Below are 144,179 nucleotides of genomic sequence, written 5' to 3' on the forward strand. Positions count from 1 at the left end.
AGCTGAAATTGTGCCAGAACAGGCAAGAGATCTGTTGAACCTGTTGAGGTCCCCTCCAAACCCATTTCTACTGCTTTCTGGTACTTTTCAATAAGGTATAATTTAAAAAAAAAAATTTAAAATTCTTACTTTACTGACAGGTTTTTTTCCCTTCAACCATTTGAGTTTGAAGTTTGTGTGCATAAAATCCCACTTAATGACAGGATTTAAAGCAAGAATTGATTTAGATGCTTTATGGAATTGAAGTCTGTCCTCTCAGTGTCCCATTCTAGTTATTCACTCTCTCCTTGAGAAACACGAGCCCAGCATGGCAATGACTAAACTGCTGCTATTGTTGTGGTGGTGTTTTGATGCATCAGTGAGGAATATTTTTAAGAACATTTCCTATTGTTTAAACTAAGCTTCAATAAATCAAGGAACAGCAAAACTGCTGTGTGACCTTGACCAAAAATAATACACTTCAACGACCTAATAGAGAGAAAGCAGTTCCCAGACAGTTTAGAGAGTATAAATTGCTGATCCAGAATAAACACCCAGTGATGATCACATCTACAAAGAATTTCAAATTGGTTTTTATGGAAAATATACAAACAACACCCTTGCCCCAACTGTGCAACAGTAATAATTAATTTATCACTGGCATCTGGTCAATAACAAACTACCAGTCTAAGTTCTAGCTTGTAGCGATAAGAACTTTCAGTCTCCTGTGCTAGAGAAGAATAGTGGAAAGCAGATTTAGACATGCATCGTGTGCCAGCTGATCCAGGCATTTAGCTGCTTCCATACAAACAGGTAAACAAGTTGCTTGTGTTCTTTTTTTGCACAAAAAGCACAGTCATAAATGTGTACATTGCCATGAAACTGAACACAAACTGGTTGTTACCAGTTGGCAGGAGAGAAAAGTATTGGCTTAAAACGTGTTTGTTGTAGTCGCTTTGGATTCGTTTTTGCCAATAGCAGTAATGAGCAAGAACATGCTCCAGGGTGACTGCATCCCATTCATAATGGCATTGCTTTTTCCAAAACCTAATAGCAGCAGCCTTGGTGGCAATACTCGATGTCTACCTTTAATATCACCTAAAAGATGAGCTACAATGTTCTAGGAATATTACAAATACATAGTAACAGTCCCTGCTTGAGACTCTCAGACCTTTTCCATCTAATTGTGATTTGCTCATATGCCTCACTTATTACAGAAGACATTGCTTACATTTGACATCTCCATCTCTAAAGTCTTCCTTTAGATCAGAAGCATTCAGAGCTAAGGCTTTAGCTTTTGTTTTTATAGAAAAAAAATAAACGTAATCTGCTGTAGGAGCTTTTGGGCCTCCTAAGAAGCCCGAAGAGAACATGGGAGTTGTACACTATTTGTCAGATGGTTAAAAAAATAATTAAAAACCATAATACTGATTGCACACCCCCTAAAGACTCATGTCAGCAGGCAGAAAACCTGGTAGGTAAAATCTGGCTGCTTTCTGGTGCATTCTCAGTACAGAATAACAATAGCACAAGAAAATAATAGAGAATCTGCTTTCAGAATTAATAGTCATATCCACTTTAGGTATTTTTAGTGATCCTAATGGGTTCTACATCGATAGAAATGCTGGGGTTTGTCCCTTATATTATAGAGGGTGTTTCCAAAATGAAAGAAAAAATTAAATGGCATAAAAAGAAGTGAAAATGAGAAGCATTCCAGAATGCATTATTCTCTCCTAGTAGCAATTTTAACTCCTTTGGTGAAAGCCCAGCCCCAGAAACACTAAGGTTGACTTCAGTAAGCATTTCAAGCATGGCTCTTACACTGTGCTGAGCCCTCTAGGCTTAATCTGAAACAAATGGAAGTTGAGTAGTTAATGGAAATCTCTCTTTCTTGAGTGATATTTGTATCAGGTAGGATGTTTTAAATTAAGAATTTAGATACCAGTTAAAACATAAATATGCAGGGCACAAGGAGGAATGATTATTGACAAATAATGTAAATAGAGATTGATGGGATTTGAGTTAGAGGTATTGAACAAATCAAAATTATACTAAATAGAAATATAACCTCCTTTTTTTCCTAAGCAAAAACTTCTGTGGATTGCAAACAAACAGCACTAAACCTTGGGGCAGTAATTGTGGGAGAGTTGTGAAAGATGGGAACAGGAAAGTGCAGAAAATTGAGAACAGAGGGTTACAGTTTCTGTTCTTCATCAATTTATTAGTTTTCCATTCCTTTTGTCCAGGTACTAAGAGGATAAGATAATTTCTATGATTTCCATTAATTGACCAATAACCTTAAAGAGACTTGTTAATGTTAGTTTTAAGAGGAGGTTTATGGAAGAGATGTAGTTATGTGGTCACATCTGGGTGTTGGCTTGGAAACAGAACCCCTGAAAGACCTTCAATATTCCTGCCACTATCCCATACAATTCATGGGTGCAGAAATGCCAGGGATTGCAACCAAAGACAGGGAAGGAGCAGTAGGAATAGATTCACTCATAAGATTAAAAAAAAATCTGGTTTCCATAAAAAGACATTAATTTAAAGAAATGGCAGGAAAGGAAACACAGAACTCAGAGAAGCAGATTGCTTTTTATGGCTGTATTTTTAGCACTTTTCATGGGTGACAATTACGGTGGAAAAACAGCTTCTCTAGTACATTTTTTCTCAATGTTGTGTGTGTGTGAGTACAAATACACATGCAGGGCTAATAGTGAACAATTTTTAGCATGGCATCAGTCATTTAATGCATACATTAATTCCCATTTAAACTTTATTTGATCATGTCTTTTAAATCTATGTTTCTCTAGAAAGGTAATGAAAGGGTTTTTTTTCCACTAGTTACAACTATCATCTGCTAGTTTAAACCTACCTGGGGTTGGTTATCCTGTACCATAAAGGCACATAAAAGCTGATATTTTCCATTCTCCTTTTTGGTAAAGAAACAAGTGTATTTATCCTGATATGCCTGGGGATGAAATGGAGTATCAGAAGATCCCACATTCCTTTGAAGGTGCCACAACATCCTGATGTAGGTCAGGGTTTAACGACCATAGCAGGGACCTCAGTGCAAAATTTGCACTTTTCACTTCTGAAATGTTCTTCTTTACTGTTGTAGATATATTGATTAAACTGAGAATATTAAGAAAACTTGTTCCTCCTGTTTCCCAGCCCAGGAAGAAGCCACTCACATGCACACACATCAATTGTATGCAGTCCAGTTAAACCAAGTAAGTAATGAATTTGACTGAATCAAGAATAATGGAAACTGTAAGATTATGGTTTCTTGGCATCAGAGACCATGGAAGCTGAGGGAATTTTCCAGGAAAAACAGACTGGAGGTTTTGATGCAGGTTAATCTTTAGAACCACTACAGGCTGCATATGTCATAAACTAAAGCAGCATTTCATGAACAGCAATTTTAGTTTATTAGGTAGAGTAGTTTAATTCTGGCATCCTGAAATAACAGATGAGACATGTTGCTCCATTTTCATTTTTATACGTATTTATATGGCTCTGCTTTTTTTGTTTCATTTGTTTTGGAGCCTTGCAGATCTTCTTTGACAACCCATTAAAGCTGTCAGGATTTTTTTCTACATCATTGCCTTTAATTCTAGTCCTGTCTCATTTTTTCCCATCACATTTTTCCTCTCCTCTCCATCTCTCTTGCTGTTCGTCTGCTTTTTTCTTTATGGCCCTCTTGCTGCTTTGCTTTCTGATTCATTATTTGAAGTAAAACTTTCTCCATATGATGAAGAATCACAGGCATGAATAACATGATATATTCTTTCCTCAAATACAGACATTTATCCCAAATTGCAGGCAGGAGCTTCTGAGTAATGTGGTTTAAGAGTATCTGTTGAATCCCTGTAGTTTCAGCAGAACATTGATTACTTCTCTGATAATGTTGTTCAAACTCAAAAAGACTGTCAGTAACGTAGAAAAGATAAGATTAGTGGAAGACCACTCTGATGTGAGGAGAAAGCACACTGGAACAAAATAAAATCCCTTAATAACAAAGCCTTATAAAAATAAACAAGGCTAAAAGCTGGGGGTGTATTTATTACAGCATGTGTTGCAGAAGCTCCACATTTCAATATTTTTACTCATGATCTCTTGAATAACTGGGAAATACATCAAAAAATGCTGTTGATACATAATATAGACGGACAGATAAATAGATTTAAAATGTCTAGAGCCATGGGAGCTATTTGCAATCACGCCCCTGAATTTGTTGCACTTAGATGGGACAAGATTTTTAGAAGTAATGAGTAACCTTGAGTGTCCACATTCTGATGTCACATGGGGACTTGCTCTAAGCTCTTGCTGTAAATTATACTCATCTCTTTCCCTAAATGTATTCCCAGCTAGGCACCAAAAATAGAAGCCCACTGAATCAGTAAAGCCTGTTAATTTTGCTTTAAAAGGAATTCTTATAGAGAAAATTCTCAGCCTCCTCACCTGGGGCCTTCTGATGGAGAAGGGTCAGGATAACGGGTTTCATAACGAGACAATGGGACTAGTGAGAAGAATCAGCAGCACTACTAATTACTGCTCCTCCAGTGGTGTCCCTGTGCTGGCTTGGCAGAATAGAGCCAAAATGTTTCCATTTAATAATATGTTATCAGTGGATAAATGGCCTGAAGATTGTGCAGTGCAGTTTTCACAGGACTGCAGAGCACGTTGTCCGAAAACACAAGGGAGTTAATCACAGAATGACTTAAAAATGACAGAGCTGCTTTCACCAGGCTGCGTGAGGGTGAGTCCCCTGTGCTGGCTCGTGAATGATAAGCTGTTTGGAAAGTTATTAATACAGGGTTGAACACTGTCATTCCAGTCTCTGCTGGGCTGAGACAACAGACCTTGGAACTGTTCAGCCTGGAGAAGAGAAGGCTCTGGGGAGCCTTCCAGCAGCCTTCCACTGCCTAAAGCGGCTACAAGAAAGGTGGGGAGGGACTTTTTACAAGGGTTTATAGTGACAGGACATGCAGCAATGGCTTCAAACTGAAAAAGGACAGGTTTAGATTGGATATTAGGTAGAAGCTTTTTACTGTGAGGGTGGGGAGGCCCTGGCACAGCTTGCCCAGAGAAGCTGTGGCTGCCACATCCCTGGAAGTGTCCAAGGACAGGTTGGATGGGGCTTGGAGCAAGCTGGTCTGGTGGAACCATGGCAGCAAGGGGGTTGGAACTGGTTGATCTTTCAGTCCCCTTCCAGCACAAAGCATTCTATAGTTCTGTAATTCTCTAACTCTATAATGCTATAATTCTCTAACTCTATAATTCTATAGTTCTATAAATTCTATGATTCCATGATTCTAATTTAGATATTGAATGGTTAGAATTGTGAGGTGGCAGAAATTCCCTGTGGTTCACAATGGACCTTACAGAAACCTTTAAAACTTTCCTTTGCTACCATCCAGTCCTTCTACTTTTTTTCTGACATCTGTGACCGTAACGTATCCCTCCAAAAAGGACGGTTTACTCGAGTTAATAATATCCTTAAATGAGGATTTACTTTTTAATACTGAATAAAAAGAAGCACTGCAGTCTTTTGTTAATTTCCTATGTGTTCTGGTCTTTGTATTTCATGTATAAAAATGAATGAACAGGTTAAGCAACACCATGTTAAGCAACTTGTTATTATTTTATAAGCTGAAGCATATATTAAACCAGGTATTATTTTTCCTCATTGTAGTCAGTGGCAATATTCTCAGTAGTGTTATTAAGTGCAAGAACCAGCCAGAAAGCTGGTTGTGCCTGGGTTAAATGAGGGTACAATAGATTATTCTTTCAAGAATCTGGAGGCTATTTAAAACATTTGTTATGTGAGGTTTTGTTGTTTTTGGTTTTGATTTTGGTTTTAATGAGATAGCATTGTGCAGTCATTCTTTGCATGAAAAGTGCACAAAAACTTGATTAAAATATTTTAATGAGCCACTGAGGGACTGCACTAATGCCTTCCTGTATTAGATAATGTGCAAAAGGAAGGACTGTACCATGCCATCTCAGTGCTCTAAATCACAATGTAAAGCTGTAACAGGAATTGCTCACTGCAATAAGAAGCAGCGACAGTTGTCTGAAGGACAGAGACTCCAGGTTAGTCTAGACTAAAGGCCTTCTAGCAAACCTAATGGAAAGCTTCCCTCAGAGATTAGGTGGAGTCAGTAGCACTTTGTGGTTTCTCAGCAGATGGCCAGAAGGTCTCCAAAAATTAAATCTGAAAGAAGGGCTCTGATTCTGCCATTTCAAAGTCGTGACAAGGTTACAGCACTGCCTGAGAGCACCACAGAATCTGCCACGTGAGCTCCATACCCACCAGACAGCCAAAACTGCAGAAACTTATAAATGTACAAACTGAAAAGGCAAAGTTTATTAGAAGTCACAAATTCAAAAATCATAGATCATGTGAAGGCTTCATGAAAATCTCTTGAAGTCTAAACATAACTAATATGAATAAGCTAATTTAGTCTCTCATTCTGAACACTCAGATTTTTCCAGATACTTTCTCAGAAACTAATTGAAAGGTGAGATGCTCACCCAGTGTCTTGGTTCTACCTTGGTTTTAAGGAAAAATTCTGAACATGCAACTCTGATGAAAAAATGTGGTATTTTGTGTCACTAATAACCAGGAGGCATTTAAAGGCATAACAAAGGCGTTTGGATGGAATTTAGGTGCCCAAATCCAAAGCTGCAGTTTTGAATCTTTCAGTCTTATTGATAGATTTATGTGAGAGTTGCAAAAGAATTAGATCTGTGAGATGACAAGGATTTAAGTAACTTACCAGAACTAAATGTGGAGAAACAGTGTCTGAAGAAGACCTGGATATTCAGTTACATTTTATATGAAAAAGATAATGAACAAACTGCAGAAAAAGCCTTGGACTTCAGCTGACCAGATGTCTGCTGGAAATACAAGAGAGAGGATACAGTCCTGGAGGTTCCTGACTGTACACTGGCAGATCTTGCTCAAATCACAACAGCTAATGCAGGAAATATTATAAATGACACAAATTCTCTAATAAAATGTATTTAGTTTTAGAAGTTTGCAAGTATTTTTAGGATTTCTTTTATTACTGTTCTTTAACATTGTCAGCAATTTAGATAATCACACTTGTACAAAATGTTGAAGATTATAACTTCTTAAATGATGCTTATTATGTTATGCAAATGTTCCCTTTTGAAATTTTTTTTGAAATTTTATAGTGGGTTATTTCCAATTAGGAAAACATAATGATGGGTTATTAAGAAAATATCTCCATTTTCTCTGAATTTGTTTCAGGAGTAATTTAGATTAATAAGGCAAAACCAACATTTTAAAAATTAATTATAAAATAAACTCTCACCCACTTACTCTAGACTTTCTTTGCCATTACTGGCACCCTGTCCACTTCATCATCTGGACAGAAACAAAACCATCTGATGGGATTCCAGCTGAAGTTGTGGACATCAGCTTATAACTGTGAGGCAGCACAAGGTCTGACCTCAGTATAAATACTGAGGAACTTTCATGGATAGGCTTAGTCCTGGAACTAAACTTCATCTTGAATTGCATCTGAAGTCCAGTTTCAGGGATAGGAAGCACTAGAAACAGGCTCACAGCTGTGCCACTTGGAAATGATCTCTCTTTGATCTTCATTTTCCTGGTTATGTTTAGGGTTTAGAGCTTCAAACCCAGTGATATGAATTTGTATGAATATTCACATTTGCATGTATGAGCCATTCAAAATTCATCCTATAAAGGTGCCATTCTGGGGGACCTTTTGTGATGCATGAACAAAGGCAATAATACTTCTTGCTGAGAAGATGAAATAAATGGTTGATCCTTTGAAATACATTTTGCTAGAGAAGATATGATTAGTGGGACACATTTTGAATAAATTCTGTGTGTCTGTAGGAGAAATATACTTCTAATGAAAAATATAAATACCTAGGGAAAACCTTCTATGTACGTGCAGCCAAAGGAGTTACAGGAAGGCAGAGGAAGGAGGAAATTACTTGTAAAAGGATGTATGAAATAAGATTATTTTGGAGATGAGAAATAGATCTACACTGTACTTTTCTTAGCACTTCCCAGGATATGTCCTGTATTTTTCATTTTATTTGCTTCAAGGAAATGCTTTTATTTCCAGAACACAAACCAAAGCACAGAAGAGGAATGCCCAGAGTAGGCACTGCAGAAGGAAGTGTCATGGACTGAAGGCAAAACACTCGTATCAGATTGCATTCTTTTGTCTAAAGTGATGCTGGAATTCATTCATCCAGCTCAGTAAAACCCAAACTTTGATCTTTCTGAGATGTAGTTCAGGGCTTTTTCCGGAGTCACAGTGAGTGACATGAGGGTTCACGATGGAAGAAGGTCATCTTCCTTCACTGGTTTGTCCTCTACATAATCAGGAGTGATGTCCACCAGGATGGTGGAAAATGTGTTTATGACTGATGTAATTAAAAAATATAACATTAAGGAGAATTTTTTAATAGGATTACCCAGGAAATTAAACGTTGTGATTTAAAATTAAAGATAGATAAAAGGAAATACTGCAAAGCCCTGAGCCCTGCTGGTATTTATTGGAATTGGGGCATTCCTTTGTAGCCATGCCTAACATGGTGGGCCTCTCAGAATTCCTGTAACATAAGCACAGCCATCAGCAAAGGGATGAAGAAATTTTTACACTGGAGAAAAAGAAGTCTTTGAGAGATGATCTGTATTTAAGACAGATAAGGAAAATGTTACCAGCAGAATAGGGGAAAATACTGGAAACTCAAGGCCTCACACAGCTTGCCCATCAGCTTCAAGGCACTGACAATGTCAGGAAGGCTCTAAAGGCCCATCAGGGAAGAATGAGTGCCTCCTGCACTCACTCTGGTGGTTCTTTCCACAAGTTCCCCAAAAGGGAACACTGAGTTCTTCACTGACTCCCTGCAGAGCATCCCTGGCAAAAAGCAGTTTCAGAGCTGTCACACTTGGCACAGGAATTGTGTCAGTAGGTGGAAGGAGATCAAGAGGATACTAAGCACTTTTTTTAAGCTCTTGAAATACACACCAGTCCTTTGATTTTGCCTGACACACAGCCCTGGGCAGAACAAAGATGTGTGTTTCTGCTCCCCCTCTACTGTCCTGTTCCTTTGGTAAGCAGATCAGAATGAAGAAAGCTCAGAAGTTTTAGGAGTGTCTGATGCGTGTCTGGTTGCAGGAAAGAAAAAAAAGAATTATGTTAGTGAAGGTCAAAATTGGGAAGTCTGGGCAAAATTCTGGAGCAAAAAGGCTGTGCTGCCAGACTGAAGTTGTGATGGCAGATGCAGATTGGTACCCACAAAACAGCTGTGGGATCAATTAGCTTTTACCCCCTGTACCTGCAGTGGATAAACCAGACTTGATTTTACCCCTCAATGAACAACTTGGTGATTGTATAGCCCTCCATGAAGAAAAGAGGTAAAAGGCTCTGCTCACAGCTTTGATCTCCATAGAAGAATTATGCTTTTCTTTAGTTATTCAATAAACGTGGCAATTTTTCACTTGGAAACAAATTTTTGTAGGTTCAGGAATTTGGGAATCTGTGCAATTCTATTTATGAGCAGGATTAGACGGTAATGATTTAATTGATGGTTGAGCATGCAGACAAACCACGCATAAAAGATCTTTCCAATAATTATATCTTTTCATGGAGCAACAGGTTTTTTGTAATTTAGGTTCCAGACAGTAATTACAAACCAGATGCTATTTTAGGCACAGTCTGCAGCACACCCTTGCTACTTACCAGGAAATTCAAAACAAACACGAAACCACTGCTGGAACACTTAAGGCAGAAAGGTGAATTAAATTGAGGTAATGTGGTATCACACGTGAATTGCTATGAGTATTGTAGATATTATTATTATTACAACCTCTATCTGGGTTCACTGTCATGGAGCACGGGTCGTTTGGGTGGAATTATTTTTTTAATGTTTTGTGTTGAACCTTCTGTGTCAAGAAGTTCGGGTTTTATTTGCAGACCTAAAATCCACTGTGTGCCAGTATTGGGTGCTTGGAAAAGAAGGGATAAATTGTTTCCTGATTTGGAGGTCTGACCCTGGTGGGAGCTCAGGCACCCACCGAAGCTGCTCCCTGCAGCCCCCCATGTACCAGCACCTTGCCATGCAAACATAATACACTGATAAAAACTGAGGCTCGTTAGCACACTGTGAAAGCCATTCCTGTAACAGGATGTTAGGAGAGTCTGGATAAAAGAAATAATGCAGTTTTAGAACAAGGTAATGTCAAACTCTGAGAAACATGAGATGTTTTACTTGTGTGAGGAGCTAGGAATCATTAGTACTAAATATAGGATGTTTTGCATTCCCTGCACATTGAAGTGCTGCTGACTTGTCTTATACCCTGAAATGTGGGGTTTACTCAGGCAACCAAAACAAATAATGATTTACAGCTTGCTTTTTTTTTTTTGCTTTGTCACAAGTAATTAATTGCCCTTCTTGAAACAGTTCACAGCAGGTGCCAAAGGAGATAGGAAATTTATACAGAGCTGTAAATGCAAATCTCCTTTTAGAGATCCTTTCTCTTAAGGACAGCAACATTAGAGTTCGCTGTGCCTTTGGTTTAAATAAAACTTCCAGAAGATATTTCTCAAATAATTGCTGTTATTTGGGCAGTTGGATAGTTGTGTCTGTTCCCCTGAATCTCCTGGTACTCCTTTTATAAACACAGCTCTCTCACTTGTCTATTTGCTCTCTGTGTGGCTGAACATTACATTAGACAAGTGTCAGAACGTTCTGACATCTCAGGCTGTGTTATGGCCTCAAACATTTTATTAAGGTACTTATCCAAACACCTGAAGACATCAAAGGTTTGATGTCTTTAGGAACAGACATGAGTAGCTATTGATTTTGTGATTTGCTGTCACCTTGGATTTTGCAGCATTCATCAAAAGGGTTTCAGGCCTGGCCATTACTATTAACTCATTAAATTGAAAACTGGCAACTAATTCTATCATGTCCTCACATTCTGCAGCAGCCCTTATCTCCCTGCAATTTTGGTCAGTTACCTGAAGACAAAATACACACCTTTGTGATGGAAATGTTATTGCTGTGAGGTGAGTGGCAGATGAAATGTGAGTAAAGGTTGAAACAGCTCATTACAGCCTTGTCTGTTGGACATGGGCTCTCTGGGAGAACTTACATGTGAAGAATGAGAACAATTGAGCCTATCTGTCCAGTAAAAATCACTGAGGGAAAGAGGATGAGGGAAAGGTTTTGAGGAAAGGAGGAGGCAAAAAGGCAAATACCAGAAGTAAAAGAAAAAAAGTAATACCAGTCGACAAGTAAAATGAAAATCTATCAGGCGTATATCTAGATGCAACTTGGAAGTTATTTCTACCTGCAGTGGAATTTATCAGGCAAAGAATCTCAGATCTTGTCTGAAAAGCTGCAGAACTTTGGAGGTTTAGCTGAAATGTGCTGTTCTGCCTTGGCAGGGTGAGGGCAGAAAAGGGAATGGGACAGAATGGCACTCCAGTTCTCAGGCAGATTGGAAGAAATGAAAATGCAATTTAGCAGAGCCCCACATCCAGTCATAAAGATGCTCCAATAAAAGGAATTTTTTTTTTTTTGGCCCATCCCAACTTATTATTTGGAACAATGAATTCTAATTTAAAGTGGATGTGTAGTAAGAGTAGGAGGAAACAGCTTCCTGTCCTTCCTCACCAAGAGATGATGCAACTCCAATGTCATAATGGGAATTGCTCCTTCTGTTTCAATCCACTTTAACTTCTCAAATAGTCTAAGTAGTGTAGAAAGGAAAGAAGTCTTGGGACATTTAAAAACAATTGGGTAAAGATGCAAGAAATGAATTCATTTGGGGAAATCTGACAGAAACCTTAGCTACCCATAGGAAAACTTATTTTACTTTCTGGCCAAAATTGTACCCATATTTCTAATTAGTTCAGGCATAAGACTTACAGATGACGGCAGTTCCTGTAGCTCTGAAGTTCCTTTGAAATGAAATTTAAAACAAGTTTTATGTCTCTGTAAGATTTTAGTAATGGAATTCAAAATGAAGCAGAATATCTTTAAAAAGGTTATTTGAACTTCACAATTACTGTATGTTGTTGCATGGCCTGACTAAGCTGGAAGCTGGTGAGACTCCTTAAGGGTACCCGAAGAGAGGGGACCAGGGCCAGACTTAGCAAAGATGTTCTGAGGACTTACTGTTCTTTTCCTGAAATGTGGTCTACATGAAGCCCCTTTGAACTGCAAGTACAATGCCAACGTGTTTGGAGAGCTGAGGTTTTGGAGTGAGGAAATACCAGTATCAAAGGTTGTTTCCTGGCAGATGGAAGAGGTATTTCTATGGGAACAGTAAATATTTGGACTTGAGTTTCACTAAAATACAAAAACTGACTGATGAGTTTGGAATTTTTTCTAAGCTATGTCATTATTCTTCAAATGTTATCCAGGTCTTTTTTAATATTATTTTATGTTGGGAACTATATATATATATATATATAATTTTTTTTTTTTTTAGGAAGGCAAAAGTTATTGAAAAGGGCCCACACTGTTGCATTGTGAAAAGATGGTTCTTAAAATTTTACTTCATTTTTGGGAGCCCTAATGTAGCTGAACTCTATCAATCTATTGTTTTAGAACTGGTTTTGTGTCAATTAGCAGGGTATAAATGATAGGATTACAGTAACATTCTCGAAACAGAATTCTGGCTGCTAAACTGAGTATTACAGAACTTTATAAAGCTTCAATATAGAATTTTGTTGTTATTATTAAGAATGGTTTCTCCAACAAAAATATTTTTATTGACAGTTTTATCTTTGGGTCTAACACTAGTTGGCTTATTGACATTTCTGACATATCTAAATGATTCTTTAATATCAAACAGCTTTAGTCAAGCTCTTTGAACCAGTCTGTTCAGGCACTTCTGATGCCTTGGAACATTTACAGATTTTCCTGCATGTGCTGGTATTGGAACATGAATTCACTGAATGTTTTTTGACAAGTTATTAAGTGGTTTAAGGCCACGACCTTTTGGATGGTGTGGTGGGCCTGAGTGAAGTGTGTGGTCAATTATATGGGAATGATAAATGCATAAGTGCACCCAGAGAACCTTGTGACTCTAAACGGCAATATTAGAATACCAATCAGGGAGATGAAAACATGTGTTGCTTACATTAGAAACCTCTGTTAGGGCCCACTGTGACAAATTTCAGTGACAATATGGTAGGAGGTGAATGCAATCAGTTCTCAGAATAAGACATTTTGTGATTTCCTTCCCTGGAAAGGTTACTTTTGGAGTCACCAAGTTTGTGACAGGATCCTGTGTTTGGAAGCAGAGTTGCAGCCCTGTTCCGTGCCTCTGCTCCTTTCTGAGGTACTGATTTCTCTGTAACACCACGTGTCCTCAGCTCTCCAGGGACATCTCTACACTCCCACTCCTATCACTTCAGGCACTTCTTAGGCTTTGCTGTGTCCTCACCAGCCACTCCCCCTGCGGGAAGTCGCAGGCATCAGCCAGGAAAGCTCCTTACACAAGGTACCTCTCTTAATTTTCATCTCACTGCTGATTAGCTGTGCAGGATTACAAGGCTTCTCAGGTTTCAGGCTATGTGGGATGCCTTGCTGTTGATCAGGCTTTTCCAGAGAGGATTCTCAAACTTTGGCTTCTCACTTGGAGTCATTAACAGGCTACTGCAGTCACTGTCCCTTTTTTTCAAGTCTGTAAAGACTTAAAGGATGATTCTGCTGGAAAAGTGTCTCGAAAGGAGAGATGTGTGGGCCTGTTTTGACAGAGGAAGAGGCTTTTGCTTGCTTATTAACAAAGAAATAGAGACATGCAAACCAGTATTTTTGAAAGACACTAAAAGCAATTTTGAAGTTCATACATCTCCTCTGCTGGGGTGTATTTTATGGTGGCTTATGGGACAGAAAGGGATAATGAGCACTACATTCACTGCCAGGGACAAAATGCCTATAGATGTGTCCTTTGTTAATCTTCCATCTCCCCTGACCCCAGCTCACCTCCAGCAAAACAGTAATCTACCCAGGGCCTGGACGTGTTCCCATTATTAAGGATAGTATCAACTTCAAAACTACAGGCTTGTTAGGCCTGTTCTCATTTCTTTTCCATGTGTCCGCAATATCAAACAGTCCCAAGAAGAGACCGAAATGAATTTCTTAGTTGCATGAAATATTGTTTTGTGCCTTATGTTACATGTCAGAAGCCCTTTATTAATGCGGTGTGAGCAAGGAGGCCAGATCTTCCAAATGAGGAGAGACTGAGCTTATCCCTAAAGACACAGAGAGGCTCTTACTTCATTAGAAGTCATGCACATGCAGGACTCTTGCTGATGGATATGTCAGTTCAGCTAGTGTGAAAAAAAAGACAAGAGAAAAGGACAAGAGAAAAGGACAAGAGAAAAGGAGGAGAGAGTTGCCTTTTTGGGTGCAGTTTGTGTGGTCATACCAGATATATCTGTGCTCTTCTCCATTTGTTTCCGGGCTCTGCCAGGGGACCTCTGGGAATTTCCTGGAGCTACACGTCAGGCGTTGACAGGAAGACTGCTAATTTTGCCAACATGACATGCTAAATACTAATTTTGTTAATTTAACACAATGCCACTTGATAGAAGCACTTCTGTTGCTTCTTGATTTTCTTCTTAATATTAAACATAGATGAGATTCACCACTGATATGTCAAATAATCTTTCTGTCATAATGACTGTGGACATGGGATGAAACACGAGGAGGTTTCAGTATCCAAACTCCCAAATGATGTGTGAGTGCTGTAAAGTTAAAAGCTTTGTCTCTCTGGTCTCATTTATTTTATCAAAACACATTATCTGTGGAGAAAAACTGAGCAAAAACGTTTTTGAACTGTTTGCTAGCTTTCTGAATAATGAACTGAACTTTAATATTTATTAAATACAAAATAGTAATAAATTACAATTGCACAATTTCTTACAGAGTTTTTATTAAGATCAAAACTTATTTGTTCAGACTAGATTTATATAAATAAATCACAGTACATTTTTACTTGTGTTTAGAAGATTGTAATACATATTACAAAATTAAGAATTTTTTTGTCCCTCAAACCATCACTGCGAAAGGAATCATGCATTATTACTGAACGAACAAAATGCCCACCTAATTGAGAGAGCCTCGATACAGGTATGGCTCTACTCTCCAAAATTAGACATGAAACATAGAGATACCAGGACTATTTATTGAACAAGAAATAATAAAGTATAGTACAATGTTCATGTGTTATCAAAACCAAAAGTACAGCAAAACAACACACCTCTCTTCACGCACCTTTGCGATGGGGATTAAAGATGGCAGCTGGCCAGCATGCAACTGAGTAAAACACCTCAGTTTTACGTCTACGTTTGAGCAAAAGAAGGAGGAACTAAAGAGCCCAGACAAAACAAACGACAAATGAGGAGCCCAGATGTCTACAAGTCCTCCCATCACCTTCCCCTCTGTGCCACGTGCGCTGCCTTCGCTCAGCAGCTGACGCCTTTCCTGGGCAGTGCCACCGCCGTGCCCTTTGTGGGCCTCCAAGGAGATGGATGTGCTCCCAGAGAACCGCAGGGCCCTGGAGAACTTCCAGCTGTGGCTCCTTGCCCAACCCACTGTGTCAGGAATGAAGTGTAAACACGGCTCTGGGAACTGCTCAGCCTTGGATGCTGTGGTGCCACCGGAATACAACTGGCACCTGGCACAGCTTGGCTCACGTGCTGCAAGGCCGTCACTTCAGCACGGAGTTCTGGTGTCACTAACTGCACCAAGATTCAGTGTGATGCTGTCACCAAGTCTGTCCTGCTGCTGGTTTCACAGCACAGGGGGCTTCTATTAAATTCTACAGTATTGTGGATTATTTTCTCCGCATCCTTTTTTTTCTACTCGATAACAAAGGCATTGTTTTCTCTCTTGATACTGAGATGCAATCATTTGGCAATGCACTGTTCTAAACAGAAAAAAAGCATTTAATCGATGACAATTCAGATGGAGTCACCTGATCCACTTTTTTCGCTTCCTTCTGTTCAAACAAAATGCATTAACAGCAAAGTCATTTCAGATGGATTTCTAGCTGGGTCAAACAGATTTTTCAACTGAATTTCCTGGTGCCTGTTTATTGTTTTTCACTTTTAAACTGAAAGGGTTTTCAGCTATTTTTTATTTCAGCTGCAGACATGTCCCCTCAGTACTCGAATGTTGCTCGGTGACAAGCACGTAAATCAATATATCTCTTGTGTCTCTGACTTTGGGTGCTCAGGTTAACATAGCTACATATCATGTTTGGTGTTTAAAACACATGAATGAAACCAAACCAAACTAAACCAAAGAATAAAAACAACCCAAAAGCCCCCACAACCACCATCCCCTCAAGCCAAGGGTGGACTGAAATAAACTCTTCTTTTTCACCCTTTTGCTCTGCCCTTTGCTGTTGTTTCATTTTGTATTGATCCAGGAGTTCCCCCATCAGTGGTTAAATTGGACCTCTATGTAACAAGAGTCTCACATGTACTGCTTTTGTGGTTTATGGATCTGCTGGCATGGAAAACTGAGCCATGCAATGGCTGGTAAAAACAGTTTTAACACTGGGTCTTTTATGCTACATATTGGTTTTCTGTTCTGTTCTGTTCTGGTAGTCCCCGCTTCCCCAGATTGAGACGAATGTTTGTTTATCCACTGCCAGGGCTATTTACAGGGAAAAGCAAAACAAAAGTAAACAGCAATGCTTTTAATGTCTTGTGATTTCAGTGGAAGCAGATAAAGAAATACTTGAGCACTCAGCTGCAGAGGAGTCATCCTGTGAATGTTTTGTCATGGGAATATCAGGCCACTGTCCATGGTACTCAGCCTCATGTCAGTAGCTTGGAAGGCTTTCCCATTGCCACTCACTGCTTTTTCACAGAACAACATCTGACATGGTGGCTTGTTACAGAAAACTAAAAGTAATAATTCAGTAGCACATTGTTAAAGAGCAAAATGGGATTAAAATCTTGCTGAGATGCATTTCTAAGGGATTTTCTCTTCTATCTTAGAGTTACAATACTTACCATACAGCATAATTATGCATTCACAGCAAATAAGAAAACAAATGGGGGTTTCAGCTTTGGAATCGTTCTTGTGAATCTACTGCTAATTTACCTCTGAGAATCATAGTTCAGAAAAGAAAGATTGAGCAGTATTGGGACCATAGCTTTCCCTGTGTTTCCAGTTGAGTTTGTAGCAGAATTATCTATCCTCTGCTCCTTCCAGCAGGCTGCTGTATTATTGTAATACAGTCCAAAGACAGCAGCAGTCTACTGGCCAATCAGAACCAGAACATGAAAATATTTCAGGTGTAGGGAATATCATCGGTTAAGTGGAGTATAAAGGTGAAGAGTGAAGTATCCAAATACAGAAAATATCTATCTTTCCATAGATGCACTACTATGATAAGGCAGGTATTTGTACAAAGCACATAGTAATGCCACAGCCTGAGTAACAGTTTGCAAGTCATGAGCAAAAAATTAGGAGAATTCAATAAATTTAGGGGTTTTTCCTCATCTCTAAGCCTTTGAAGTCTTCTGGATTCCACTTTAAATGCTCCCTGTCACAGAGATTTCTTTCCCTGTTTTAGTAGAACTCTGCTCAAAATAATTCTTTTGATGCCAGACCCTTGAGCATTAAATAAACTGAGTATGGTAATAAAATAGAAAAAGAAAACTGCAACCCACTGGCAATTATAATGATAACACTTTTTAGCTGATGTCCCTTTGAGCTGCCGGGGACAAATCCTAGAAAGGCTTCTGCACTTTTCCATGGACATCAATCGAGCCTGCTTTGTGGGTGTTTTCCCCTGCCCAGGAGTTTCTGCTGCTCATGGTGCAGTGGGAAGCGTGCCTGCTCTGCATTCCAGGCAGGAATGATATGGAGTGATTTGTCCAGGAAATCAGAGAACTCCACTCCAAAGGAAGAGCTCTTCCTTCTTTGGTCATGCCCATCTCCCCTTGGTGACTCCTGGGAGATGAGCCTGGGTAAAGAGCACAGGATCCTGCCCGAGGTGAGGCTCATGCATGAACAGATATGCACATTGTCATGTATCACTGGCCTCCTGACAGAAGGCTTCAGCTGAAGGTGCAGTGAAACAGTTTTGCCATGGCAACATTATTTTCATTCTTTTGGAAATGCCCAGTGGTTACCCTCCTGAAATTGTGCTTGGGCAGGTTTGGGAGTGCTGTTTAGTTTGCCAGGTATGCCCTTGCCTGTGGCAGCTGTATTCTCCACAGCATGCCAAGAGATTTTTGAAAACCACTGTGCTTACAGGAATTCTGATTTATAGCTGCAGCACACATTTACAACAGATCCAAGATCTCCTGCAAGTTCCAAGCTATTCTTTACCCACAAGTAATTCTGATTTTGTGGAAGATCCTCATTGATAGGTTATAAAACTAATTTTTCAGGTTTGAGGCCAAAATTTTAGATATTTCTTCAATCTGTGCATGCATATTTGTGTCAGCAAAGTTGCAGATCCAAACTGCTTGGTGAATGTTTGGCACATACAAGACGTGAAGCAATGTGCGTGCACACAGACTTATCTGAACACTATTTAAAGACCAGGGCTCCCTCTCTGTAAGTGCATAGCAGACGACTGTACTGTATTAAACACCCATACTTTGCATTTGCATCTTTTAAACAAAAATTCCCATGTAAAAACGTGAGTCAAGTTCTCTGTAGAAAACACTGGAGGACGAGAGAACTCCATGCGTGGCTAAATAAGTGGCATAAAGTTTATCCCAGGGTCTCCTGCTTTGGGACACAGATTTCATTACGTGACAGAATCCAGTGCTTTGATTCATTTTCTTTTAATGGTCAGAATTTGTCAGAATTTACAATATACCATCATGTAAAACAGCCCTGCTAATTCTACCACAAATAATAACGGAAGTCTTCACAGGCACTATATATTTGGAACAGCATTTTCAAATGACATGGGGTGTGAGTGTTTGTTTGTATGATTCAGCACTGCTGCCCAGGACATGCTTCCAACAGTTTGCAGTGCCATGGACACAACTCAGAAATGTTGACTGGAAAATCATCTACAAAGGTTGAGGACTAACAACCTCCATGTTATACAGATGGTTATCTCCTTTCTCAAAGAACATGCTGTCATTACAAATACCATATGCATCTTGTTCTCACCCAGCAAAACTTTTTTACAGTTTTTCAGATTTGAAGGAACCATATTAATTTGTTTTCATGTCAGGTGAAAGGAGGCACCAGCTGAGACTGAGGACGCAACTTGTCATCAAAAAATAAATATCTGATGGCAATCATTCTTGAAAAAACAATACTTAGAAAGCTAACCATTCACAATACTGCACCTTTTTGGCAAATACAAGGACAATATTTGTTGCTGCTTCCCATATTTGTTGGTTTACATTGCTATCATTTTGCTTGTAAAACCTGGGTTACTCTACTGAACAGAAATGATGAGTTGAATTTGGGTAATGCTTACGACCATACAAATAATCTATCAGTAGCAGTAGTGTCAGCTGGAGAATTAATGCTACAAGTGGATAACATCACGCTATTTGAAACCAATAGCTCTTCACACAGTAGAAGACTGAGGGTCCTATTCAGCAAATATTCAGGGTCCTATGGCTGTGGCCACAGAGGTTCCAGAAGCTCTCGCTGAGTCTAATCCTGATTCAGGAACCAAAATGATATGCTGTGTATATATTTCTCTGCACAGCCTGGATGCGCTGGACACCCTCCCCCACTTGATTCCTGGGAAGGAAAAAAATACGTCTCTGTTTAGCTTTCAGTGACATGAAAAGCAATCCACAGTAATGAAATCTAAAGAAGTTAGCCAGGCATGTATGAAAAGAACAGGATGCCTGTGAAAAGGGAAGAGCTGTCAAAACCTAATTGTGGGCTCTGGCTGCAATGAAATTTATCAAAGAGGGAAGACAGGTTGGATATAAGGATGTAGACAATTTCTGCTAAGAAACACTTGTATTCTGGCCAATAGTAACCCTTACACTACACCTCGTGTGCTGTGTCAAACATTCCTATCAACACTTGGCTACAGCTGAAAGCTCCCAAATGCCCAGCGTGGCACTTCAGCCAGTATCTGCCCTGTCACTGGGGGCACAAACACCCGGGCAGAGCTGCCCCACTGTGTCCCATCCTCTCCCACAGGCAGCTGCATGCTGGCAGCACCCGTGCTGTGAGAAGGCATCGAGCCTTCCTGCTGCCACACAGCCTGTGGCCACTCCCTGCTCAAACTGTGCTGCTGTGGTGCCCAGGCACCAGGAAATGCAACTCCCTATGGACACAGGACAAGACTGTGGGATTCTTCCCAGCTTGTAGCATCTTCATAATGCCTGACAATCATTTCTGGAACTGCCTGTGGCCAGTGCTCACAACCAAATAGGGAAATCTTTGGTGGCACTGTGGTAACACAGCTGCACGCTGGTGCAGAAAGTAACTCAGAGGGGCTGTGAGCTGCCTGGCTCCAAGTATCAGTGCTGACAGCATTATTCTTGGCTTCATATGGGTACTCTGCTCTTTCGTCTCTTTAAACATTGGGGATAACTCCGGGGCTGTTCATAAACAAGATACTTCGACTGGGAGTACTGCCTGACTTAGCCAGTGAAAGCAACAATAGGAGTAAGTCATGGTAACTTCAGGAAGCAATTTACTTCGATCTTTGATGAATTTCTGTGTCTCATGAATCAGGATTAGTGTTCCCTGTGTTGGGGAGAGGATTAGACAGAGGGATTAAAAGGACATCTTTACCCCACTGGACTCTGTGGAATAGCCCCTGAGGATATGGCTAAGAAAGAGTTCAACAGGAATGCCAAATTTCTGCTGAATAGGTTAAAAGGGTGAGGAAGCCTCTTCGGCAGCCATCCAAGCGCAGAAGACCTGCATAACATTCCTGCTGAATAGGGCCCTAAAGACAAAAAACAAAACAAAACAAAACAAAAAAAACCATAGGAACCTTGAAAAGCTTTTCTGACTGTGTCGCTTCTTATCAGCGCCTCAGATCTCCAGAGACACTTAAACATATTTTTTCACTGCAGTTAGGCATCCTTTGGGATGTGCTAGTGCCATGGATGATACATTGTTACAAGAAAAGAAGTCAAATTAGGTTGTTGTATATAAAAAAGAATAGATCTTGATTGTTCTGTAAACAAGGTCCATTTCTTTATATCCATTATCAGCGAAAGATATTACCCAAGATCTTGTTTAAAAAACAAAACCAAACCCTTAACTGAGTGTATAATGCTTGGTGTTTTCCTGTATATATATATATTATAGACATCAATTACCTTCTGTCTCCCTAAAATTGAAAGGAGCAGACTTAACTTGCATGTTACGTCTGAATTTTAACATCAGCATTTCCAAGCCCTTTTCTAGGATTTACTTCATGCACGTGGATCTTGGGTTTGCTCATAAAATTTTATCCACCTTCTAATGCCGTGTAGGAGAATATTCACAATTATTGCAAGGGGGAAGCAGGAAATCAAAGCCTTACCTCCACAAGAGGATGCCAGTGAGCGATGGGTTTCCGAGGGTACGAGAGCATTTCGTTCCAGTGGTCGCGCCCTAGACTCTCTGCATCGTTGCCCACTTGACAAACTCCAATGACCTCATTGTGACCTACACTGTGAAAATGGCCCATAATATTTTTTTCTTAAAACTTTACCTTCAGAACCACACCATTTACATATTTTATCAGAAACATTAATCCTGGAATTTTAGGATTAATTCTTGCCTGAAGAATGTAGTGCGTTAGGAAATACGTAGGTTTGCTCTTTCTGTTTCCCACTGATTAGAGTAATTTAATATTTCCCCCCTTACAGCACACAAAAGGTTCTTTGCCTGTGTTCTGTAATTAGCTGCAAAGGCAAACAAGCTCTAAGACACAACTTTACAAATGGAGCATGTGTGTAAAGGCTTAAATGCACAAACAGAACAATGCATGGCCTCTCTGATTAAATGCCTGGCTACTTCAGTTCTGCTAAACACATACATAGCTTACTTCTGTCAGTTATGGATGCAAATCTGTATTTTAAAATTTAGTAAGGAAATTCTGCCAGACAAAACAAAAACAACTGGAGTCTTCTACCAAGCCCAACATGACATTAATTCCCCACTTATTGGGAAAAAACAATAATTTTCTTTTGGGATGCAAATCTAGTGTGCAAGCTTTTATCAGCCAGTATTTGACAGCTACAGGCATCTCACCGGTCATAATCCATAACAGCTATCGACAAGTTAATTTGGTCAATGTTTTCTGGAGGGATGTCAAAGACTATGGCTTCATTGTAAACGGGATTCAGGGTGTTCCTCTTGGTGGAAGTTTTCCTTTTCTTTAGCCGCCTTCCTTCACACATTAAAGAAACCTTCACGTAGGGATCTGTGTGGATCATAAGAACAACGTTGCTTTTCTTCTGATGCTTTTAGGCAAACGCAAATGGAAAGTGAAGGGAGCAGACTTGTGTGCCCATATGTGCTTGTGGAATTAATCTCTTGGACCTGACTGGAATCTGAGCTTCTGTTACCATGGAAGGCATGAGAGGCAGTGGAGCTTTGAAAGCTTTACCTGGCTGCTTACAATGAACAATTTAGGTTCAAGAAGCTCCTTGTTGTGTACCAACTTCTCAAAGGGTATTAAAATATCCACTGAAGCGTGTTATACATGACTATTTTATACAACAGCCTATTTATAGCAGCCTAATTACTTGTTAGATTTGTAGAACAGACAGAAGATGACAATGTTTTTCACAACGGGATTTACTGATATATGGTTAAACACAATTCAAAGTATAACAATTAGTGGCTTATATTTCTCAAGAGAATTGTAATTATTTTTAAACTCCTGAATGTAGCAATGTTTCTTTGTAGCTCCTTTCTGAGAGCTCTACAACTCCCTGCTAGTATTTAGAAGTCAACTATGAAATCTTATTTAAGTTAGTTTGCAATTTTTATTGTCGAATTTTGAAAGGGTTGCTGAGAGGATTCTGGGATGATCACTGCTTTGTCCATATGCCAGCAACAGCAGAATTGGCTCAGTGGCTCTTGGGGACTGTCAGAGAGGGTCAGTCTGCCTCTGTGTCATAGCTGTAACTAACAGACTGTGCACAAACAAATTCCCAGTGTTGGGAATGCATTTTGGCCACCTTGTTCTACTCTGAGTCACAGTGGCATTGGAAATAATAATATTGCAGTCTTTTTGAAAGAGCAACTTATTTTAAACCGAGCAAACTAAAATATATTATTTAGTTCTCATAAACTCCTGTACTCGAGTAACTCAAGAGCTCAAAGTATAACCCTCCTCTCGAAAATCATTCTGGGATTTGACAGTGTTGAATTCTGTATCTTGGGAGGGAAATGGGACAGAAATCCACACTGAGCTTTAAATTCATTCATACCTGATGCTCCTGTGATATCCATTGCCTTTAAATTTCTTGCCTTTATTATTGTAATAGTTAGTCTACCAGCTGTTGGAAGGTAGCAGAGCGAAAACATAAGGTCACCAAGATCCACGTTATCCTGTTCCAAGGAAAGAGAGATAATGTGAAGCAATAATTACAAATTTTCTACTCATAGCAGGACTTAAAGATAAAAATATACCTTTGGGGATCTACAGTTATGCAGTAAAAGCTGAATTCTCATTCTGAAACGTATCTGAAAAAAACAGCCATCCATGCGCATACAAAATTCGAGTCACTATGTTGCTAGACCAGCAAAGCTCTCCAGGGTAAATGAGGTTATAGTTTCTAGCTATAGTTCAGAAACTATAGTTTCTGAGTCCTTGGAGATGACACACATTTAAATGATGAGGTACCCTGTGAGGGACTGGAAAACCTTCTTTCTATTTTATGTTTTTCAGTGATTTGCCTGTATCACTGACAAGCAGCCACAAATGTCTGCACCTTTCCTTCTGGTCTGCAGGAGGAAACCCCCAGAGACGTTCACAGAAAAAAAACATGGTTTGGGCAGGGCAAAGCTCTGTGCAACTCTCAAAGTGTGCATGAAGTCAGGCATGATAGGTGTGAAGTGTCTGTGGCAATGGGACAGCCTCCACCAGAAGCAGAGGAAGGGTTATTACTAATTGTTGATCATAATAATAATAGCAACCATAAGTTCCTGTGCCTCACACAGACAAGTTCCCTCAAGTAAGCTTATCCACCTGTTTCATTGATAGAATAATTTGTAACCCTCTCCTGTGTTAATGGCATCAAGGTTTCAGAAAGGTAGTAGAAAACGTGCAAACCTTGTTTGCAGTTACAAAGCATCACTGTATTTTTTTTTTTTTTGTAAAGAGGGAAATCCAGCTCTTTAATCAAAGAACTAGCGAAGAAAAGATTGTATTAAATGATTTCTGTGATGTGATTTGCATTTTTTTGACGGAGCAGTGAGTTCACACTTTCATAGAACTGCTTCCTGCAACTTAATATTTCATTCTTGACTGAAAAAAAATTTACCTGATGTTGGGGAAGATGAAACAGGAAAGCCTTATAAATATTGATTGCCTGACAAAAGATTTTGGGAATATGAAAACTATAAGCGACATCGAAATGAAAGCCACCTTTGAGATACCAAGTCTTAGTTACTGAACAACTGGAAAACAATGGTATGGCCGACTGAAGGTAATCCCCTCTTGATGGAACAATACCCTCTGCTTGCAAACAGGTCCAAGGGTCAGAGCAGACCCTACTAGCTCAGCAGAAGGGGTCCAAAGAGTAGTTTTTAGGAGTTAAGATGTAACACTTTATGGTAATATAACAATTCTTACAGGCTGTATATAAATGCTATAGGATTTGTATCTTGTATTAGATTGGTTAGTGACAATTAGAATATTCAGTACAGAAGATGATTTATTGTATTGTAACCAGGACTTCACACACTCTTATTACTCTCTCACTCTTACTCCACTCTTCTCCACTCTTACTTACCTCCTCTTCGTTTACCTACTTGCTCTTACTTTTACACTCTTGCTCTCCTGGGCCTGCTCCGAGCTGCGGCTGGCAGCTCTAAGCAGTGCCCCTGTACCCACGCCCTTTGCAATAAACCGCATGTTCCAAGATCCGACTTCAGAGATCTCTTGTCTCCGTCCGTCCCAACCGTCTGACCCACCCCAAGCTCCTACAACCTGATCCAGCAATTTCAAAGCTACATTCCAGGTTCTATAGGGAACGGAAATAACAGCTCTTGTGAAGTATGTGTATGTTGCTTACTTACTTACTTACTTACTTTGTGCGATAGCTTCTCGTCTTTCCCAAGCTGGATCCTTCTCTGTCAGTCACCAAAAGATGAAGTGTGGTGGATGACATAGAAGGAGAGGGAAAAGAGCCCCTAGCACAGGTTTGTCTCTGAGGCAGCTGCTGCACAGAGCGATGCCCAGAGCCTGTGCAGTTCCTTTGTGTCACTTCATGAGTTAGCAGGGGACATAAGCAGGACAGGAAGCGTTGCTGGCACAGAGTTGTAGAAAAGTGTTGTGTCAGAAGGGAATTCTAGAGGTCACTTGATCCAACCCCTTGCTCAAGAGAGGCATCTTTGCTTCAGCTCACAGCTCATTCAAGGAAAAAACCAAACATGTTCATTCATTCAAAAGTAGGTCCTTTCCTCATGCTGCTATTTAAGAGAGATGCTGTCAAAGAAGGAAAAGGCTGATATTATGGGCCATTTGTCAGGAATAACCAGCTTTTAACCCTACCATCTTTTCCATTCTAAAGATCAGTGTTTCACGGTAGGTGAAAAGCAAATAAAGGCTGGGACAATATCGAGGTGGCTGCTATGACTCAGCCTGTTTAGTGCCTCTTGATAGCTTCCACTTGGAAGCAAACCTGCTGCAACAAACTGTGTCACTGACTCACTTGGTGGGAGGATCAAAGTGCTGCTTGAGATGCTGTGAGAAGTCCTACAGGTTAAAGAGATGTCAGCACATCCAGGAGAAATTTCTCTTGGCTAACACCTGCCCTTAACATTACAGGAAAATAACTGATCTCTGTCATTTTTCCAGTGATCAGCTGGAGCTTGATACCTATAACCAGGAAAACAGGAAGCAAAATTTTCACTTATCCTTCCCATTGTGAGAGCAACTTCCAACATTTAAGTGTACTTGCCCAGCTCTGAGGTGCTGAGATTCATAGCTGTGAAATTCCCTCTTGTGCTGCAACTCTGAGGGGAGCAGAATTTCATAAGCCATTTAAAGAAATTATTGACTGAAGCCATCTTTTGGGAATTTGTCACCCTGGCAAATTTTGATAGGTTGTTTTTCCTGAATTGGTCACTACCCTTTAGAAGGAGACAGCATTGTTGAATTACTCAGGTTTTCCCTGAACACAAAAATGCCCATCAGGCATCTGTTGTTTTAACCGTGTATTTTGGCATCCTTCAATATTGTCAGCTGTGGCAAAGTCACCCTGTGTTCAACTCCAGTGCTCCACACAGTGACATTCATTCTGTGAGTACTGTAAATACTTTATTGTCACTACCAAACACAAAAGTTTCCATTCCAGACTTGATCATCCTGAATGAACATTTTAAAAACTTATTGTGAGTTTTTATCAAGAAGTTTATAGGTACATGAATTACTACACAATTGTTTTAGGTACAGATGCCAGGAAAAATCAGAGAATCATAGAATATCCTGAGTTGGAAGGGACCCACAAGGATCATAGAGTCCAACTCCTGGCCCTGCACAGGACAGCCCCAAGAGTCACACCACATGCCTGAGAACATTGTCACAACACTTCTGGGACTCTGTCAGGCTGGTGCTGTGACCATTTCTCTGGGGAGCCTGTTTCAGCCCAACCATATGTTGGTGAAGAATCTTTCCTCATGTCTAACCCAAACCTCTCCTGATACAGCTTCCTGCCATTCCCTCATGTCCTATCACTGGTCACCACAAAGGAGAGTAAAAATATAACTGCATAAATGAACTGCATAAGTAAACTGCTTGGGAAAAGAATGGATCACATGTGCTGAATGCAGTATTAGGAATTATGCCATAATGTACTTACCCACAAGCTTTGATTGAACAATTTGACAATCAAAAAGTAATTGTCTCCTGCACTGTGATATTTTAGCAAATGCTGCAATGACAATACTTTGTTTATACTTTTTGAAAAATTGCACTGGGCATTATATGGGAAAAAATCAGTTATTCTGGAAACAGAGCCTGTGATTTCTTTAGTCTCTTCCAGTTCTAGAAGTTGTAGGTGTTGTAGCAATAGGTCACAGATGATTGTGAGATTGTCTGTCAGTAAGCCAATGCCTGAGAGTGTGACTGAAGGGAAGATTGCAGGCAGCAGCAGGGTAGAGACACCTTTTGCCATGCAAATCCTTCTCTCAGTCTGAAAAAGAAGCCCTGTCTTCCCAAACTTTCATTTTAAATTGTAGGGAATTAATGACTACTCCATCATACCGGCTACTTGTAAATGTTTTCTAAAGTTTGGAAAGAAATTTTGTAACAGAGAGAGCCTTTCCCCATGACCTGGCTATTCCTCCCTGTCTTACCCCCATTTCCTGTAATTAAAGGGCAACATTGAAAACTGTTCCAAACAATGGGTCCTCGAGGTTCAGTTAGGAAGGTTTAATGAGGGACTGATCTTCAGAGTCCCACAAACTGTGACTGCTCCCCAGAATTTGCACGTGTGTGTTCATCTCTCTGATGATGGGCAGCTGCAGGAGAACAGGCACCATGCTCTGACTGGAGATCAGCGTTGTCACAGGCATGACCCTCACGTCCAGCAAACACACAGGTCTTTTCTACAGATTCAGCTTTTTAACAGAACCAAAGCCAATGTATCAGAGTGCAGAGAGGATTAGTGTACATCTTCACAAGTTTAAAATCACTGAGCTACACGGCTTAAGCCACGGATTGCCACTAAAGGTGTGCTGTATTAGCAAGCAATTAACAGAATTAACAAGCACAGAGGGTAGGATCTTCTGCAAGGATTAGTTCCTGTTTGAATGGAGTGCTTATGCACTACTGTGTACGCTCCACAAAATGGGACACTACAGGCACTACACTGCCTGAGACAGTTTGAAATTCCTGCCTAGGAAAAGATTTCACAATAGTGTAGGTTATCAAGTCATGCATGTTTTCCTTTCCAAATTTGTGTCTAAGCTCATTCATGTGTGGTTGTAATACCATACTGGGCATGTTACAGTGCAACGATGACAGCCCTAATATAATCAGACCAAAAGGCTGGTCAATTTTATTAATAATCAAAAGAAAATAATCAGAAGGTAATTAAACTGCAATTATAATTTACTTATACGTATATGCCCTATATTATTTTTCTTTTGGTCCCATTCAGCAGGAAGCATAAAAGAACTGAATAAATGTAACAAACATATCCCTCTCTCTTTTTCCTCAAAAACTGCTCAGGTTCAGGGGAAGAAAACACAGCCTTTATTTTTAATCTGTAACCTGCCTGTTCCCGTATGCTAAAAAAGGTAAAACAAGATGGGGATTGGCTTTGCTTTTCCAATGCTCCAAGGCTTCAGCTCCAGGCTCGGGGTGAGGGCTGAGTGCCTTGATGTTGTGAGCTGTGCTTTACAGGGAGCCTCTGATAATCCCACCTAGATTTGTGTCTGAGCCCTTGCTGTGTTCATGCAGTTCTTTATTCAATGGAGCAAGAGCACGAAGCTTCTTCCTTGAAAATGTCTCAGTGTTACCTGGGAGAGTTAAATGTATTCAGTCCAGGTGGGGAGTTCAAACCAGAGGCGTAAATCACAAGGTTTGCCTGAAAACTGCAAATGGGATGAATCCCGTAATCCATGAAACCTCACAGGAAATCAGATTGTTGTTAGGAGCACGGAGCCAGTCACCCCTCTCATATTATGCTTCCTTCTTCCTCCGTTTCTGGTGGAAATTCTTGATACGTTATAAAAATCTTATTTTTTGAATAATTTTCAGTGGCTTCTATTGAAAGGGTTAGTGTTCCTGCTTTTCCCAGAAAATGTTTCGGGTTTTCCCCCCTGTAAAACTAACCCAAAATAAATGTATCTTTGAAAACGCTGAATTCTAACAGTAACATTAGTAGGTTTTTAGTCTATAATCACACAGTATTTATAGATTTTAAACTTATTCCATTTTGTTGGAGATTAGCCTGCAGGATAAATCCCTCCCAAGTACTGTGTCAGCAGCTCTGTGCTGTTGCTTAGTGAGTATAACTCAGCATATTAAACAGGGAGATGTGTAACCTTAAAGAGGATGGTGACTAAGGGCCCCTGAATGGCCTCACCTTTGATGCCTTTGAGGCTGCACTAAGCAGCTCAGGTGGGATCAAACCTTCTCAGTGTAAGTCACCTGGTTGTTAGGGATATTCTGACAAATGGGGATGACATTTGGGATCAGAGTTCTCCTCTCCCTTCTCATAAATACCTTTGAGTGCAGAGAATGGGTATGAAAACTCACGGAAAACAGGCAGAAGGGATGGAAGAAAACAAGACCATTTATAGGTTCTATCTTCTGCTTCTGCCTCTGGTCTGGGAAAAGATATGCTGTGCTCAAGTTAGGCATTCACAAGGTTTGTGCCCATTTCTTTGGAAAACTGAGTTTTGTATTTCTGGAACAGAGGAGCTGTGATGGGCCTGCACCACGCAGTGCCTGTGCCACTCTAATTAAAGCATATGTCTCAATTATACCAGCTTCCTCAGCTCCCCAGCTATAAAAAGACAGACACTACTTTTTCACTTTCTGCTATGTTGCAAAACTAATTATGGGTTGTGAGGTGCCCACATGTACTTTTATGCATCTCACCAACCTAACATTAACTGGAGCACTTAGCAGGCACTGGTGCCCTTGCTTATTTCCCATTAAGTTAGTAACTCTTGAGAGAGGTTTCCACGGCAGAAGTGGTTTTAGAGATTTGCTAAATTCCTGCTGCTGTGTCAGAGCTGTACAGCTCAGGCAACGCTAGCTTTGCATGCTGCCTCCTTTAGGAGTTGGACATGTCCCTGCAAAGGACACTGGAAAACAGAAACAGAGCAGAGGTGTCATGGAATGAGATGGGATCATTTGAGCTTCTGTAGGGCAGAAAGGACAGACTGCCACTATTTAATTAAAGTCTCTCTCTCTTCTCCCCTCCAGGCTGAGGAGCATTAGTTGCATTTTAAACAACAAAAAATTCTTCCTGGTTACTTCCAAATCTTTCCTGGAATTAAGGGAATTATACTGCTATAGTGCAAGATAAGTTTCACTGCACATCATTCTAATATTTGCTAATGTGGGGGATTTGAATTTTGCAAGGATTTATTTCAGACGAGGTTCACTCAGCTAAGACAAGGATGAGTTAAGTACACTAGGTATATGTGTTAAGCCTAAATGATTTAAAGATGCCTTAAGAAGTGCTATCTGCTTTTTGGGACATACATTTATTAAATTGCTCATCTGTGTTGAGAAGTCTGGAGTAAGATTTGAGTGATAAGATGTTAATTCTGCTGAGGAACATGTCCAGGACACAGTATTATGCAAATCCCATAGACTCTAATCTGTTTGGGAATGATAGTAAATCTAGAGTATCTAACATGAAGAATTTGTGAAGTTAGCTCTACATTTTTTATTATTTCATCATAAGAGTTATTTTGAGCTATATCTATGAGAAATATATACTGATAAAAACTATTTTGAAATGTTGGATTTTAATTGAATTTACATGTGGCTATAAGAGTGCCAGTTGCTTCTCATTACATATTTTCAGATGAATAGAAAAGATATGACTGGAAAATTCTATTTTCATGACATCTTAAATCAAAGAAATGAACTCTAGTAAAGCAGATATTTATTAATGCCTGAATCAATCTGTATCTACAGAAATGTGATTAAGTAAAGTAAGTGGAAAATGGGAATAGCCTATCTTTTATAATTATTCTTTCAATACATCAATGTCAGACTACATTTAATGCTTTAAGTTAATTTTCAAATTAACCATTTTCTCACTGTGATTTCCTTTTTTTTTGGTTTTTTTTTTTGTATTTCATTGTCTCTATTTCTTTTCTTTATGCTTTCCTTAAAAATGAGAGCAAGTAAGTAATGAAGTCTTTGGTATGTCTGATTTCACTTACTGGGAAAGAATATTGACAAGCAATTCTGAAGCATGGTTTCAGTGCAGTGAAGAAATACGAAAAAGCTGAAATGCTGCTATGTAATTCACTCTGGATTGTGCACTCACTGTGTGCTGAGCATGCTGGCAACTTCTCTATAAAGATTGCATCAGAAGTAAAACCAACAGCACATCCTCTGTCTTCAGAGAGTGAAGAACTTTTGACATGGATTTTTAGCGTTTGTAGGTTTTTTTCCTCCCCTGATTCCATTATCCTTGTATCATGACTACTTTTCTTTAATCCAGGCCACGTAAGTAGGATCCTCCAGACACAACTTTGTGTTGTGCCAGTCATTCAAGATACCTCTGAAATGAGGGTAGTTGGAGCCAAAGTAGAAGCTTTCACTTCATGAATGCTTCAGAACAAATCCAGTCAGTGTCCTTGAGAGGAACATACTCCTAACTTTCCCTTGCCACAATGTCCTCAGTAGCATCAAGGACAGAGGCCTTTTCCTGCAGGCAGTCAATGTACTTATCTCTCTAAAGAACCAACATCTCCACTGTCATCATTTATATCCTATAAATAGGGTGGCAGTGATTAATTGAAACTTTCCAATCAGTGAGCTGCACACGATCCTCAGTTATTGGGACGTGTTTACAGGATACATTTGTTCTTAGAGTAATTTAAGGCTTTATTGATAAATTATTCTGTATTAAGATCCTTTAACAACAGCCTCCATTCAGTACAGATAAACTTTATCCCGTACTTGTTCTTAAACACGCTTAAATCCTATAGATTTTACTGGCTTTGAATCCTTTATGCAGATTTTCAATTCACAACAACTACAGTGGTTTGCTGAATCTGGGCCTAACAGTGAATCTAATGAATTATCCTGTAGCTATTGAGATAGAAATAATGTCTTAATTTGTTCCAAACTAAATTGATGAACTGGGGAGATAGTCTGAATTGAGCTAATGAAAATCAGTAGAGACATGACTGGAAAAGCTGCAGTACTTGCCCTGTTTATGTGTGTGTGCCTGTGTCAGAAATTGATTTCATGGGAAAAACAGAAATGAGGCCTTCTGAAAGTGAAACTTCAGTAGAAAGTTAATAGAAGTAATTTTTAACTTCCTCATCAGTTATTAAGAAAAGAGTGAGTACAGAGTTGGCTCTGAAGGCTTGCTACATGGCATTGTTGCCCAGAGACAAAAGTTAACTGAAGTTTAAGTTTCTCCTTGCAAATTAAACTATTCCTCTGAAAAATATTTTAGTTTCTTGAATTGTTACTGCTTTTTCTTTTTTAAATCATTCTATGACTTGTGACTTTCTAGAAAATGAAAGGTCAGTATAGATTTAATAACAGAAAAAGTCTGCCCTGGCCCTTGTTTTCTAGGCATTACAGGCTACCTTGGATAATTCTGGTTGGTGCTGGGAGGCAGGGGGTGCATGTGTGTGTGTGTGTGGCTGTAGGACAGGGAAGGCTTGTAAAGTAGAAAAAACAACTGCATCTTCATGATGTATAAAAATGTCACAACCTGCAAGACGTGAGTTTACAAGCAAGGTGCTGTGGAAAAATTTGCTTGTCCTGTTCTCCCACCTCAATGTATCCCACCTTGTCAGTGTTCACAAGATGCCACCTTTGGAATGGCACTTCCAGAGTCTGCTGAAAGGGAAGCCTCCTGAAGGTGGGTTTGATTTCCCACTGCTAAAGCTTTAAGGAGGAGCACTCTGGCACAGAGCTGACTCAGACCTTTCCCTCTGCAGGGAAGGCAGCAGTGCTTCAGAAATCTTGACAAGCTTGGGAATAGCAATGAAATGCAAATTGCCCTAGATAGGAATATGTGTTTGGAGGGCAAGTGCTTTCTTGAAAGGAAATGAGGAGGGAGCTTCCACTGGGAAAAATAAGAGTTTTGATGTCAGGTGAAGGTGGTAGAAATGGAAGAACAGGTAGGTCAGGCAGACAAGGGACTGTCTCACAGAGGGAAGTGTCACAAACCAACTGAATGGTGCAATCCAGAAAACTGGGCAGTGGTTGCCTAAAGTGAGGAACAAAGTTGTTAATGAATGTCTGTCCGGATCTGTCATTTCAAGCCAAATAATTTTTCCACAGGCTTTTATTGGTTTGGATTAGACTTCCATTTTTTGTGAAATACTGAGGCTGAAAAAACCAAAGTGAAACAGAGGTTAATGGCATTGTAGTATGCAGTACCTTACCATGCAATTTAACCTGGGTGGGCCAACCTTGCAGACTTGACAGAAAACTTTTGGTGAACATCACAGAGGTGGAAAGAGATTAGAAAATAAACCCCCATGGTTTCAAGGCTAAAGGCTGGCTTGTTGTATGAAGTGGAGGTTAAATTATATGTTAAGTGTTCACTATCTCTAGGCAAACATGAGCTTCAAGAAAATGAAGCAGCAAATCCATTATAATGCATAAAATTATTTCTACCACAAATTATTTGCCAGTTACCTCTTGCTTCCATTCTGACATAAGTTGAAAGATATGTTCAATTATCTCCATATACCACTAACAATGAAAATTTCAAATACAGCCAAGAAAAATTGCAGGGGAGGAAGCTGGCTTTAAAAGGAAGTTAACTAATCAAAATATTTTAATCCAAAACGTCTTGCCTGTTAATTTTATTCCCCTAGTGTGTTAAAATGAAAATGTCAATTTAAACTAGATCTGTATGCAAATGAATGGATTGGCCTTTCACTCTACCTTGATTTATGATGGCTGCACGTGAACTTACAGCTCCACTAAAACATCAAAAGATCCTCCATCTTCTAACCCCGCTCCATTATCTGTCTGTGTACAGGGACTGAAAGCAGTCTGTCAGAGCCCTGAGGGCACCAAGAGCCCTTCATGGCCCTGCCTGCCTGCCAGGGCTCCTGCCCACCTGCCCCTGGCCCAGCTTCCCACTCCCTAGGGAGCTGGCAGATGCCAGGGGCTGCCCCCCAGGTCCCACCTGCCCAGGTCCCTGGCTGGGGTGGTAGGATGTGACCTGGCTGGCCAAGTCCTGGCCAGCAGCTCCAGGATTCCCCACTGCTCCTGACATCCCAGCCCACAGGAAGCAGCCAGCCCTGGTGTCCTGACCTAGTCTTAATTAAGGATAAAGTCTTGCACAGTGGCACAGTGGCCATTCTGTACAAAAAGAAGCTAATCAGACTGGCTTGAAATTATATCAGAGGTTTTTGGGCCCTACTAAAAGTTCCTCACCTTCCCTTGGCACTGAATGTCACTCTCAGTGCAGGCATTTTGTGTTGTGCAAAGCAGCTGTCTGTTCTATCGTGTATTCTGAGCACATCACTCTGAGAAGGAGACAAACTACATACCTGGGTAGTGCTGAAAAAAGATGGAGAAAGTGATAGTAACAGGACAAAAAAATGTTCTTTTCAGTCTGCAGAAGCATCTATAATGTATTGTGGATGTATTCATTACACTCACATTCGGTGCTCTGTACTGACTTTGCTACTCAGGCTTAGCACAGGCCGTTCACAAAATGGGTAATAAGGAAAGGCCATTTTCACAAATCTGAAACCACTGCTAATATAAGTTTGCTCTACAATTTCGAAGAAATTGATGCAAAAAAGAGAGCAGTCCAAATAATATCATGCTTGAAAAATAGAAAGTAATGTCAAACTCTATGCTGCAGTAGCTATCTTGCTTGCTATTCTAGAAATTTTCTGAGATATGTTTAATTTTTTTATTTAATCACATGTCTCTTGATAGATTTTGCCATCTCTTGTGGAATTCCAGTCCAGGTGTGATTTCAGTGGGGAAGCTATGGTGGCCAGTGTAAAGAATGCACAAGCCAGAGAAGCACATGTGCCTTGGTCCCTGGAAACAGGCAGCAAAGCAGCACTTTGCCCCTAGACTCTGACCCCTTGGATATAATGTGCTCCTTTCACAGACCACTAAAATAAATGTTAACAAACACTGCAGTGCCATTAATCCAAACTCTGTCTGATCATTTAAAAATTCTACTGATTGGAACAGGCTATCCAGGGAAGTGGTGGAGTCACCCAGCCCTGGAAGGACTTAGAAGACATGTAGATATGGCACTTAGGGTTTAGTGGTGGCCTTGGCAGTGCTGGGTTAATGGTTGGACTACGTGATCTGAAGGGTCTTTTCCAACCTAAACAATTCTGTGATTCTGTGATACCAGGATATCAAATCCACGTTCAATGAAATCCCTGGTGTGCCTTTTCTCTCTCTCTCTCTGATCCTTTTTGGCTTCTCATCCCACTGTAAAGTAATACAAGAATTATTACCTAAGTTGGACTTTTCAAAAGCAGTATTTTCTGTGAGCAGCTCCTTTTAAGTTCGGTGTCAATTTAGCAGGTGGGGAAAGAAGCATGGGCTTATGAATCTATTTCTCCTACTTATTTTCCTATGAGTGACAAAGTGATTTTCTTCATTGCTATTGAAAGTTACTTTTTTCTTTTCAATAGGTACTTTTCTTAGGTATCCTTGTGATTCTAAAGCCAATGATCAAGTGTCTTTCTGCTGAAATTTCTCCATGTCTTTTGTTTCTCTGGAGACAATTCTGTCACGTCGTGTCATGCACGCCCTCAGGTCAGGCAACAGTGAGAACACTTCATGTGTTTGCTGCCAAAAAGCAGCTTCATTTCTAGAGCTCCCTGATGCTGAAATCCTGTTACCTTTGACTTGGTTGCCAGTAAGTGGTGCCACTAATACAAAAAGTTGGCTTTTTCTGATCTGTCACCTGTGTAACAGTAACCTATATAACAGTAATACCTGGATAACACTAACAGTGCCAGACTCCACTGCACCATCTACAGAAAGTTTCCTCCACCAGAGAAATGGTGAAAAGGGATCATTATGGCTGAAAACCATGTCTGAGAGCATTCCATGTCACCTTCCATTGGAACAAATGCATAACTAAACTTCACAATGTGCATTTTACCAGCAACACTCCTCTATAAAACTGCTCACTTTTAACAATAGAGAAAATGATTTCCATGGAAGTTTCATTAACTTCTTTATATGGGTAATATAGAAAATATCTGCAAATTTCAAAGTGAAGCAGCCAAGGTAAAGAGACTGCTTCACTGCTGGCACTGTTCTGTTAATGGATGGGGTGCAAAGGAGTGCAGCTGTACTGCTTCGAGTGTCCTTGCACAGCCATTCCATTTTAATTGCAAGTTAAATGGAAGAACAGAATCATGAACTTTAATCCTACAAAACACAGTTACTAAACAAGTCAATATGGATGAAGCCCCTACATCTTCAATACTGAAAAATTATGTTATAACTTCGAATCTCTCTGATTTCCAAGTACAAAAGGAATTAAAGCAGTAGAGGGAGGAAGAATGAGGATGACAATAAAGTTAATGCTAACTAGACAGCATCATTCCAGAAGTGTGGACAAGAGGACAGTTTTCAACCTTTGGTTCTCAAACCATGCTAAAAAGGAAATGGCACATTCGAATTAGGAGACATGTTGGGGTTTTGGTGATGGTTTTTTTGGGGTGTGTGGGGCAAACATGGGAGATGAGGCTCCTCTGCTTCCTCCTGGAGGTGCTACCGATGATTTCATAACAGACTGTAAAATTTGCTGACTGCATGACATGCTGAGATGCTGTTGCTATCTAACCCTGTCAGGGTAAACCTCCCTGCCTCACCTCCCAAATCAATGCCATGGAATCTCTGGTGATCCACTTCTCTCAGGCAATACCAGGAACATTTCACTGTTTCTTGGTATCTTCACTGCTGGTGCTGCCCAGAAGTTCATGCAAATCCAGTTACTTGCTTTTCTTCAGAGACAGCTCTGGACTACTGTCATTAGGACACCTGAGCTATGTGGATCTGGTCATGGAGAATATATGCTGTTGCTGTGTATCATCCACCTACCGTACAAATAAATAGAATATTTTAATCTTGGAGCTGCTAGGCAGTTTACCAACCCAGCACTACGTCTACTTAGCAGTACACAGAAAAAAAAAAAAAGCTTTAAAGCTAAACAAAAGACTGAGGAAGCTGAAGGAAGGCAAAGAGAGAAGACAGGAATCCATTTTAGAAAATGCAGACTCTGAAATCAAGTGTATCATCCATCCAGGTGTCTACAGCATGAGCAGGGGAAGATGTGATTGTGCAGAGTGTGGTAACAGTTCTTTTTCTGTAACACTTGTTCTCTGTCAGATGTGTTTGTGCCTCCCTATTCTATTTAGACGTGCATTGGAGGCAATTTTAGGGCCACTTCAGTGAGCATGTTTCTTCTCTTAAAGAATGCACAGAGGGTAGTGTAAGATGTGAGATAAAGAGAGCACTAAATATAGAAGTGCTTTAGTGCTTTAATTCCATAAAAATGAGTCAACAGAACTCCCTCCTCTTCAGAGACTTTTCTTCTAACTTGTTTTACCTTACACGTGGTACATGTGAAACACACCTAGAGAGGAAAATTGTTTCCTGCAGCTTGTTCTTCTGTTCTTCCTCATGGAATCATGAGCTGAGTGTGGTGAGCTGCCCAGACTTAGACTTGGTTATGTCTAAATTGAGAATAAAAAGTATTATTCAGTATATACTCACCTACGGATAGGAAAAAAAGTAGCACTTTTAGGCAGCCTGTGACTTAAGAATCTCACGGTCACTTAGATGCCTTCACAATTTAGATGCCTTCTCATTCTAGATGCCATTTAGCTGAATTAGTTTGATTAGTTTTGTAATTTAAATAATTTGATGGTTTTTAGATGAATCAAGAGTTGTGAACTGGCTTGTCCTAAGTGGTGAGTACACTTTAGAACTCTGTTAATTTGATTTTGGGTACTTGATCTGATACCTTAAAAGGGCCCAACTTCAGTTTTTTTGAAGTATGATTTTGAAAGAATTTAGTGTAGTTATCTCTGACCATCCTGACTTAAAACTGTCAGACAAGGATGGGTGTGCTGATTTAGCACAGGAAGGTTTCCTAAAATAAGTGACTTTTGAGAAGAACATGATGATGGGGATGAAGACAGTGAGTGTCTACTGACAGAGATAGGCTTGTTTTTAAAAATATCTGTATTGGAATGAAAAAAGTATTACTGTTACGGATAGGATAAGAAGGTTTTTATATATTCTTTTATGATGAAAGCTTGGTGTCAAATGAAGTGTTTTTTATGGCTTTCCCAAGAATGCTGGTGCTCTGTACATTAAGTAAAGGGAAGGATTTGGAAAAGAGTTGGAAAATGAGAAAGGATGCTGGGGTACCAAAAGGAATGGGTATGGGGCGCTCACTGAAGAAACCTTGAGGGAAAATAATCTGTTTTCATTCCCTTAGGATGGCTGCAGCCAGTCAGAAACTGAAGATGCAGATGTAGAACTCAGGTAATGTCTGAGGGAGAGATCTCTATCTGCTTTCTCCAAAACAAAATTTGATAGCTTGCTCATATTTTAATCACGAAATTTGGGGGAGGAGTACCTTCAAATCTTTGTTGAGTAGGTCATTGTCAGGTATTTCTTTTGCAGAGAGGAATAAAGGATGGTAATTTGCTTGTTCTTCTGTTCTAGTGCATTTTCTGACGTACGTCTCAGGTTACCTGTTTACATTATTTCATTTGGCTTTTTGTAGTGTTTACAAGATACTATTTCCAAACTATAGCAAGAGGATATGCATGAAATCTGAGCTTCAGTGGGAAATCTTTCTCTGACTTCACAGTAGAGTCAGGATCTAATCCTGAGCACTACTCATTTCTACCTGCATAAAATGTTGTGGTCCCAATAGAGTGAATTTTATTGTTAAATTAGCATTTACTGTAAGATTCTGTGCCTGGTGTGCAGATATTGAAAGGTTTACATTATTTTAAAGTGATTCCTTTCTTCCTGATGATCATAAATAACTCTCTAGGGTGCTTGAAACCAAAGTCTGCTAGTTTTTTTCTATCATTTTCGTAACACTTTTGTTTCACTTTACTGCACACATATTTATTTTATTGTTGGGGTTGTTCAGAAGAGTTATCATAATGCAGATCAGATGGTTGATTAAATCACAGCTGGCTTTTAAAAATACTTATAAAACCGCAGCATGTTTTTAAAGAGAAAACACATATAGAGTTCAATGAATTTTGAAAACAGATGTACAAAATACAGTATGGAGAATTGTTCTTTTGTTCTTTGGAGTTAACCTTCAAAGTGTTTCTCCTATTCACTGCTCCTTCCAGAATAATTTTACTGCAGGAAACAGAAGAGATGTTAGGCAGGAGGGGCAATGACTTCAGTCACACGTTCTGAGAATGTCAGTAATTGGTTGCCTGGCAAGCAAGGTTATGTTTCCTGATGTTGTGATAAACTGCTGTTTTTTAGATGCCAGATTTGCCCCAAATATCTGAGTGGGGAATTTTATCCCAATAGTTCATATAATCGACTGTGAAAACCTCCAGCTGTCTGTTGTTTTCTGCTTCCCTGCCCATCACAAGCAAGATCCCATCACTAGTCAGGAATCTTCTTCCAGATGGTGTACGTAGCTTTAATTTGAAGTTTGCCTGATGGAGTAGCGAATGATTAAGCACTCACCAAGGTAAGAGGTAGCTTGTGAGTCCTGTTCTCTTGAGTAAATAGAGCAAGGTGTTTAATCAAGCAGTGAAGGGCCAGGAGAATGTAGCTACACAAATCTCAAATGTCATGATAGCACAGACATTGCTAATGCGTTCTCGTCATCCGAGCATGTCACTTCACCAGAGTACATGGTGCGAAATGCTCACTCTACATCTCTGTTAGGGAGCCATGGGAAGGCTCAGACACTGCAAAAGCCTCTCTGCCTCATTTACCCCTGTAAATACTTCCAGTAACTTCAGCAGGACTAGCTACAGGAGTTGTAACATCCCTGTTTTTAGAACTGGAGTGTGCACTGAGTGTGCACAGCCTTTCAGTGTTTCTGACAACAAGTGCAGAATTCGGAGATTTCTGTGTCTGTCATTTAATCTTCCCCAGTCAAACACAAAGTGATGTTGCTGTGGCCTGTTGGAATTTTTTCAGGAAACACTGTACTTTATATGTTGTTCCTGATACACATGTATTCAGAATACTTACAGAAATGAGCATACATGATGGGAAATGAAATACAACAGTGAGTTAAAATGAAGTTCTCTGCTGCAAAGACGTCATAAACTTGGGGCTGATAAATCTTGTTGAAAAAGCTTTCAGTCAGGTCCTCAGTTTTGCCATTGTTTCTTTAGTTCTGCTCTCAGAGAAACAGCTCACTTAGCATGAAAGAGTGATGCCTTTCTGCCCCTCTTCCCCTGGATGGTCTGGCTGCCTATTTTTCACAAAGTGAAAGAATGGAGGAGCAGAGCTATGGATCTTTCTGCAATGACACGAGCAAGGTTCACTACAGAGCCTCAGCAGCGGCCCTCGTGCTCGGGGGGGCTGTGACTGAACACAGAAAAGCTGTCACATACCTCAACCTCCAAGACCACCCAGGGACAAACAGGGCCTCCACAATATCTGGAATTATACTTCACAGCATGACAGAATATTCTGAGTTGGAAGGAACCCACAAGGATCATCCAGCCCAACTCTTACGTGAATAGCCCTTATAGGGACAGAACCCACAACCTTGGCACTATCAGCACCATGCTCGAACCAACCGAGCTAATCTTGCAATAAATCTTAGAAAAAATGGTTTGTGTGTCCTTTGAAGTTTCCACTGTCATTTTATGTCAGTTCGAAGTTTCCTGCACGAGAAGAAAATCTAGAAAAGCTACAGATACAAATACAGATATGTACTGTGGGAAAAATACGTCCTTCTCCACAAGTCAGCTCCCAGTTCAGCTGCAGCTTCTAATGCTTTCCCCCCACAAAGGCAGTGGGGAGGTCTGAAGACAGCCCTTGTGTGATTATTTAGCAAATGGTATAGCCTTAATTTTGGCAAGCTCTATAACTTAGCCTGTAAGCACAAACCCCATGCCTCCTAGCACCAGTTACAATCCAGCATTTCTTCCCTTCTGTCCAGATGATATCTTGTCCTCTATTACAGATCCTGGACTCCTGAAGGGTTAAAGTGTGAGACAGGTGACATCCTCTAACAAGACTCTGAAGGGGGCCAGACAAATCTTTTGCTGAGAAAAGAGCCTGTGTGTGGTGGCACTTTCTTTCCTACCTGTTTACCTGGGTCCCAGGTGTACCAGGGAAGATGAATTCAGGACTGTACCCCAGCACATCCACATTTTAGCTTGTGTTAGGATGCCAGCCTGTCAGATAATGGTGTGCTGGAGGTGCTTCCCGAACAGCTCTGCTATCCCCTGCCCCAATAACCAGGATATCCTGCTGCGAGTTCGGGGCACAGTTACAGTGAATCCCTAAGGAAATTGTAATAAAAAAGTCCACTTACTGTTAAATAAAAGGCCCTGGGAAAAGAACATGAGAACTGGGTAAACAGACTGCACAGAGAGGGAAAATGTAGAACTCTGAAATACCCTGTTTGGTGGAGAAAGATGCCTGATGGCTGTGATATCTAGTGGGGATTAAAGGCTAAAAATGGCTTGAGGCTTTTCACATAAGCACAGTATGTTCAGCAGGAAGAATACTTTCAAGTTTGGCTCCAAATATTTAAACTTAATTTAAAGAGTAGGATTTTGCAGAAATTTTGATAAATCCATAAGCTATTGAAATGCTTTCTGTGACCTCTGCTAGAAAAAAAAAAGACAGAGTAAGCATTCCCAAAACTGTTCAATAATTAAATGCGTGTTTGAAGCCATTTTTTTTTCCCCTGCCTGGCTAAATACATGTTTAAATTGAAAGTTATATAACCCTGTAGAAAAAAGGCTATGGCACAGTCTAATCCTGAATTATGTGCAGAATGGTTACAACCAAGATCCCTTTAATACAGCTATTTTAGTCTTAGCGCTGTGCGAATGCTCTTTGCTCGTCTTCAAGAATTGCTGCCTAGGAATTGTAAAATACTGGAGCCAGATTTCTTTTTGTATTGGCAGCTCCTACTGACAATTTTGGACGGTGTAATTGAAGGACAGGCTTGGCTGACCGGGATCACATTTTGACTTTGGTTTATATGCAGTCAGTGTCACTGTGAACTTTTTCTCTCCCAGAACCTTGTTTGAGAGAGATTTCTGGGAAAAAAAGGATTGGCAGAGGAGGGTGAGAAGAAAGGAGAAGGGGGACGTGTGGAACAGGGACACTTACAGACACTTCCACTAACCAGGAGGCAGGAATTTAGGGTTGTGTCTAACCTTTTTCAGCATGCAGCTAATGTGTGGAGGAAAATGTTCTTCACACACTACTGCTGTTCTGGGGCTGTTGTACCAGGGAAACATGGAGGATACAGTGACCATGGAGAACTCAAGATGCAGCACTGATGGGCAGGGAAAGTATCAGTTTAGAAAGCAGGATTCTAATTTGCTAAGGAATTTTCTGTTATTTCCATATTGAAGCAGAATATCCATCATTTGACTTGAAACAATTTGCTTTCAAAATATTTTAAAATAGAGTCATAGAAATGCAGTCCAAATGAGAAATCAAAGTATCTTATTTTGAAATTTCGGTTTTCTCAAAATGCTAACTTTGAAATATCTTCTATTAAATTTTTTAACTGGAATGATGCCATTTCTACTACATAGGTTTCATTTTTATTCTTTTGTCTGCTTTAGTTTCTTTTGTTTTCTTGGTTGGTTGTATGTATAGGGTTTTTTTTGTAGAGAAATATCCATAGTGAAAAAGCTCCCTCAGAAATTCTGATGGCCATGCTCCCGGGCTCTGTAAACTTCACATGGTGCACACACACACACACACAGACACAACTCTCTGCATTATTATTTCCTTAAACTGCTCCCAAACCCCCAGTAAATGGTAGCTGAAGCCTCAGTGATATTACAAGATCCATCCTGTTTCTGGCTGTGCCTGTGGAATTACAAGGCTGTTGGGTAATCCCTTGCATGGAATAGTCATTGTTCCTTTTACAGCCAAGCATGCAGTGCTTGGACCACGGCCTTGGGACCCACAGAGCTGCATCTCAAACCACTGCTCTCCAAGGCATTTGACTTTTTTTTTTTTACTTCTGACCCTTCCCAAGTTTTGTTGTTTATTATTCTCACCATTATCCAGTTCTCAAGCAGAACTAGGCATATGCTGCTTTTAGTTTTCTGAAAACTTGTTAATATTTTATCTCTACCCTGTGTCATTGTACATAATCGTGTCTGTCCTTTGTTTAGCCATGCTGAGTGCTGACCTCGTATCATTTAAATGTATGGCATGCCTGACAAATCTTCCCCTACAAAGTAATTATTACAATCATTACATTAAGAAAGAAAAAAACCCCGGAAGACAAAAGGAAAAGCCCAGTGTTGAAAATTAATGCATTTAAATAGGTGGTTAAAAAGATGTTTAAAAAGAAAAACACAGCAGCTGCTCTCCACTGTAGACTGAGTACTGTACCTGTTGTGCTGATGCTGAAGCCTAATTAATTTCTGTTTCATCCTTACTGTGGTGACCCTTAGGAATCTGAAGGATTAAAGATCTATGACTTTCCAGAATCTTTTGGCTATGAAATGATTCATTACACATGCACTTTCATTTTTTTCTGTGCAGTTGATTAAGAATAGACAGAAAAAAATCATGCAACAAAGGGTGACCTTGTGACTCAGGAGAAGATGAATATCCACTGATCTGCCTCTCAAAGGCAATTTTGCTTTCTGGTTTTGGGTTTTTTTTGAGTACTTCTGGGTTTGATTGTGATTTTTTTTTTTTTTTTTTTTTTTTTAAACAAATTCATTAAACGAGGTGAATCTTATCCCTTGTGTTTACTGCCTTAAAATAGCCATGAAATAGTTACTTTTGCTCGTAAGCTTTTGCCATGTTTTAAAACAGGCAAGACTCCTGGGTTTGCAAATCTGTCTCTTGTAAAGAGACTTGCATTTGCAAATCCATTAAATAGGTCCATCTCCACATCCATAACTGGTTGCTTCCCTGGTGCCAAAGCCTACTTGCTTTAAAGAAGGAGAACACCAGGTCAATACAGGATAGGTTTTCTGTATTAAAAAACAAAACAAAACAACTTTTGTTTCCCTTTTACTGACACAAAAGAAGTAGATATGGCACTCAACATTGATGCCTTGGATTTGAATTTGTACACAGAGCCAGAGACTTGGTTTGTTTCTGTTCCTCCTCAAACTGTCAACTCAAAAATTTTGTTAACCATTGTAAATATCTTAAAGGCTTTTCTGAGCTCTTGCTCAATGCCATCACTTCTCTAAACCCTGCAAGTTGCCAGAACAGGGATTTCAGAAATACTAGCTAAAATATCTTGACAAGCTAAACAGTTTTTAGAACTGGAGTAGGTGGACTTAGCTGACTTCCTGCCAGCTCCAGAGTCTGCACACTGTCGAAGGAGATAAGCAGAGCAAACGGAGCGGATTAAGGCTGCTGCCAGGAATCTGCAGATCCTGGACCTGCTCTCACTTGGGCCATCAGTAGTGCCATGTCTCGAGGAAGTTACATCCTTGTTGTCCAAGCCTGTTGTGCTGTAGGTGAGCTACGGGCAGTATTGACCTATTTCTTTCAAAGAAGGATGTTTATTTTCCTCGACTTTTGAGGGCTTAAGCCCTAAGCCTTATGACCTGCACCTCTTTATGCACATTTGGCAGACACTGAACTGCTCACAGCTCTTAGCAGGAACGGACCTGAGCAATGCAACCTTTGAGGAAGTTTTTTTCAGTTGGGTCAGATTTCAGTATTTTATACTTTTATTATGCTTTCCATGAACAACTGACTGAAAAATTTAGCCTCTTTTCGTCTTTCTTCCACACATACTGTGGTTGGCATTAACATCTCTGAAACAGGGAACTTGAAACTTCCTTCTGGTGATGTTATGATTCCAGTTGCATCTCAGTTATACAACATAAATGCCTAAAAATACAAATTCTCAAATCTTTCTTGCTCAGGCAAACTCAAGAACAACAGCAGTGAACAATTAGCATTTTTAGAACAAAGAATTTCAAATACTTATAACCACCCCACTTTTTAACTCTCACTTTGTCAAAACACTAACATGCATATGAACATGCATCTTAAATAATTTTTTTTTTCAATATGCTTTTATTTTCTGGATCTGTGCAAAAGGAATTCAGCATTATCTGTTGCATTTTTGACCCAGACCCTAACAGAGCTTGAAGAGTCTTACAAACAGAAGAAATCAATTTCTTGGCTTTGAAATTTCTGGCATATGCTGGCTCTTTCTGGATGTCAAAGAGAACAACTTGATATACAGCTCATGTCTCTTTATAGCTTTGAACTATCCATAACTCTCTTTTGGGTTTTAGTAAACACATTCCTTAAAGTCTGTGCCATGTTACTTCTCAAATTCTATGTACATTCTATGTGTATTACCCAGGGTCTTATTTCTGTACTCTCTTCTCTCTCAGATTCAGAAATATTTCCCTTCTATATTTCCAACCCCATTTTGTACCCTGATATATTGGTTGTTTTGAGATGAGAGAAAGGTGCCAATGGAGTGCTAGGAATAGGATTTTTTTTTAAGTGTATGTCTGAGCTCAAACATTCAGAAAAAAGAGCAGTTTTTGTTGTTCCATGCCTAGATATTAAATGTAACTATATCTGACAACTGAAAAAAAGAGCATCAGTGGCAGAAACTATATATACTGTAAGACCAAAGCCACAAACTGCCTTCTAAATGCCTTTCTTACTACAATTACCCACCTCCTCTAAGTTGAGGTCACTTCTTAAATACTTGTCCTCTCTGGAAAGTTTACCTGGTTATCAAGTGGCAGTGGCTGAGCACTTTGAGAATCCAAAGAGCCAGGAGGTACCAGAGCTGGATTTCCAGCTGGCAGAAATTCTCTCTGTACCCTGCATCAGCCCAGTGATGTTTAACAAGCAATTCTTGACAACGGATTTTTCTGTCTAGGGGCACAGCAAGTTATACAAGGGGATACTTGGCACCTTCTGAAAGAGAAGGTTTTCCTTTCTCTGAAATGCACCATCTGACACCTTCCTGTTTCATATCTGACACCTTCTTCTTTCATGGTTTTTCATTTTATCTTGTGACAAAGCCATGTGTCTTTGCTTGATCACATTTGAGTTTGAAGATGGCAACCAAGGAAATATCAACCACTTTTTTTTCCTCTTCAAACATGCCATCAGTCTGTGAACAAATACAACCAAAAACTCCCACCCCAAACCCTGATTATGTTTTAGATGCTATTAAACAAAACATGCCAACAAGAGAAACACAGGCTAAAAATAAAAAGCATCTTTTTTTTCTTGATAAGCCAGAAACCAGTGTAATCTGACTAGTACATACATATAAAAAAAAGCTTATCTAGTTCATTTCATGCTCATGCTAAAGTTGATCTACTTAATTATCTCTACCATTATACAGCCCACTGCTGTCTTTTTTCTGCTTGGAAAAAATGTCAGTTACAGGAGGGAGATGTTATGCTCAGAGGACCTGGGATTAGAAGAAGAGTCATTTTGATACTGGAGATTCATGTTTGGCACCAGACTGCTTTTAAGCATGTAAAAAATTTTTATGCTGATATGCGTCTGTGTTAAGAAATAATTTCAAACTCTGGGATGGTAAAAGATGTCATAGTCCAAAGAATAAAAACTGCTGGTTTAGGATAAAAAAATCTTCCAGTGTTATTAGAAAACAGAAGAAAGCACATGACATAATAGGTCAGTTTAATGGCATTGTTTGCAGTAAAGCTGACATTTCAGGCATAATCTGCAGTGCTCACTTAAGTAGGACATTTTGCTGGGCAGAGAAGGATTTGATACATTCTTTTATATTGCTGTGTCAAATTGGATTAGAACATAATAAAATGAAGAATGTAAAATAAAGGCCTTTGGGCTCACTGGTTAGGCAGTGTAATAAGATGCACAAGGAATTAAAATGAATTGCACTCTTCAGAAGTATGGCAAACTTGTCATGTGTAGTTTGTGTGGAGCTTCCCTTTTTCTCATTCAATTCCAAGGTTTATCCTTCCTGTGTGCACTTTTTGTTGACCTACATAAAATGAATTCCCTTCAGTAACTTTGCCCAGCATTTTTCTGTTCTCTAATTATTATTTGAAACAAGACAACGGTCAAAGATAAATTATTGAAAACCTATTGCAGCCGATACAGTTTTGGTTTCCAATCATAAACTGCCCAATGGGGCTCAACACTTTGCCAAAAATTATTTCTGAGTTTCACTAATGCTGCCTGCTGGGCACAGGAGTATTCACTGCAGCAGTGTCAGTGGGTTGCCCTGGTTCAGGATCCAGCTTCTGCTGTCAGACTGAGAGATATCTCAGCTACACAGACAAGAAAATGGGCAGAAACTTTGTTTCTTAAATGATGCATGGAGTACTTCTCAGAACCTCATGGAATGAATTCTAACCTTTGAAATTTTGGAAATGTTAATGGGTAAGCTGAGTACTCCACGCTTCCATTTACCTGATACTCTTATCTCAGAACTCACATTACCCAAAATTGGATGTGTCTCCTATGTACCATGAGTCACTTGCTTTGAAAAGACCTCTGTTAGCTGGAAAGCCATTGACAAGTCTAGATGGCAGGTCGTGTGTTCTGTTTGGATAAACAGGGTTACACTTCACAGGAGAACTGGTATCAGGAGGAATTAATAAATGACTCATGTTTCAGTCCTGAATTTAATTTCAGATATTACAGAAAATCTGAATACAAATGATATGCTGCATCACTTTTGAAATTTGGAAGAAGTGGTTCGAAAGAAAATACCAGAGCCAATCTTCTGCCTAAGTTAAAGCAGGAAAAAAGGACTCGTTCCTACCAAAGTAGCCCCAGTGTGCATGCACATTCCACTTTCAGTTGACTGTAAAAAATGAAGCTGATCTTGGGACACTTAATGCTGTATGAAGGCAGCCTTTCACTTGGAATGACTGTCAGCTGCTCTGTCACAGCCTGACTTCTCCCTTGCAGCTGAAAAGCAGTAACTTCTTCTACAAAAGCTAGGTTTATCCTCCCCGACACCAAGTGTCCGTGCCCTGCCTGTACCCTGAGTGAGGAACTGCTTGTGCTGCTGCTGCACTTCCATCCTTGTGTGGAACAGGATTGTGCAGAGAATTCACCTTAAAACCAGGAAAATACAAATTTTCATAAAGAATTTTCAAAGAAACAAAAAAAGGATTTAATCAGTTTGGTCTGTAATATGGACATGCTACCAGACCACAGAGGTGTGAGGGTCAAGTTATTTGTCTCAACATCCTTTACTTTTCATTGGCTTCTTATTCTCAGTTTCAGTGCTTTCCTGAACTGAGGTCTAACAAACTTACCCTTTGATCTTACTGCTAATGATGCCTGGTTTATTTGACTCTAAAATGTGCACTCCACCAGAGTATGGTTTGACATTAGCAAATGAAATATTTACTGACACTTGGCACTGGTGCCTTCACCTCTGTGGATTTCTGTAATGTATCATTCTCACTGAAGGTCTGTCCTCCAGAGGATGCTTGGGATTCATCTCTAATGGCATTACAAGAAGGTTGGCTCCTGCTCTGAGTAGAAAGCTCCTTCTTTTGTGGAAGTAATTTCCATGATTTTATACCTAATCACTGTTTGGACTCCTGCACAGAATTTGATAACAGAGACTTTGGGATAACAGAAATACACTTTTAAAAATACATTCCCTGTTTCCCCAGGAACAGAGTGATGCCAAACAAAGAGTTAAACCAATTCAGTGTTTCACTGCTTTCATGGAACAGCATTGTCTGAACTCTGTTTGGCTGGATTATAGCTGTGGGGTTTTCTGACTTTATGAGAACAGTCTTTTGAAGAACTGAAGATCACTACATAAGAAATGTTGAATCTGCAGTTCTGGCTGATTAGTGTGCTGTAAGTTACATAAAAAATCATGCAAAACAGGAAGACAGGCAAAATAAGAAAAGTAGTATTTCCTTAAGTAAATTTCAGATTAAGTAAGATTAAAACATTCTCCAGCATTTCTACCCTATCAGCAGGGCAATGACTAAACCCATTGTCTCCTACATAAAACTTTCTTTAATATATCCAAAGAACAAGAAATGAGAACTGAAAATGTACTGTCAATTTCCCTGGATTAAGGTCAAAGCTTGAGAAAGAGAGAGAATAGAGTACTTTCCTTCACAAATTCAACAGACAATTTCAGTTATAATCAGATTAGGGAAATGAAGTCAGAACAAATAAAATTCAAGAAGAAAAATTATAATACTTACATTGGTGACATATTCAATATCCTTCCAAATATTACATTCCCTGGGAAAATCTGCCAAATCTAAAAAATTATCCACTACCACTTGGCCAATCAAGTCGTGCCTGGAGAATCTGTCAAAGTCATACACAGAGAAATGGAGTTTCCTTGTGTTGAGATCATTGTATGGGACAGTAAATAAAAAAACTTCATCAAATACTGGATTTAGGGTCTTTCTGTGCACTTTAGTCTGGTGTTTTGTTTTCCTGTCGGGAAGCAGATAGATCTTCACGTACGGATCTGAAGTTCCAGAGAAGTCCTTTGCTGGCAGGTTGATGGCCTTGTGAATCTTCACTATCAGCTGCTCTAAATCACAGTCATACTTGAGGATAAAGTTGAGTTTTCCACAGGCCTTGCTGTTACTCCTCCGGCCATCGTCAGTGTCCAGTGACCTCTGCTTGTACAGCTCTGGCTTAATGCGGCCAATGCCCGTCAGCTGCTCCTGCTTCTGGACCTGCTGGATGTTGAAGTCAGGGTTGGACAGGTTGAGCTGTCTCTGGATTGAATTGTGCCTTAAAGTGAGAAGGAAAGAGTTGAAACAGGCTGTGCTGAGGGGGGATAAGGATCTGTGCATGCACACTAAAGATCCTGTTCGCATCTGACATTATTTCTGCAACGTACAATGGGGTCAGATTTTTAACAAAGGGATGAATGCAACAGTTGGGAGAGCTGACCTTCTGCATCACACTGCTAATGCCACATCATTTTCTGTTCCCGTGTCTCAAGCTGGTCTGAAATGGTTTGCTGACCACCCCAACAATTGTTTTCCTTTTTTCTCTCATAACTGATGAAATAAACTCGGCGGCACTTTGGCTGAAAAGCTCCTTTACTTTCATTAGTTGAGGATAAGAAGTTGCTTTTAGCTTTGGTCCAGTGAAATTTATTAATTCACACTTACTGTGACTGAAATTTCTCCTTTTTAGGTGGTAACAAAAAATCAAATTTTCAATCCCTTTTCAGGTAGCGGGATGTGAAAGTGAAAGTTGGATTAGGTAAAATCCTAATCTTCTATGAGTTCTATTTTACTGTCCTATTCATATGCAGCTATCACTCAGAGTACTGGAGTACCAGGAGCTTAGGTTGAACACAGAAAGAGCACGTGGAAAATGCCACCACAGGATTAATCCAAAGCTATTTATACTGAATCTAATCAGCAATAGTTCCTCTGCTATAATTGTTCATTCATTCCCTGTAAATATCTGTTTACCCATGCTTAAAGCAGGAACAGCCTCTTCTTATGTGCTATCCCAATTTTTTTTTTCTCTTGTTGCATAATAAATACATAATCTTATGGCTGTACACTAGTCATTTCCACGATAAAATATTGTCATGTCACCAAAAAAAAAAAAAAAAAATTCAACCCTTAAGCTCCTTGTGGCAGTGAGAGGTGCAGAATATCCTGTGGAGGAATAAAAAGAAGAGGCTAGCAAACAGCCACTGCACTAGTGCTGTACCTTCTCCAGCTGAAATGCATCTGCTTTGACTCAGATATTTACTGGCTCTTCACATGCTGATCCTTATTCTTGCTGTATGAAACATAATCCTTCTATCACCTGCCCCTGCACACACTCTCGCCCTCACCCTTTCCTCTTCCCTCATGTACCGGTTCTCCAGTTCCCCTGGAGACTTCACTGACTCTTGTTCAGTCACTTTCCCCCCACAGTCAAGACTGTGGCTAAAATCTACAATTTTTAATCCTATTTCTAACTCTTGCAAGTGTTTCATTAGCTTGCCCTACTTTTCTTCTTTGGTTGTTTTAAAAATCTTTGAGGAGATATTACCGAGTGTTCTGCACCAGTGCTAAGTGCAAATGAATATACTTTACAAGCTAAATCTAGGCTGTTCTGGTGCTTTTAAGGGACACAGGACTCTATGTTATTCTGCTTCTGAGGGAAGAGCACCAAAGAGACAGTAGTTGAGAGAAGAGTGGAATAGGATTGTGATCCTGTCCCTTCAACCTACGAGGTTTGTGCATCTCAATGAGTAAATTTGTGTCTTTTTTTTCTTTTTTTTAAAGGAACATGGCAAGAAAATGATACATTTTTTTTAGATCAGCGCGCTGTATAATCAAGCTGCACTTCTTGGACTGTGCTTGCATTCATTAATAACAGAGAGAAACTGGAGCTACTGACCGGGCAGACGAGGTCGGCTCAGTGATCTGCCGCTGCATTCGCACATTGGGCACGCAGTTCTCCTTTGCTCCTGCCTGGGTGTCTAATGGAAGATCAGGGGAGGTGTGGCTGATCTTCATGGAGGAGGCCTCGGGATAGGCGGCAGGCTGGCCCAGGTAATCCTCACTGTAGTCACGGTCATGGGGCTCCGTGTCCGTGTAGTGCAGCGGCTCCTGCTTGCTGTCCTTGTTCCCGAAGGGCAAACCCCGCTCCCGCCAGGGGATCCAGCACAGCTTCCAGGACACGAACAGGGACACGCCAAACAGAGCAAGACCACAGGCCGTGACAACTAAGGAGAGCAAGCTTATTGAGATATCTGCAAACGAGAGAAACACATCCATGTCACCCTCTGTGCTCCTCGAGTGCTGCATCTCCAGGGCATCAATATGGGAGGCAAACACCTCTGGATTGCAGAGCCACAAAAATCACATTCTAGTCCCTGCAACCATCATCAAATATAAACTTATTAAAAGTTCTAACTTTTTTTTCCCCCAGGGACAAAAAATTGTTTGGAATATATAGCATAAGGCTACCTCAATAGAACTTAGCTTAGGAATTCAGTATAAGACTTGAACCTAGCTTATAATTTCCCTCCAAAAGCTGGGTGGGATGAAAGGTCATCCTAAATATAAAAAGGGCTGCTCACTTGCTCACTCAACTTCCTACTGATGAAAGAGCTGTGCCTGCAGTACATTTTTTTTTAAATTTCATTTAGTGCAGTTTCCTCCACCTGCTTTACCAGTTCTTACTAGTTTCTCTTCCAGAGCCTGTATTAGACTTAAACACCATGAAAATATGCACACAAGCACATCCATGACACAAATTTTTTTCACTGATGTATCTTGGTTTATTATTTTAATTCAATTCCATCTAATTTTAGACTCACTCCTATCTTTGCAAATTATTTTTGACTATCAATGCATGGCTTGCTCTTTGTAATTTAATTAGGATACCAGTATCTCTTCAAAACTGAGATTCTTCTGGGTTTTTTTAACTCCAAAGGCTTTTTCTTTTCTGTTTCCAAATTTCTGGTATAAAAAGGAATGTGGAGATGAGTTTTTTGTTGTTTCTCCCCACATTTCCAGCATTATCCTACTCCATCAACACAAATAAGCTACAACTGGGAGTGGATTTTGCTCTGTTTTGCTTTAAGTTGCACGTTGGGAAAATGACTCAGTAGAACAGCTGTTTTTGTGGTTACAGTGTTTTTGAAATGAATCTCTCTGTGGATTACACAATACATCGTGCCTTAAACACAATTAGTGAGAATTCCATTTTACTGCCTTAAATTATAAACACAAGCTGATCAAAGCAATTTTTCACACTGTGTGTAGATTCAGAGTGTCAGGCTGCATCTCTCTAAGCAAACAGCCAGGCTGAATTTTCAAAGGATGGCAGGAGGCTGAAATGTACTGCTTCTACTAAGACAATTATTTAAGAATGACAATTCAAATGAAACAGCCCCAGTCCATTTGAAAATAAAAAAACCGTTTTTTTTAAAAAGTGGAGAAGTCAATACCTTCTGCCCCTGCTGTGTCTCATTCTCACCAGCCAGACAGATTAGATTTCCACAGTGGGGGGAGTGACACTGCAATCCATTTCACACAGGGGCTGTCCAGTTTATTTTGCATGCTGAAAACCAATTTCAAACAATTTTAGCCAGCACGGCCCTTTCTGTCCTTCTCCAAGTCGTATGAAGACAAAGCTCATTAACAGTGGGGACAGCACAGCAGCTGCTTGGAATTACAGCAAAGAGTTTCAGAGCTGAAATTAATTAAAGAAATTCCTCCCATGCATAAAAGGGAATCTGGGAGAAAGTAGAATGGTAGTTCTTGATAATTTTTGAATATTTATTGGTAAACAAATCTGGCAGTGGAGGCAGAGCACAACCTCTCCTTGATTAAAAAGCTGAGGATCAAGGATGCAATATTGAAAGAACACCTTCAGAATAAAGCAATTTGTCCTGGCTTCCCTGGAGAAGAAGCAAGAAATACTTCAGAGGTCTGCAAAAAGGCCATTTTTTAAAAAGAACTGATTAAAGTAAATGATCCAGCATTAAAAGAAATAAGAAATTTGGAATTGTCAGAACCAGCCAGCAGGTTACAAGGTGAAAACAGAAGACTGCCCAATGCTAAGGGTGTGTGAATAAGAAGGTGAGAAACAATTGGAAAAGCAGACCAGCAGTCCCCTACCCTACCCTACCCTGAAGATGACTTTAGCAGAGGAAGTTTTCTAGAGAACAGACACCATGAGAAAAAAACCGAGGGCAATATGAACTGGTTTTCATTTGGAGAGTTTGGGGGGCTTTAATAACACACCTCTGAATTTGATAATATAACAGCATTATCTCACAGCTTGCTTCCAGAGAAGCTGGGTACTAAACAGTGCAGGTCACAGCATGAGAGGGGATTGTTTATCCACCATCTTGGTCTTACTTCTTCCTTGTGTCAGGAAGAAGTTTTTATATGGCAGTTTTGTTTCTGTGGGGGGAAAAGGGACCATCACGTATCTGTCTTACTTCTGTGCAAGACAGCAGGACTAAAGGGTAGTGCTCTAAGCTGTTCCCTTTCATCAGACAGTAATTTTCACATCCTGCATGCCTGGCTGGCAATTTTCAACAGTGCAGATCCATTGTGAATAGCTGAGGTGAGCAGTCCCACGTGAAGAGATTTTGGGCTGCATCCTGGAGCTGCTTTTCCATTAGCCACTTGTACTGTTACATACTGTATTTTCTGTATAATTTTTACTCCATCTTTCCAGATGTCTCAGTTTTTCTAAGCCTGTTTATCTGTATTCTCCTGTGGTAGCAGTACTCATCTGATGCCAGTGATTTCCTCTGCTTTGTAATGAGAGCAGGGTAAGTCTACTTTTTTGTCCTCACAGAAATGAGATCCGCAGCACAGAAATGCGTTCCTCAGAAATCCAGCTGCTTCTAAATTCCCTCTGTGAATGCCATGATGCCAGCCAAGCGTCTTGAGGGGGTGATATGAATCCAAGTCAAAATGTCTTAATTCCACCTTTGTCATCATGGCTGCACTAAGAGCTGAGCTCCCAAATTCCAGCGTGTCAGAATACTTGGACAGTATTACAGCATATTGATGCTGGACAATGTGTTCCACACTAGCAAAGGAGGCCTTTTGACAGACAGAAAACAAGAGGACAGACCTTCAGGGCGGCCCCAGCTTAAATATTCTTGAGACTTGGTAGCTTCCTCTAATTCTTTGTCTGTTGAGACCGTGACTTCATTGTTAGAGGACTCAGGGGGCACTGCCCTTATTTCCACGCAGTTCCAACAACCAAGAACTCAGCTATCGTTTCCAGAAAGGACACAGGCTCTCTGAGTATCTTGCTCAAGGCATTGTCTTACAGATATTCTGATGTCACGATCAATTTTTGACCAGGTTTCCATGTTTCAGTCCCTGGTACTCTACTGACTTCCACCTTAGTTATCTACTGTGCTTATCAGCATAATTTTTTCTGGGGTTTTATGTGGTAGCAATCACAAGGTTAAAAACGATGTGGAAGTAGCAAGTGAAATAGAATTTTCTACCTATGGATCACACCATCAGTTGTTACCAAAGACTGGAGAGATTAACGTGGCCTTTCAGTCTGTGACAGATTTTATTACAATCAGTGACATAAAAAGCCCCTCAGTTCTTTTATCAAAAAGACTCAGTTTGGTCATTGCTGAATGATGAATCTTTTAAAATTTTTTTACTTACAATTTAAAGTAGATCTGTTACACAGAAAAGAAAAATCCCACTTTTTATGTCAAGAGATTGTATGACAGGAATATAAATTACCTTGTCTTCAGATTCTCCTCTTAAACAGAATCACAGAGCCCTTGGGGAAGGGACCCTCCAGATCATTTAATTCAACACTCTGCCCAAGCAAGGTCACCTCACCTGGGATGCCCACAATGTGCCCAGATGAAATTTCTCCAAAGATGGTGACCTCCCCAGCCTCAGCGGGCAACCTATTCCAATGTTTGAGCACCACCAAGTAGGCTAGTAGCATAATCTGACTTTGGCAGGGAAAAAATACTAAGTGGGTAACATTTTTTTAGACCACAATAACCAAAATTTCAGTAACGCTGTAAGATGTAACTGCACTTTGTAGGCTAGCTAGTAAAGAAGGAAACAAAATTATGCTTCTCTTTGTATTCCAAAGGTTTTCAGTATAGATCCACTGAACATAAACTTTTATATTGACTTTGAATGAAATCATAGATTGTTCTAAAATAATTTGAATAACGTTGAATTTTTACATATATGTTGCATGATTGTTGTTCAGTATGGGAGGCTGTAAGACCAAAGATAAACGTATAATGATTCCATCCAAATTCTGACAGTACCACATTGCAGGCCTGTGACTTGTTTTTTCTGGAACAAATGGTTGTGCCTTACCCTCTAAATCTCTGATGTTGAAAAACCTCACCAAAAAAAGAGACAAGCAAAATACAGAAATAATAGTGGTGGCTTTGTCTGTTCATATGTGAAACAAGGATTGAAGTATTTTTTCTTCCTTCTTGTGTTTATCAAGTTAACATTTGGATTGCTAAGTTTTATACAGAATAAAATACCTAAATTAGCCAACAATGGGTAAGGTCAATAGCTAACAGAGATCAATTTATGTGTCTAGACATGCAATTGGAGTTATGGAGTCAAAAAGCATGAATTATACTATTTGGATTCATCTGACTCCAAAGGATTCCAGTAAGAGCCACCATACGAAAAAAAATCTATACTGATTTACTCTCCTGTTTTTATTAAAATGACTATTCAGATATTCAAGCATTATTGTAATGTACAGTTGGTCTGTTGGGTGAAGTTTGGCTAGCAAGTAGTGAAACAAACCCTAGCCATTAAAAATCTTCCAATACAGATATTTTTAGTCCAACAGAAGCAGTCATCCCCTATTTATACCCAACAAATTTCAAAAGGCATTCAAATAAAATAATAATTTTTTTTCTGAATAATCCTATTTCTAGATTTTAGGATATATTGGGACAGATCAGTCAACCTCTGTGAATATGATTCTGTCTAAATTCAGTGGAAATTTCAAGCTGTCATTTCCTGAGGGGGGGGGAAATTCCTCCTCTTATTACTTTTTTGTTGTTTAGGGGGAGATTTTAAGGAATGTGAAGTGTTTACAAGTCCACTTTCTTGCAAAACAATGAAGACATCAGTGCCTATTGCTTAAATCCTAGCTGTGCTTTTGACAATCTAAATTGTCTTTCTTTTGTGCAAATACATCCAGGTGAGCTATCGTTCAGCTCAGTAATGGTATTGTAGGAACAACTGGATTTTTTTCAAACTTAGAAGTCTAACACCCTAACTTTTTCAGTGGAGAAGTGTTCTAGGATCAAGTATCTGAAGCAGTTCTAGCCTGATTGCACTGTAGTTTCCTCTGTGCTTCACAAGTTTTCCTTAATTAACATAACTGGCACTTGTTCAGGATGGAAGGTGTCCCTTTGCAAAGACTCCTGGGGTAGAGGAATAATTCTCAGTTAATGTATTCTTCTCTGAAATGCTGTTAATTATTCTTAATACTGTGTTTAGAAACTTCCAGTGCAATTCTTTAAAGGAAGGCAGCTGAAAACCAAGGGAATGAATCTCAGATTATATTAATTTTATAACACATACATGCCCTGACTCTTCTCTGTCTGACCCTGAATTTGTGAGTGTGGACCAACAAAACATGCCTAAATGAGATCACTGTCAGGGCTTCACAGGGTAGTAACATTCTCCATGCTCAGAAAATGTATTTGTAGCTGGGTCTCACAGGTATTTGAGGCTGTTATTAGCTTTTAGTGATTTTTTTTATTCCCTGGCTGTGTGTTCTACATCTTCTAGGTAGGCTTTAGGGTATGTAAAGCTCTTGTGTTGGTTAAGACACTGTTCTAATCCTCTGAGTGGCCTGCATGTCTTTTTATTCCTGAATAGTGTTACAAATTCCAGTTTATCCATGTATGCCTTCTCTTCATCTGCTTTGCTTCGGTTACAAATTTGTTTTTTCCAGGTATTTCTTAATATTAACTAAGTCTCATAAATTAACCAGATCAATGAAATGTAACCTAGGACTTCACCAAGGTACTTGTCAATTACTTTAAATCTACATAAATTCCACAGCACAATTTCAATATGAAATCAGGATTACTAAATGGCCATACAAAATATTCACAACAAAAAGTGCAAAAGCAGTAAGAGATTCGTTTATGCAGAATATTTTTCTAGCAGTAATCGCTGTGATACAATTCAAAACTGACATAAGATTGACACAATAGTTTATTGATAAAATCACAATACTAAAGCTTGAAGCAAAAAAAGAAAACCCAACAAAACTTAAAGCAAATTGTTCATGGACATTAAATAATACAAAAAAAGTACTCAAAACATAGTAAATGACCCCTCTTTTTGTTTTGTAAAAAGAAAGTTTTGCTTATTAAGAAGAAAAATTATGTAAACAGAATGTCTTGTTTGTAATTCATACTTAGATAGCTGATTAATTAAAATAAAAACTGTATGTGAACTTGATCTAAGAAGAATTTATTACTGGTTGCACACCGGACCTCTAATATACTTAGTCTGCATTAAAGTGAATTTCTTTGACAACTTAGCTGACACATAATATTCTGCTACAGTTTGGAAGTGACAAAAAAAGCCTTTACTAATCAGACAGCTGGCTGGATGAGCAGTGATTTTTAAAGACAGAGTTGAGAGGAGTCATATGTTCAAGGGCTTGCATTTTTCCTTGACATCCTGCAGTAGTATCTACTGACAAAGAATGATGCTGTTGCTCTCGTGGAAACTAAAGCTTCTGCTTCACAAGTGACATGGACACAAAGTGCAGTAGAGAAAAGAATTTTTCATGTCTGCATATACTCGACTGTAGTAAGATTCACCCAGGTTCCCATGCCTCATTCTTGGTTCTTTTTGGTTATTACCACATTCTCTTGCAATACTCACCTCATAGAACTGATAAAATGTGCAAAATTACTGGATACTTTTGGTTTTCTAATACCAAGTGTAAAATACTATAAACTGGGGGGAAAAAATCCCATAAATAATAATATAACAGAAGAGAGGACAGCAGTTCTAAAGATACCATGCCAGACTTTCAAGTACTCTGTGTATCGAGATGGGCTTTAATGGCTCTATTTTATCCTGTTCGGAAGAATCACTGAGAGTGATACATTTGCAGGACAGGAAAAGTAGCTGGAGCAAAGTAACATGAAATCTTCTAAAAGCCATTTGGCATTTGAGGCATGCTTGTGTCTCATTAGCTAAAAGGGAAAGCTGGTGATAAGACGAGTGGGAAAGAAATTTTGGGGCTAGACACTGATACTGCAAATTCCAATGACCATCAGGCCTGTGAGCAGTGAGCACTTGTGTTTTGTAGGAGTAAAGTTCCTGTGAGTGCAGCCAAAGCCACAATGCCTATTTCCACCCACCCACTTTTTCTCCTTCTTATCTGGATGTGTTAAATCCTAGAACCAGATTATCTATTCTGAGAAAACAATTAATAGGATACACTTAGACTTTTCTTTTTCTTGCGGGATTCTTCACAAAGTGAACGGAGTTGTTAATTAATGTTTTGCAAGTGTTTATCCTGGCTTTTTTTATGGTATGCAAAATAGAAGTTCATGCAGTAATTGAAGGATTTAACTTCTCATCTAGTAATGGAAAATGACTATAGTCACTTTTGGCAAATACTGTGTGTGTTCCCTCATTAGCAGAATGAAAGGTTTTAATAGCAAAATGAATGATGGAGAATGAATAAAGAATAACCTAGGAGAAATTTTCTAGTAGAAATTTTTTTGGACAAATTGTGTGTGTTAAAAATTACAAAACCGTCCAGATTTGTGAATATTTTAATGACTAAGCCATCAGAGCACACATTAATCTTGAATATTATGACCCTATGAATAATAATGAAGAGAAATTGCCATTTATTTCTGCAGTATATAGCCAGCAGCAGGAAGTCCCCAGGTTATGGAAGAGCAAACAGCTTATTTGAACCACACCAATAAGCTCTAAGCTCCATTATAGTCCTTGAAAGCCCAGTAAGTTGCAATAATAGTAAAGTGTTTTAGAGTACTAAAGGAAATGACAGAGCAGCATTTCATTTCCCATCTGTATAAAACTGTACAGTAATATTGTACCAAAGTGCTAAAACAACAGTTAGAGAGATCATAAAATCATAGTAAGGTTTGGGTTGGGAGGGACCTTAAAGATCATCCAGTTCCAACTCCTCTGTCACAGGCAGAGACACCTTCCACTAGCCCAGGTTGCTCAGAGCCCCATCCAACCTGGCCTTGGACACTTCCAGGGATCCAGGGACAGCCACAGCTTCTCTGGGAAACCTGTGCCAGTGCCTCACAACCCTCACAGTAAGGAATTTCTTCCCAATATCCCATCTAAACATACTCGGTGAGAAGCCATTCTTCCATGTCCTGTCACTCCAGGCTGTGCAAATGGTCCCTCTCTCTTGTAAGCTCCTTTAGGTACTGGAAGGCCGCAATTAGGTCACTTTCTCTTCTCCAGGCTGAACAACCCCAATTCTCTCAGCCTTTCCTCATAGGTGAGATTCTCCATCTCTCTGATGATCTTGGTGGCCTGATCTGGACTGGCTCCAACAGCTCCATGTCCTTCCAGTGCTGGGGACCCCTGAGCTGGATCCAGCACTGCAGGTGGGGTCTCACCTGGTTATGTTAATAACCACAGTAATCTGGTTATGTTAATAACCATCAGTGATATAACTTGTTATGCTAATAAAAAATAAAGAAGTAGCAATACTGCTTTCTTTTAATTTTGGTCTCCTTCAGGGCATAATCTTTTCAGGGGTAAAACAACAACAAAAAAGTAATTTACCCAAATCTCTCACTGATTGACTTTCTTTTGGTGGCAAAATGTGTGAAATGAAATTACTGCAAAGGACTATAGGAGATGTGGACAGAGCACTAAAGAGTATGAAGGGCTGTTTGAGCTTTAGCGAAATTTAGGTTTCACATTAATACCTAAAGACTAAATATATACACACAAATCTATAATGTGATGAACAGGATTAAAAGATACTTTCACAGAGATAGCCAAATTAATAGGAGTTGTGTTGCTCACATAGTTCTAGTCAGAATCTGTAATTTTCTTTCAAACTTCCAATCTTTTTCCTACTGGCAGCATTGAATTTCACATACCAGTGGTCTCTCCTTCTCTAGAATATTATTTAGCCTAGTGGAAACTCTTAGCCTTTTTGATTTTGAATAACCTAACAAAAAAAATCTATTTTTGAACCTTTCTTAATTTGTTGTGGTATTTCTGTTCTTGTTTTTTTGGTTTTTTTAAATAAATCTGTAAGAAATAAGAAGACAGTGTTACTTTTCTGGACAATTTACATTGAATAGAAGTGCAAGCTTCTCTTTAAAGTCAGATTGCTTGGAATGGAAACGAGGTCAATTATTTCATTAGCTTCCTTTTCAGAATCAACTACTCTAAGCCTTCATTATGGGAGTTTGGCACATCACAGTGGTTCAATATTTACAATACTTGCTTTACATTTAAGGAAGAGCCAAAACTCATTTTCTTTCTCTATACTGGCAGATCATAAAAAGGTTGTCGCAAGTGTTGAAACCTCACAAGGGACTTCAAGAAAGTTGCCTGCATAGACTAATAGGGATAAAGAGGAAATTTATTGCTAATTACTGTCACAAATCACTAACATCTTAAGCTGATTAAATAGCCTGATTTTTCTTTTAGGAAGGAGTTGTTGGCACACAGGGAAATAAAGACAGCCTTGAAAGCATTTATCTTTCTTGGATGAGGAGCCAGATGCACTGCAACGTCACACTGACTTCTTTTAAAAAGTATTTCAGCCATGGCAAATGTATTCTGTGTCTGCTGTTCTTTGTGAACTTAGGGTTCCCACTTTTAAAAGGAAGCTTTTTGGGCTCATCCATATGTATTAGGGTGTGATGGAAGCCTTGCTGACAGGGATATTTACTACTAGGAAAGATAATGAATTAATAATTTACAATCAAATCATGTCTACTATGAATTCACTGTTAGAAAAAAAAAAAAGGAATATATTTCTTTTCCATTCATACTCCATTACTAGAGAGAAAAAGAAATAGCTGAAGACTTCCACAGACTTATGAGTGGGTAATTCTGGAAATCATAAAATCATAGAATCATTTGGCTTGGAAAAGATCTTTAAGATCAAGTCCAAATGTCTTGTCTGTCGACAACACTGTCTAAGAGAAAACTGTAGAACAGATATGAAAACAGAGAAAGTCAAGAGAAATCTAAAGTGAAACATCTTAGGAATGTAGCAGCTAAAGAACAGAACTGAGAAACAGATTTGATAAAATTATCATTCAGACTGCTCTTCTGCTTTCTCATTCCTAGACACGGATTATTTTAAAGCTGAGATGCTCTTGGAAGCCTTCCTAATCTTGGCAAATCTGAATACAGAAAAGAACTCCAACTTGCTTATTTTTGCAAAGCATATACTAAAGAATGTATGCTTTGAGTAAGATTTGAATATATCTGGATTTCTGTTTTCTTGGGTTTAATTGTACAGCCATGCAAGACATTTTATTAAAAGAAATCTGTAGAAAGAACAAGTAGCAACAACTCTTATGAACTGAACAATTTCTTATGAACTGAATAATTTCATATTGTACTTAGTTGTGAATGTAAAATTGAAACTGGAAAGCTTGAGGGGTTTTTCTTCTTGTATTTCGCACTCCACAGTGGGCAGGAGGCATAAAATGTGCACCTTTCTCAGGGAACAGCAAACTGGAGGTACTGTGCTGTACTGTAGTTCACTGAGGGATGAATTCAGGGCTTTACTCCCTACAGCTGCTGATTTATGCACGCTGATTGAGCTATAACAGATTAAAAAGAGGAAAAAATCAAGATGATAATAAATCTGAGCCTGGCACTTCAGCATCAGTGAAGCAATTGTGGGATTGCTGCTCTCCAACATAAATGTCAAAGTTCATGGATGAGATGCAAAACTGCTGTCAGTGATTCAGGAAGATTAATGTATTAATATACCCTTAAATTCCCTGAGTCAAATCGAGCACCTATACCTGGAGAAACGTGGCCCTGACACACAGCCAAAGGGGCACACTCAACAAATCACTTACTGTGAAAAGGTCAGGAGTTGCTGAGAACCTGCTGGATTCATAAGGAAAACAAATCTTTAAAAGGACACAGGTGGGGGACAAGGGACAAAGATGAAACTTGATATAACACTATGGGCTGTCAACTTCCACATTTGCCAATCCCTCTTGTACCTTCCTGTCAACAACACCCATAGCTTTGTACCCACAGAATAATGAAATAGAAATGCCACAGAACAGTATTGATAATGAGTTCATTAAGTCTAGAAATTCTGGCAACCATCAAGATTAAGGTATTTCAGCTTTTATGAAAAACAGCCTATTTTTGCCCTTCCACCTCTATATAAAACCAGTCATCTTCCAACAAATGCAGTCCTGCAGAATGGCCTGCTGCCTCAAGTTAATTTATTTTTCATTCATCTTGACATAAAGGTCAAGATAGTAATGCTTCAGCATTTCAGGGTTTCAAGGCCGATAGTAACTCCACCAAACACATTAGCCTTGCATCTGCCTGGAGGTTTCAAAAGCTGCAAGGGGCCTCGCGGTGGATTTTCCACCTAAGAAAAGCAGGAGGTGTTTTTATTTTAGATATTTAAAACCACAGTGAGCCACAACTCAAGAAACTTGTGAACACCAGAGACTAAGGCCAGAGAAAGGATCAGAAGCTCTTATGCTCATACAGAAAGTCATTTATACAATGGCTGCATTTGAACCCTGTTTACAAGTATCAACCACTTTGAAGAAGTTAGTTACTTTGATGCATCTAAAAATGCCCAGCAATTAAAATATTAACAGTAATAACTTAAAACCATCCTGAAGATTTTAATTTATTTCCCTCAATGACAATGAACAGGCACACTTCATACACTCCATCTTTCCAACACTGCAGATGGATCCACACCAATTTGCACTGGTTTGTGTGTTCAGAGGTCTCTCCTTTGCTTTCTGTTCTTCTCCCTCACTCCATCCCTCCCCTCTGATATACACGCTCACACATGACCATCCCAAGTCTAAGATACATCAGCATGGGTGGAAAGATAAGATTTTGAAGTATGTATTAAATACATGTATATTGACCACTGACATAAGCTTAATAAATGATGTTGCCTGTAGGGCTACTGTCCATCAACTTACAATATGCCTCTCAACCTCTTGGATTATGACATGAAGGTCCATTAAAAATATTTTTTCTCCAGTGCTTTCAAATATCATATGAATAGGAAAAGATATGAAAATCAAGATTTTTAATTGGAAAGATGTAACTTATAACGTTTTAAAGAGCAATTTGCAAGCTATTTTTCTTCAGTCTTTATTTAAGTTTAGTGACCTCTGCTACACATCTGAGACATAAGTGACAGCCTTCTGTCCTTATTTAAATAATCAATGAATCTTCCATTGTTTATAGGGTGAGTAGTTTTTTCTTTTTAAAATCAAGATTTACTCATGAAAGCTGCAAAAAAGCATTAAAATTTGTCTGGACATACACAGTTTAAACCACTGTGAGTAAATCTGGATCTGAAGAATGTTAATGGAATGTAAACAGTGCAGAAATGTGTTCAGAAACCCTAGTAGATATTTGAAGAATTGTTTGTTTTTCTATTCACAATACCAAGTAGACTGTAGGACAAAGCTGTTAAATTATCTCAGTGGTTAAACTGTTTCTCACTAAGTAGCTTTTCCCTTTATAAATGTCAGAGTTACTTACATGCGTTTTTAGAAACAGGAGCAGAAACCAAGATACAGCACAGTTCTCAAGGTGAGACTTGGTAAAACAGTTTGGAAAGTTAAAAATGGAGCCTGGATGTTCTCACTTCTCATTGTGAGTCTAGCAACTTTCCAGTTTCTTCTAGAGAAGCACGATGCAACTAAATAGAAGGGATGCAGGGAGTTTGACAACCATTGCTTAGCACACAAGCAAGATTTTGACCACTAGACAGATGGGATGGCTTGTTCAAATAGCCCAGTTATAAATGAGTTAATTAAATAACTGAGTCCTGAGAAAGCTGCCATCTCTCCAAATGCACCTGCTTTCTGGGAGGCGGCAGGCACACGGCCAGCACGTGAAGGGCTGACAGGATGAACAGATTTTGCAGAAGAAAAGTGATACAGGGAGCTGAAAAGCCACATCACCAACCCTGCAGCATAAAAAACTCGTGCTGAGCATCAGTTCGTAGGTTGTAAAACAGAAGAAATTCTTTTTTTCCAGAGTAGATTCCAGGAAGACTGAAATACCATGAATCACAGAATGGTTTGGGTTGGAAGGGACCTGAAAAATCACCTACTTCCAAACCAACTGCCAAGGGCAGGGACACTTTCCAACAGACCAGGTTGCTCAGAGCTCCATCCAACCTGGCCTGGAACACTTCCAGGGATGAGTCACCCACAACTTTTCTGGGCCTCATCACCCTCACAGCAAAGAAATTTTTCCTAATATCTAATCTACACATACTCTCTTTCAGTTTGAAGCCATTTCCCCTTGTCACTATATACCCTTGTAAAAAGTCTGTCACCCTCTTTCTTGTGGGCTTCCTTCAGGTGCTGGAAGACCACAGTTAGATCACTTTCTCTTTTCTGGGCTGAACAAACCCAATTTTCTCAGCTTTTCCTTGTAGGAGAAATGCTCTATCTCTCTAACCATCTTGCTGGCCTTTCTCTGGTTAATGTCCCTCCTGTGCAACTACAAAGTTCCAAAGCAATTATAATCAACATCTGTAATAAAAAATTGTAAGTAGAGGTTTTGGTAAGTGTAGCAATTCTGGAAGATCTAAGCAGAAAATCCGAGGAATGGTATTTATGTACAATCTTAAATGGTTCCTACAGTAAAGATTTGTAGTTGTCTTCCATGCCCCAAGTGATGCATCCCGTCTTCTTTTGGAATATTTAATTGTAATGGTACATGCAATTGCTATCAAAGTTAATAGCCTCTTTCAAGTTGGAATTCTGTAGGTTTCAATCTTGCTGTGCTTTCTTCTAAAGCAAACTCTGCAGCATTTCTTTCATAATCTTTTATTATCAAAAGACCATTTTACATATTACATAAGAACCTTAATCTGATTATTAGCTGAATGGAGAATCGCAAAATAATTAACTGGATTAAAAGTAAGATCTAAACTAGTTTGAATATCCTGGAAATAAGTCCATGGTATTTAAGCTTGTTTTTTCATTTGCAAAAGTTTAAAAAACCAAAAAAATTTCCTCTTTTCATCCAGCATTCTGGTAGAAGATATTTTTAATGTTTTAGACATATAATTATTGCCACTATTTGTCATGTCCAGACTCTTGGAGATATTTTGTGCTTGCAGCAAGTAGAAACTACACTCTCTACCAGAAAATGTATTCTACTGGATTTGCATTTTCTTTAATTAAGTTAATTTAGCCCGATTGGTATCTTATCTCCTGGAATTATTTTCTCCAGAAAAAATGAGAACAGCTAGTTTCTTAACATGAGGAACTAAAGAGCATCCTCTGCTTTAGCAAGGACAGCAAGGAAATCTATGATTAGGTCTTCCTTGAACAATCCACTATGACATGAAAAGAGCAGGTGCTCTCTGGCTGAACTTGAGAACCAGACCTGTCCTCCAACATCCAACCTGGATGACAGCAGGAGACAATGCAGCTCTTCATTCCTGGGAAGGAAAATTTTGCATATTCCTGTTGTTGATCTGTGAGAAGGGCTTCACCTTTTTTTTGCTGTCCTAGACTATTTCTTGGCAAAGCTCTTTGTTTTATTGAGGTTTCTAGACAGTCCATGCTAATTCTGGAGCTTTGGCTGTTTAAATAGAAAACATTGCCAGGATAAACTGGCAGAAGAATTCATGTGAGCCATTCAGTGCTGCTTCCACCTTGTGACCTAGAGGATGTGGAGCAAATACATTCCTTTAAAGAATTCCTTTCCAGTTCTACATGCAGAAGGAATTGCTCTGTCTTACAGACAGCACAAGAACTTGTTAACTTCGGTCCTTAACCACACTGGTGTGCAGCAAATCCAGCTCCTCTCTCTGTGCCACACAAGTTGGTAACAGAGATCGACTTGTCATGCCTTTACACACAAGTTACAGTCCTTGAAGTGAGGGAGATTTCAAGTACAGGAGGGCCGTGAGTTTGGAACGTGAATGATGTTAAAGTCTCTGTATTTTTCTACTCTGAAGAAAAGTCCCTCACCACAAAGGTCCCCTTATTTTGAGTTGTGTTTTTGTAAGCAATTAAGTCCCCATTTCTGAGAACCAAACAGCAAACCAGTAATGTGCTGTGTGCTTTAGAATAAATACAGCATAGGAAATACAGTTAATTGCATATGAGATTCTCAGTGAGACCCGGGATGAAACAAAGGTGACAAGCAATTTACCAGACTGCACTTTCAGTGCCAAAATCAATTACAACATTCCAAATCCTGTAAACATTAATAGTAAACTATGTGTCAACATGCATCTTCAAGTGGTGTCCAGCATGTAGTGTCTGGTGGCTTTTAGCTATAGGGAAGACGCAGTTAACAACTCCTTTAAAAGACAGTCTACAGTGCATATTTACAGAGGGAGAACAAAATATCTGCATGTACATACATTGCTGCTGCTGCGGCTGCTGCCAGCAGCTCCAGCATGTTTAGGCCAGCCTCTGGATGTCATTGATAGCGTAAATACAGAGTAATAATTAATTACTAGGCAATGCTAACCAAAGCAGAATGAGGCTGAGTATGAGGCTGAATTCATAGCACTGAGCTTATTATTCAATTTGGCTCACTATTAGATGATAGTACCAGGGGATTACAAATCCCTCTGGGGGTTATTCTGCAGCGAAATACCACCAGTTGCACAGTATCCTACTTCTTCTAAAACAGAATTTCAAATGTGCTATGTTCACTCAAGCAATAAACAAGAAAGAGAAGATAAACAACCTTTCCAGAGAGAAAAATTATAATCATGGTGTAGGGCACAGTTTTTTCAAGACGGGTTCAATTATAATCAGTGATAACACTTTTCACATGATGCTCGCACCAGGCTCTCCAGGTGGATGCACACAAACAAACGGGATGTAGAGAAGAGACCATCAGCCTTGGAACCTTCTTCTTGCAGACTCATGGCTCATCTTCCTTGGGCCTATTCCAAGGGGAGAACCACTGCCCTCCTTACCTCCCTCCCAGAATTACAAGGAGCGTAAAGGAAATGTTGGTGTCAGGCCCTTGTTCCTAGAAACCAGAGCACCACTGCTGCGGGATACTTAAGAAAACAGCATGGGAACACTGAGCTTTCATGTCTTCTCTCCTTGCCCAAGACCTGCTCAGCTGGATTGCTCTCAGATCTGGGGAATTCCTTGGCTTTGAAGAACTTAAAATATTCTGCTACTTCTAAGGGAAAAACAAACACAATGGGTGGTAAATTTATAGCCACAGTTTTTTCATCTTCTGGTCTCTAGAAATAGTAATGGGGGTTCCTCACTTCTCCAGAGACAGCTACATCCCACTCTTCTTGCTAACTGGAATGCACTGATGGGATTTGCTAATTTTTCAGCCACTTCAGTGGAATGATTTTACAATAATTTTTTGAGAACTTGATACTTTTTTCTTTGTCATCCAACACAGGTAGATAAGGACCCACCAATATCTACTTCTTATCCTGGCTCCACATGGTCCCTCAATATAAATAAAGAAAATTAGGCTGAAAGAATAAAATAAAATTACTCGCCTGATAGCTTGATTATATTAGGAAAAAATATACCTAAAACTGAATTACGTGAACATTACTTTAAATCTTTTCTTTAGAGTCAGGTGTTTGTATACATCCTTTTCTCAGGAAGTCCCTGTGATCCTATGTCCTTAAAACAATTCCCACTACTGGGTTGACTCAGACGATTGTAGGAAAAAAGGAATAATACTTTGAACGACTAAAATGTAAATGTTAAGAAAACAGAAGACATTTGTAAGCATGAGATTACATTCGTTAAGAAAAAAACTGAAGAAAAGAAAAAAGAGGGGAAAAAGGACCAAGCACTTCCAAAAATTGCATGTTCCAAACTTCCAGAACTGAGAAAGCTGTGCTGTTAGTAGGTTGTTGAGTAGAGTTACCCACTGTTAATTTCTCTAGACAACTTTCATGTAAGGGGTGGGTGATTAATTCTGTAAGTTTCCTAAACATGACTACAACATACATCGAGGTATACTGAAATGAATAAACAAATATATATCCTTAAGAGCAAATAAACTGAGTCAGTTAAAATATACTGTTTAATCTCAGTTGTGAGGGGGAGGGGGACACAAACCAGAAATGGGGCACATTAAAAACATGTCCCTCTCCAAGAAATATACGTTTTATTCTGCATTTCTGCTACAATAATGTGAACAGGATTACCATGACCATATTCCTTTCAGTTTCAGCTGTAAATGGTGTCACACCAAGAAGTGCATTTGCAATCCAAGCCAGGCCATGAAAGCAAACACTCAAAACTCTTATGCTGAAAATGGGGCAGTAAATGGCAAAATGCTGGGATATGCAAAAGATTACCTAAAGTTACCCTGTTGGAGCTGTTGCTGTGTCAGATATAGGCTGGAGTGTGTGGCATGATTTGAGTCTGAGAATGCAAATCCAAGCTTGCAAAAAGGTATCATGAATAAATTCCATAACTAAACATATGAGGCCCAGCACAGAAATAGAAGTTTTGAAATCCTCCTTATGCTTTTATTTAGTCCCATTTGAATGTGTATTCCACAAAATCACTGCCTCTCAATTATGGCTTCCTTGCTGATAACAAAGGCACATTTCTATTTGCTAACCTACACAGGAGGAAAATGTATTCTGTTTATTATTTATAAGAGTAAAGTGCTGAGAGGCCCCAATAGAGCCAAAGCCCAGGCTCTTGTTTTGTGTTTGCTATGAAAATAGAGAGAGCCATATCTGGCAGGCTACTTTCCACCTAAATCCTTGGGCCCACTGTTTTCTCTTGGCTGGTTTTTAGGCAGTTTTCTGCTCAATGCTTTACCGACATCACACTTGAGACATGCCCTGCTTTCTCTGCTGATTACAGACATGGCATTAGATGGAATTTTTACTGCATATCAGTACTGAAAAAGCAGCTGAAAGGGCGGGGAAAAACAGCACTGACAGATTTCTACAAGATCATATCTCAAGTGCCTGGCAAAATTAAAAAAACAGCCTTAGTTTTCACAGTCCCCAAGTAGTAATCTATTCCAGCCAACTAAACCATGACTCCTGCCTCTAAACAATATCCCTGAGTCAAACACATATGTATTAACATATTGTTGAGTAATATCTGATTAGGAGGATTTACAGGCAGGCATCTCCTGTGCTGTTTTGTTGTCCATAGACCTTCTCAGGCGGGGTGAAGTCCTTCCATTACCTTGAACCAAGTGTGTCAGCATCGTTCCTTCCATTCAATTGCTGAGTCAGGAAATGCTCTGTCAAAGCTTGCTTTTTCCCCTTATTTTTTTCCCACGGCTAACAGGTAAAAGAATAAGCAACATTTGGGTTTTTAAAAACAACAGTATTAATATTTACCTCAGGATGACCTAGGGATTCAGGATCTATTTGCGGTCATTTACTGGGAACAGTACTTCTTGAAACGCTGTAAAAGGGGTGCTTCCCTGTTCATCAAGGCTGGTTATGCAACACTTCTGTATCTAACATTTTTTCTATTCCTGTCCTAATAAAACTATTTTTATTTATTAGCAACAGTTCCAAATTTAACAAACCCAGCACGTGCTATACTATGCACAATGAATCCAAGATCTTACGTGAATACTCACTTTGAGGTAATGCTTCTTCTAACATCAATGATTCTATGATTGCAATTATTAGTTGCCAACCATGTTTCAAACTGCTGGGACTGCCACAAAAAAGAAGGAATTGCTCGTTTTTTACAGCTTGGGAAGTTTTATACTGCTGGAGTCCAAGGACTTGTATATTTCCCAGATGCAGCTGGCTGTTCTTGTTGTCACGCATTCCACTACACTCCTTTACTGATGGCTTTATCACATCCAGTTTGCTCCCATTTCTTTCAGATAGCATTTTAAGGCACTAATTTTTCAGCTTTCTGATCTGCTTTGCTTGGTGAGAAAATAAAAAGAGATTTTAACCGGCCTTGATACAGCAGTGAAGACTTGAGAAAGGAAAAGAGCAGAGGATGGAGGGACTGCACAGCTTACTTGTCCCTCCATCTCCTGTACAGATATGTCATAGCAGATACTGTCAACAGGGTTGCGGAGAAGAGCAGACAATGGAGAAAGAAAAGAGAAGACAGCTGTTAAATTTACCCTTGGCAAAAACATCTCACAAAGTCAGCAAGACCATTCTGAGAGGAAATCCAGTGTGGGAGAAAATTAGGGATGCTGCTCAAGAGAGCAGGACCTGGTGAAGTAAAAGGCAGTTACTGATTTGGGGTTTTGAATTCCCTAATTCCCCTCCTCCCTGGCTCTCATGATTTTGAATGAAACATTAATACTGCTTCAGATGCTTCTTCCCTCCAAGGCCAATCAGCTGCTCGGCAGGGCGTGAAGCGGTTGTTCATTTGAACAGCTAACGAGGGAGTGGAAGGATAGAGCTAATTCTAAGCCTTTTCCAGCACTGCTGAAGCTCACATTTGCCTTGACACACAGGGAATGACCTGAAGAGCCTCTCTCCACTTTGGAAGAAGAGGAGTGGTGCTGTGTTAACTCTGCGTAAACAAGCCCGACTTGTCAGAAGGGATAATTTTTCACAGTACGGCCGTAAACATCCAGTTTTAAGACTCGAGTAGACACCTCGTCCTGCTTAGTGCCATGGCAACAACTACCACTGGAAATCTTCCTCATAGAGAGGGGTACAGAAAAGAGGGAGGTAAAACTGCCAAACGACCGAAATGTCAAATCCCAAGCCTTCCATTTTAACAAAATTACTGTTCCTTCTCTCAGTGCACAGAGCCTTTAGGATAAGAAGTGAATCCTGAGACTGAATTCTGGATGTTCCTCAAGGTGAAAAACTGCTTCCCCCTAATCTGGCAAGGAAAGTAAAGTTGAAGTGGTTGAAGATGCTGCTGGTTTTGTTGCTATTAAGGTCTGTTCTGGTTTCCAGCTCCCAAGAAAAAGAGAAAAGAAGGAAGAAAAATACATCAAAGGAAGAAAGAGCAGTTTTTGTTCACAGTGCTGGGTCTGACTTGTAACACTACAGAAGGACTGATAGAGTAATCACTATCAAATCACTCTGGCAAACCTATACCTGTGCACTGCTATTTTAGGAACCGCTTTTAGCTATTTTATCATCACTGGCTCCTAGCAGCAGCAGGAAAGAAATCATCTTGACTAGTCAATTCTCTCTTTATAACACAATGACAACAGAACAAGAGACAGGTACAGAACGAATAAGGTAGGCAGGAACAAGACATTAACCTGAGCATGAGAGTAGATATAAAAATGTTACACCTTCTACAGCTAAGAGAAGCTGGCAGGAACAGTGATGCTGCTGCACAGGGAAGAGTCAAGGTGACAGGTTTTCCTTATTAAGGGAAGCCACAATGGCCAAGCTTCCTCTTTCCTGAATAGCCACAGCCCGACTGTCAGCATCAAATCATGAATTCTCAGGCTGGCTTAGAAATCTACTGAACCCACAAACAACCCCCCAGTCAACAAACAAACCATTAACAGGACCCCAAGACAGACAAAGAATATGGACAGATCTGCTTTATCTTCTTTTTTTCTACAGCAAACTCCACAAAGAAGCTCAAAAGGCTTCCAAAATCAGGACAAAAAAAGGGCAAGTTTTAGTGTAACATAAAATGGAAACAGAAATTCTTAGAACAGAGATATAATACAGTATATCTATCCACAGCCTTCCCTGTCCACTATGTCCCCACAGGCAGGTCCTCAAAACCCCAGGCTTCACCTCTGCTAACTCCAATTTCCAAGGGACATCAAGTCTGCTTGGTGCTCTTTGGCCCTTAGGAATATGGGTGATATCTCTCTCTTCAGAGGCTTGGCTGCCTGTTCTGCTCCTCATGTCCATCTCCTGAGCAGAACAATTGCAGGCACCATGCTTGTGTCTGCTGCACCTTGAGGTTTCACCCCTCTTTATTTGTGAAACACCTATGAACTTAGAATAAACAAAACAAATGGACAAAACCAGGTCAGCCCCTCACCTTCTGTTTACCTGCTAAGCCTAATTTCTCATCTCCACTTTTTTCAACTCATTAGTCCTCTTTAGTATTTGTCAACTTAAAATGAAAACAGAAAGGAAGAAAAGTTTACATTAGATTTGTGTTACCATGGATGCCTTAGTGGCATCTGGAGAAATAAGAACCTTTCTTGATAGCATGATCTATTGCAGGAGAGAGCACAATCACAGAAGTAAACAAAATTTGAGCAACTGGTTTAGATTTGTGTCTTGTATTACCCCAAGTAAATTGGTATAGCTTAAAAAACCAGAATTGTACGGATAAAAGAATTTTCTCTTCAGAGCTTCACGTATTTTTGAAGCAATACCAGAACTGTTTTCTCTTGTATTTAGTTGCTAATGGACCTAAAATCTCTTTATAGCAGGTAAGAACTGCCACAATGCCACTACTACACACTTCCTACATCAGCCTTACTACAGGGAATAGGACAGCACTCAGCAAGAACAACTCAATACCTGCTGCATTTCCCTGCAGCCAGGCTCAGGAAACACTCTCTTCCTTTATGCTGTGGAGAGAGGACTTAGCATAATGAGTACTTGAGATCAGCCTGTTTAGGGTTGGCTTCCCAAAAAGAGCTAGAATAACTAGGCATTAATCTTATCCATTCCACCTCTCTAGGGGAAAAAAATAATCTCCTCTTTCAAATGGGTAAAACATCTGCTACAAATGGAAACAGAAGATCATAAGACTGTTGGTCTCATTGATCATTTTCTAATTAGCATTGTACATTCCTTTCTATAACAGTAGGATAATTTGTACAGAGTTGCAAGTTGTAATTATTTATAAAATTGGATAGATGTGAGAAACAGCTTTGGAACGTCTTAATATGTATTGGTGAAACCATGAACTCCATAGCCATGAACCTCTTGCAAACAACAAAAGAAGCAGAAAACTTTAGAAGGAAACTCTGAAGGAATTTTATATGGCTGCAGACAGATGCCCAGTGAGACAACAAGGGTCTAAGATGGGTCAAACCTTATGTACTGATTGATTACACAGCTACTGAAACTCTTACTGCACTCTGAAATCACACCAAATGTGACAAGAAAAACTATATTGTTGAAGTCAGAGAACTAAAACACAGACGAATTAAAGAGATTAGAAATGGGGCAGTAAATAAAATGAGATGCTGCTTGAAAAATGGAGTGGGAACACCCAGATGGGCAAACAACTGAAACATTGGTATATGCACATATAATTTAGGAAAGGGATGGAGAAACCAGGCCCAAAGTAACCTGAGTGGGAATGATAAAGACTGGCTTACCAGAAGAAATTTTCAAAGACAAATATTTAGTGTTTTGTATACACACAGGAGCGGTCCATCACAGGGGGAAAGAAAGTATTTAGGGAGTTTCACAGACTGTAAGGTAGAATTAGGATATTCTAAACAAACTCCCTGATGGAAATGTAACAAACTGAAGAAATGTATTTCCAAGAGAAGTCAGCAAGGCTTTCTTTTTGTGTGCATGTGAAACTCAACAGGAAAAAAAGGAAAGTGAGAAAGTATCCTGGCAGGAATTATCCTACTTCAAATCCTCATTCCTCTTATTTGAAAGTTTTAACTCCAACATCATTAGTGCCTGACTTTTTTTTCTTACTATGGTGGATTTACAGCAAGAATCTGAAAACTTTTTCTGACAGGTTATAGACTCTTCCAACATTTATCTTTGGTAGACACACATCAGCTGTAAATTGGTTTAAAACATACACACACATGCCAGTTTCGACTGAATCTACTGTATTTCTGAATTCCAGCTAACCTTGGGAGGTACACAGGATCAAATCCTGCAGTGCACACGTCTGCCAAAGGAAGCCAAACTGATCTAACTTGGCTAATGAATGCCTAAATCCAAAAAAAGAGGCAGCTGAACGTCTTGAGCAGCTTAAACCACACAATACCCAGTGTGACTACAACAGCAATTGTAACGAATGTGCAAGCCACCACCTGTTATACACAACACTTTCTTTCTGCACTCTCCAAATAAATGGATCAAGCACTTTCTACTTAACAGTACAATAAGCGTGCAAAAAGGATTGATCCTGCAAAATGATGAAATTTAGGAACTGCAGTTGCAACTGACAGCATTCCTTCCATCTATAATTAATTATTCTAAATTCTTATCCCTTGAACTAAAATTTTGTTAGCAATATGAAAGGGACATAAAGCTTTACGTCAAAATAATCTCTCTTTATCTCTTTGGTCTAAATAAAGCCACAGAAGAGCTTAAATGAATGACAAAACATAGCAAAAGATGTACAGTGCAATGTTCTTAAGTACAGCTTTGCACTACATCAGCAATGATCACTATTTTCAGCAGGGGAAGAGCTAAACCCTAGAAATGTGGTTTTAAACAAAAATACATAAATTGCAGTTTATGCTCAGCCTCTGTGTATTACACACCGAAGTTGGCACAGAGCTGCACAGCCTCGAGACTGAGTTTAACCAGATCTGCTGTTATGACAGCAATAATTTCGGACTTACATTTCTACGTCTCTGAATTGTCAGTGTAATTAAACTCACACAAATTAGTTTGGAAAGGAATTTTCCAGAAAGCTACTGGGGAGAACATGTGGCTGATCACTTGTACTTGGGTCACTAAATGTGTGGATCACACAAATACATAACAATTCAGTATTCTACCATTATAAAATTCTAAAAACATTATTGTAACACAAACTCCTGGGTTTTTAGGAATTAATAACCCATAAATCTGTTACAGTAACACCACTGCTTAAGCAGTCAGAGCTTTGTGCGCCCAATGTAAACTGTGGCCTGCTCAAAGATTATGGGTAATTCTAAGGAAAGCATAATTTAAAAATTCTTTCCCCTCTCCCCCCCATGAGGAATGTGCAAATCCCATTGAAATAAGAGCTATGACAAATACAGTGATCAAGATATAGTGGCAAAACCAGTTTGTATGTACAAGGGCTAAATTTAGCCTACTGCTCTTCATCAGCAAAACTGGCACTTAAGATGGAAATTCAGGTGTAGGACAGACTGTATGCTATTAGGCTTCCTAATTTTCCAAGGTCATTACTTTTCAGGTTGTTTTCAGTGATAGATATTTGTGTTACTTGCAGCTGAAAATAACCCATTTTCCTTAATGTTCTCTGCACACTTGGAAAAGACTTGCATAAAGTGTGTGATGACTGTAGAGATGACCCATTTCAGATTCAGTTGGCAGGTTATTTCTAACTTGTAGTATTACTTCACAAATGGGCTTGCAATGGCTTCAGGAAATAAGTATTTAATATATATATAGTGTATAAGTAAATACATTTTTTTCTTTTAAATACAAAGGGGTATAGTTGGCATCAGTCTATCTAACACAGTGCTACACATTGTTATAGTTTCAGTGTATAAGGGCAGACTGTAAACAACAAACATTTGGTAAAATCCCCATATAAATGAGGACTAAACCCAAAATGGAAACGGGAGCCCCAGAAAGCTCCTACTTTCCGCACCTGTACTGAATCTGGATGCAGAGGCCAAGAAGGACTAGAAGGCATCTTCCTCTTGCCTTTTTCTCATAGACTGAAACCTTTCTTGTCCCCACAGCGTCCAGGAGCAGCCATGGGACAGCAGTGGAGTGAGTCTGGTCACAGGGACTACAGAAAACCTACTCATGTTTGGCTTCTCAAGTTATAGTGCTGCTACACTGCAGTTGCTTTGCACCTCTGAAAAACACAAACTGATTTCAGTAGTGCAGGGCTCTTTCATATCTGAAGAGTATTTAACACGACTGTGTTCCAGCCTGATCAAAGCTCAGTTTTATCATGAGGAAGATCTTTGTAGTCTTCCTTTTCTCTGGTTCTGAAGAGTAAATCACAACTTAAACACCTAAACATCTTTATCTTACCCATAAAAAGAACAAAAGTACATTCTAGGAAAAAGTTATATGCAGTTACAGTAAATGAAAATCTTCATTTTTATTTACATTTCTTTACCTTAATTATAGTTTCAAGCCATTATTAAGCACACAGGTAGTCTCTTTGAACATGATTTGCTCTTTTCTACAATTTGTTTCAAAGTTTAGCTATCTGTTTAAAATAGATTTCCAAGGAAAAAAAAACCCATATTGAACTCCTCCAGTATGACAGGAAAATTTCTGAGAGCCTCTTTGTTTAGAGGAAATTAAACTAGCAGAATAATTTAGAATTCAAGCAACAGGAAGTAATTGGTTTTGCCTTCTTCAAACTTGCTCCTGACTTTTCAAAAGAGAAAAAGAATACCTATTTTTAGTCTAAAACACATAATATTACCTTATTTTTTTAAATTCCTGAAGGAGCATTTTGGTTCTTGAAACCCAAAGGAACTTGGGTCTCACATGTGTTCATTAATCTGACCTCAAGAGAGGGCATATGAATCATGCTTGTCCTCTATCCTATGAAGTCTCACACTAGCAGGAGACATTGAATACCATCAGGAAAAGAAAATTAAAAATATGGAAAGCAATGGCTCACAGTGAGTACCATAAACATAAAAAACATACTGGAAGTTATTTCACCCACTTAAATGTTTTTCATGTCTTTACAACTTCCAAACGTTTTTTTATCTAGATAAATCTAGATGCACTTAGCGTCTTGATGCAAATCTTCAGCTTGATATGCTCCTGGAAGATTTGGGGGATGAGGTGGGAATAAATCAGGAAGCAATGTGAGGTACAAAAATTTTAAAATACCTTTTTAAGGAATCAAACCACCTTTTGAAGACAGGTTTTGTTTTTAAACTCAGTTCTGAATTAAAGGGAAACTTTCTGAGGTTCGACTTAACTGCAAGTATTAGCTTTCTAGGGAATGACCAGTCTATTGGAACAACACTCTCCACATAATACCTTGGCTCTCACATTCAACCCCTGGGCTGGGAGGCCACGTTTATACCTCTTTGGCTTTTTGTTTCTTTGTGCTTTTCTCTGTCGTGAAATTGAAAGTACACATCAAAATATAAAGTACTGATTCGTAAGATCCTTAAATTCCACTCAAGACTGTAACTGCAGCCTCTCATACATTTTGTCTTCAATATCCATCATATTTCCACTCCCAAATTTTTTAATTTCTTGACTATCAACTATCTTTTACCTCCATCAAGTACTAAAATCTGGCTTTCTGTCACTGTGCAATATTGATCTCGTACTTACGACCTGTAGAATACTTTATGCCTAATGGCCATCACTATGCCCACAGTATTCATGATGTATTCTGTTTTAGCATCTATTAGTCAATTTTAAACAACGTAATTAAGAATATTTTAAGACCCTGCTGGCTCATCCTCAAGATGTGCAATCCAAAGCAACAGAAAAGTTTACTTTTTATTTCTATTCATTTTTCTACTACAAAATTAAGGAAAGTACACTATGATTAATGGCCTGGACTTTTTTTATAACCTTTACCTTCATAATCAGCTTTTTGTCTTAATTCCTCTTTTAATGGTCAGTCTCTGCATTAAGATTTTCTGCTTTCATGATTTTGTTGTTGTTGTTGTTTTGGTTTTTTGGATTTTTTTTCTTTTTCCTTCAATGAATTCTTTTGCTCAAGCAACACCCATTCCTCCTCTACAATATTTGCTTTATCTGGTGTCATGGGGTGATATTCCATGATCTTGGAAGGTCCTCTGAGAGGTCTATCTGACTCTCCTTTATGAATGTATTACATACTTGATGTGTTCAGACTTTACAATTTACCCTCATAAAGCCCTTCTATGATACAGAAATATTATTGACATTTTACAATGGAACAGAAAACAAGTCAGCTTATTAAGGTATCTAAATGCTTAAGGATGCCTATTGGGATTTTCAAGGTTGCTCTGACATATAACTCTTACTGAACTAATTGAAGATTTTTCACTAAATGCCTAATTTACATTTTCAGTTTTCTGAAAAGCTTTAAAATCTGACTCACTCGTGTCACCCTTTAAATCCAGTGGACCAGCGCATTAAACCCAGATCTCATTAGCCCTTAACTCATGCTCGAAGCACGTGCAGCACTCCCCACAACAGGGGGAAACTGCATGAAAAATAAAGATGTGGTGCACACCACAAGCATCCAGTCCCTCCTGGCCTGAGTCACACAGCAAACACTCAGATGGCAGGGAGCCACAGAGCCAAGGGCATCAGATGTCAGGCAGGAGAGGAGTGGATCTCCAGGGATCTGGCTGCTCAGTGCTGGGACTGAGGGGCGCCGGGAGGCTGAGCTTGGAGCCAAACGCTGGCATCAGGCTCAGCAGCCCCTCAGCTCCCTCCCTCCCTCAGTTAGGGGCTGGTTTTTCTAACAACTCCTGATGGGGCACAGAGCCAACATCCATGAATGGCTTCAACCAAATGTGCTGCAGAATTGTCTGTATCCACCATGTCGCTGGGTTTAGGCAAGTGGCAACTTTATTTCAGAAACACTTTTAAAAGCATTGCCCCATGCACTAATTCCTGTAAAATACCTAATCATGTACCTAATAATGCACTTTTCTCCATTCTAGTGGTGTAGACATTTTTACTTTTGGGCGGCCTAAGAGCAAGTTACTCAGTTTGACTAAAGCCCATCACACCTCGGGGGGCAGGAACAAGGACAGCTTCATCTCTTGCCGGGTTCTGACAAGGAGATGCTGTCCTTCAGCACTGCTTTTCTTCACATCCCTATGTTTAGGCCACTAGTGGCTGGAAAGGGAACAGATCAGCTGTCAGGGCTTTTTAAGGCCATTTTGCCCTTTTTAAGTCAGTGAAACTCACTACATGAAGCAAGCAGGGTTTGGTCAGTGTACTTACTGCCCTTTGACTGCGAATCGTATTGCTTCATTTTGGAAGTCATGTGCCCTGCCTTCTTACAGCCCACAGCATCACAACTAAGGACCAGCTAAACAAACCACATGAACAGCCAGTTTACTAGGATAATATATATTTTAATCAAAGAAATATGAGACTAGGTAAATTAATAAATTCCTGACATTACCCCTTCACAGAAGTATTTTCCAAGTCAGGGCTTATGGGTAGCGTGTTGCCCGCTAGACCCTCTGAGACTGGCTGCAGCTGCAAAAAATAAAAATGTTCAGATTGAGGCCAATGGGAAGATGCTGCCTGCAGCATAATTGCTCACTGTTGTTGCACATTGGCTGGCGAAGGTTAGGGACTGCTGCTCTGTGTAATCGAGCAGGTTCGCAACAACACCGGAAGGCTGTTGTATAATAACAGTTCAAGCAAAACAGGTAGAAATAAACACACATTTAAATTTTTTTTTTTTTTCACCTTTAGGTAGAGGTGATAAATTTTTACTGAGCACACCATGTTTTAAAATCACTCCCAAACAGATACCAGGTACTCTTTTTGCCCGAGGCTGATGGAAAAAAAAAAGCAGGTAGCTTCTGAAAGGAATCTGAAAAGCTGTTATCCAAGTAGCGGAGGTTAAAGTCTCCATATGCATTTCAAGTAGTTTCGTATCCAAAGTGAGGACTGATTTAAACAGATGTCTTTGGAGCCATGACCTGATATACAAATATGTGATTGATCCTTTAGTAAATGAAAATTACAGAAAATCACAGGTGTCTGTCACAAAAATTACTGCTTATATGAACAAAGTAATTAAATCTGCCTATATGAACGAAACAATTAAATTTGCCTACTTTTAAAGAATCCTTATCAAACATTGCATGAATCACTCCAATTTGAATATTTTAAGTAGTGAAAAGCCAGAATGGCTGCAAACAGCTTTGCCTACAAGCGAACTGAATGACAGAAAATTCCTTATTCATTTATTGTGATAGCACATCTTTTTCCCCCATCGAGTATGTTTTTACTTAGTTTTAGCTGTTTTCTCCAGTCCTTCAGCATATCCAAGGATTTGTCAGAAGTTGCACTCTGAGTGTTACCGAATTACAGAAAAATATTTAAGAACAGAGTGTCATTAGACTGCCCTATGCTAAACGGAGTGATTTATTTCAGAGAATAATGAAGCAATGAATAGAGTCTTGTGATGACCGGCTGATCTAACAGCAAGGCTTCCCAGTACTGCAAACGTTTATCAACTTCTCTTTTAACTCTCTAAATTTCTCCTCATACTGAGCAAACTCTAACTTGATGATGTAAAAATAAATATAATAAGCTGCTACTCTAAACTGCAATTTGCCTTTCCCTTCTGTCCAGAGACATGTCCTCAATCTTTTCACGATTTTGTGCAGCTGGAGCTCAGCTTCCTTATGAGAAAGCTTCCTTAAGTTAAAGTTTTGAAGTAAGAGTGTTTTGCCATGATGCGGAAACCGTAATCCTGACATACACACAGAAAACCACCCAGTGTACACCTTGTCAGACCTACAGCCCCCCCATCTGCTACAGATATGCGAGGAATTGTCTTTGTAGCTTGTGACATACAGAACTGGGAACTGGGGAGTTGGGTTAAATCGTGTTCCAGTTAAACCGAGCTACGAGCTCCCCGCGCCTCTGCGCTTCACCCCGAGCGCTGGGAGGGCCAGGGGAGCAGCAGGGCAGCCCCGGGCCCCCGGCACTGCAGCAGAGCCGCGGCGGCGCCGGGCAGGGCGGCTCCGGCCCGCTCCGGGCTGGCAGCGGCCGCGCGAAGTTGCCCGCCCGCCCCCAGCGCCGCCGCACCCGGAGCGGGCTCGGGGAGCGCTGCGGGCTCGGGCTCCGCATCTCCCCCAGCGCCGGGCGCTAAAACCGAACCTGGCGGCACCGAGCCCGGACCGGCGTCCTCCCCCGGCCGGGCCGGGCAAGCCCCGCCAGCCCCGCGTCCCCGGAGCATCCCCCTGCCACCTCCTTCCCTCCGCGGCCGCCCGCTCCCGGGCAGCCCCCGCCGCGCCGGCAGGCCTCGCCCCGCGGCTCCCGGCCGCCCGGGGATGCTCGGAGCAGCTCGCCCTCCTCCCGCAGCCGGGGCCGGGGGGAGGCCGCCGGTGCCCGCGCCCCCGAGGGCGGCGACCGTACCTGAGTCGCTGAGGCGGGGCCGGGCTCTGTCCCGCAGGTAGTAGATGAAATCCCGGCAGTTCTCGTTTTCCACCGCCCCGACGGAGCACAGCTCGGCCAGCAGCTGCAGCGCTTTCTGGCAGATCTCGTCCTCCCTGTCGCCGGGCATCGCCCCGCAGCATCCTCGGGAGCGGAGCGGAGCCCTGCGGTCAGGCGCCGCGCCGCTGCCCGCCGCCCGCCTGCAGCCGCCGCGCCGCCGCCCGCATCCTCCTCAGCCGGCGGCGCCCGCCCCGCCGGGCCGGGCCGGGCCGCCCGCCGCTCCCCCCGGTGCCGCGGCCGGGGGCGGCCGGGGGTCCCACCAGTTGAACGCGAGGGCGGGGAGCGCCGGCGCCGCGGCCGCCCAGCCGCGCTGGCGCAGCGCTGCCGGCGAGGGAGCGGGCGGGGGCCGCCGCGCCCCTCTCCGCCCCGGGGGCAGGACTGCCCCGCGCCCCGGCCGCGTCCCGCCCGCCGCCCGCGCCCCCGAGCGCAGACGCTCGTCCGGAGCGGGCGCGGGTGGAAACTTCAGAGGCGGCGCAGGGGCTGGCGGAGGACGGTCCTGGGCGCGGGTCCTGACGGACAGCGCCCCTTCCCCCTCCTCCCCGTGGCGGGCAGGCCCGGCCCTCCGCCGCCGGCCCGTGGTCGGCTTGTCCTGTGCCCGGTGCCCTTGTGCCTCGGTGCCCGCTCCTGCTCGGAGACGATCCCGTTCTTCGGCTAATTGACCGCGAATGCCTCGCTGTCCGGAACGCGCGCTCTCGCAGGCGGGACCCGGGGAGGAGAGCGTGTTAGAGATGTACCCCGGGCGGAACGGAGATCTTCATTCAGCAGATTCATATTTTGGCCCGGGTGGTTGACGGGGTAAAAAGAGTTAAAGCACGGCTGAGAAACCTCAGGCACCCGAGACCCACCCATAGCTGGAGGGGACGGCAGGAGGTGGGGGCTGAGGAGATGTCTGCCATTAGGCATGTTTATCCTGACAAGTAGGAGATTCGTAAGGTGCTGCTTCGCTTTCTGGGTTTGTAGGCTGGGAGGCTGGTGGGTGTCATGAGGGGAAAAGCTGAGAACTGGCTGCTCCATTTAACTTCATTTTCTTTTTCTCTCTCTCCCTTTTATAATAGTTGAAGCAAATATCAAAGGCCACGATGAGCTCAGAAAGTTCAGACTGGTGTGGATGTTCAGCCTACTGTTTAAAGACTGCTGATAACGGTTCTAGAAATAGCATCATCTTCTAGTAGAAGCTTTTCTTCTTAAAGAAAAAAGTATATCATCGAAATAAGATGCATTCTGGGAAAGGAGAGGATATTAATGAGAAAAGTTGTTTACTAATATAACTTGCCTCCTAGTGCTTTGGCAACATTGCTTATGTCTGAAAGGTGTTCCCCCCTTTACCCTCCCTTTTCAATAGAAAAATAATATCTGTAAAACATGATTGTATAAGCCAGGCATAATTCCACCAGTGGTCAGGTGACTCACTCATGCTGCCTTGTTGTTGTTAAGAATTAGTAATAGATAGCAAAATAGTATGTAGCTGTTACAGTTGTTAGCATTGTGATCATATTTTTGAGGGACAGAGATTTTGATGACATCGGTATATGTTTTCACATCTAATCACGTGAAATTCTCTACTAGTCTCAATAAATGCCACACAAATATTCATCTTGGCACTGGAAAAACCAGTGTGATTTGTTTGTTTCGCCAAGCATGCAGGGAGAAAGACAATTCTTAAGAGGTACTGTCAGTCAGAGCGCTTTCTCTGAAATGAAGGATCAGGCTTCAGCAGTCCTGCCGCTTTACCTGCTGCAGTGAAGAAGGGGCAAATTTTATAGAACTTGGTAGAACTACAGATACCAGAATGTCTTTTAGGGAAAAGCAGGTTCATGAGGGCTATCAGGTTATTCATATGTATGTAAATTCTCTAGAGACAGAAACTTTCTAATCTGTAACACAAAATCAGGTTCAGGCTAATGCTAGTGATACATCAAAAGAGGAGGGAGGACAGAGGAGCTATCAAGGACTACTGACAGATACCTGTAAAGTACAGTCAAAGTCCAGTGATCATGTGTGACCAGATTTTGAATTACTGTACAGTTTGCCTTTAGTTTTTACATTATTTTATATATTATTTGGCTATATTTTGGTAGTTTGGCCCTGACCAAGATGGCTGTGCTGTTCTATAGCTTGCCCTCTGTCCAGGACAGACAAATATATCAACTGCAAAGTGATATTAATGCATTTACCAGAGTGTGTTTTTTATCCTGCGGGACCACAAGCTCATTGCTACCTTGGGATTGAAGCTTGCTGCAGAGTGATCTCTGGGCAGCCTGGTGATGAAGTGGTAGTTTCTTTATCCTTCTCCTATAACTGAAATATCTTGCTTTGTTTTTTTAAATAGCAGCAATTTGAACGTGCTGAGATGTTTCTAATACAGGTGCTTGGAGATGGAAATTTTTCAGTCTGGTGGAGGATAGACCATGAAACTATTTGGACATCACTGCTAGTAAACAAAGGCATCTATTCTCCAAAGCTCTAAGTGCACTGTGTAAGCAAATGCCGATGTCTCTGGAGATAACAGCAGTAAATGTAATGTGCTGTGTCTCAAAGCAAGTGCAACATTTCCTTCCTGAGCCTGTTTGTGAAAACCAGGTTATATCTGCCATTTTGTTATCACTGATTGCATGTTTCTCTTCTTGCAGGCACTCCTAGTTGTGTTGAGCTTACTCCTGTGTCGACTGCAGATTTTCCCAGTTGAGGGGACTATGTTATGTTTGAGATCCCTAATGAATGCTGCACTAATTAACTTTGGTCCTAGAAGGTCATTGCGTGATGCAGTGGGATGATCTTATTAACCTTATCCTGAGACTTACAGTTTGTACTGATCACAATAAGTCTGTGTTTTTTTCTGTTTAGCTCAGGCTGCCCTCGCATAATACAGTGCACTCAGAAGTTAGGAAAAAAAAATCCCCAAGCCTGCTGCACACAGAGTCGGAATAAGTTTAACTGTTTGACCTACAACAGTTCTGTCATCATCAATTGACACGTTCGTCTTTCTTTTCTTGAAATAAAGCTTTTCCCCAGTGTTCTGGCAGCAACACAAGGATTGCTGGCAATGAAGTCACCTTCAAAGCAGAGACATTCATGAAACAAATGCATTTCTGGAAGAAAGTAAGGCAGCTTGCACCAGAATTTTTATGATGGCTGTGCTGCAACCAGAGCTTATCAAGTATCTGTGTTGAGTATTTATAATTGCTTGACTTGCATTTGCCCATTTGGGCACAGCTCATCATGGGAGTACCTTTTTCTTTAACAAAAGGGAAGTAGGGAGGCCAGGGGTATTTCAGGAAATCAAGAAAACACATAGAGCAACTAAGTTACTAAAGCAACAGAACTAACAAGATTTTTTTTAGCCCAAAAAATCAAAGTGTGAGGATCTGTAATTAAAGAGTAGCACCAAAAGTCAGAGAACAAGGAGAACATTGCTGTGGTTAAAGGAGGCCATTTTGCCAAAGGCAGTCACCTGCAGTCCAGGCTGGAGAAGGGAAATGCCATTGTAGGCTCAAAGATTGATACATCTATCAAAAATTTTTTTGTTACTGGCTGTGCCAGACTTTCTGCCTCACTCTCCTTCATACATACAGTTACCCTTCTGTTCCTGATGGATATATCTTTTTCTGCTGCTGAAAAGTAGAAAATGCTTAGGTAAACATACAAGAAATGGAAATCTGAGTAACTACAGCTGAGGTTTTATTTGAGATGATGCTTTTCTGAGCAGTGTCATTCTTGAGATGAGTTAGATACTCTCCACAGATTTTAGGAATGCTTTTAAGGGGAGGGTAGTTAGAAAATAGGTATGTGGCTTTGGGCTTTCTCTCATCATTGACTTCTAGACATCATATGGAAACAGATTAGTGCTAACTAAAGGGAGGGTGGTATCATCACTTTGATGATGTTAACATGAAAAAATAGCTGTTCTTGAGTACAGGTAATAATGTGGAGTCATTTGAAGATGTTGAGATCAGAATTACGTACTTTGAGGAAAGAAGGAATAGTAGTGTAATTTCATTATGGTTTTTATAAAATCTTAGGGCTTTTTGTTTGAAATCGCATGTCATTTATTGACATCTGCTCAGATTTTAAAAACATAATGCATAAAACCAGTGTTAAATGCTAGATAGTACTGATCTTTGTCCTTTCCTCTGCAGGAGGCCTGTAAGCTGTTCCCATGTCAGAATGAGTAAAATGTCATTTTGGGGTTTTCTGAATGATGGTAGGTAGCTTTCTCACAGCAGGTCCTGAAGGAAGAGCCAAGTGTCTCTCTTGCACTGAGCAGAGGAGAAGTGTGTCAAATCTCTGAGATGCCATCAAATGTCACTAGAAGCTGTGCTGTACTAGAGGATTAGGAGTATGCATCTGACAGCGAATGTCCTGATACAACTGGGACTCAGCTGCGTTTTCCAGAGTGAGTTGAAGGGGTGTGGATAATGAATGAATTGTCTGAATGAAGGTTATGAGGAAAAACAAGGCTGCAGCTCATCAATGGGATTTTTGGTTTCTTTTTTTCTTTTTCAGTTGTTGTTTTCCCCGTGTTGCCGTTGCAGAAAACTTTACTGCCTAAGGAAAAGTTGCAGGCTCAAAGTAGGACATGCTGCCCAGAAGACTGCAAACAGCTTAACATGAATACAAGCTCTTTGATATGATGGACCACTTTCATGACCTCTTTATAGCAGATTACCGTCTTTTTCTTTATCTTTATACCATTCACATTGTTAATAGAGAGTACTCTGCGTGCTGCAGCTTGTCACATGCAATTTTAATCTATCTTGAGAAAGCTTCCTTAAAACTTGAAAAAGAGGGAGGAAAACACATCTCTTCTGATTTGCCTTCTAATTTGACAATCTCTTCCTTGACAGCTTTTGCAAACTCTACCAGGAGAAAAAAAAAAAAGAAGTGTACTGAATAATTCAGCCTTGAGAGTGAATTGAGTTTGAGAATTGTTGAATTCCCAAGTCTGTGGTTTGTGGTTTTTGTTATCGACTGCTCACATGGATTTAAAGTCCTGTCTCTGCAGTTGGTGGTTTTTGTCTCCCCTTTGGATGCTACAGTTTTGTCTGGCTTTCGACCCTTGAACACCAGCTCTCTGATCTTGCAAATAAACATACAAAAACTCTTGAAGGACCTTCCTGCTTCCAAGGTGAGCCATAGGTAGCATGCTACATCAATAAATCAGATTTTAACCCTGGACCTGAATGTTGAAAATAGTCCAGTGAAAGTTGATGGCGTCATCATGCTGAGTATGAGGCACTCTTCCTACTATTCTCCCCTCACATGCTGGAGTATCCAAATTCTTAAGGGTAATGAAAGCTTGATATCAGAACAGAACCTCCTGAAAATGGGGTGTCTTAGCTCACCCCCGATATACCCCTGAAATTTGTTATTTATATTAACATGCTAATGGGAGCCAGACAATAACACAATAGGAGCTGGTCCTGCATTTTATGCATCAGCAGCCAATAAGTAAAAAACCCCAAGTTTATATCATTTGAGTGTTTGTGAATGCATAAAAAAGAGACTCCATTTTCTGCAAAGTGGAATGATGATGTGCTACCTGTCACTGAAAGTAGCTTGCCCAGAAAAAAAATTATAATTGTAAGAGTCTAGCCAGTATTCAGGACTCGGTATAAAACCTGAAGCATGCTCATCATTTCTTAAAGCCACTGAATAAAGTAAATGTTATTACCTCTAAAGTATTTTTTCCTAGCTCAAAAAGCAGAATCATCCGAAAAAAAAAAAATCGAAAATTGTTATCATACTGTCTAGTGGAACCTTTATATAATTAACTCTTATTGACAATCTCACTGAGTGGTATAGTTCATATGAGTAAATATCTGAGCTCAGTCATAGTGTGGACTGCAGGAAAGCTCTGCTAATGTGTTTCCACTCAGCTGCTTACAGCTACGTGTTAACATTTCCTAATCAAAAGAAGGAATAAAAATGTTTGGTGGTTTCGTGATGAATTTGTGAGAGAACGCTAAGGAAGTAACTTTCAGTGAGGAGGATATGGTCCCTTATCCTTGAACTTTAAAAGATAACAGAACCTTAACCTAAAAAAGGAGAAAACCCCAAACCAAACAATAACCCAAACTAAATCCTGAATACCAAAGAAAAAAAGCTCTTTTTTGATTCATGGTAAATTAATGCTTTTTAACTTACATATATCACTAGTGTTTGTGTAGTCATGGGCTTCTTTGAAAGATAGCTAAATCTAGAAAACTTTTTAAATTAAGTGACAGATCAGATGGGATCTGCTTGCAAGTAAAATAAACCCACAAGTCTTGTGGATGGATGAAAGTTTTTATTCCTTTTAGTTCTATCTTTAGTTCTGATTAACATATAATCAAATAAGCTAGAGTCCATCCAGAAGGCAGTTTTGGTTAAAAATCAGTTAACTGCATCAAGAATATGCTTTTTGCTAGGTATTCTTGAGGTAGGAAATGCAGAAATGGTATCTGTTCCGGGCTCAAGGCAGAGCTTGGGTGTGCAATCCCTTTTCCCACAAGTAGGAATTCAAGTCAGAGTTGAAGCACATGCATGCACACTGTGGTTATAAACATATTTCTGGTTATAATTAAAGGGAACAACCCATGTCCCTAAAGATAGATGCTTCCCAGGAATCAGTGTGCATCGGGACTGCCTATGGAGTGCTCCTGGAGTGCTGGTTTGAGGATCCTGAGGTAAAATCCCTTTCTCAAATCTCTGGCTAAAGATGAAAAAGTTACCTTGAGTGTCCCCAGCTTTTTTAACAGCTGACTTGGGCACAGCCTTGTTATGGGGCAAGGGAATGGCAGGAATAACAAATCCCTCCTATCCACATGAAGGAGATGAAGGAATCCCAGTGGAACACGGTGCTTTGGCCGCACTGTAACTTGTGGTACCTCAGTGCAATGTCTGCCAGCCTCCTGCTCCTGTGCAGCCACAGGAGCCAGTGCTGGGCATAAATCTGTGCAAGACAGGGAGGATTTTATGGGATCTTGGACATCTCCCTTCCCAACAGACTAACAAACAAATTCTCTCTCCTATTGGGGGAAATACTGGGGGAATAAATGAGCTGTGCTGCTGTGTGAGATACTTTTGAGGGAGAACCAGGTAAGCTGTTTCTGTGGCAGAGGCATAATTTAAGCTTATGACTGAGGTCCCTTGTGTAAATGAGTTTTTTCAAGACTTACTGACAACACAATATAAACACTTTCATCAGAAGAATAGTGATTTTTAAAAATGCATCTCTTTGTGATGCTGAGGCAAAAGACTCTGCAGTTTCTTTATTTGTTGTAATAATTATAACCTATACTTTAGAACAGTTTTTTCTTCCACCCTGTGATCATCTCCCCAAAGGGCTGGGAGCTATTTTTCCTTCTCTGAGGATGTTCTGATGAAGCTGATGCTATGTGGTAGGTCCTGGCCACCTGCTTTACTTGGTCATGTGAATGTTTTCCTGAGTCATACTCCCAAAATACATTGTTGCCTAAATCTAGGGAAAGCTGACAATCGGTAGCAGTTGAACTTTCATATTACAGCAGAATTGATGTTAAAAATAAATTCTTGCAAATGATTACTGTCAGGAAAGCATATGAGTTTGCTAAGAAACTAGGTAAGCACCTAGTTTGCTGTGTGAGAAGGGTTTCTCTTGGCATTAATTACTCCAGGAACTAAAGTTCACACCAAAACACTGCATAGGAAATCAAGATACATGTTCCATACTTTACTGGTTAAATATTGAAGCTGTCACAGAAATGTTCCCCAGCCTGTATCAGCTGCTGTTAGCTTTCAGAGCCATGTTCATTCTTCTTTAGGTACTGAGACTTTTCAGCTCTTTTCAACACTATAATAACTCTTCAGCCAGAAGAGTTAAGGCTGCTTTAGCAAGGCAGAGGGCCCAGGCCATCTATAAGTTAAGTTGTTCTGTGAGCCAGAACCTGTGGGAAAAAATATTTTCTGTGATGAAATGACTCCTGGCCTTGCCTTTTCGAATGTGATCTAGGCAAGGTGTGTAGATACAAAAATGCTGCTAGCAAGGATTTTCTTGCTATTTTCTAAGTCCATGAGAGACTTTTCTCTCTCACAGAAGAGGTAGCAGAGTTATGTAAACAACCAAGCCACCTGCAACCTTGAAAAGTCTTGCTCATGGTATAGTAGAAAAATATTTTGACAATGGATGTTTTAGGATTTTAGCCAATCACCCCAAGGGGTGGCTGATCCTTTGTCCAATTAGACTATGAAGAAAAAAGTCTATAAAAGAGTTTGTAAAATAATTAAATCAATCAATCTTGCTGCACAATTCCTGCCTGCTGGATCTTCTCTCCTCCTCCTCCTATTGGCTGCGGGACACGGTGATATACCCTAGGGCCCAGGCCTGTGGTGATAGAGCTGCTGTTATACTGAGATCCTGCTCTTTTGGCTGCTATGGTTTTTGATTTTAACCCTCCTGGAACAGTGCCTGTCTTCGGGAGAGGATTCTAAACAGTATTCCAGGTGGCTGATAAAGCCCAGCTTTCAGTCTGGAGGAAAGCGGGGGAATGTAAAGTGTAGTGCTGGTCCCAGTATTCCTTTGGGCTGTCTGCAGTGGTACTTGGAGCGGGTTGATGCCAGCAATCTTCTTGGTCAGTAACTGAGCTAGTTTGAATCTTGCTGAGGCGTGTGCCTGACTCCATGGATTATGTGTGAAAGTCAGTGGCCTCTTTCCCCCATATTAGCAAGTGGAAGGTGAAGAATGCATTATCCACCCTGTAGCTGTGCTGGCTAGAGCAGGATTTGGAACACAAACTTCGGCTCATGGGGAAAAACAAACAGAGTGAGTTGACAATGTGAAGCTATTGCAAAAAGAGACAAACGTGATTCTGCAGTTTATGGTGAGGAATGCTGCATGAAAGACAAAGGACATAATTATCCTGATTTGGAATTGCTGACGCTTCATCTAACACAAGTTTTAGATACTGCAATTTCATATAGAGACGAGTTGAAGGGTCTCCAGAAAAAAGAAACAAAAAAGTAACCTTAGAAAACAATGATTTTTAAGCATTGCCTGTGAGAAAATGCTAAAAAAATAGGTTTCATAAGCTTTTCTAAAGAAAGAGAATGATGTTATGACTGTGGAAATATTGTTGGTTTTCTGGCCAGGTTTTCTGGCCTCTTCAAATAGAAATTGAGTATGATTACATAAAAAATGGGGCAAAATATAATCAACACAACATATAGGAAAGCAAATTTTGCTTTCTAAAAGTTTTCTATGCAGTAGAAGGTGATCCAACCAGATAAGAAAAGAATTTAAGTGAGCAATGCCTTTTTGTCTCCAATGAAAAGTGTGCAAAAGCATTTTACATTGATGTCTTGAAAGTGGTTTTGCTTAGCAAAAATTTATTTTGATTTCAAGTATTTTTCTTGAGTAAATAAGCATACCTCTGCAGTTGCTGTTGAATGTGTATTAAATTTAGAGAAAACATAAAAGGTTGTCTTAATTGTTTCAACAGCTGCCCATCTCAGGTCATTCAATATCCAGTGCAACTCCCACCAAATGCCTTGTGAAGACTGTGGTGACTTTCTCCACACTGTACAACAGCCTTTACTCCCAAAGCTGGGTAAAAGCAAAGTGATCTGTAAGGGTGCCTGTATTTGGTGGATTTCAGTACTTCACAGCAGTCAGTTCTGAGGTTTATTTGTCTGTGTGGGGTCTGGGTATTTTAGCTCAAGATGGATCTCAGCTTGTCCTCTAGATCTTAGGTTTCCGTTGCGAATTGTGGATTCACTTCAGCACTGCAGTGCTGCATAGAATCAAAGGATTAGGAGATGAAACTTTTACAGTTCTTTCTTCTGAATTACACAGTGGACTGATCACACTTTCTCTTTTTTCATTTTTACTCTAAAAATACAAAATTATAAAACCAGACAGGTATGTCTACTTCTCAGTGTATGCTTTATCAAAGTATAGATGTGAGCAAACTAAGGAATGTGTGATACGACTTTTTTATTGGTAGTTCTCCTCACTGAACTGTCAGTGGTGACTTAAATTTCTCTGTGTTACGTAACAAAGATATTATTGGTAATAACTTTGCTCTTCCTTGGCAGACATGCCAAATACCAAGGGTACAGAAATTTAATCTTGTTATTGATAGCAACTAGACAGTTTTAAGATATTCATCGAAAAGATCCTTGAACTTTTCGTTCTGTCCAACAACTTGATACTCAGAAAACAAGGAGAAATCATAATAAAATGTGATCACTGTGTTTTTTCCAAATGCTCATCTGTCTCTCACAGGAGTTTTTTAACCTTTGATCAAAGTATCTAAAACTACACAGTAAAGACCTTGGTAATTAACAGATCAAGATTTACGCTCAGTTATGTCTCACAACATAAGCCATATTTGTGTGAATGTAGAAACAGTCTCTTCTGACTTGATGTGCTACTTTTCACATTGAAGTGAACACTGATTAATAAATGTTAATTAACTCACTATAGCCTTACATAATCAGAGTATAATTTCTTAAGCTGAGAGTTTCTGACCTGAAAGTTATATTTTTAGTTTGTATCTGAATTTCAACTTTCCTTTTGTTCATTATCATGGAGCCAGAGAGGAATGAGAAATGTCTTTATGATTATTTGAATTTTGGAGGAGTTTCATGATAGCTCCTATTCTAGCATGGGGAGAAAACATGCTTTTTTCAAAGTGTTGTGCTGGTAAAAGTGGGACTGCCTTCATTTGACCAAAGACTTTGTCATCTTGGGAAGACAGCACCCTGAAGCAAGTGCCTGATACCTTCTTCTACATGAGTTTCCTCCCATTGTGATGTCCAGCTGGGAGGAAGGAACAAAGACTTCACCTTGAAATTCTTTTCTCCTTCACTCTCTCAGAAAGTTTATTTTTCTTACTAACATTCCTAAACCAAATCAACACACTGGCATTTCCTTACAGAAACCTGTTCAGTTAAAGCATTTCTGGCAATTTGTGTTGCTGTCTCTCGAAGGCTTTGGCAGAGCAAACGGTGAGTGGGACTTCTCTATTTTAGTCCCAGCATCTGGATTTGGGTTGACTAGCAAGATTCTTCTTCCTCCCTTGAGACCTAAGATGACTTCCCATTTCTTTGTATTTTTGTTGGTTTTTTTCTGTGTTGGTTGTTTTTTTTTTCTCTTGTGTAGCTCATAAAGTCTTTACTTACAGACATGAGGGGTTGGATTATCTGCTTTCCCCAGGAGTCTGAGCTCTTCATTCCTAGACTCCTTGTTGCCATTAGGTCAGCAGAGCTGGTACCAGCCTGCTTACTGTAGATTGTCTTCACCCAGTACAGCCAGCTATTTTTCCCTCAAACTGTGTGGAGAAGGAGAAATGATCCATAGCCAGGCAGAGTCTTTGTTGTTTCCCTGCTGTTCTGTTTCTGTTCATGCGCAGGCTTTTCGATTTCATGAAGCAGCTTTACATGAAAGCTGAAATGTAATTGCATCCTCCTGAGTAAAATGGACAATTTCTGTGCCAACCATGTTTTTAAAGAGTAAGATTACATCATTCACTCTGCTGCATGCTTTCTGTGAGTGAATCCCTTCGCTGATGTAAAGGTATTAAATATTCCAAGACACCAGTCAGACCAATTCTTTATAATGCCATGAGTGTGGAGAAGATCACCTTCATTATTTTTGTCAGGGGAAAAAACAAAACATGAAAGGGAGGCCTCTTTCAATGCACCTTGCTTTAGTCTAGGAAATACTAGTGAGGATTCATTTCAGCATACATCATGCTTACTGTTCCTCTCAGCTCTCCATGTTAACTTACACTATAATTTCCTTGCAGAATTTGTGGCATTCTGATATACCTTGTAGATCTAAGGCAACACAATAAATATTGTGCACTTTGCAGTTTTTGTTTCTTTGTTTTAAACTGAAGCTCTGGAGTGTGGTAACATTTGTTGCCATAGGGAAAAAAAAAATTAAAAGGGTGCAGGGTTGCAAACAAAACAGTTTCAAATATCTTTTTACACTCTACTTTTATGGTTTCTAGTACTGTTTGTATTGCTCATAATATCTTTATATGGCTGTAAGAAATGGGTGGTTTTCAGTATTTTGTCTTTCATTGATTGCATTTTGTAAGATTTCCAGAGTTCACTCATGCATTTTATGTTTGACTATGGACAGTTATAAAATAGTTTTCTTATAGTTATGTTGTGAGCCTAACAGTGACAATATATCTCCCTTTCTTGGAATAATGTCTGGACTTCTTTTCTCCCTGCCAGATGATGTCACAGACTTACCAGGAAGAATACTTGATAGCAAGATTATGCAGTGTAGTTCTTGTTCCCAAAAATGTGCTTCTCCATCTCAAATCTGCACAATACTGCCCTTAACATTGAAATTTATTCTCTCAAAGCCACCTCTGATCTCTCCCAGAGGGGTGCAAACAGCTTAATGAACAGAGGTTAGGAAAAGCAGTACTCTGGCTGTTTTGAAAAAGGTTTTATTTCCAAAAGTGGGAGAGGTTCCTAAACTCAGAACAACCTGAATTCAAGAGACTGGGCTATCTGGGGTAATAAAGTTCTACTTTGGACACAGCAAAAATAATTGGAGGTATGGTTCAATTGTAAAACTTGTAGTCTCCTTTTGGGAGCTGCTGAAGGGCTAATTCCCATTGATGTACAGTCCAGCAGATTGAGCAGATGTTCTGTGTCATGGGATGAAGGGCGTGACAAGCTGCTTCTCCTTTGGTTATTGTCATCCCTTCTCATTGCTGATTGCAGCTGCTGCAGGAGAGACCCAGTGGTGCCACATCAGTGACTTTGTGAGAGCACTGTGTGTTCATCCCAGCCACAGAACACAGCAATAACCAGACAACCCCTAAGGAAGCATTAGAGCCTATGTCTATAAGATTATGTTCTGAAAGATGCTGAGCATCAACTCTGAATAAAATCAGTAAGAACAGAGAGTGTGCAGGGCAACACAGAGAAATACAGAGGAAGCACTGTGATTATGAGAGCATTGGAACTATGAAAGAAACTGTTACAAAATTAAAAACAGTGAGATGTATTTAACTACACTACAGTAGACTGGATTATAAACCCATGTGAACACTGGTACTTAGGGTCTTGGGGGAAGAGAAGGTGGGTGGATCATCAGAAGAACTGCAAATGCCAAGAGAAAGGACTAAAACATCATCATACTGTAATGTCTTCGTGTGGCGTCAGATTAAAAAATGAAACTTTAGAATGAGATTGTCATCTCTGTATGTGGAAATCTAATGGGTTCTGACAGCCTTCTTTTTAAGGAAATTCTGTAACTCCTATTTTTTCCCCACTAATAATCATAGAAATATTTCTGTCTGAAATGTAAGGTGCTGCAAATGCCATGATTTTTGCTTTCTCATTACGAATCAGAAAAATGTTGCATTTTTCAGAGAACAGCTGGCTATTACAGTATGTTTCCTTACTGTTAACCTTACTAAATCACCTTACTAGTGAGTCACTAACCCAATCACTAACCTAATTTTAGCCAAACTGAAGCTAACTTACTCTTCAGTCTCTAGCTGAACAAAAGCATTCATCAATCATCTTCATGAGTTCACAGAACCCTAAGATTGCAGGCAACTCTCATGTATTGTATAACCATCTGCAGGTCGTAATGCCAGACATCCTTTAACAGTGTCCTCTGCCTAAAAGGAAAATAGTTCAAAGCTCTTGTGGGAGAGAATGGAAGGGTTTTTCCTTCCAAGGCAAGAAGATCCTTTTTTTCTTCTTAGTCCAAGCTGGTAACTACTTCAACCTCACAAGGCCTGCCTTTCAAGAGATGCTTACAAATTCCAGAGAGGTACTACTTGAAATCTGAAGCCAGTGTTTTTTTACTATGTGCACTACTTATGATGTGCTAAGACCTCTGTTAGCTGGTAAAAAAAGAGCACTTTACTGGACACTGATGATGATGGTTACTTGCTCTTTCAGGAAGCACTGATTTTGTGTGATATTTGTGTGGAGCATTATTTGAGTCTAAAGTTTAGTCTTCTATGGCAGATGTTTCTGTCAGGCCTTTAGACCTGTCCCATTGTACTTGATTTTTGGGAAGGCAGAGCTTATGCTGTTGGACAAATGCTAACTGAATTAGCTGTGCTCAGCACTCGAGGAGCAATAGCAGCCTTCTGGGGGCTCTTATTTCTAAATCCAGCCTTTTTGCTACCATAAACTGGTATCTGTCTTAAAAAGTGATAGATTAATTCCCTCTCCTCCCTCCGGTCTTCATTTTTTCCATGTGAGGTTTTAAATAATCACCATCAATTTCAGCTTTCTAGCTCTGCATGCCTAACTTTAAACCAGCCTAACCTCTCCTGGATTATTGCCAGAGGCTCTGTACCTGCTATAGCCGGAGTAGTAAGTCCTCTGTGGTTTCATCCATGTGTCTTAATTTCCCATCTTTACAATCCATGGCTAGTTTCACCTCTAGAGTTTCTCTTTCCCAGACCAGCCACAGCCTAAGCTGTACTCACGAGTCTCATACCAGCTTTAGAAGGAGTGACGTTAACCTTTCTTCCTGTTACTTCAAGCTCTTATTTTAGCTGTGTGAGCATGTCAAGGTCTATCACTCAGCTGCATATGCTCTCCTTTCCCAAGCTCTATCCTTAACCTAAATTCCATCTTTCAGCCTTGCAGTGGGACTTGCTGTACCCTCCTGCCAGTGGCAGCATGTTTACACCTCTGTCCGCAGTCCCCAGGCCACCTGGAATGCTCTCAGCCTGCAGCACTCACCTCACTCCTGCCTCTCCCCTCTCCTGAAAGCTGCATCCAAGTGTAGTTGTAGGGCTGGTGAGTACTTGCCTGAACTGGAGTGACAGCTCATTTAGCCCTGCTTCCACCAAGTCTCATTTCGGGAGCATCTGCCAAACTGAAAGCAGGGCTGAATCTTGAAGGGCTCGTAGGGATGAAGTGAGTGCTACAGACAGGACAGGGAGTCACAGTCCATTCTGCAGGATTTGGGAGAGGCTCAAATGGGTGCTGGATATTTTAAGAACTACAGGGCTAAAATGGGGCAGGCACAAGTTATATTTCTGGTATAGTTTCTATCTCACTTATATTTTTTTATCATCTTTTTAGCTGTGGTCTTTCTTGTCTTTTATGATTTAATGCTCATGTCAGCTTCATGAGTTCTTCCTTGAGCCATCCCTGGCTACAGTCTCAGCCATGACCATTGGGCTGTTATTTGTCTTCCCATGCTAGAAATTTTTTAAGATCTAGTCCTGAAGATTTTTTTCCCCTCATCACTTAATATATCCCTGGCCATGTGACTTGCACTTCCCATTTAAATTATAAATCATTGACTCATGCTCACACCATAAATGTATCAGATGGAAGAAAGATGTATCTCTTACCCAGGTTTGAACTGGAATTTGAATTACATTTTTGAATACTTACATCCTCTGTAAGACGTCCAGCTGGAGCAATGAGTCCAGAATAAACATGCTCTGATTTCCCGTATAAAGAGAGCTTTTTTCTCATTTATCACTGCTAGAATCAAGCATCATTTAGGGCATTAACCCCTGCTTTCCTGATCTCTGTTCACAGTCTGAACTCTATTCCAAGTAATGAACCTAGCCAAGTGATACCAACCTGATTCTCTAGGTAGTCAGTCAAATAATTTTTGTCCAAAATAGAGGTCTAATCCAATAACAATTCTAGGTTTACAGGCCTTCCTATGGTGATCCTTAGTACTATTTAGTCCACCTGTGTTGGGGGCTCCTCCCCTGCCGTGTAGCCCTGGGAGAGGGGCCCTGAGGGCACAGACACGGGGCTTCCCTGCCCCTGCTCAGCCTCGTTCCCATTGGTTGGTTTGTGTTCCCTGCGCGGGCAGAAGGACCCTTGGTCCCGTGACTGGAACAGTTCCTGGGCAGAGCCCCGGCCATGCGGCTGGAGAAATAAACATCTCTCTGAAACAGCTATCAAGAATCTGTCTGTCCATATATATTTCCTTTCCACGGGACTCCTGGTTTGATATATGCGTGTTGCAGTATCCCCACTGCAACAAATGGTGGAGATTTGTGAGCAGAACGATCCCCGATCCCTAAGCGACTGATTTGTGTGAGTAAACCCTGGAAACTTTGGATTCCTCTTCTTGGTTTTGCTTTGCTATTCCATATCTAAACTATGGAGGAACCGTGGGAAGACTCTTGGCTCTCAGAGCCGCATATGGACATTTATCTTAAACTTAAAATGATTCTTGAACAACGATTTGTAAATTTTAGCTTGATTCAAGCTCAAAAAGAACTGAAACACTTCCTGGCATGGTTGTTTAAGAACTTTTTCTATGTTTCTTGGGATTTAATTCTTACCAAGGGCTTTTGGAAAACCGTTTGGACACAGTTAATACTGGAGTCAAAATATATGCCGATGGAAGAATATTTTCGTGAATATTATTTAGTTACCGAGAGTGTTGAGCAATGTCAGCTGTGTCCTGGCGAAGGGAAGCGTGGCGCAGGGACCGTGCGGCCCAGGCCACGTGCACCGAGTGCTCTGCGAGCAGCAGCGAGGCAGTTCCCGCGCGCGGGCGGAGCCACGCGAGCCGCAGTGTCGGTGGCGGAGTGAGGCGCGGCGGGAGCAGCGGGACCCGGCGGTGCCCGCCCGGTCCTGCACAGCGCGTGGTGGAGCGAGCCCCGGGAACGCCCGGCCGAGAGGGGCGGCGCGCGGGCGGCGGCTGGCGGCGATGGCGGTGGAAGGGAGCCGCGCCCAGCCGAGACGCGCGCTGGAGCCGGGCGCGGGGGAGTCGTCGCTCGGGGGCCCGGCCGAGACGTGGGTGCAGCGCCCGGCAGCGGCAGCGAAGCTGCGACCAGAGGAGGCGACGCACGGAGAACTGAGCGGCACGGCCCGGCCCGGCCCGCGCAGCCCCAAACGCGACCCCAGGAAGAGCGCGCAGGCACGAGCAGCTCCGACAATTCCAACACGGGAGCGACCGAAGGAGAGAGCAAAGACGCAGCGAGACAGAAAACAGCAGCCACTCGGAAAAAGGAAAAGATCATAGCAACTAAGACCTTAGGGATAGTAAAATGGTATAATGTTAAGCAAAATTATGGTTTTATAACAAGGTGTGACAACCAGCAAGACATATTCGTGCATAGAACTGCTATTAAAAAGAATAACCCTGAAAAATGCATCCCAAGCTTGGGAGATGGAGAGGTGGTGGAATTTAATATTGTACTAGGGAGAAAAGGGTTACAAGCATCGCAGGTCACTGGGCCTGATGGTGTTCCTGTAAAAGGCAGTATATATGCAAAAAATCGTAGTCATGTTAGACAGTATCTCCATTGTAAGCCCCCCCTACAGTTTCCCTTTCCTAATCCCACCTTTCCCTTTTACCCTATGTCCTATTACCCCCAGTGTATTCCCAATCCGTTTTTTCATCCATGGTTTCCCTCACAAAACCATGCTTTTGCCAATTGTTTCCCCAAAAATCCCTTTCCAATGCCGAGTGGGGGATGAAAAGGGGGAGGGAAGAAGTTAAACCTTCTCCTGCCTCAGTTTCCCCACAAAGCATGCTCAGAGAATTCTGTCTCCCTTCTGTCAGCCCTAAGATGTTCCAGAGAATCTGTTTGGACATTTAAAGACTCAAGAGGGTGGCTTGTTTTGTTTTAAAACTGTTCTTGTTATGTTTATCCAGTTGTTTTCATTCTCCTTTTATTAAAATAAAATGGGTGAGGTGTTGGGGTCCCTCCCCTGCCGTGTAGCCCTGGGAGAGGGGCCCTGAGGGCACAGACACGGGGCTTCCCTGTCCCTGCTCAGCCTCGTTCCCATTGGTTGGTTTGTGTTCCCTGCGCGGGCAGAAGGACCCTTGGTCCCGTGACTGGAACAGTTCCTGGGCAGAGCCCCGGCCATGCGGCTGGAGAAATAAACATCTCTGAAACAGCTATCAAGAATCTGTCTGTCCGTATATATTTCCTTTCCACGGGACTCCTGGTTTGATATATGCGTGTTGCAGTATCCCCACTGCAACACACCTGCTCTTCTTCCCAACCTTCAGGCAGTTGTGTATGGATTACTGAATTTCGTTCTTTATTCTGTTTTCTGGACTTCCAACCTTCTGCTTGACATCTCTAGCCTAGAAATATATAACTTAATTTCTATGCTGTGTTTACTTTGGTAGATAAATTGAGTTTATACCTAAGCAGGACAAATCATAACTAAAATTTTTATTGGAAAGCCTGTCTAAAAAATGCATTTACATAAGCAACTCAATAAACATACACACATTTGCACTCTCAGAGATGGCTATTCTTTCACAGAAAGCTGTCCTGTTCACTAATAGCACTAACAGTGTTTGTGTGTAGCCTTTCCCTGTGCAATTACATTACATTTTCAGAGCGTAAGGAAAAAGGCTCAAGCTCTCCACCCACCCCCACCCTTCCCTTTGGGCTAGGTTTTTCCAAGGAGAGCCTCTCTTTAGGAGAAGCACAGGGAGTACTTTGTGTGCTGTGCTCTCTTGAAAAATGTGTCAACCTGCTATGATCTCGCCATGGCAGCGGATCTCTTGGAAAGCCTGGCTTCCATCCAAGTGAGCCAGCATGGGTGTGTGTGGTAAAGCCTTCTTCAGTGGATACACCATGAGCTTATCAAAAAAGCTGTGCACATGACTTTTCAGAGAGATTAAATTCAGTCTGAGCACATTTTCACTGATGCATTCAAAAATTTCTCAAGAAGGGATGTGTCTAGGCAGCTGCCCAAGTGTGGTTCTTCAACCATTTGAATGGTAGAATTAAAAAAAAAATTAGCCCTTTTGATGATGAAGGATATTTATAAAATATATTCTCTGTTGCAAAAACTGAATGTATCATTTTTTGCAAAGGACTTACTGTGAATTTAATGCAATATCCAATCTGTAAATAGAAGAATTTATGTTGGAAGTTTGGGAGTTTGGATGTTGGTGTGTTGGAAGATGGTTGATGTTCTCAGAGTAGATTGGGAATAGAAAACCCAGATTAGAATTAATCTATAGACACAGTTTCTTAATGCAACATCAGTAATGGAAAATCAATTTTCAGGTCTTGAATTTTCAGAATCAGTTTTAAGATCTTGAGTTTTCAGTCTGAATGAGATCTTATACTTGAATGACCTACTGTTGGTTCATGTTTGTTTTATTAAGAGATTTCAGGAAATGCTTTATATCAAAGCTAACTGCATGTACATGGTTATTGTCAAATTTAAACTCTTTTCTAAAAGGGATGAGGAGAAGAGTAAACGAAGACTGGTAATACCTAAGATTCCTGGAGGGCTACAGATGTGCTGAGGTCTTGCCAGCATCCTGCTGCCTTGAAAGATTAGCAGGCTGGGGGTTAAAGACAATGATGTTCAGTGATGTTAAGCTAAGTGCTTACACCCAGCAGCTGTGAGTCACTGGAAGACTTTCTGCTGCAGGGATCCTGTGCTCTCCTATGATAAATTAGAGATAAAATAGCCAATTCCATGATAAATTTACATTATGGCAGGTAAAGTAGATCCTTTACTTCCCACGAATTAAGATTGACAAGCAGCTGCAAATATGACTCACATGTTTATTGATAAATCACAAATGGCACAGACCTGAAGAGCTTTGATTATAGTAAAAAAAATAGCACTCAGCCAAATCATCCTGCAGCTTTTTGATTTACAGCTCTATGACATAGTTGCGGCTTTGTGTCTGTTACTTCACTTTTAGTTTGAGGACTTTTGAACACAGTCCGATGCTTTGTTGCTTGCCAGTGGGAGAGAGAAGACCTTTTGCAAAAGCAGCAATTTTAGTGAGAATTCCATGGCTAAGGTTCATAACAGTCAGACCGTTCTTTAAATGGTAGGCAGCAGTCTTTTTTTTTATTTGTGATGAAAGGAGAAGGTTTGAAAACCCTGCTTAGCCTTTCTCCGTGCTATGTGAGTTACTTTAATAAAATACCACTTTGCCTTGGGCATTCTGCTGACTGTGCTGGAAGACTTGTACTCCAAAATGTGTTTGTCACTCTCTGTCACATCTCTTCCTATCCACCTTCATCTATCTGTCTATTTATGTAACCTTCTGTATCATCAAATGCTTATCAGCACAGGAATTCTGGACAATACCCTGTCACAGAGCTTCCAGTGCGAGAGGCCTGTGTTTCTCATCTTGTTTCTGAAACGATGCTGCACACCTGTGTCATGTTGTACCACACAGCTGGCAGTGCTGAGAGCCTTGTAATTAGGTGAGGTTGTGCTTCCAAGGAGAAGAAAGATCGAGTACAGGCCTGTGAATGCTCAGCACTTGATTTCTGATTCATTTTCTTTTCTATCCGTGTAATGAGAGAGCTCGCAGTAGCAGGGAGATGCTCTATGCATGAGCTACACAGATTTCTTGGAAAACCTCAAAGATAGGGAAGCACAAAAGTGGTAACTTCAGCACTTTTTCTCTAAAAATAATTTTCTGTGAGTACTGACTCTATTTGTCCTGTACAAAATTACTGTCCTTCATGCAAATAGTTGGAAAGGAGAGAATTACAAACCAACTGAGAGTGTAAGACATGCTTGACTGGTCAAGAGGTAGAATATGATACAGCAGCTTGTATAAGGCAACAAAAGGATGTGAAAATGTAGAATTCTGTAGTAGAAAGGAACCTGGATTACAGCTGGTTGCCTGTAAAACTTGTCACAAATGGGAGTGAGTAAAAAACCTGAGTGACAATTCTGCTGTTGAGTTGGTAGTGGATGAAAGCCCTGCACCTGGGCATTCACCAGGCCCCTGCCATGTGGGTTTTCTTCTGTTACTTTCTCTTCTGTGTGTGTTTTCAGCTGCAGGATCAAGGGGAATAAAATAACAAGATCGGTTTTCCAGCAAGATATCCTTATCATTGTGTATGTGGGGATTTTGCGTGGTGTTGGGACTGGTTTTGTTTTAAGCTCGTTTCCTTACTCTGTTTTCTCTTATCACCAGCTATGCTCAATATCTGATCTCTTAGTCTTCTTTGAAGATTAAGCAAAACAGGTACTTAGAGTGTTTGGGGAGTTTTGCATTTGCAATTTGTATTGTTGGAGAAATCCTGGACTTGTGTTTGTCTAGGTCTAGTTTTTTATGTTTCTTATTGCTATTTGTGTCTTTCCAGAAATCCACTTGGCACTGCAACCCCCAATTCTGGCATTACATGCTGATGTTTTTCTCCAGTGTCTGTTAGCATTGCGCTTCATCTGATGCACCTGTGAGTTTGACCTAGAGCTGTCTTGTTCCTGTTCAGCTTTTCTCACTTCTTACTTTCTGCAGGATCACTGGCGCTGTCTCTCATGATCTCATTCAAAACACCTTCACACATTTATATTCTCAAACGCTTCATTAGTCAGGTCTAAAATAACAGTCTCTTCCACCTCCTTTTTTTTCTGTCTCCTGGATCAAAACTTTTCCTTGTCACTTTTCCTGAATTTTTGGTTAGTCTGTGTCCAGGTAGATGCTTAGGATGGTGGAATTTGCCATCAACAGTTGTGAATGTCTCAAAGCCCCTTTCCTAGCCCTACTACACAAGTAGCACAGGGTTCTAAAGCTGATCTTGGAAATGCCACAAAGAACCTATGAACCTACTGCACAGTTACAACGTAGAACTGGTGTCTAGGGCTTTCGTATATGTTAATGTTTTGTTTTTCTTTTTGCTTCCTTTTATTGCCATCAGCTGAGATAGATCAGGACAGGCTGAGATTAGTCATAAGTTACCCCAGGCATGCACTTTGCTCACAGCAGCACTCCAGAGTCCTGCAGCTCACCATCTCCATGTCAGCTTTACAGCATTCTGCCTGCAGTGAATACATGGAAGAACAACAGCAGAAAAATGAGGGTGAGCGACACAAGGAAGTCAAAATGTGTGCAGCTACCCGGGAATGGATGGTGAACTTTAATGGGAGAAACTTGAAGCAGTTTCTCCAAGAAAAAGCTGGTTCCTTGTTTCCCTAGTATGTTGTGAACATGTGAGTGACACTCAGTAGGGGTATGGGGAAAGACAGCGAATCTCTTTAACTGTGCACTTTGCCAAAACAAATCTGCTTTTTGTAGATTAGGAAGGCATTGAAAATGTGATTAGACATACTGTGGGCTCCAGTAGGTTTCCTGAGCTTGGCTGAGGAAGAAAGCAGAATCCTCCTGAGATTCTGGGATACTAAAATAGAAAATTGCTGATACAACATAAATGTTGGCTTCAAAAGGTTGCTGATGGGCTGTGAAAGGATGGATTTTGGATCTCAAGAAGGTTTGCCCCAGGAGTGCTAAAGTTAGATTATTGCCCTTATTGTTAGTTGTAATATACTGTCTGTGCTTCCATATTGGAGCCTTTCCTGCCTGGTATTTTCCCTTGAGGTAAAGACTGGCAATATCTATTACAGAGAATGCTCTGTTAAAAGGAAGCTTGGGAAGTGACACCAAAGCGAAGCTGTGTTGGCAAACTACCCAAGCTGTTAAACTTCAGGTTTGAGCAGCAGATTGTCTCTGAATTGAGCTACTTTCTTATGGCTTTCATGGCTTTACTTGCTATGATATGACTTTGGTACACTTGTTAGGAGAAGTATATGGAGGTCACTTGTCTCCTTGGAAACCAGAAGATAAAATTACTTGAGTTGAATCTGTATTTTGATATAAATAAGCTTTTTGTTCTCCAAAGGATAGCTACCTAGACACTGAAGCATTAACCATTTTGTAATGATTTTCTGTCTTTTGCAAGGTTGAGGGGGTCTTACAGTGGAAGAACAATGACAGCACTCTTAATTGACCATCTCAGATGTACGATTTGCTTCAAGCATCTTGCATTCTAATTAGAAATCAAAGCATTGCAAGGTGTTCCCTTCACCTCTTACTGCTGACCGTTTGTGGAGTTTCTCTGTCTTTTGTCCACTCTTCTCTTCAGTGCAAGGTTATTTCTATGTAAATACTCTAAATAAAAGCTTTGTGGAATATGTTCTTTCTGTAAAACTTAGACTTCTCTTGGAAAAGAGCTCATTTATAATCCGTGTCACTGAAGCAGTTGTTATTATGGAGATAGTAATGCTGCACTGCAAGGAGAAGGAACATGGGAAGGTGCTAAGAGTCCACTAACTGTAGGTCAGAAACACTTTTAGCAGATGAAATGGAAGAAGTATATTTGCTTTAAAAGATAGATATAGTGTGACAAGTGATTTTTTTTATGTAATGGAGTTGTGGTAAAAAGCAGCAACTAGACAGCTGTGGTCTTAGGAGATTTAGTGTCTAAGCATCTTTATTTACTAGGCTATTTCTTTTACACCGTAGTGTTTAATGCAGGGAAAAATGACAACCTGCAGGGAGCCTAATTGGATTTGATGTGTATCACAACTGTTGACCTTATGACTTGGGTTCAGGCATTAGAAAGATGAGAGTGTAATAGGAACTTTCTTCAGAACAGTATGTACATATGCATGTGGTGTAATACTTGTGCTCTAAAGCATAAAATTGCTCCTGCCATGCCAAAAATCCATTTTTTCATCTTCTGACGCATTTTTGATTCCTCTCCAGATGCCACCCATGGGGTGCCATATAGGTTACAACAAAAGTCTGAGCTTCTTAGCTCCTAGTTTCCTCTAAACCCTACTTTGCTTATAGAGGGGGAACCACAGTGTTTGCTTGTGTACTCGACTATTAGGAGAACTAGAACAAATCCATTTTCAGGACTGAGCAGAGCACTGTATTGGGTATGGATTTTGACTTGAGAAAATTCCAGGTGACCAAAAATCTAGTATCAAATCTGCTCAGAGGAATCACCAGCTAAGACAGTCTAAAAATCCTCCTGTTGAACAAACTCGCACAGAACCTGTGCATCTCTGTGGGAAAGGATCTGTTTTCTTTTCTTCTTCAAATGAATTGCTGAATGCTTTCTATAGCAACAGCCAGTTTAATTGCCAGGAGTGTGCTGCACCCTTATAGAACAGCAGCTATGTTTCTGCTGTCCCAAGTGCCTCTAGAGCTGACTGTTTCACACATTGCACTTTATTGTGGGCTTAGGCTGTCCAACTGGCTGGTTATTTCTCCAGTACTAATAACAGTTCTCTAATTAGTGTAACATGCAATCCACATTGTCTCTTGTGGAAAATGCAGTCTCCAAGGCTGCTCTATTCTGTTAAATTTCTGAGCTACTAAAAATTAGGAAGAATTGCCTTGCTGGTAAAAATGTGTGTTTCCTTTCCACTCTTGTTGTATGCCCTTGTTTTTACTGGGCTCTTGGAGGCTGTTGTTGATGACAGAGTTGGAGACAGACTGCTCCCAGCAGCATTCTGATTCTCTTTTCCCAATTTTTCCTGGTCTGCAGACTTTCTCTTGTCCCCATGCCAACCAACAGCAGTTCATCATCAAAGATCTTGTGACTCTGTCCACTGAATTTTGCAAGTTCAGACTTTGCACTGTTGGGTTCTGCTTGGAGCGGGTCACTGTAGAGCTAGAAATGATTTGATGGAAAACGGTTGGTGGATCTGAAAGTGAATTTGGGTATTTGGGCAAGTTGCGTGGCCCATGTTAGATGGCAAGGAATTGTTTTGGCATTGGACTAGTTTACATAAATGTTCTTTCTCTGGCTTTCCAGCTCAGGACCTGATTTTTGGTTACTTTCATGTGTCCTGATAAACAGTGGCTGGAGCCCAGCTTTCATTGCTACATTGATGCTCCTGAAGGGAAGCTTTTTGTAATCTGAAACAAAAATATGAAATAACTACTTTGTGTCTTTTTGTGCAATGCAAAGCTTGTTAAGGGATTTGTGTCTGTTCCGATAAATTTATCCATGGAGAAGTGGACACGAGTTTCTATTAGCATTTAATGTTCTGCAGTATTTTTCTGTGGTTAACCATTAGTGAGTTTCAAAGTGACAGGAATGGGCATGACGACTAAATTGTGCACAGGGGTGGTCTTTTATCATTTATATGAAAAAGTTATGACTGCTTCTTCTTCCTGAATTATAATATAACAAGGGATAACAAATTGTGTAGCACTAAATGTAGAAAGATACACCTGTCTAAAACATTTCCTAATTTTTATTACCATAGAATATTCTGAGTTGGAAGAGATGCACAAGTATTTCCAAAGTGCAGCTCTTGGCCCTGCACAGAACACCCCAAGAGTCACACCATGTGCCTGAGAGCATTGTCCAAGAACTTCTTGAACTCTGTCAGGCTGGTGCTGTGACCACTTTGCTGGGGAGCCTGTTCAAGTGCCCAATCACCCTCTGGGTTAAGAACCCTTTCCAGGTATCCAACCTAAACCTCCCCTGATACAACTTCAGGCCATTCCCTCGGGTGACTGGTCACTAGAGAGAAGAGATAAGTGCCTGCCCCTCCTTTTCCCCTCACAAGGAAGTTAAATACTGTTCTGATGTCTCCCCTCTGTCTCCTCCAGGCTGAACAGACCAAGTGCCCTCAACTGCTCCTCACACAGCTCCTCCTCCGGAACCTTCCCCATCCTTGAGGCCCTCCTCTGGATGTTCTCCAGTACCTTTACATTTTTTGTATTGTGGCACCCAGAACTGCCCCCAGCACTTGAGGTGAGGCTGCCCCAGCCCAGAGCAGAGCAGGACAATCCCCCCCCATGCCCAGCTGGTGATGCTGTGCCTGATGCCCCCCAGGTTGGCCCTCTTGGCTGCCAGGGCACTGCTGGCTCATGTTCAACTTTCCATTGACCAGGACCCCCAGGTCCCTTTCCCTGGCACTGTTTTCCAGCCTCTCATTCCTCAGTCTGTCTGTACATCCAGGGTTGCCCCATCCCAAGTGCAGGATCCAGCACTTATCCTTGTTAAACTTGATACAGTTGGTGATTGCCCAGCCTTCTATCAAGGTCTCTCTGCAGGGCCCCTCTGCCTTCAAGAGAGTCAAGAGCTCCTCCCAATTTTTTATCATCTCCAAACTTAGTATCTCTTCAAGTCCTGTGTCCAAGTCATTCAGGATGTTGCAGAGCACAGGGCCAAGGACAGAGCTCTGGGGATCCCCGTTAGGGGCAGGTAATATGGTGTTTGTAGGATGTTAGATCATATTTTGGTGCACAACTCTGAGGAGATGTCAGGGAGATATTTTCAAAAGTAACAAATCTGAAGGCAGCCAATTGCATGGCTGATGGAAAATGCCATGGAAACTTACAATGAAAAAGCAAAAATAAGCAAAAGACTGCATGTAAATTGTATATGGTCCAGATAAAGTTGAAGTTGCCATAAATTAAGTCTTATGTGCAGAATTTACAATGTCCAAAGTAGAGTCTTATCTTTCTAGGCCTCTCTTGAAAGGAAGATCAGAAGCCCAAAATTTTTCCCGAAGTAAAGGCACCTAGATGCCTGTGTCAGTTGGGTTTTTCTCAATGGGAACTGGAAAAGACTGTTTTGGGAAGTGGAGATTAGAGAATTTTTTTCTTTAAAAAGCACACAGCATTGACTTGTTGTTGCCCTTTTAAAACTAGACATAGAACTCCATGTAATTTAATTTAGCTTCCAAGGAAATCAATTGTGAATTGTCTTACTCTTTCCTACTCAGTACTAAAGCATTTCAATGGTTCAGGATTGATCTAATGAGCCCTGGAATAACTTATATCAAAGTGGTTTGGTAAAGACTAATTTAATTTTTCTGACTAATACTGTCAGGATTTTAACCTACTGGGAATAATCCTGAAAGCTGAATGGGTGCACTAAGTGGAGCTGAGATGGGCTAATAAAGTCTTTATTGGCTGTAGGTGGTGTGTTGTCCCTTCACTTCCAGATAAAACTCTAGCTTTAAGCATCTAAGTTTTTTAGCAACTTTCAATTTGTGTCCAAGGAGTATTCAACAGCTAAAGAAAGCAGCATTAATAATAGAATTTAAAATGTTACATATTAGAAGAGTATTGAAAATGATAGTTTGAGTTTTAGCTGAAGATAAAGTTTGTGTAATGCAGCTCTGCTTTCATTTTGAAGGCAGCACTTTATGACTTGTGATAGATCTTTGCTTTGTGGAGGATCTCTACAGCTAGATATATTTTAATGAATCTGTTTTACTTTGGTATGCAGAGTTGTATTAGTAGCTAACTTCAGCTTGGCTTGAAATATTTTTATCCCACCCAGAGGGGAAAAGAAGCTGGAAAATAAAAGCAAACATTTTGTTCTAATAGTAATGCATAGTTTTCTTTGGAGGTTATAAAAACCCTGGAACTTTTAAAGTATTTCCTGCATAATGCTGTGAATTATTTACATGAGTCAAGTTTACATGGAGCTACTTATCAGCAAGGTGGAATTTTCAATATAAAGCTTTTTTTGTTGTTTAATTGGGATGCTTTGGGTGTTTTATTGGATTAGCCTAACACTTAGGTTGTGAGAGATTTTGTGTATCTCTAAAAAGCTTTTCCAGGAGACTGCAAGTGAGCTCGCTTTCTAAAATGCTCGAGGTGAATACAGTTGAAATTACTTAGAATGTAAAATTTGATGCAGAACATCTCATGTTTCCTATGTAATAGATATAAGTGTGTAGGAAAGGCAGATTGGGAAGCCTTCATTCTGTAGAAAGGTTTTTACTCTGTTTAAACTTGGTGACTTTGATAAACTATTCATAGATTAAAGGTCTCCTGAGCATATGTGCATTTTTATGCACATATTTTTATGGCCCTAAGGGATATGTATAAAGTTTTAATAGTGTCTGAAAGAAATATATTTCTATTATTTCAGTCATCCCCTGTTACTTAGTTTGCATCACTTGATGCTCTGCAGTCTGATAAATTCTAAATCAACCAGTCAGTTCCAAAACTTTTGTTTTTTTAAGACAATGTCTGTGTACAAATAGTATCTTGTTAGATCACTGGGGAAATCAGGACTCTCTTGGGGTGCTTTTCCAAAGAAAACAACCAATTTAATAATTATTCCAGTTTATTTGTTGTTGCTACTGTAGTGCCAGGAGAAGATAATTTACTAACTGTTGTATATACCGTTGACCAGTCTTGGTTTTACAAAAACTTAGAAAATATTCTATTTCTTAGAAATATTAGATTAATCTTTCTTGTTGGCTTAAAAAGAGAAGTAAGAATGTTGGCTGCATTAGGATATTGGGGCCGTTTGCTAGAATCCATTTTTGGGTAATAAAAGTGCCAGATTAAGTTGCTAAGTAAGAAGGAATGGAAGTGCTGATTTTACTTGTATAAGTATTTTTGCAGGGGAGAGATACAACAGATGTGTTCGAGAGGATGTTGGGAAACAGCCAGTTCATTAACATATCATCCAGCTTCTTCTTTTGCCTTGCCATGTGAAAATAAATGTGGCAACAAGTGCAGTTATTTTTGCTATTTAACACCGATCTCCTGGAGTAAGTTTGCTTGTGATTTTCTATAATTTATCATGACTAGTCAGGAATCATTAGAAGAGAAATGTTATTTGGATAATGTTATTTGGATTTTACTTAGACTAAGTCTCAGCAGTGAATTCCTGGAACATGATAGAAGACCTCCAGTAGTGCTCTTATATGCACATAAACCACCATTAGGCAAACATAAATATGAAAAGTAATCAAATATCAGAGCATTTGCTGAAGAGTCAGGAGAAATATCTAAAATACTTGGACAACTTCCTGGGTTTTTTAAATGAATAAGAAGGGACCTTCATTGCTTTAAGATGTGCTGTAAATCAGGATCAAACCTCCCCATGCAGACAGTTGGGTGCAGTGTGCAGTAAATAGGTAGTAAAAGTTGAAAGTCATCAGATTAAAGTGCTGCTCTCTGTTACAATGAAATTAGTCTCTTTTTTCTTTTTTTTCCCCCCTTTCTTTAAGGGAATTTCTGAATCAAACAGAAGTGGCTGCTCCCAGATATTCAGAAAGCAGGAATTAAGAAGTAGCATATGATAGCTATATTGACTTCAAAGTACAGAAAGTCCTTGGAAAAATTTTGTCTTGCCGAATTCCCTCTTGAGCTGTTGGCACCAGCTGTGTGGGATGCAAGTCGAAAAACTCTACTGGGAGGCAACTACTCAATGCTGACTGAAATTTTTTGTTTCTTTGTATTGCTCTTAATTCTATCATTTTTATTCTGTACTGCAACGTATTGAATCATGGAATGAGAAGCATTGCAAGGGTCCTTAAAAGGTTCTAAGTGTGACAGGGTTTTTTTAATACATCATTGCTCCATGCTGGACACTTCTGGTGTGTATTTTAGAAATAGGCATAATAATAATTAGAAATAGGCATGTGGGAAAAAAATACTATTAAAATTGAAAAAGAGCATAACTTTTGGGCCCTAGCTACAAGCTTTCCATCTCTGGAGTTAATATCTAGAGTTTTTTGTCTTCTGCACAAGGCTGTGCTGGGGTAGTTCTATGTAGATGTGCAGTGTAAATGTGGAACATAACCAAGCTTGTCGGAATTCAAAGACTGGACTGCTCTTAGTCTTATGCTTTAGTTTTGTGTAGTCCTGAGAGCAGCAGGGAGTTGAGCTTGATGATCCTTACAGGACCCTTCCAATTTGAGATGTTCTCTGTCAATTTCTAATACTTTTTTTTGTTTGGCAATGCTGCTTTTCCTGGAGCTCTGATATGAAATTCCTGGGCAATACTGTTGCAACAAAAGTTTGGAGCTCTTGAGGATGTTTTGTTTTGGTTTTCCTCCAGAATAGTTAATTAAGCTGTGAGATTTACTTTTGCAGGATGCAACAAGGAACAAAACTAAGAGTTCAGGAAGTAAATTTGATAGACATATGGAGAATAAAACCCCAGAGCCACGGTGTCTGGTAGCCTGGTCATCTGAGGTTCAAGAGGCTTCCAAACAGCAGATTTTTGGAAGCAAGTTATCCTAGACAAGAAAACCCACCTTTGTTTTTGTAATTTTTTTTTCCTCAAAGATGCTGTTGGTCTCTGTTGCAGAGCATCTGATGAAAATATATATTATAACTTTGTGCTGAGGCATTCACCTGTCCTTAGCTGGACTGCTTGGCTAGGTCTAAATATCCTTTTTCCATACCTTTGTCTTTTTGACACTTAGCCCTACCAGATTTGGATGTGGAAGGTATAAACAGAAAAGGATGGTGGTGGCAAGGAAATAGTGGTCATTGGCATCCTTTGTGCCACGCCTCCCAAGGCTGTCCTCTCCAGATGAAGCCATGGATCTGACGGGCTCCAGACATTCTGCATCCTGCCATCTGCCACAACTGGTAGAGTTAGAACAGTTTGTCCATTGCTCTGTCTTATTTTGAAACATACTGACGTGTTTATGGGATAATTTGCATAAAGTGACATCCTTGTGCAAAACCTGGTAACTTGGAGCCAGATGCTTTTCAAAATTATTTACATATCTGCTAAATAATTTTGGCAAGGGAAATTCTGTACAACCCCCTTGTAAATAACTCGTGACAGTATTTCTCATTGCAAATTTGAACTACCTGGGTTAGGATGAAGTAAAATCATGTGTTGTTCCTCCTTGATAGGATGATCCATAACTCTTCGCAATAGCAAACAAGGTGCTGCTGCTTTTTTTGCCACCATTTTAAGATTGTTCCTTGCAAATGTGTGCAGCGTCTCTGTGTTGCTGGTGGTGAATTCATGATTCCACGTCCCTGCCTTCAAAAATGCAGTGATACTAATGTTAATAATTCATCTTGTGAAGGAACACTGAAATAGCTATGGAAACGCTTTTTGCAATGTACTGCCTTTGTAATTTTATTATCACTCTAAATACCTACATTATTTCTGAGTAAATATAATTAGAAGTATGTAATGGAGTCTTGTTAGGAAAGAAAACCTGCTGGGTTTTTTTCCTCTATTCTACATTGTCAGCTTCTCCCTCTTCTTACCCCTCACTATTTTCTCTTGCATGTGCAAGAAATACTTGGCAAATACTTGCCTTTGAGGCTGACTTGCACAGGAATCTTCATTGTCTGTCTTTAGAGTCCAAAGATGACATGCTGGACCATCAAAAGCCATCAAAATGGGTTTGCAGGTGAGCAATACTTTATAATCTGACTAGGAATAATTTAGTAATTCATGTTTTCTGTACATCTTTACTTGGCTTGGGTGCTGCCCACTTTTGGCACTAGATGTGGTGGATACACTGGACCCATGTGTCTCTAAAATATCAGTTTGTTGTAGTGGGGGGGAATGTTTTAATGGTCAGCAAACACTAAATGTTGTTAAATCATATTCTGCACTGCTTCTGTCTTAAGGTAGCAAAACTTCCTCTGAGTGTGTGAATTCCCATTAGGTTGGATAAGTTCAAACCTCTTTGATTCAGAGTAAGAACATAAAATCTGTTACCTATATTAACACAGGCAGGGATTTCAACAGGGGAAGTGAGAAAATAATGCACAGATCATCTTGTTCCAGTCCTTGCATCTCAAGGCTTATAAAGGCGTCTGTTAAATGCTGGATGGAGATATGAATGCCTTGGAAATGCTCTTTTCTTTGTTTTCCAGACACCATCATCCTAAATTTCCTGGAGACATTTTCTGTTTGTCCTGATAGCAGAATTTCAAAGAATGATTGACTGATTCTGTTATTAAAGACTATGCCCAAGAGGAAAAAGCTGCTCAGTCTTTTGTCTGTTGGATTTTTTTCATTGCCTTCTATGTGTTTTTGTTAATGTAACTTCTCATATTAATCACTAACTGTAGATTTATTTCAAATAATGCATTTTTGAAGGTTTAGCAACGATGTGTGTTTGTAATACAGTACAAATGTAGGATCCTAATATATGTTCTAGTTTCTTTCTGCTGTTCAGCTGTGACCTGGGCTGTGTTAATAAGAGTGAAACTGGCACTCTTCCCACCCTTCCCCTCTGTTCAGGGCTTGCAAGGCTTGGAGCACAGTATCCAGTTTGGGGCTGAGGAGTGGGATTGAGCCAGGCCCACAGGGGAGTGTGGAGGTCAGTCCCTGTGCCAAGGCTGAGAGAGTTTGGGGTTCTTCAGCCTAGAGAAGAGAAGGCTCTGGGGATACGTTATTGTAGCCTTTCAGTACCTAAGGGGAGGCTGAAAGGTGGGCACAGACATTTTAGTATTGCATGTTGTGATGGGATGAGGAGTGATGGTTTGAAACTGAAACAGGTCCGTTCAGACCAGATATAAAAAAGAAATTTTGTACAATGAGGGTGGTGAAACATAGGAACAAGGACATGCCCTGTCCGTGGAAATATTTGAGGCCAGGTTGGATGGGGCTTTGAGCAACCTGATCTAGTTGAAGACATCCCTGCTCATTGAAGGGATGTTGGACTTGCCAACCCAAACCACTCCATGAAGTGATGGGTTTGTGACTCTGTCATTCTACAAACTGGTCTGAAATATTTTAGCTCTAAAACCTAAACACAACCCCAAACCCTGCTACCAAGGATAGTTGGAGTTTGATGCCTTTCTTTCTTGGATGGCATGAAGCAGGATAGCTGATAGTACTTTCCAGCTGAATATTACCCTGAACTTGGGGCATCTTGGAGTGCTTCAAGGCATAGGAGAACTGTCAGAATCATGCTAATTGTACACTTGATTCTGTTAAACTCAATGCCTTGGGGACTTTATTCAGCTGAGTTGGGTCTCAGGGCCTTGTGGCTGGTCCAAAGCATTTGGAAGAAATGACAAACCCATTGCAAATCTTTCTTGTGGTTTTGGTTTCTTGTTTGTTGGTTTGTTTGTTTTAGCATTCTCTTCCATTTACCTGATTAATTGGGGTCACTGCTTTGAAAGCAGTTTTGCTTTATTAGAAAGAATTAATAATACACTTGCTTGTTGCTGTGTTCAAAAGAGTCTGATTCATAGTAATGGCAGTATCACTTGATTCTAAACCAGGAGAGCTTAAAAATAGATGTGGGTGACTGATTCCATTGTAGCAATATAATGTCAAAACAGGAGTTGAAGAAAAGACAAATAATGTAAATTGTTGAGTGCATCTTGTAAAACTCTCTTGGTGAAACTCTGATGCCTTTTTCAGTGCAGGCTTAGTTTAGCTTAATGTTCTGTGCTCTGAAAGGCAAAGATGTTCAAGACACCTAACTTATTAAATAGCACATCCTGTTGTGCTGCCTCTGCCAGGGGAGAGTCAAGCATGGCAAAAACATGCACCAGCGGTCTTGTTAAAGAAGTTTTGTGAATTACATGTGCAGTCAACTTCCAAAATTTCCCAGAAAGGATATCCACAACATAAATAACCTTACTAGATTGCTAACAGCTACTGCTGAAAGATAGGCTTTGGGATTTGGAGGAGGGTCCATTGATCAAAGTTTCATGAAGCAAAATAAGTTTATAAAGAAGAGTTTTGAAATATTCCAATTCTTTCGAATCTTCCTTAAAGTGCTTGGTAGCTTCTTTGAAAATTCTGTGGCTAGCAAAGGAGCCATAGCCATTAAACTCCAAACAAAGCTGTGTTATTTCAGTGCCTGTTTCTATAAATAGCAAACCTACACTGCAGATGAAAGGGTTAGTACTTAAATGATTCACAAAATGTTAGCAAATGCACCTGGAGTTGTACTTTTTCATGAATGCAGTATCTGCATATAATTATGCAGATGGAGTAGTAATGGTTTTTAAGGCAATACACGTCTGCTGATTAGTTACTAAAATAAACCTCAACAGTTTGGGGGGAAACACTGTCTAATAATGAGCCATAACTTTTAGAACATAAATATTCATTTCTTACTGTTGTGGTTTTGGGTTTCTTTAGCTCAAGACTTTGTCTACTAAATGCATGATATATGTAGAGGCTCAAAGGAAATTCAAGAGCCTGTGGAAAACTACTCAGTTAATGAGAGGTAAATGAGAACAATGTTTTGGAAAATAGGCTAGGTTTGGTGGAGAGAGAACTGTCCTGGGAGAGACTGGAAGCAAGTTTAAAATTTTCTGTGCATACCATCTGCTTAAGCATAAAAAATTTTTCCTCTGCTTAATTTTGAAAAACATTCTTTAGCTTCCCCATTTCCTGCTCTTAATAGGCAGCAGTGTACATTATCAGAGATGGGACTGTTACATTAATATCCTGTGGCAGTGTGTGGATTTAAAAGATGGAGTACATTGTTAACTGCTTAGAAGTTTCTCTCGAAGGACAGATTTTGCTTCAAGTTATTTTACCAGTTGTAAGGAAGTTAGGTGAAAGTTAAGAACTACCAAGGAGAGTAAATTTTCTACCTACACTCCACCAGCTTTCATGCTTTTTTTATTATTTATACCCCATGAATATTCCAATGGAAGTAAAGCCTGCTTATGAGCAGCTGGGTGGGAAAGGGAGATGTTAGAGAAAACATTATTTTATACTGTCTCATGATTATAACTATTCAAAGGACAATGTTTCCATCTAGAATAGGTCTCAATAAAAATTTAAAACTAAGCTAAGTAATAAGTAAAAGTTAGCACAGTGGTAATAATCAGATGGCAAATAAATCCTGACAGCTTCTCTTTTTTTTTGCAAAAAAAGGAACATAAAGGAGTTTGAAAATGTGATCAGGGTGTCTGGTCTAACATTTTTCAACAGTTCCGTTGACACAGTTTCCATCAGGACTGTTTGTTTACTGTGGAAATGCTGTGCAAAAATAAATCCTCCGAAAGAACAGATATTTTTGCTGGGTCTGCTGCGAGTGCAGTGTAGCTGTGTTGGTGTTTAACTCAGGACAGACACAGTTTATCTCATCAGCCCCTTCTCTCTTTCTGGGTCAGAGCCCCGGCGCTGATGCGCGGCCGTGCGGTGCCTGTGGCGTGCGACGCTCGCTCATCCAGGGGGGACGAGCTGTTGGAAATGTCAGCCCCCGAGGTGGCTGAGCAAAAGGGAAGCCCAGGGGGAAGCTGAGCCCTTGCTGCTGTGAGGTACAGCTGGGGCATTTCAAATCAGGGTATTCAAGGCTTTTAGAAGTGCCGAGTGATACAGTCTTTGTGTGAGCAAAATGTCGGTTGTTCTCCACATCCCATTTTTGCACCAGTTGTAAGGGCTAGAGCTGCTGTGACTAATGCCACATAAAATGAACTCGGTTTTGGCTTTGAAAATCTTATACCCTTAAACCCATGTTTGAGACTTGTGCACATCGTTGTTTCCAGTCCTGCAAGAGATATGGTTGGACTGAAAATACTGCTCCAGGGTCCTGATTTACAAACCTTTGTTTGCTTTAAAGTAAGAGATTTGATCAGATAAAGCCCAAAGGTCCCTCTCAACCTTAAAATTATTCTCTGATTTTTTGCTATTCTCTGATTTTGCTATAAGCAATATGCTGTTGCATATCCAGTTGGATATGTTAACTGAAAGAAATGCTGGCTGTAATAATCTGTAGCATTTCAGGGACTTCTTATATGCTTTCTGAGAGGCATTTAACGTCTATCAGCAAGCACAAATTACTTACCAGGGCCTTTTATCCACTAATGCAAAACATTTCTTTGAGAATTCTAAAGCCAGTTCAAAATAAACTCAGACCAGTTCTGCCACAGATCATCATCTCAGATCACTAGCTTTCTTAATTATGGGCTTCACGCAGAACTCTGATGCTCTCTCTATTGCTTTCACACTACCTGTGAGCATCCAGAAGTTATTCATGAATGATCATCCATCCAGCAGCCAGGCAGATTTGGAAAAGGGCTTTCTGAAAATGATCATGTCCTTTGTTTAGGGACAGAAAGAGGCATATGGCTTTTTGCATTATTCTGCACTGCCCTGTTTTAATTTCTCTGTCAGATGAGTCCAGGAGGGTTGTCATGAGCAGCTGTGTTGTGCAAGATAGGCCCCTTATTAAGCTGCTCTGTGATGCAGAGGCTCTGCTTGGTGAGAGTCACTGGTACAGAACGTGCTGTGCCGCTCGCTCCTCTCCCGTGCTGGGCAGCACAACCTCTGCTTCGCCCACTGCCTTGTCCCAATGGCTCTGGGAGTGAGGCTGCTGTGCCCAGCCCCTGGGGAGTCCTCCAGGCAGAATGTCTGTTCATGATTGCCAGAGCTGGGGCTGCTACTTGATGCTGCAGTGGAGCAAAGTAATCGCTAATTTTGCACAGTGCTGCCAGTAATGTTCCTTGGTGTGAGAAGGAAAAATAACCAGCAGAGAGAAGAACAGGTAATCCTCTGCTAAGCTGCCATTTGGCTGTTGCAAAGCATGCTGAAACTTAAATATCTTTAAGAGACACTGTGAAAACAGATAATGCAATGAAATACTTTAGATGAAGTGAAAGAAATACTGTACATTTGAAATCTCTTGGCACCCCCAAGGGTAGGAAGCATTCCTTTCTGTATTTACGGTTGTACAAAGAGCACACTTTTATGTTTTAGGGGGTTGTTAAGTTATGCTTCTCTCTTTGGGAGGTCGATATACAAAACCAGGAAAAAATATTCTAAGCTGCATCATGGTTTTATACTGGATAAGTAGTTTAGTGCTGTAGGCAAGAAAGAATACAGGTAAAATAACTAAGGTTTTAATAGTTAGTTATTTCATGTCACTTCTGCCAAGGAAAACCATTCAGGTATAAACTTTGGGAAGCAGCTCCTAGCTCGGAGAAAGAGAGGTCTAATCAGTACCTGACATTGTTCCAAAAAGAAGAAAGAAATTAGCCCTGGTGAAACACTGATTGCATAGATTCTCCCTGAATGGCATGTGGGGTGTGCAACTTTTCATAAAGGTTATGCAGATGCATGATGAAAATGGAATGTATGTGCAGTGATTCTAGAAAAATGAAACATTTGTGAGTTAAGTTTATTGTTATGTAATGTCTTCTTGCTGGCTGTGAAATCCCTGTGCATTACATTATAAAAACCAGCTGAATGTGCCTCTTCCTCAGCAGATCTGTTGCTGGTGGTTTAGAGGTGAAAAGGACCACAAGTATGCTTACCATCCCTCCACTTCATGCAGCTGGATCTGTGGGAGCCCTGGGTTTGTGCCACAGCTCATATTTCTCTATGTTACATCTACTTGCCCTGTTCTTAGATAAATGGCGGTGGCTCTTCCTCCTCTCCCTCAGCCAGGTCCTTCCCTGGGTGCATGGCCTGCCTTGAATCCCAGATACCGTGGGTATCTGTATCCCTACCCTTAATTCTTCCAGTTTCATACTTGCTCTAGAAGAAAGATGGTGGCTGTTTGATTTTTCTTTTTGTGTGTGTAATTTTTAAATGCTGCAGCTGAAATTACTTCCATTACAAACAATCAGTTATACTCACCACAGTGTTATATTTGGAGATATCAGCATCTGCCAGGAGCTGTGTTGCTTGCACAGGTGGGACACCTACTCTCAGTTTGCTGGAATCACCTGGTAGGGAACACCTGTCAGTGGAACAATTCACACCCGAAGGAATTCCTAACCAGAAACTGCTTCTCAATTCGTATGCATGGACATTAGGTGGTATTAGGTGGTATTGTAGAAGATAATGCAGTGATTTAACTTTGAGGTTATATTTACTCCCTTTCTCTTGCATCTTGTGCTGTTGACCTTGCAGCACCATGTGTAACTTTTCCTCTTGTCACTTGGTTGGTGTCTAGAGTAGCGTCAGCCTTTGCCGTAGCTACAGATCCTATTCCTACAGCTGAAAGGCCATCCTTATTACATTTTCAGGAGATAGTGCAGTGATTAGGAAGCTTTACAGGGAGCTTTTGCAGTCCTTTCAGCTCTGTTGTATCTGATCACTGGGTCAGGACCGTGCTGTGTGTGTTTGGAGGATGCAATAATGTATGCAGTAAATAGAATATTTTGAGGGAATTGAAAAATCCGGCTGGCAGCAGTAGCAATGAGCCCCAACTGAAGGTTAAAAGCCTCTTCAAAACATGATACTTTAAGGAGTTGGAATGTAAAGAGAAAAAAGTAATCTGATTTTCCTCTTATTAGTAATGAAACTTTCAAGGAAGCTTTTTGTATTAATAACTGTTTCCTTGGAGTAGCTGCAAAACAGGTGGTAATGCAGAAGTCCGTGTTAGAAATGATGTTTAGTTGCAAGTGTGCCAAGATTGTTTGCACGGTGGGGAAATTGTGTCACAATATTACAAGATAATTTGTCTTAATCCTAATAAACTTATAGATGGAACCTAAAGGACTCTAATTGCTCACCTGGAAATAATTGTTGCAGAAAAATAGCTACAGTATGTAGAATGTGTTTTTCTCCACATTATGTGCCTTCATTGTCTAACCCAACACTTTGCTAGTCAGTTAATCAACCCAAAATCAATGTATGATCTTAATCAATATTAGCGAACAGATGTAATTTTTTTGTTAATGTACAAGACTTGACCCCTTGGGAGTACTGTGGGTAATTATTCATGGATCAAAAATTGTCTTATAATGTGAATTGTTTTCACCTTTTTGAAAGAATATTCAAGTAAAAGCTTTTCTCTCGATTCACAGGATATTTAAAAGCACGCTGCAGCCTGAGAAACAAAAGCAGAATTATGGTGTGGATCCTGGGGACAGAAATTACTACAAAAAATCCTGAAATAAGGCTTTTTTCTAGGTAAGGTGTTGATCCCATATCCTAAAATACTTCTCATTGTGTTAGATTAGCGTTACATGTTCTCCTTTTCTGAAACACTTGATGCTAAAACATTTATTTAAAGTAAATATTTATTAATATATTATTAAATCCATGCATTTTAACATTTAATAGTTAATATTTTTGTGACCAGCAGTGTGATGTCAGTAGTATTTAACAGTGACAACTTTATGTTGTTAACATAATATGGTATGGATGGTTTGCCTTATTCCATTGTGATATAACCTGAAAGGCCTGGGTCAGTGTTTGAAGGATGAAGAAACTAAGGATGATGTTTATAGAATAAAGGAATTATTAGCAGCTGTTTATTGTCATAAGTGGATTAGAGAAAGCAGTTTTAATGCGGCGTTTATGTTAGAGCTGTTTAATTTTGTGAAGAGGTAGATGTGTGTGTGTGAGCATCATTGAAATTCACACTCTTTCAGTGGCTTTTGGGGTAGACTGAATAAGTTTCTGACTGTGGAGCTGTAAGTGGCATTGAATCTCTCTGAGGAATTCTCTTTTTTCTGTCTGATGTACCATGGTGTAAAACAAGGCCTAAGGTTATACTTGTAAGTCCTTTTCTTTGGTGGGAGGTGATCAGGCTCCTTGGCAAGCTCTGGCTTTGGGGTGCGCTGGAAGAGCTACATTCTCCCCAGCACATTTGGGTGGTAGTGGCAGGGTGAACATTTCACTTTATTTTAAGGTTTCCTGGTTTTATAAAACCTGACAAGGGTTTCTAATGTTTTGGCAAGAGTTCACAGTGCCCAAGATGGATCTGCTTTGCTCAGTTTGAAGTTGAAAATAGCTAAATGGTATTTTGAGTCCTTTAGCAAGTGATATCTTGGTACCCCTAGTTTAGAATGGGTGACATTTTAAAAGATTATGCAGTGAACAGCCAGGTGAGAAACGGAAAGGATTGGATTCTCAGTTATTATGTGCCATGAAATAAGGGAAAAAAGCTGACTGACAAGTGCGGTTGGTTTAGACCTCAAGTGGGGATATTTCAAAGCAGATCTCTGCTCAGCTATGCATTTAAGTATGATTTTTATTTTGTTTCCTTTAGATACTTCAGCCTTTCATATAGAGAGATATTTGTCACAACACAGTGATTAACAGCTGAGTTGTGGAAGCTATGGTGAGGATTAAGAGTGATTTTGTTCTCAGTGTTGAGAAATAACATCTCTTCAGAATGGCAGTACTGATTTGATTGATATTGAAGGTATTTTCTGAAAATACTCATTGACATCCATAGATTTATAATTTGATATGTACCTTAAGTCATCAAAAGAAGTTCTCTTTGTACTTTGGTTATAGTCATAACTCACTGCAATCTCAAATGTATGCTCTCTTTAAAGACACTTCTGAGACTTGTTATTGAATTTTGGCTTTATTGTAGCTGGGAACACATTTCACATGACTGTACATGACTGAAATTCCACTCTCAGGTTCTTTATAAAATTCTTCATGCCCAGTTGACTGGCAGGCTTTCATATGTCCATATAGCCTGGGTTTTGAGGATGGTAGACAAGCATTCTTTCTTTTAGTTGCTCCTTATTCTTCCAGCCTCCTGTGATTCTCTTGTGTCCTGTGAGAGGCTAATGAGTCACTTCTCATCATTTAGTTACTTAGATTTTCAAGTCACACAGGAGTTTTCAAGTCCTCACATCCCCCAGAAGAATATCAAATGCAATGGCAGAGTACTCTCATGGTGCTGTAAAATTTTTGGTTCTGTAAGAGGGAAGAGCCTTGAAACAGGGTCTTTTTTGATGTCAAAAACTGTAATCTCTCTTCTCCAGATGCTGATGATCTTCAGAGGATCTCTGTTTCAGGTCTGCAGTCTCTCAGGAGTCATTTTAGAGAGAGAAGAATGATAGAAAAGTGATGGCATAGCTGATAAAAGGGTCAGGCTGCATCACAGAAAGCAAAAAGGAATTAGACTAGAGAGAAAATCGGTAGATTTAAGGATGAAAATATAAATTCCATGATAAAGGAGATAATGTAGGCATCTGGGAGAAGAGTAAATACAGAGATGTGGTATTAATATGAAAATGAAGAGAATATAAAGCAGAAATCAAATTAAATCAAATGGAGGATGTTTAAAGAAATCACCTGAAAACTGGGAAAAGAAAACTAAAGAAAGGTTGTACTATCAGGCATCAAAATGAGCTGTAGCGACCAGCTTAAAATAAGGGAATTAATTTTAAAAATGACTGTGTACAACACTTTGAAAAGTGAAAAATAGATATCTTGCAGCTCAATCTGCATGTTCTCTGGAGCTGGTGGTCTCATTTCTTATGCTTTCCTGTATGCTCTCTGATTAATGCTCTCCTGTTTACCATTTACTCCAACAAGGGTGACCTCTGTTGTTCCATATTGCATATGTTCTTGGGAGCTCTGCTGTAGCTGCAGTTTTTCCCCTTGTCAGTTTGTTCCTTTTGGCTTCTAAATATAACTTTTATTCCTTTGAACATGCATTATTGGCCTCACACACTGTCAATAGTAAGAAATAGATTAGTACATAAAGAAACTGGGGAGGCTTACAAAACCGCTAATGTTTTCTCAGGTTTAATTGTGTGAGAGAGAGTGAGCAAAATACAATGTCTAGACTTAAAGGAATGCTGCTAGGAATATATTTTTTCATTTGTATTCTGAACATACCTGCAGTAAATGTTCCTGGCTTCAGATATATTGGACTTTTATTTTTCTGTATTAAGCCATTGAGTCCTTGCTGCTGCTGCTGCTGCACAAATATTTTTGTTATTAAATAAAAATAAAAGTAAATTATATTTCTTTGAGTTCAATCAATTCCTAAGAAACTGTAAGCAATTAAATATATTTGAACTCTGTCATTTGTAGTCTTTTTATAGATGACCCCCAAGTTTTATTTACTAACTAAATAATGGTTAGCATCTAGAACTGCTGCTGGCATGCGTAAAGCTCTTAAGTGTTTCATGTTAATGCCTCAGACTTTCTCTATGGCTGTGCTGGTCTACTTAAGAACACAAACTAGGGTTTGTGGAGAACTTTACCCCAGGGTGCAGTTTGTGGTAGAGGTATATTTTAAATTTGGGGCTGAATATCCCTTATCCCAAACCTGTGGATGCAGAGCTGCCATCATCAGTGTCCCTGGGCAATCAGAAGTCAGCAGAAGTTTGTGAACATTATTAATCATTAGAATATTGATACTGATAGCTCTAGGAGGCAGTGTTGAATTAAGGTAAAGGTTCCTGAAGCTAAGGGTTCATACAGTTTTAGTCTCTATTACAATGGAAGACATTACATGGGAATGTTATAAAAACTGTGATTCTTACAGGCCTCATTGTGCTCACAGCTAGAACTGTTTACTCTGAAGTCTGTTCCTTACTGGTTGTAAGGGAAACAACACTTTGAAAATCTCAGTATGGATATTAAATTCTGTTTCTGAAGACATTTTGGCTTGGAACACTTTTTTTTGGGAAGAATGACCATGCTGGATGTTGCTTTGCTGCCTTCTTTGAGTTACGGCTGCAGTCTTCAGCAGAGGAGTTTTGATAGCAGGTGTTACAACCAGAAGCATCATTTTTAGGCTCAGATATCTAGATCCTGAGAGGCCAATGTGAACTGTGCTTCTCCTCTAGTAAGCATCCCTGAATCAGCATGCTCTGCAATTAAAGCAAATTTAAAGAGTTGCTTTATCAGTTCTGATGTTTTGTCTTCATTTCCCTATTTTATATTTGTGTTGGTATTGTGTGCACATATGAACATGTATTTCTTCCTCTGACTTTTCAGGTCAAACTGGAGGGATTTCTGTTTGTACACTCTGTGACAGAATTTGTTCACTCTTCTCAAAGATAAGTTTGAAGAAAAATTAATCTTTCAGTTATATTCTTTAAAAAAAAATGGTAAAGAAATTCTTTGGTGAAGAGTACATCCAGCTGTTTATGAAATACACTGTCATTTTCTTTCCAGTGATGATTTGGAGCTGGGTAGGTCCCTAGATGCCTGATTCAAATAAGCATTTATTTTCTTCCTTGTCATGAAATTACAGCAAATGTCAGTGCTGCTCTCCTGTTCAAGTTTTAGCTTGGGCTGTTTGCAAAGGTGCAGGAGTGAACCTTCCTATGAAATGGCATTGAAACACATTCAGTGCTCGTGGATGGGGGTGGATAAGGAGCTTAGGAGGCAAAAATTCTCTGGTTGTCCAGAAAGTGGAGGATACTGTCTAAGTTCTTGGTGGTCCATACACAATTTTGATCTGGAGAACTTAGCAAAAGTGAGAGCTCATTTGGTTCACCTTTGCACTCTGCAGCTTTGTAAGGAAATTTCTGATGTTTCACATTTAATTGAGGACAGAAATCTGCAGTTTGAGAGGTGAGCTGAAAACATGAGTGCTGCTCAGGTAGCCAGCCAGAATGCTTTTGGATAGTGGCTTCCAGGAAATACCTAGATGTTAGGTATACCTAGAATTAGGAATGAAGGCTGTATTTTGATTGCTGGGTAAGGGGTAAAACACGTGATGTTCCCTAAGCCCTCATCTGGTGATGAAAGTTTTTAGGGTCAGAAAGTTCAAAACCACAATTTCTTGATAGGCAGAACTTATGTGTGAAAACTCAACTCATGTTGCAGCTCTTGGAGAGCAAGTTCATCCTGCAACCTTCCCTGCCATCAGTGGGGACTGCAAAGACCTCTCTCCCTGAACATGTTATGGAGTTTATAAACACTTCCAGTACCTGGGGATTTTTACATCTCCATTGCATTTTAGGGAAAATTGCAGATGGATTTACAAGCCATCGAAGCCATGCAGTTTCAATGCATAAATCTTATTCCCTTAAAAGATCTGGCTAAGAAATAAATTTGTGTATGCCTTAAGAGCAAAAGGTTAAATGGGAAAAAGATGGTTTTTTGTAACAGTTTAATAGAAAGCACCAAGTGAGCCCAGTTCATTTAAATGGCAGTAGCGATCATTGTCACAGCAACAAATCCTGTTGCTCAGGTAGAGCCTCATTTGTTTGAAACTGTCCAAAAGTTTTTTGCTTTAATCAGAAATATGAAAATAGCCGCTATGTTAATCAATGTGTTATTAAAGTAGAAACAGGGGAATATGCCAAAGAACATTCGGGAAGGGCTGGGCTGCTGTGTACTGAGGTATTGGGTTTTAATTCAAGTAATATCACCTTACTTATTGCTCTTTATATATTTGGTGATAGTCATCCTTAGGGTCTTTTGGGCAATTTAGGAATTCTTTCAGGAATATCAAAAGAGCTTGTTTGCTGAACTTTTATTTTAAATTCATTTAAGAATTGTTCCTTGCCGGGGTCCCTCCCCCCCCCCGCCATGTAGCCCTGGGAGAGGGGCCCTGAGGGCACAGACACGGGGTTTCCCTGCCCCTGCTCAGCCTCGTTCCCATTGGTTGGTTTGTGTTCCCTGCGCGGGCAGAAGGACCCTTGGTCCCGTGACTGGAGCAGTTCCTGAGCAGAGCCCCGGCCATGCGGCTGGAGAAATAAACATCTCTGAAACATCTACCAAGAATCCGTCCGTATATATTCTTTCCCACGGGCCTCGTTGTTTGATGCATCGTGTTACAGAATCCCCACTGTAACAAATGGTAGAGAATTGTGAGCAGAATGATCCCCAATCCCTAAACGACTGATTTGTGAGTAAAGAAACTTTGGATTTCTCTTCTTGTTTTTGTTTTGCTATTCCATATCTAAACTATGGAGGGACCGTGGGAAGACTCTTGGCTCTCAGAGCCGCATATGGACATTTATCTTGAACTTGAAAAATTCTTGAACAATGATTTGTAAATTTTAGCTTAATTCAAGCTCAAAAGGATCTGAAACACTTCCTGGCATGGTTGTTTAAGAACTTTTTCTATGTGTCTTGGGATTTAATTCTTACCAAAGACTTTTGGAGCACCGTTTGGACACAGTTAATTTCTAAGTCAAAATATATGCCGATGGAAGAATATTTTCGTGAATATTATTTAATTACTGAGACTGTTGAGCAATGTCAACTGTGTCCTGGCGAAGGGAAGCCTGCCTCAGAGTCCGTGTGACCCAGGCCACGTGCACCGAGCCAGCAGTGAGGCAATTCCTGTGCACGGGCAGAGCGAGGTGAGCTGCAGCGTCGGTAGCGGAGCGAGGCACAGTGGGAGTGGCGCAACCCGGCGGTGCCCGCCTGGCCCCGCACAGCGCATGGTGGAGCGAGCCCCGTGAGCGCCTGACCGAGAGGGGCGGCGTGCAGGTGGCGGCTGGCGGTGGTAGAGGTGGAGTGGAGCTGCGCCCAGCCAAAATGCACGCTGGAGCAGGGCATGGGGGGGGGGGGGCGGGGGGGTGTCATCACTCAGGGGCCCAGCCGAGACGTGGGCGCAGCCCCAGGCAGTGGCAGCGCAGCTGAGAGCAGAAGCAGCGACGCACAGAGAACTGAGTGGCCCGGCCCGGCCTGCACGGCCCCGAATGCAACCTGGGGGAGAACGCACAGGCACGAGCAGCTCCAGCGGCCCCGGCAGCACTAGCAGCCCTGGAAATTCCAACACGGGAGTGAGCGAAAGAGAAAGCAAAAATGCAGCGAGACAGAAAACAGCAGCCATTCGGAAAAAGGGAAAGATCATCATAGCTAAGGTTTTAGGAATAATAAAGTGGTATAATGTTAAACAAAATTATGGTTTTATAATGAGATGTGACAACCAGCAAGACATATTCGTTCATAGAATTGCTATTAAAAATAATAACCCTGAAAAATGCATCCCAAGCTTGGGAGATGGAGAGGTGGTGGAATTCAAAATTGTACAAGATAGAAAAGGGTTACAAGCATCGCAGGTCACTGGGCCTGATGGTGTTTCTGTGAAAGGCAGTATATATATGCTAAAAATCGTAGTCGTGTTAGACAATGACTCCATTGTAGGCCCCCCCTACAGTCTCCCTTTCCTAATCCCACCTTTCCCTTTTACCCTATATCCTATTACCCCCAGTGTATTCCCAATCCGTTTTACCACCCATGGTTTCCCTCACAAAACCATGCTTTTGCCAATTGTTTCCCCAAAAATCCCTTTCCAATGCCGAGTGGGGGATGAAAAGGGGGAGGGAAGAAATTAAACCCTCTCCTGCCTCAGTTTCCCCACAAAGCATGCTCAGAGAGTCCTGTCTCCCTTCTGTCAGCCTTAAGATGTTCCGGAGAATCTGTTTGGACATTCAAAGACTCAGGAGGGTGGCTTGTGTTGTTTTAAAACTGTTCTTGTCATGTTTATCCAGTTGTTTTCAATGTTAAGTTTTAAATCTCTTTTGTTAAAAATAAACGGGTGAAATGTCAGGGTTCGTCCCCCCTGCCATGTAGCCCTGGGAGAGGGGCCCTGGGGAGAGGCACAGGGTTTCCCTGCCCCTGGTCAGCCTCGTTCCCCATTGGTTGGTTTGTGTTCCCCTGCGCAGGCAAGGACATTTGGGTTCCGTGATTGCCTCAGTTCCTCGGCAGATCCCAGCCATGCAGCTGGAGAAATAAACATCTCTGAAACATCTATCAAGAATCTGTCCATATATATTTCTTTTCCACAGGCTCCTTGTTTGTTACATCATGTTACAGAATCCCCACTGTAACAGTTCCTAAGACATTTTTCCCTCTAAGAATGGCATCCAAAATGGAACATTGAAGTAAAATATAGTTATTCCAATTCCTGTACCCATAGACTATTACTAAATTAGCTAAATTATCTCTTTTCTAAAAACAATTCCTGGAGATTTCTGATGGAAGTTCTGTATGGCTTTATGATCCTTAAAATGCTGGATTTATAAAAGGCTGTTGTGATTCTCCATATGACTTTTTTTCTGTAACGTTAACAGGCAGCATAATTCTGTTGATGAAAGGCCATTATTATAGAAGAAATCTGTCTCTCAACAAGTTCCCAGCATCTGACATGAGAGACAAAATTGTCTGAGGACAACATTTTTCTGTTGGGACACGTGTAGAAGCTAAGTTCGACCACTGGAGGCAGGGATCCAGAGCTTTTGGGAAACGTTGAGTTCAGGACCACTGACAGCGCTGCTTTTCACTCCACCCTCGAGCTGTGCGTGCAGAGCGGACCCGCACCGGGTGGAAAGTGCCTGCATGGTTTTTCTAGGAGACAAGACTGCTCTGTTATTCCATTACTGAATCTCTGAAGTTTGCATTGATTTTTCGAAGCACTCTCAACTTAGAATATTTCAATGGGCTCTGAATATGAAAACTGCTGACTGCTTCTCTCTCATAAACAACACATTTTTAATTTGGGGTTTTTAAAAATCCCTCCCAGTTTTGCCCATGTCAAGAGCTTTGTATGCTTGTCTCTTTCCTTCTGTGGTGACATTTTTGGCCTGAGATTGAGCTTTTAAAGAATACTCTTTTGAAGGACTAAGCCTTGGTGTCTCGCCAAGATTTTTAAATTAAAGCTCTCTTCATCAGATATCTGTATTTTCTTTGAAAAAATAATAATATGCCAGAACAATGATTTCAAAACTGTATCAGTGGAGTATGCTTTAAATGTATGATTAGTTTGTAGGCACTTGAAATTTAATTTTACAGTTTTCTCCTACACCATGGGTTCCCTGCTGTGGCTTAATTGTTACTGGCAGTGAAAATCTGAAATAATCTCAAAGACATCTGGTTGCCTCAGTTTTATTAACTTGAAGCAGATAGGAGCAGATATATTACTGCACACCTATGCCTCAAATACTTGTAATCTTCAAGAATCGTAGTTATGTGTTATAAAAATGGTTTAACCTTTTGTTTATAAATTGCTTGGCTTTCTTCATGTCTGGGTAAAAAACATTTAAATCTTGTTTCTGTTATTAGCTGTGAAAATAAACCAGTGTTAAAATCACAGGGAGTTGGAGAGCTAAAGAGGGAGAAGGTAAAGGTCTGGGAGGAATTTTGTAGTTGATCTTCCTGTAAGATGGAAAGAAAAGAGCAGCCTCATTGGTTCCTTCTGGCAGAAGTGGCTGGACTCCAGCCGAGCCTGAATTTAGAAAAATTCAGGAAAAATTCCACTCTGAATGTGGAAAAAAAAACGATTGCAAGAATATTTGATTGCTGAGTGCAACACAAATAGGCTTTTCTATTAGAATTAGAAATTCTGTTGGAATTTTAAGGTTCTCTAAAGGACTGGTAGTCCCACAAGTGTTCCAGGCTGGAGATACTTGCTTATCACCTCCTTGAATGAGGCACCACCTCATATGACTGTCTGAAGCTTGGGGAGAGGTCAGGCAGCTGAAAACATTGTCTGTGTGTGAGGATGAACTGCCCAAATTAAGGAAGAATGTGGCACCTACTTTGTTTGCCAATCCTTGCTAACTTGAATTTAGGCCTCACAAACGTTTGTGGGAATTTTTCCCTGCAGACCCAGCAGTAAATGAAAAACAGGTTGTCAAGAAGCCCTGCACTGAACCAGTTGCATTCTCTTGAGTGGGCATATCTATAACTCTTCTTTGCTTCATCCTTAGGACTCTTTCACAAACCCCATCTCATCTCACCCTCCTGTACCTGCATTTTGACTGCAATGCCACTATGTGCTGATATTTTCTATAAATAAATAAAATACATGCAGATGTGACTGAATATCCAATGGAAACCATTATGGTGAGCAAGAGACATCATTTTTTAACCATATTTTCAGCATAACATAGATCTGTATCATCCTATAAACATGTTTTGGCTCTTTGAGTTATTATTAATTAAATAATCATGGGCTTCTATTGCTAGAAAAATTAGAATTGTTAAATAGAAATACACACTGAAAGGAGCATTACATTTTTATGTTTATTTTTAAACACTCAGATTTTTTTCCTAAGTGCATTGGAAAGCTCTTAAGAGTAATAAAGCATTTAAAAGTTGTTCAACATTTGGTAAGCTACATTCATTATTAAAAATGAACAAATAATATTAAATGGCATCAGAGAGCTGTATCTAGTCTATAAAAGGCTGTGTTGGTGGGGACTGTTGTTAGCACTCATCAGGAAAACAAGCCTGTTTACTTGAGATGTGAATTAAAAACATAGACAAAAAGTGTTCTGAATTAAAACAGACTCAAAAGTATTTGAGTTATTGGGGGAACGGGACTTTTCTTCAGGAGAAAAGTTAAAACAAGGAAGTAGACTTGTCATCAAGGCAAGTGGGTAAATAGATCAAAGATTGCTCTTTTGTTCTAATTTAAGGCGTAATACCAAACTCCCTATTTCTGTAGTGCACTTTGCTGTACATGATCTAATCTTGGCTTTTTTAGTACTTTAACTTGTATTTATTGCAGATTCCTAGAAAACCATCCAGCACAAGCTCTGCAGGAGCCCTTTGGCTCTAGCACACAATCTACTTGTGCTTTCTTTATATTAACATTTTTTGAGAACTGTCTTAAGAAAATTTTAAGAAGTGAAATTTCCTTGAACACCATAGAAGTCCTTTTGAGTTTCAAATCTTTTGAATTCTTTCTGTATTATTGGTGGTATTCTAGACAGTACCCATGAAACAAAGTCAGAAATGGGAGAAATTAGTCTAACTGCAAGTAGGGAGGTTTTGATGACTACCCAGGTGTCCAGCTTCCACCTTGGTCCTGAGAGGGCCCCACAAATTTCCAGTCATGTCTTCTAGGACACTGAGGCATCTGCAGTGGGAGTAAGGGTGGTTGGGAGCATTTGTGCTTGAAAAAATAAGGTAAATCTCTTGATAGCAAGAAAAACCCACCCACGTTGTGAAACTCATTAGAGGATGGAGGGAAAGGCATTGTTGTGCACTGATTCAGGATGATTTAATAATGTTTTAGAAATTTGGAGCACCCCCTATAGTAATCTTCTCATGTTTGACGGGACTGAGACTTAGGCAGGAAGTGTTACTGGCACTGCTGCTACTTGTGTCCACAAAATCAGACCTTTAAATCACAGCAAAATAAATAAAATAGACAATACAATAGGATAAGTGTAGCAAAGCACAGTTCTGCCTATTCAGCTACTTGTTGCTGTAATAAAGCTGATGGAGAGGACAATATATCAAATTACTTTGTGTGCACAGACCCTGATGTATTTTCCCCCATTTTCTCCTTTGTGGGTGTTTTGTTCTGATAGTGCTACCTCACAAATGCCATTTCAGTATCTACCAAATGTTGCATTTGGTTGGGAGAATTTACTCCAATTTTAATCCAATCACTGCTCACACACTGGATGCATCATGAGAGACTTTCTAGCACATTAAATCAAAATCAATGAGAGCTTGAACTTTTCTTCCATGTCTTTCTTCATTTGGTGTTGTAATGATTATTTAAGGAAAGCACATTTGAAACAAAGATGAAAATAGCTCTGTTCAAAGCAGCAGGATGAGTTTGGGATAGCTTCATGTTTAGGAGCAGTTGAATCAGCACAATGTGTTGATAAGGATGTCTAAAATTCATAGGTGTAGTGGTGGGAAATGCATTCTTTAGATCCGTCCTGTAGCACTGTAGATTTTTAGAGTTTTAAAGAAATACAGAGCAGTATTTTCAATAATGATTTGATTCTATGAAAGTGATGGTAGAGCCATTGTTTTGAAACAAATGAAAGATTGCTTAATATTTATTATCATGGGGCTTAATTTTACCCTCATTTGCCATTGTGCTCCCTGCTGATTGTTGTGTGAACTGTTCAAAGTGTGATTTGTTTCTAATACGCATCAAACTGCTCTTTACTCTGTTTTATCTCCCTTTTCCCCATAAAACTGGTAGGTAGAGATGTCAGCAGTATCATATTTGGTGGACTGCAATTCATGCAGGCCTTTGAGATAAATCTTCAGAGGCTGTTGTGGCTTGGTGGTTGAAGAAAGGATTAAGATTTTTCTTCCAAAGGCAGCCAAAAATTGGCACAAACAGATCACAAGTCTTGGTGTTGCGGCTTGGACAAGCTCACCCATATTACACTAATTCTGCACTGTGCTGGTTAATCGGGGATTATCCTGTACAATCACAGGCCACTTGAGGGTTGAAATGAGATTTTCATATTGTACTTTGCTCTTTTCTGCAGTGTTCAGCCTGTGGTTCCCTCTGGAAATAAACACAGGTAAAGAGATGGAGTGGTTTAGTCTCCATGTGCAGCTGGGAATATGGGAGAGAGCCCACAAGGGTGAGGGGAACAATTTCATCAATGTTAAAGAGCTGTCTGGAGGAGTGGAAGTCTACACAGGAGGGACAGGCTTATTTGAATTCAAAAAAGTGATTAGAATGCTGACACTTAAAAGGATGTGGGATTGTTTTGAAACCAGAGTAAATATCTTGTAGGCAGAATGGGGACTATCCAAGGATGCTGAACCAGAAAAACAGAATTAACCTACTTATCAAAATGTTTTGAAAAACAAACCCAGAAATAAAGTGTCACTGTTAAAGAGCAGAATAAGGGGGACTGTAAGAAGCAAGAAAATACCCTGCCAAGAGGTAAATCTGTGTTCAAAGGGAAAGATACAATGGCTGGTGGACTCCAACAGGTTAAATGTGAAAAACAAGACAGGGAAGGGGAAAAAAAAGTGAATGGTAAATCTTTTTCTTTCAAATACGTAAGAATTAGAATTAGGAAGCTAGAGAGTAAGGTTGATAGATGATCAAGGTGTAGAAGGAACACTCAGAGAAAATAAGCCCACAGTAGAAACTTAATCTTCATTTTTACTTCTGTGTTCTTCACCCAATGCAATCAGGCAGTGAAAACATTTCCAGTAAGATGACATAAATTCTGAAAGCTTACACAGCTTTCAAGAGCAGATCAAAGAAATTAATGGGCGAGGAACTCTCTTGGGGCTAAATACAAAGATGTTCTCTGTCTTAAAATTTGCCTGAGCTACACATCACAGGATGCTGGGAGAGCGCATCGCAGTAATGTTACTTACATTTCCTGAAAATTTCCTTGAGCACCCTCTTACTGCCTTGTTCTCCCTTGCCTGAAAAGCTTTTCTAAGTGATTCAGCCACATCAGGATCTCAGAAAACTGGAGCAGTGTCAGGATCTGAAGTGTCAGAGATATTCAGCACAAGGCAGTTTGCTGTGTACTCTTCTCCCAGGTGTGTCTTAAAGTGCTGCTGTGGTACTGCCAAGTGCTGTGGGGTGGAGAGGGTTGGAATGGGAGGGCAGTAGCCACATTGGAAAGGCAGCACTTTGGAAAAGGGGATTGCTTTTGGGCTGCCTGCCAGCCCCCAAAGAATTGTACAGTTCTCAGTCAATTTCGTACAAACCTGAAAAAGCCAGGTAGAGACTGGGTTGGGTGCAGACTCTGTGCTGGATGAACTCTGGTCTGGACATGATTTTTGTCCTGTGCTTGTTGGTAGAAAAGGCACAGCGTTTACCTGCCACAGGTACAGTTCCTGCTCAATAGCAGTGGGAGGGAGGAGCTGCTGACTGCCAAGGGCTGGATCACACGTGGACAAGACAGATGGAGAAGCTCTGCTGACTCTGCCATCACCTCTGCTGCAAATTGGGTTATGGCAGTGTGGTGTGTGGCCTAATGGAGCTAGAAGAAGTGACATTAGTCTCACTTATTGATAAACTAGTAGAAAACTCTGGTGCACAACTTGAGATTTTGCTTTTCTAACAGTACTTCACGCTACTTAGGCTATTAGACTGCAGAGATAGTCACACATTTCACTTATTTCAGGACAGATCACATATCAACTTATCTGACATTTCCTAGAATTTGACTATGTGTTAGTCATTTTGGGCTGCTGTGGAAGAAGTTGCAGAGACTGAGCAAGCAGCTCTTCTTCATGACCAAAGTAATACTGCCTGTATTTCCAAATAAACCTTGTACTACTCAGCGCTAGGATTGGTCGTCTTGGGAATTCTGCATGCAGATAATCTCAACTAAAACCTGATGTCTGTTCCCTTCATCTTCATCACTTACTACATTGATTCATTACGTATTCTGTGTCTTAGATGTAAAGATCTGTGGAAGTCAGGGACTGGAGTATGTCAGAGTAGGTGGACCCATTTCTGCTGCATACTCTTCAGCAAAATATTTAGTTTTCCTATTTATATCTTAGTAATGTACAGTACAGAAGTGGAAGAGGATGTTGAACTCTTGCTATCACCTTCACTCTCAGTTCTCTGAGAAGTGATGTACAACACTCAGGCCAAAATCTACAGGCCAGAAGTTCAGATTTGTGTTGTTTCAAAAAGGGTCGAATAGGAATTAAGTGAATACATTCAGACACTTTTTAAAAGAAAATGGTTTTTGTTATCTCGTGTATTCATTTGCATATTTCTAGCTAGTTTAGGGTTTATTATGGATGTACTTAACTTATTTTCTTGATCCAGTATTGATGGAAGTCCTTTATAGACAAAATAAAAGAAGGAAATTGGTGCTATTGGTGGTTTTCCAATTTCAGCTTGCAGAAAGTGACTCTGAAATCACCAGCAAATCCTTCCAACCCAAGACCATTCATGTGATATGGATATTACAGGAATTTTTCCATTACAGTTTAAGTTAAGAACAGACAATTCAACTTCATTGACTTAAAGCAAGGAAGTTATGGAACTGAACTGTTTGGCTTCTTGGGAATGAGGCATTTGTAGCTGATCATTTGCCACGTGCCACAGAGTATTTTTAAAATTTTGAAAATGGAAATCAAAAAGGTTGAAGGTAATGCTTGATATTTGCTGAATAAGATTTACCTTCTTGCTAACTTTTGGACATCCATACTGTGACTCTTCTCCAGCTTTGTGCCCATCAGACTTAATTGATTTCTGTGGCACTGCATCAGTTTTAGGTCAGTGTAACTGCTTACAAGTTTAAAAACACATTTGCAAAGATATTCTCAGTTGCCTTTTGTAATTGCCTTACAGCTGGGAGATGGCAACATTTGAAATGTTAAAACTTAAATAATTTGTTATTAAGCAGGCCCTTTCTGAGATTTGTTACGTGTCTGTAGTACAACAGTTTGAAGGCTGGGAATTGTAAATGAAACTCGGCTGCTGGGCTTTTTCCCGGTGTTTTCCTTAATTTTTGTAGGAAAGGGACTAAATGAGGAAAATACACAATTTTAATCTGTTCATTCGACAGTTGCCCTCTGGTATTTGAACTGCAGTTACAAGCAAATGACTGGGAATATATTTTATTTATATGCTTATATATATATACTCAAGACTAAAGATGAGATTTTAACACCTATTTAACATGTTCAGGGTATCTCACCCTCTGAAACGTTGGAAATTCTTAATTTGCATTGACTTCAGTGCTTAATCCAATATGAATGTTGTGCATCACCTGCTAATGTAAGGAAGTAGTATTCTCTGTGTCACAAACAGTGCATGGAAGTGCAGGGGCACATAAGACAAAAACTCTCAGTTATTTAGAGGTCTGTAGAGGCCAGGGAATTTTCTGCACTGTTCTGATCATGTTGGCCAGGCAGGTGTGAGCCAAGAGCACTGACCAGGGAGCTCTCAGATATCTCTCTTGCTTTGTTCAGGTTAATAATGTGGATTTACTGATGCACATCTGCAACTCAATAAGTGTCTTTGCACCAGTCAATTCTTACATATTCATCTCCTGGTAATTCCTTTCTGAAATCCATGTCCCATATTGTCTTCTACACCTGAGTAACTGCAAAGTGAGAAGAAATAATTGGCTTGAGTAAAACTATTTTTTCAGCTCCTTTGTTACTTACTGTCTGAGTGACCACTGTCAGTCCTTTCAATGCAGCATCAAATAGATTAATATGAACCATTGCCAGTGGTGGTTCAGCCTGGCCTGGCTCAGCACAGAAATGGACCTGGGGCATTCATAAAACCAGTTCTGGTTAATACAGTCATAAAAACTGTTCTTACTGGCTCCCAGCCATGAATTTCTGCAGGTTTTTCCATTGCTCTACTCCATCTCCAAAGATGTAAATGGGAGAGAGGCTGGTTTCCTTCTGCCATGGGCTCTTGGTGGCTTCCAGGTGTGGTCCAGGGGCACCTGTTGATTGCCAGCATGAGTGGGTGCTAAATTGGGAAACTTGGGCACAATGAAGAGTTATAAAATTAAACCTTCACTTGACTAAGTGAGTATGAATAGTGATAAGTGCTCAAGCAGAGGTCATGAGTGACAGAACTAGTCACCTATGCTAACCATTGGTATAAATTATGCATTTTCAGATTAATATTTAATAAATGTCACTATTAAATATGGAATTCAAAACCACAGCTAGGAAAACAGTACTTTCATCATCTTTGGGCCCATTTGGAAGGAGTGCATTATGAATATTTGTTATGGAGTGAAGTTTTAAAAAGTAAATTTTTCAGCAACCATACCAAATTTATGTAAGTCTAAATACCTTTGGAAGCAGGGCTCTTGTCCAGAGTAACCCATAATTATGAAGTTCCCTGCTTGGAAGTGAGATGATTGATGTTTTAATTCTATACAGATAACAAATAAAAAGAATAGCAGATTATTTAATCTGTTTGAATTTGAAGCTGGCTAGATTTCAGTCTTGGTGTTTGCCTCCTTTCCTGCAGCTCCTTCTTCCACACCCCTGCAGAGTCCTTGTCAAGGTGTGCCTATCTGCCTTCTCCTTGGACCACACTGTCTTCTCTCCACCTGAAACTCTCCTGGTCTCCTCCCTTCCCTTGGCAACTCATCCCACATGCCGTCATTCCCTCCTCCTCTGGCCTCTCTGTGCTGTGGTCTCCGCTCTCTGAAGAAGTTTCTGGGAAGGTTCCGCACCCTCTGCAGGGATGTCCTGGTTGTGGGGAAAGCAGGGAGAAGGTAGCACTAACAAATCTCCTGGAAAATCCATACTCCCCTAGCTCCAACTTCTTCTCCAAGGGAACAGATGGAACCTGACGGGGTGGAGGTGTCTTGCTCCATGTAACCTGATTACAATTTCATTTTATGAATAAAAGTGACAAGCTGAGCATGCAGTTCCGATATATGCAATGGCATCTGATGCTTTATTTATTTTTGTTTGGGTTTGGCTCTGGGAAGAGGGTGATTTTAAACATTTTGGACTGCCACAGAAGCACCATCTGTAGCTCTCTCTAGGTTTTCTTATATATTCCAGGTCACTGATCGCTTTTGTGGGGGGAGGTCTAAGCTCAAGAAACTGCATGGAATTCGTTTTACCCTTCACACAGAATTAATGAAAAAGGGAGGAGATATATTGGCGGCAAATGCTGAATGCTTGATAAAAAGTTTGATTTGACAAAGGTTTTGTCAGGGGATCACATGAAGTTCAGGTTAGAGAGGAAGGTTATTTTTTTTTCAACAGAAAGCAGCAGTAAGCTTAAGAATGTAAATTTGGTTTAATTCCATCTTTTGCTAAAGTAAATCCTAAGAAAATGGAGACAAGACGTGCAGTTACAAGTCTGTAACTGTACCAGGATGTGGCTTCCTAATGAGCAACCTGAGTGAGGTCTTGCCTGTTGATGAATAGTTTATACTTTTAAAATGTGTTATGCATTTGACTTCTTGCTCCATAAGGAGTTTGACAGATGGCTGAACTTGCATCAGAGCAATATGCTGATATTAAATTAGTCTACAGATGCTACAATAACTAGGGATCTCTTCAGAGTTCCCTGTATCCCAAACTAAAAAAAACCAAAAAGCAAAACAACTCTCTGTTGAGATGTTTGTATTTGCGTCACAGGATGTTCTTCATAAACTCACAAGTCGTTTTCATTGCACAACCCAATCTTTAGTCCAGGAGAAGCACTACCATGTATGCTCTTATTGCAGTTTTATGGGAAGAAGAGAGTTATAAGCAAGGGGAATTTTCCCCTTTACTTTTCAAGAACCAGCTCCTGAGTCAGATGTTGGCCCTTTGCCCAGTGGCTACGGTCTCAGTGCAGCTTGTGGCACTGCCTTATCACTCACCTGTTTGTGATCTGATGGCTCTACCAGGAGAGAACAGGATGGCAATGACCAGAAAGCACCTCTGCTGCCTGGCTGTAGTTCATGCAGCTGTGATAGCAGGGTGCATGCTTAGAGATCTGAAACCTAGAACCCATTTCTCCCAGTCTTACCACCACATGTAAATTAATCTTGGGCACCGTCTGTTGTGAAGCTGCTACTCAGATTGTTCCTGTGGGCTTTTTAGCAAGGGCTTTACTTCTGGATAATATTTGAAAGCCTAAATGCAGGAGGAAATGCCCAGTTTTATCCCTGGGAATTGTTATATGGATGTGTATATATGGATTGGTTTTGTTTCACCTTTGTGAGGAACATAGTTTCAGAACAATTTTCTCGTGCTGAGCTTTGTTATGGAGTTACATAAACCATCCATCATGCAAATTCCAAATACATTAAGCTAAGTGTTTCAGGCTAATTGACAATGTTCCATTAATTTCCACTGCTGAAAGTGATCTGGAACATTTCTAATGTAGTTATTTTTCCTTCCAACTCGTGCATCACAACAGCCCTCTTAGTGCTGCTTTTGGTCCATTCTCTTCCAATTTTAAGAAAGATATATCATACAGCAGTAATTTATCAGGTTTTTAGCTACCTGCCTATACTGGGGAATTGAGTTTTGTCTGCTCTCAGCAGGACCTTAAATTATTTCTTTCATTTCCCTACACTGGTCTGTTGTCTTGAGATAGAGACAAAGATTTCCTACCAGATATATAAAGATAGAGAAAATTGTCTGTAAGTCAAACTTCTTCTGTTGTCTGTAAAGAGGAAGAGAGAATAGGGTCCAAACCAGCTATTCTTATTTTTGTAGTTTTGAAATTTTGCTTTACCTGAAAATCACCAGCAGGGGAAAAGCTGCACTGCTGAGAGCAAAGTTATGGAGAAACAGCCTTCACATTTGAAAAGTAGGTCCCAAACCATGTAAATGATAAGTGAGGAGGTAACTTTTCAAGAATGATGAGTAGCCATGAAGAAGATAATTGATTTTTATTTATTTAAATTTTTGTACTACCATTTTTTGATGCTGATTTGATGGAGACCACAAATTAGGAATGTGTGCTGGTTAAATGTGTCCTTTTCTTCTTTGTAAAAGTCCAAACAGCTGCCACAATATTTGCAAATTTGTACATTGGTGCAAAACCACCTCTTTGAAAAAGGGTGAGAAAAGTCGATTAAGATCAGATACCATTCAAATCGGTTGGAGAGCCTCCAAAGCAATTTAAACAAGTGATAGTATTGCTGAGAAAGTTCAAATTAAGAGCAGTTTGTTAATAGAGGCAATGTGAAAGTAGTTATAGTGTAATGCTCTGGCAGATCCCCATCAAGCTGAAGAAATGGGAAAAAGGAAAAAATGCTTTCAAACACTTTATTTTGCTAAAGCCTCTCATTTTGTTTCGCTTCTCTTTGAGATGCTAATGAAGGGCACAAAATAAGTAGCAGATCCTGATTTTCCTTTCCCTAACCGTGTTGAATCGTGCCTTAACCTATAGTGGCCACATTGAAAGGGACTGAAACCAGTTACAGATTAATGGATTACCCTCTGGAAGAGTGGAGTTAAGCTGCAGCTGTGTTAGCAGCAGGAACAGCAGCGTGGAGCTTATTTTAGTGCAGTAATGTATTTCTCTGAAACATTCTCTGTGCTGGGCTGACTGGGACAAAGTCTGGAGCTGTAATCTCAGTCAGCTTTGTCACTCAGTAAAACGAGTGAACAAATTCTCTGTTTGAATGGTGTACAAATATCTGAATGTACCTACAGTCTTCTCTCTAGCGGAGAGGAAATCCTTTCTGGACGATGCCCAGCCATGTTTCTCGAGGTTAGAAGGGTTCTCTTGGATAGTGCTTTTCCTTTGCAGCCCTGGAAAGGTGAAAAACCTAAGAAAAGGCTGTCAAGACAAAATTTTGTAACATGTTTGTCATCCTAACATTCATTACCTGGTAAAGGAAGGTACTTACAGGCCACTGTGAAAGTGTATTTGTGTTCTTTAGCAATACTTTACAAAGACATTCTCCATAAATGCTTTTGGGCTTTGAAAATGGTGTGGATTTTGTGAAACTTCAGGTAAACAAGCTAAAAAGAGTATTTTGCAGCTTCTCTTGTAGGAAGGAGGGTATGAGATGAGATAAAGCAAACATGATTGGCAGAGCTTTTGTACTCTTTCTCTTCAAAAACCTTTAAGAAAAAAAAAAGCTGAGTGACTGAGTCATATTCAGTAGACTAGAAAGAAAATTTAATCTCCTTTGTACTCAAGTGCATGGATCAGTTACAATGGGCACTTCAGTAGGCTTGTGGGCTGGGGCGGAGCCAGACCTGTCCATCCCTGGCAGCAAGACAATGTCCTTATTCCCAGAGCTCTTCTGCAGCCCTTGGGAGCTCAACTATCCCTCTCTGCTCCAAGGGATTTTTCCCCCAGAAAACCAGGGCAAAACCTGTAACTTTTTTTTTTTCAGATATTTGGGTAATGTTTCCAGAAATGCTAAGTTCCAGGTTCAAATGACCAAGAGTTGCACTTAAAGTCAGCAGGCAGCACTGGCTTAATCTCTTCATGTGAGTATAGGTGAACTCTAATTACCTTCGTAAGTAGCAATTCTGTGTACAAAAAAAACTACAGCGTTGGGGCGGGGGGGAAACAAGATTAATCTCTGTGTAGCATAATAAACACAGATATACCCATATTAGTGTGTGTGTAACATAATATGGATGTAATAGCTGTACCAGTGAAACTATTGTTCCACAGCTAGGCTGGCAAGAGCCTCCACCTGATGGTGTGAACATCAAATACTCCCATAACACTTCATGATGTTTCTAGGCCCACCAGCACTGCCCAAAGTTCTAGATAATTGTTGTTGTACTTCTAAAGAAATATGTTATTTTCATGCAGGCATGTATGTATAAATAATATTTTAAACAGGTGTTATGGGCTGAAAGCAGGTGACAAGACTTCAAACTTATGGAATCCTAGTCTCCCTCCTGGAAAATGGTGCAAAAGCTTCTCAACGTGTTTGGAATCTGGCATGTTGTCCTGTTTCTGTGCTAGACACTTAAGTTACCCAAACCCCTTGGCAAAGTGGGTATATGCTCTGTATTATAATAGGAACATGTAACACCATTCACTTTCTGTTTCATTCTATGAATAAAGGAAAAAGCTTTCTTAAAAATTCCACACTGATCGCCACCCTAATTCATTCTCCTAAATGTGTTTCAGAACATTCATGTGTAAATTATTCAGGAGGCTATATTCTCTGGCCTCAGGTTTTAGAGATAAATCCCTAAATTTCGGATCATGCTTCCTCCTTCCGTCACGGGAGCCTGGTATGTCTACAAACAGGCTCAAATCCACTGTGCTTGCTGGTAAGAGGCACTGTCTTCCTTTGCATTCCTTGAGACTGGCTGTCTTATGGTCTTCAACAACGAGAAAACCCGTAGGGAAACAGCTCCACCAGATCACAAACCAGCTGGTCTGCTCTGAGGGATAGGAGGTTAAGCTCTGTTGGAGCCTTTTATAATCACACGAGCAAAGGATGGAACAGAGAAAACTGCTTGCTGCCTAAACAGACTCTAAGGCTTAATATAAAGCCTCCAGGAGCAGAGTACAAACTGTGCCTTTTGCAAAGGGGACAGAAGGGACTCGGTGATGGAACCAGGGTTGCAGAAACCAACTTGTTTTCCTCCATGTGCATCCCATCCTTCCTCAGCCGCAGGTGCCCGTCTCGCACGGATCCTGTAATCGGTGCAGGAGCCCTGCAGGCATCAGATCAGGCCATCACCCACTGAGCACTAATGTCAAAAGCAGAGTTGTGTGCTGCCCCTGCACCAGGCAATCCCCCTGCACCTCCCAGGAGATGTGATTGTTACACGCTGCCTGTCCAGCTGCCAGCTGTGTTTAGCAGCATTTTGCAGTTTTTCAGGAAAGCTTGAGATTTCACGTCAGTAGAAAGGGAGTGAGTAACATCATTCAGGACTGTGAAAGCACAGTGCTAAAAACTGGAACTAAATATTCATGCCAGGGATGTTACTATCATCCAGGCTTTTAGGGGACTGTCTGAATGGGTGAAATGAATTCTTTTTCCATTTAGCTCTGTGGCCAAATTTACTTGCTTTGGTGGGAATAGGATTAAAGTCTTTGATAACAGAATTTCCTGAGGAAGGGAAGTATAGCGTGGTCATGGACAAATCTAATAATTTTTCTGCTCTAATCATCTTATGCCTCAAAGAGGAACTTATACCCCAGAGGGGCTAATATTTACATAATTGTAATTTATTGGGTAAAGATTTTCCTAATGCAAAGAAACATCAAAGTGTTTGTCTTTGTCAAGTTCCAGAACAATTTTGAAGTTCACATGGAAACCAAAGGTAAAGGAAAATATTCCTTTTGGACCAATTAGAGAGAAATAGCATGCAATATGTGAAATCATATAGGCTGCTTGAGTATTTTTAATGGAATGCAATTAGCATTTTGTGATGAGCGCTTATCAGTGCTGTCTGGGTATAATGTACATGGCTGAGGGGGTGGTTTGATGGAATATCTGATTAAAGTAATTGGTTATGTATTTGAGCAGGGCGTTTGTGCTAACTTTATAGACGAGGCAGTGCTTGTGTAAAAAAGAGATTTTCCTAGCAATAAAGTTCTCTCCAAAGAACAGCATTGGGTATTGTGATTTCAGTAATTCTACTACACTGTATCTGTTTGGGTGAAATACTGATTGTTTATCTGTTACCTCAGGCTGCAATAACTCAAACTGTGCTGCTTTTTAGTATTAAATTGTGGTGTTGTTTATTTAATACCTTCACACATCTTCTCTTCAAATATAATCTAAGTTAGTTAACCTATCAATTCAGCTCTACACTGTTGTTTAAAAATCTTGAGGTGTTCTAAAGACATGAATTACACAAGTTTAATTGATTAAGCGTTTTAAAGATCTGCGAACGACTTTGCTGTTCCTGCAGGCAGGAAAAAGCAGAAATGGAAGCCCAGGCTTAGGAAATGGTGCAAGATAAATACTCAAATTCAACCACAGCAGTTGGCATTCAGGATTTGTCACAGCCACAGCTCATGGGTTTCCAGAGTTTTTCAGGACCATTGAGAACATCCCAAGGAGCTCATGTTTTGTTGCAGTGAAAGGAAGGAGGGCTGTTGGGAAACATCTTTTATTGGCTTAGTGGTGCTGTTGAGGAAGGTGAGCAGAGAGCTCACACAGCAGGTGCATGTGACTGAGAGGAGCTGGGGAGCAGCTCCAGGAGGAGTCAGGAGCAGCTTCCCAAACACACTCTCAGCCTGAAGTGGTTTTCCTCCTGTGAGGCCTTAGGAGGTGATCTCAGCTGTCCTCCAGCTTCAAGAGAAAGGCTAGAAGTTTTGAGGTGTGAGGCTTAGACTTTCACCATTTTTCCTTTTGAATGAGAGAGTTGGGTTAAGTCCCATTTTTCTATGGATTTAACTCATAACAACTGCCTAGGAGGCTTGAACTTCTTGGGGTGCAAAAGCAAGTAGGAAAAACCCACATAAAATGCAGTGCTTTGTTCAAATATTTGAATTTGAAATAAGTTTGTTTCCACATATTCTTATCTGTTGGCACTTTTTGAACATTTCAGTGTCAGAAAAGCTCATAGAAAAGTAAATTTTTGGCTTGCACGTTCAGCCCTGATGGCTTTTAAATTTGTTTTATACTGGCATTTTCCCTAGAGACCTCACTGTGGAATTTCTTCTCTTCTAGCTAAGGTGCAGGAACATTGCTATTGATTGGTTTATACTCCAACCAGGCCAAAGCCCTGCCCATTCAAATATTGAAGGGAGAGCTTTAGATAAAAGAAGCGCTATACAATTTCAGAATCTGAAATAACAGGGAAGAAAACCTATTTTCTCTTATTTTGAGGGCAGAAAATGCTGGCCTTAGTTTAATAGATTATAAATCGCAACCCCAAACTTTCTGTTGATAAGGTACTGTTCCCAAAGGGCTTTTCCCAAGTTAAAGCACCTGCCCCATTTGAGATTATGAAAAAGTTCTGTTATTAATGGATAATTAATGGCTAATCACTACTGTAGTCCATGAGTTACCAGCAGGAGTAAAAAGTTCTACACATTTTCCTCTCAAGCAAGGGTTTTGTCATTTTTTTGTTGTTTTTTAAACTTGTTTCTTTGATCTGTGGGAATTTTTTTCTTTTGTTTTCTGTAACTCAAGTAAGTTTTTGGGTTTTTTTAATCTTACTGCTTTAATCATGGGCAATTCAAACCAGATAAAAATGAAATAGAAGAAAAGGGAATGCAAAAATTGGTAGTAAAGCTGTTGGAAGCAGCAAAGTAATGGTTCTTCTACTTTGCTGCCTCCCCATAAAAAGGATTAGCATTTTCTAATGAGCACCTCAGAAGG

The 144,179-nt window shown here is 40.3% G+C and overlaps 1 protein-coding gene and 1 long non-coding RNA gene across 6 annotated transcripts; one reads left to right on the forward strand and one right to left on the reverse strand.

The window, feature by feature from the left end:
* Nucleotides 1–14,928: 14,928 nt before the first annotated feature.
* SYT9 (synaptotagmin 9) lies at nucleotides 14,929–81,853 on the reverse strand. Of its 4 annotated transcripts, XM_048307025.1 has the most exons (8): nucleotides 81,626–81,853; nucleotides 51,395–51,749; nucleotides 49,228–49,774; nucleotides 23,415–23,535; nucleotides 22,228–22,399; nucleotides 21,515–21,644; nucleotides 20,773–20,929; nucleotides 19,672–19,758 (listed from the first exon to the last, which is right to left on the reverse strand). In XM_048307025.1, exons 1-7 carry the CDS (start codon nucleotides 81,771–81,773, stop codon nucleotides 20,822–20,824), a joined length of 1,581 nt encoding a protein of 526 aa, XP_048162982.1. In that variant the 5' UTR covers nucleotides 81,774–81,853; the 3' UTR covers nucleotides 19,672–19,758; nucleotides 20,773–20,821. The 4 variants fall into 4 exon arrangements, with proteins under 4 accessions (XP_048162983.1, XP_048162984.1, XP_048162982.1 ...); XM_048307026.1 differs by lacking the exons at nucleotides 19,672–19,758; nucleotides 20,773–20,929 and adding an exon at nucleotides 14,929–15,946; XM_048307027.1 differs by lacking the exon at nucleotides 20,773–20,929 and having other exon boundaries at nucleotides 18,818–19,758.
* A 304-nt stretch (nucleotides 81,854–82,157) lies between these two features.
* On the forward strand, nucleotides 82,158–119,933 carry LOC125328154. Of its 2 annotated transcripts, XR_007204558.1 has the most exons (3): nucleotides 82,158–86,096; nucleotides 86,207–86,828; nucleotides 119,865–119,933. It is a non-coding gene; the product is annotated as an uncharacterized LOC125328154 (long non-coding RNA). The 2 variants fall into 2 exon arrangements; XR_007204557.1 differs by lacking the exon at nucleotides 119,865–119,933 and having other exon boundaries at nucleotides 86,207–86,878.
* Nucleotides 119,934–144,179: the final 24,246 nt, after the last annotated feature.

This window comes from Corvus hawaiiensis, chromosome 6 (genome assembly GCF_020740725.1).
Source record: "Corvus hawaiiensis isolate bCorHaw1 chromosome 6, bCorHaw1.pri.cur, whole genome shotgun sequence".
NCBI lineage: Eukaryota > Metazoa > Chordata > Aves > Passeriformes > Corvidae > Corvus > Corvus hawaiiensis.

Coding starts and splice junctions, on each gene's coding strand:
- SYT9 (XM_048307025.1), bottom strand. CDS start 81,773: ATGCCCGGCGACAGGGAGGACGAGATCTGCCAGAAAGCGCTGCAGCTG. Junction 49,775..51,394: donor GAGCCGACCTCGTCTGCCCG/GTCAGTAGCTCC, acceptor TCTCACTTTAAG/GCACAATTCAATCCAGAGAC. Junction 21,645..22,227: donor GCTGTTATGGATTATGACCG/GTGAGATGCCTG, acceptor CCATTTTCACAG/TGTAGGTCACAATGAGGTCA.